We start from the raw sequence: 123,013 nt of genomic DNA on the forward strand, positions 1-123,013 counted from the left end.
ATTTGTAATATGGGCATTTCCGTTTATCCTCACAAAAATAGTGAAAGTAAAATGATTGTCATTGTGAAACACTGCAGCACAGCACATGGTGACACAACGAAATGTGTCCTCTGCTTTTAACCATCACCCTTGGTGAGCAGTGGGCAGCCATGACAGGCGCCCGGGGAGCAGTGTGTGGGAACGGTGCTTTGCTCGGTGGCACCTCAGTGGCCCCTTGGCGGATCGGGATTCAAAAACAGGCAGCCTTCTGATTACGGGTCTGATTCCTTACCCGTTAGACCACCACTGCCCCAAGTAGGAACACCATCTTGAGTGTAAGCATATGTGTTTGTAAATCCTTATTTTAAAACATGAAGCTCCTTTGATCAAATTCTGATTCTCTCTTTTCCACCATGCCCCCCCGCGCTTTACCGGGAGCAAGTGAAAACAGATCTATTTAAACGTGTTAAGTGAACTCCTACACCCATCTGAATGAGAGCTGCGGAACGGGTAATTAGTCTACGTTGACAACAGAGCTTCCCTCGTCTGTGCCTGCAGCAACACCGACGCTCCTCGTTTCGGGAGCCCCTCTGTCGGCGGAGCCCACAAGTGCACACACACACTTGTCACCCTGCACCTGCTGCCGCTGGATAATTTGCAAATGTGGGGTCGCATGCACCCCATGCACGGGCGTTCAGAATGAACCTGGCCCTCTAGCTGCATCACTGGCTTGCGCATAAACAGCAGCAGCAATAGTTTTAATTACTCTGTTAATTGATACAAAACAAAAAAGGCATTAATTAGGTGTAATGAGTCAATCAACTGGCTGCCACTGCGGACCTAATTATTTAGCACACTAGCACCAGTGTTCATAATTGATTGTTCTGAGGGACATTTGCATATCAAAGGGGACTTGGGGGGGGGGGCGGCAAGACGAGCAGACCGAAATACAGAGATCAAGTGAATGAACAATTACACTGAGTAATGGAAAAATGCACAAGGATTGCCCCTAACAAGAGATACGGAACATTCCCATGTTCTAGCGCGCCTCCCTCGCTGCTCCTCGGGCTGGGTTAGGCTGCGCCGCCGCGAGCGCGTTCGGTTGAGAGCCGGCTTTGTCTCCCCCCGAGCTGGGCTCTAATATTTATCTGTGGTTACTTTGACTGACATGCTGGTCTCCATGGTTTCTTCACAGGGGGGTGAAGAAGAAATCCTAGATTCGCTTGCATTAGATTTTTTTTAGATTTGCGGTATATTTGATGGATTTTTTTCCCCCCGTTCATATGTTATTCATATGTTCCTGAGATTTGTGTTTTTGGAGGGCAGTGGAGGTGCACGAGAGTGTGTGTGCAAAACAGAGAGATATGGAGATATGGATGAAAATATATTTTTAAGACACTGGTATGAAAAGAGATGATCGCATCTGTCTATCTACAGTTGTGGTGTAATGTGAGGTAATAAGTCACCTCCTCTGTACTCAAATGCATCGTTCCTTCATCCGTCTCCATTTGTGCCTTTGTGTGTTGTGAAGTTGCAGCGGAAACGGGAACGGGGTTGCAAAAGCAATTTCTGTGTGTCAGTCCTTTTCTCCCCTCGTCGCCATCTCTTCCGTCACTTTCTTGTCTTTTTAGTCCCTTCTCCGTTCTCATCATCCCCGCCTCGTTCTGCCTCTTGCTTTCCTTTCTCCTCTTTTTCCATACCGGAAAAAAAGCGCAGAACCTCACAGCTTCTGTGGTGAAACTAAAATGTGAAAATGTAATTCCGACCACCGCTTGACGTAACGACAAGAGGTTTTTTTCTTTCTGTGATGCTGTCTGTGAAACTGTGGTCAGACAACATTTCTGAAACGTTCACATTTACGATGATAATGTTACGTGCTTTTTGCCTGCCGATTGCCTTTTCAGCGCGTTTATTCATTTCGTTTTTTAACGAAGGCTTTTCTCGTATAGCAGTCCCACGTGATGCTGCATTTTTCCATTCAATCCTGCAGATAATTTAGCTTCTGAAATTGCACCTTTTTCCCTACCCTCACAGCGCGCACCTCTTCGATTTCCTGTCCCAGGGGCGGTCATCACTTGTGCTGCGTCCTTGGGCACCAACCTTGAAGGGGAGGGGGGCGTTACTGCCCCTACACATTTATCGTCCTGGAGACGACCCCCTTCTCCCCTCTGAGATGGTCGCTGCTAGAAAACACTGCATAATGTATAAAAAGAATGCCCATAACACGGGAACGCGAGTAACGTGATTCGGGTTTTGAGGACATGATGCTAAACTAATGGTCAACTCAGCGGGGTATACCATGTGCGTGAAGCGAATGGATTTCACTGGGCTTGTAATTCCATATCACAACACGTTCTCCCCCAAATGTGATCATAACAGTAACAGTAGAGGTTCATGGAAGTTCCTAAAAGTCCAGATACACAAGAATTACCACTGACCAGATACAGTGAAAGGGATCGAGACACTGGAGTCAGAGACCATATTAGAAAATCCAGCCATTTTGTGAAAAAAGATATATTGTGTACGTCCAAAAAAAAGTGCTCTTGTCCAACATTCAAGGTTTTCAAAATAAAGGCAATACTGAGAGATTTTTTGTCTTTTCTAATGAGTGTTTTAATTAGTCTTCTTAAATTTGGGGTTCCCTGGAGATCGTTGTGATATTCAATCACATTTGTGCTAACCAAATACATGTTTTCCAGATGGGTCCCGGTTCATACTTATGACTCTATGAAAAAGATATTTAAAATTCATAATGAGCTAAACAAACAACAAAAAAACAATAATTGGCATTCATTTATCACTGTTTTCTCCATTAACTATGAACAGTATTCCTAACCTTAATGCTATGTTCAAATGTGTGTTTAGTTGATGGGGGTTTTCTCATTTTTGCTGGATAGAGCAGACGCCTTTTTTTTGTTACAAAATACACCATTGAATAATGAAACACTGTATGATTTACACACAACTATGATACTGATTATGTATGTATGTATGTATAAACAATGAATATACAAAGTTAAATCTGTGGTACAGTGTAAAATAAGCATTTTCATAGGATATTAAATACCTACCCTTTAAAACCAACATATTGTTTATCCAAAGGCGTTTTGGAATAACATTTTATTCCATATTTGTCTTTTTACCTCCTAAAAATGCACAAGTAATCTCCATCAATACACTAATCACTTCCTTCCATCGTACCATGTGCCACTGTCACACACATGTCAATCACACCTTCATTTGTATGACTGCGGTCACATCACTGATCATTATCACTTATCTCTGTCTAATGTTTGAGATCGGGGCTGGAGGGGTGGAAATTCTATGCACCCCCCCTTTAAGGGGAAATAACCAGAACGACTGCCATCTCTCAGGTCCGCTCCATATGCACTCTCCTTCGTCTGATTATCTGAGCCCTACCGTGTGAGCGGGGCTATTGTCTGGCCAGCGCTGCCATCGCAGTGCTATCTGAAGAGCCGCTGATGTGCGTGTCGTAAATAGAGGTTATCATAAGTTGCAGGCACTTGCTGTTCCCGGGGGGGGGTGAGAGCAGTGTCGGGGTTGATGCTACCCCCCCCTCTTCCCTCTCTCTTTCTCTCTATCATCTTCACCCTCTTCCTTGTTTTTTGGGGGGAAGAGCTGCCTCAAGGCAGCGCAGACTATGCCATCTGAACACTCCCTGGGGAAAGGGGAGTTCTTTTGGATTTACTCTCTCTCTCGCTCTCTTTTTACTTAAATTTTTTCCCTCTTTGCCTCCGATGTTTTCTCACTTGTGCTCTTGTGCCTGTCCCTTGCTTTCACCATTCTCAACCTCTAATCCTTCTATCCTTTCTCTGACTCTCACACACACACACACACACACACACACACACACACACCATGATACCATGACATATGCTGACATATTAGGTTGGAGACGGTTTACATTTTATAGACAGTCCATGACAATGTCATAAGAAAAATGGGACCCAAGCCTGAAAGTGTCCTTTGGGCGCTGTCATCATGGGTTGTCCTCTTGGTACAATGTCCCATCATGCACTTGGTCTATTCATTAAAAGTCTGGGGGAATACAAACACCGTGTGTGCCTGTGTGTGTGAGGCGCACCGTCCTAAATCAGCAGTGGTAAGTGGCATGTTGATAAATACGTTGCTGAGAAGCTGTGCGTTCAACGCATTTCAGGCACGTGCCTGGGCCCCCAGTTACGCTCTCGATCCGGCAGGCGTGGAGGATGCGGAGAGAGGAGGGAGGAGAGGAGAATTCTGGCAGGGAATTCTTCAGAGGGGGGCGGCCTCTGCAGGCACTGTCATTTGTTTAAGTCTTTAAAACAAAGGCCCCCAGGTAATTCTGGAAACATGCTTGTGGCCCCTGGGAGTGGGACAACAGCCGTAACGCCAGTACCTCCCAGTCTGGCTTCACCGATGGGTGAATTGCATGTTGATCGTCATTCCGTGGCAGAATGGGGGGAAATGTGGAGAGAGGGGGCAACTGGTGTAATGAGGAGCGGTTCAGATTCGCGTGAACATTAGCTTTCATTTTCCCTACAAGAATTTTACAGAAACGTGAACATATCTAGGTTTTTAAAAATGAATTTCACCTTGCACATATGGAACACTGAAGTATGTCTTGATGAAGGTCTGTGCTTTGGTAGAATTCACACTGGAGAATGTGCATTTGCTCATGCTACTGAAAACCTGCAGTTTAAATAGAATCAGAATATATATACACACACAGACATACATACACTTATCTCTTACTAGATTATAACACAGCATAACTACATGCACCAATTTGTATGCGAGCAAGTGCGCACAGAAAGCCGAGGGGAATGAGGTCAGTTTATATGCTGAGCAGCACGTGTGCAGCTCCTGGCATGGTTTAGAGCTCCTGTCCACCTGTCCCTGTATCTCTGCATGAGCTCCCACTCTACAGGACATCACTACACTGCGCACGGGGGCAAATGACATTTGGTGAAGTTTATTCATGCTTATTTTTTTTCAATATTCGACAGTATTTTGGTGTGTGAATGTGTATCAACAGCCTGAACAAAGTTTTAAAAGCATCAGCTTTTGGTCAATTGAGGTCAAGGTACTGACACACCCCATAGTCTAAACTCTCTCTCTCTGTATGTCCACAAAGGTTCCGCCCATGTAAACAGCAAAGACATCACAAGAATATGGCTTAAAAATAACGTTTAAAAACAAGTTTAAAGCCACTTGATTTTGCACGGTGCCTGTTAAAAATTTCGGGGGAAATGATGCAAATCTCAGGTTTCTTGTTTGTTGCGGGGCTGTCGCTGTTTTTTTTTTTTTTAAAGGGTCAATCGAAAGGAAGCGACTGTCGGGCCATCGCGTGTGCCTCTTCTGAGCGTCGCCCCCGCCCCCCCACCCCCCACGATCTTTCCCTTCATTATCGATGTGTGAAATTACACTGCCAGAGCTCGCTCCGAAGGGGCGTTTAGTCTCCATGCAACACAAATGTTGCCTGGCTGTTTCAAAACATTCTCAGGGAATGTCTGGTGTCTGTGGTGAAATTGGTTAATTAGACTAATACAACCACACACACACACACACACATACGTCCACACACACACAGTAGTGTGGACACTAATGGAACCAAAGATAAGCACAAATGAGAAGAGTTAAATAATGCAGAACGAGTTTGCCCATTATTTAGAGGTAATCAAAGACTGTTTCATTGCTCTCTGGAAGTTCTGTCTGCTTTGTGTCTGCATTTACATTTTTCTTTTCATGGCATGCAGCTCAACCTTAAGGAGATTACTGGTGTGGTCCGCGTTCTTATTGGACGAGCAAAACCAATCCTACTGCTCCACACATCAATAAATATACATAGATGAGCTAAGACCATTTGTCTAAAGAACACCAAATTACTGTGCAAGCAGTTGGAGTAGGGCTGTTTTGTAGCAATGTTAATGAAGTCTTGAATTATTTCCCTGAATTATTAGGCTGAAATATTATCTTTTGTGGTTCAACCTATCCAATAATTAATTCGTTGTAAAACATTTTATTATCCTATGGCTTGACTTTCTCATTTGACAAAAATGAAGTGATTGTCATTGTGAAACACAGCACTGCACATGCTGCACACAACGAAATGTGTCCTCTGCTTTAACCGATGGGCAGCCACGAAAGACGCCTGGGGAGCAGTTTGTTGGGACCGTACTTTGCTCAGTGGCACCTCAATGGCACCTTGCAGGTTCGGGATTCGAATCGGTAGCCTTACCCGCTAGGCCACCACTGCCAACAGAGGCTGTAGCTTTCAAATAATGTGGTCCCCAAAGGTCAGATCTTCATAGACCATTCAAGATGGTCGACCTGCATGTGATGGTTTGACCATGCTTGAGACAGCATGGCCGGAAGGTTTCAGACAATTGTTGAGTTGGGTACTGATCATTGTTTTACGCTCAACTTAATCAAGTTGTTCTGTTTCATAACAAAAGGAGAATCCCTGAATCGTAACTTGGCTTAACAGCAATAAATGGTCAGTTTGCTAGTGCAATGACTGCTTTTGGTTAACCCAATGGCAAGGATAACGCAGCAGCATGTGAGAAGCAGCCCGATCCGGCGGGAAAGCAGCGGACCTGGCAACCCCGCTCGCCGGTTATCGCGCCGCAACACGCGGCGGCGGAGATCGCGGGCCTTTTGTTTAACGGGCGCCGGGATAATAACGCGATGGACTGTAGCGAGAGCCGCACGCAGCGGCGACAGGGGGCCACGTAACCCCCGAATAATTGGAAATCCCCCAATAATGCTGCTGAAGTAGCCCTTTGCTTCAAAACGAGCGCTTTGCGTGACATTATTGGCTTAGCGTTTCGCTCGAACCGAGCTGCGTGAAAATTTCATAATTATATACTATAAGTAGCATATATATTATACATACGTTTATAATGATATGCTAATATTTATATGCAAATAGTGTATTAGTATATAAAGAGTAAAATATGTATAATCCCTTTCTGGTTTGTACTTAATAGGCCACCTAAAATTATTGCATGGCCTACACAGACTATGACAGTCAACATATGCATGTGCTGTATTAACCGAGGAAAATGTCTCAGTGCAGAGCACCCATTGGTTATCAATAATCGAGCTGATTTGACTAGTCACTGGTCCTGACACCCTGTCCTCACTCTTGACCAATGACCACCGCATGCTCACAAGCACACAGGTCTGTACTGCATAGCTTTCTGCCCAAATAAACTCACAATCACATGATAGTAGAGATTTAAAAAAAAAAAAGAAGGGAGGCAAATTTGTTATAATTTATTAGAACAAAATGTGAGCTGCACTGAATGTGAAACTGAGTGACGGTCCATCGCAAATTCACCTGTTTAATTTGGATGATTAAAAAAGATCTTGTTTAAGTGTTCCCACACATTCCCACTTTGCTGACTTTTGTCCTGGCTGTATTCCAAAGCAAACACTGATTTTAAGATTAGTGGCAGCAGTCTAATGCAAAATACATCTCTACAATTGTCCCCATTCCATTAGTGGGACACATGAACTGTGAACAAGTGTGACGCTCTGTATGTAAGCACAATGTGTCCAGTTAAAGGACGTGCATGGTGCAAAACGCGATTTCCTTTAGCTCACAATTCCAAATGAGATTCTCTGCGCTCCTTCATTACAGCAGACGATATCAGCCGCATGATGAAGTGACTCGACTGCCTTATACACAGACGTCCAGATGATGAATAGCTTCATGAAAATCAAATCTGAAGCCAGAATGATGGTTGGTGGATGGAGGAGTGGAGACAGGGAGGGCATGGGCTGTGGAGGGGGGGTACAAGGCGGAAAAGGGAGACGACTAGACAATACTTTAAACCCAGGCCAGTCTGCCTTTCACCACTGGCCTTGTAATCAAATGGAGTTAAAAAGCAATTAACACAGACAGTTATTAAAGAGAGAGGAGGCAGGGTGGTGTGTGACACTGAATGGAGATTAGCTTGCGGAAGGAATATTTCAAGGTCTTGACTTTTATGTCCAAAATTGAAAGGATGGCTAAAATTGATGCCTTGGCATCTGAATTTGACCATTTAAAATTGCAGCCATGTTGTAAATTTAGCTTCTAATTCTTTTTGTTTTATATATTTAATTCCTAGTTGTTTTATTTTTTTGCATGAAACCCCCACATCTGGCCATCTTACATCACATCTTGTCACCTTTTTAGACTGCTGTGCATTTTGAACTTTCTTAGTCAATGTACACTATTTCAGATTATCTGATGGGATTGGCTTGTCATATCATTGCTACACAGATGATACTATTATTGACCAGCTATACCTGTTATTTACCCTCAGCCTTGGTATGGATCGCTGTCTCTCTGACATACAGTGGAGAACATAAATATTTAATATACCGCCAATTTTTCATTTCTCACTTAGAAAGAATGGAGAGAACTGTATGTTTAATTGTTGGTAGACCTCAACTGTGAGAGAGAATCTAAAAAAACAATCCATTATATTGTATGATTTTAAAACAATTATTCAGCATTTTATTGCATAAAATTGCATAAATGATACAATAGAAAAACAGAACATAATATTTCATTGTCATGCTGGAAGACCCAGACACGACTCATCTTCAATGCTCTTATTGAGGGAAGGAGGTGACTGGCCAAAATCTCGTGATGCATTACTTTATCCATCGTCTCTTTAATATGGAGCAGTTGTCCTGTCCCCTTGGCAGAAAAGCATGATGTTTTCACCCCCATGCTTCACAGTTGAGGTTGTCCTTCTTCTTTCTCCAAACACGGCGACTGGGATTAATGCCTAAAAGTTCTGTTTTAGTCTCATCTGACTACATGACCTTCTCCCATGCCTCCTCTGGATCATCCAGATGGTCTTTGACTTTAGATGGGCCTGGACATGTGCTGGCTTGACCAGGGGGACCTTGCACGCAATGCAGGATTTTAGTCCTTGAAAGTGAAAGTGAAGTGATTGTCATTGTGAAACACTGCCACACAGTGACACAATGAAATGTGTCCTCTGTATTTAACCATCACCCTTAGTGAGCAGTGGGCAGCCATGACAGGCACCCAGGGAGCAGTGTGTGGGGACGGTGCTTTTCTCAGTGTCACAGTGTCACAGATTTAGGATTCTGTGGTCCCAGCTCTTTTCAGGTTATTGACCAGGTTCTTATAATTATTGACACTCCACTGACACTTGCATGGAGCCCTCGGTCCAAGGGAGGTAGAGTTTCTAATATTATAGCATCAAAGGCGTATTTAGCTACATGTACAGAAGTTATATTTGTAATAAACAACAGCAATCAATTTTAACAATAATCTGTTTAAACATTCACAGCAAGTGTTAATAACACAGACTGTACTACATTATAACTTTCACAGTAGAGGGCTAAATGAATTGTACTGCGCTGAGAATACTGCAGTCAAGCAAACACACAGCAAGGCTACTATCAAATATGGTTTAAAGAATTACTAACCAGAACCAGGGCTAGACAACTTACCAACCAGTAGAAACTTCCAAAACCCTAACATACCTAAATAAAATGGATACAATATAAAAAGCAGGCCATAAGGGCCAAAAGCATAAAAATGTTAAAACACATGAGGCTTCTGTACAGGTAAACACAATCAGGTAAGATATGAAGATCAAAGGGTCATGGGGTGAGAGCACCGGCCTGACAGGGCATGGCCAGGTTCCGCAATTATTTGGCTTGAGTGCCCACTAAGTGTGGCCATGAACATAATCTAATGTAATGAAGCATGTGTGAACGTCACCTAGCATGACACATTATCAGACGTGACACATTTCAGACATTTGTTGCTTTTCCTCTTTCAGACATGTACCTCTGACCTTTCATGCTGTCTTCATGAATAACATCCTGAATTCCACCGTTCACTTCATTATTTAGTAATTGTACTGTATATGAAATACTGAATGAACCAGCACCGACCAGAAATAACAGAAAGAAACAGAAATATACTAATCTTACACTATACACAACTGCAAAACAGAGATGAACGTTTTGCTGTGTTTGGCTTATTATCACCATCAAAAAAGACATGCTTCATTTTCTGCAAGACTGTAATCTGAGGATTTCTTTGATGTGATTGTATAGATCCATGCTTTCGGTCACCCGGTGCCCTCCGTGCATTCAGAGTCACATTCAATACAAAGACATGCATTTGTGTCAGCTCTTTGAGGTGTCTGGCTCGAAAACATATTAATGCATCTTTTGGTGTCTATGCTTGTCTTCAGTGAGTGAATATACCTTGTAGCTCTTTTGGCCTTTCTAACAAGCTCCATTTACAAAAACGCATTCTGGTAAAGAATATTATAGGTTTAAAAGTACACATTTTCCCAAACATTATTAATTACTCCCCCATCTCTGTTGCTCCTCTATCTATTAAATCCTGAATTTTAGTCATTACAAAGTACTGGATGTGTATTTACAGGATAATACACTTTTTTTGTTGTCAGACCTGATCTGTCAGTTTTCTTCAAATACTCAAATTATATGTAGTTAACCATCGTTATCATGATTTTAGAAATTTTAGAAATAAAAGATTTTCTTTATCTTGGCATAAAATTCCAAACCATATGAACAATGCACTAAGATGTGTCTGCTTATGAACTTAGACACACACATCATTCGACTCTAGAATGTGTTTGAAACTAGTAAAAATTAAGTATTAATGGCTTGAATAAACATTTTGGTTGATGATGGTTGATTCTGGTTCACATAGATAGAGAGGACTAGCAATCTTAGTATAGACAAAAAGGAAGATGTCAGTGGAGGTCATGCATAGAAAGAAACTCTTTTTACCAACATCATCTCACATGTGGCTTAAACCAAGACACGGAGGATGTGTTCACCTTCAGCATGTGACTTAAAAATCTCCTGTGTTTTCATTTCTTGCATTAACAATTCAGCATATTGTGGTATTAGCCCAAAATTAAGAATCTGCTGTGCCTTAATGGAGATTCAGATTTTATGCACACTCCCCCCTCCCACTGCATTATTAATTAAGTGGCTTCAGAATGGAGATGTGCACCTCTCACTTTTATGCTCCGTCTACTTATCAGCGCCAGCCAGGCATATTCGGGTCTCACATCGCCACACACTCAGTCAACAGTGAACAAACATTGCCATGACGTCGCCACCATGGCTGTGTGGAATATGGGATGGATCTGGGGTTCAGCCTCGCAGGACAGCAGCCCAGGCTCAAAAACCAAATCTTGTTTTATAGGCCTGTTTTCAAATTCCTTAAGTTCACAATTCTTAATTTAATTTCAAATCCAGACCTCCATTCAGATGACTCAAGAGTTTTTTTCTTGAAAGAAAGAAACTATTTCTAACATTCACATATCCAATTAAATTGAACCAATTTGCGACTGTTTCTGCATTCATGCATCTGTGAGCTCTCTCTTCACACAATGTACATAACATAAAATACTATAGTCCACTTGTTCTACAGTTTTGCGGTCCTCTTACATGTGGCCTCTGTTTCTCGGTGGCAATGTTTAAAGGGTAATTTTCAGATTTCTGTTGTACGGTGTTGCGCTTGATAAGGAAATTATATTGCTTTGCAATGCCATTCCCCGCATTAATTTGGCCAGCCAGGTTTACAACACACAAGCAGTACTGAACACCCACAGGCAGTCCACAACATGTCTGTTTTGTTTTGTTAATTTTTTACAAGGCCAATAAATATCATGGTTGAATTGATGTTCCAGATTTTCCAAAGAACAAGTGAATACATGAGAAACTAATGAGTTGTTGCTGAAATACAGAAATGTTTTCAAGGCCTTCTGCAAACTGAAATTACTTTGCAGACATGGCCAGATGTTTCCGTAACAAGATGTCAAACCAATTAACTTAATTGGTCTAAACAGGCTTATTAATAAAGCCAATTAAAGGAGCGAACAAAATCTCGCAGTTCACTTGAACGAAGCCCTTAAGGTGAGAGGAACCTGAATGGTTCATTCAGTCACTGATGTGACGAAAGCACAGGGACAGTTCTGTATCTTTCATAGAAAAATGAGCGTTAAAACTCTCGTTAAGTGGCACTTGTCCCTGCCACAGATGACTAAACCAGCTGATTAAGCTCTTGTCTGTCCTTTTAAGGTCTTGCATTGGAAAAAAGTTTTTAAAAAGTCTATTATTTAATTAAGCTAATTTGCATATACTTATGAATTTAATTTGAGGATTCATTTGCCAGGTCTTTCCAGCTTTAGGAGGGAACGTGACAAATGTTACAACATGGGAAGGAAATCCCAGGCTTTAACGTACTTTTGCTTTTAGCAGGGCATTGGACCAGCACCAACTAGGACCAGCAAGTGGGTGTGGCTCTGCAGTTCTCCTTAATCCAAATTAGGCATGTTACTTGGCATTTCTTTGCATGATCTGAGCGTCTCAAAAGGATACTTGATTATTCATATAATTATGTGCGTACCTACTGCCAATGATTTCTCCACAATTGTATATTTTCCTTCCTCATTAACCACTATTAATTTAAAAGTCATGCTACTGCTGTAATGTGCACTGAAGTCCAAGAGGCCGGGCTTGTTTCTCCGGTATTTTTCCCCTTCTATGTCATGGTGCGCTCTTGTCACAGCACGTGCACACATGGCTGGGGAGCTGGGTGACACCGTGGCATGAGCAACAGGGAGTCTGACTGAGGAGGTCTTGGGGAGAATCCTGGAGGCCGTGTTGCGACGACAGTGACAGTGCACCCTGAAGAAGTAATCTGTGACTACCGTGGTGGATGGGTGTAGTGAGTGAGCGTTGCGATGCGGCGTCTTTGGAAATGGGACAGTACCACAATGAATTGTCCGCCCGAGGTGAGGGCAGAAGAAGAATCCAGGGCCAGGCGGTGGGTCGGTGGCATGGGGTTTCAAACAGGAGCAGACAAGGACAAGACAAAGAAGGAAATTCGTGGGACCAAAAAAAAAAGAAGGCAATCAGCGCAAAAGGCAAGAAGGCAGGCAAAAGGGTCAATGTAGACCACATTGACGAGTGAGCGATGAACAAAATGGCCGCCTGTCTTTTATACCGGACGCTGACCCCGGCCTTGTCCTGGGCCAGCCACGCGCCCCCTACTGGCGTGGCAGTGGTGTGGGAACCGGTAAGGTTCTGTTCTGACCCTCTATCTCTCCTCTCCTAACAATGAGATGCAGCATTCCAAACCAAGAGTATTTATTTATTTCTTTTTAGAAACTGTAAGTTATTTTGACTTTTTTTTCTCTCTTTTCTTGTGGTTGTTACCCTGGTTTTACATAATGCTAGGTCATGCTATGCTATTGTTTTATTTTTTGCCTTATGCAGGCCATTCATTTGACTTTTTCTTTTCCACATACACAGCTAATGCGCTCAATGCAGGTTGCATGTGACATTAGGTGGAATAACACTGGTCCCCAGTAGGTGTGTATGGTGAACAAGATGTTGGATGGGCTGGTGGATTAGTTGTGATCCGTAGTGGGTGCAGGAAGCGCACAGATTGATGAAAGAGTGTTGTCCCGGCTGAGGATGTTTTATGGGAGATTAGGGTGTAGGAAGGACACAGGACTGCTACAGAGGATGAGAATGGGGGACAGCGAGAGAGGAAGAGGCTTTCTCTTCTGGAACTGACACAACAGATAGCAGAGAGCCGTGTGTGGGACCGGAGGAGTCTTTTATTTAGCTTTCCTGATTCCTTTCATTTCCTTTCACACATTATTCCCACTATGCTGCTCCACCAGGTCCTCTCTCCTCCATCTCCTCATTTATTCTCGCCTCCTTTCTCAACTCCCTTTGCTTTTATTTTGATCTGCCTCTGCGCTTTCTGTTACATCTCACATATTTGTTAAACACACACACGCGCTCATCCGGCGTGATTTCTAATTCATAGTGCATTATGTTCCGCCGCGGAAGTCTCTCATCGTATCTACAGCTATTACTCACCAATATTTATATGCTATTGCCTGCTACACGCCCTTCCCTCCGTCTCCCGCCACGTCATGAAAGCTTTTCCCATTTCATACCTGGCCGTGCTTGAGAAAATAGATTTTAAAACAGACTTTGATGGGTGTGGAGTGGAGGAGGGATGGCGGCTTGGATGGATGACTGGTTGAATGGTTGAGGAATAAGGTCTTAAGGGAATTCAGTGACCACAAGGTAATCGGCAGATGCACACATTCTCATTATGTTGCTAATTAATTCCCAACTCATTACACTTCCTGTGCCTAATTTGTACTTGCTGTTTGATTCGATTAAACCTGTCTCTATGCTAATGAATGTGTTTTCTCTTCATTTTACACTTAGTTGAAGCATGCTGCGTTTGCTCTTTGTGAATGCTATATCGTGCTGTAGAAGTTGTGGTTCTGTGAAGAGCCATAAATTATCAAATGTGTGTGTGTCCATTTGACTCCGAAGTAGTCTTAAATACCAGATTTCTATCTTTTTGTTTCTTTTCCAGATTAAAACAGACAATTACGACGAATTAGGAAATAATCCAAATCTGTTTTTATATACATAATCTGTTTATCATCATGTGTATAAAAAATTGTCAGTGGTGCTCATTATTAAAAGTGGTGCACCCAATTACTGCACTCCGGCAGCAGAGCCAGGGAAGCCATGTTCTGCGTTCGTCTGTGAGGCTGCTGCACCGTAATTGGGTCAGATTGCTCTCCCTCACTGATAGCGCTGATTTGTAGGCTCCGATATGTTGGTGACTTCTGCTGGATTTTTTTTTTGGGGGGGGGGTGAAATTTAACAGATGAATAGAGCCTTTTATATGGGGGACTGCGAGAGGAAAAAATGAATCCAATTAAAAGTTTGTTTGATGCCACAAAAAAATGGAAAGGAAAGAGAAAAATTAATTTGCATTTAAACATTTAATTTTAATATTATGTCCAGAAACTAAAAAAAATCACAGGCATGTGGTTTGGTGTGTGTGTGTGTATGTGTATATATATATATTCACTGGTAATATGTCTCTGAATGATAAATGTGTCTCTTGAAGTTTTCTTAGCAAGTTGAAGAAGCCTTTGAATGCAACATGCATCACGAACAGGCTTTTAATTCACTATTAAACATATGATAATCACAAGTAGCTCATAGGAGTGAAATTTACCAAAACACTCCAAAGATGTGTATGTTTTTATTAAAATATGTGTTTGAACCAGGGTCCCCATGTGTCCTTATTTTTGCGTGTAAATGTTATTTCCATGCATTACTATCCTTACTAGAGGGGCTTTGTGTGTGTGTGCGCCTCTTAGTGTGATTTCTAATTTGGTGTTTTGACCTACATTCCTCACACAGGCCTTCTCCGAAGAGAACAGCTGTCCCGTTAAATCAGACTCTCATGTTCAACCACACACAGACACACACACACACACACATACATGCACGCCCCCCAACATACATGCATGCATACTAGCAGGTCATGCAGAGCATGCAAACACACACCCCATTGCAAAACACATCTTAATTTTGGCATGCGGTGCTTCACTGCTCTTGCACAATTTAGCGTTCCGCTCATGAATATTTGACGAGGAACTCTTGAGGGTCTGACGGGGGATATTTAATGTTTCACAACTTGTGAAAAATAAAAAGAATTTTGTGTAACAATTTAAATGGCCTAATTTATTTGCTGGGTGATGATATTGATGTGTTGGGGTTTCTGTTGACTTTGTTGTTGAACCTCTTGCTCTTAATTATGCTCTCCGATCTTGACGAAATCTAGGCTACCCCTCCTGTTAGTGGCATTGCATGAGGATTCCAGCTCAAACTTCAAACAAAATAAAAGGCTTTTTTTTCTCCACCACTTCAAACGATGTTGAATTTTTGGTTTTACTCCTGAATAATGATTTCCAAATAATTCAGCTCCTTGGATTATCTTTTTATCTTCGTCATGGCACTGTGTGTATTGTACACTTTGTAAAAAAAAAAGAAAAAAAAAAGCACTGGGTCCTCTGTATTGTCCTGAAAATGGATGTTATGTGTGTCCTCTTTTAACAGCAAGTGTGTGTGTGTGTGTGTGTGTGTGTGTGTGTGTGCACTAATGCATGCACATGTGTGACTCTCAGTGCAGTGTGGTCTGATGGAAGTTAATATGGACTGACACAGGGGCATCCCCCAGGGGTAGGAACATGGCCTGTGTGAGAGTGTGTGTGTGTGTATGTGTGTGTACAAGAGAGGGAGAGAATTGGTCATCCTTTTAATCTGTTCTCTTTTTCAGGAACGTGGAGAGAGGGAGGCGAAGATGGAAATGCAGAGAGAGAAAGAGAAGCGGGAGAGCCTACAAATGAATAAATGAAAGCCTGAACCAGCCTATGCTTCTAGAAGGAAGCACTTAAACCATCTTAACAAGAGAGTTGCTTCATTAAATATGAACTTTCTGTCTTAATAATAAAAGAAATAAAACATGTAAAAGAATCTGACCTTTCATGTTGGGAAAAGTTAGGTTACACTTGACAAATACAAATAAAGAGACAAGAGGAAAATCAATGGATTTTGGTGATCCCTCTTATCTGTAACATGCACGTAAACAAAGTGACAGAGGTACAAGGTTATGGGCACACACACAAAGGCACAGAAAGAGTGGGGGTAAAGGGTTCACGACTGGCACATGTTTAGGTTCTCTAGTCCTTAAGAGGTTGCAGACTCGGCTGCTTAAGAGATTAGGGCTGCAGCTTATGCTAAATATTCACCCGCAAACCCATTACAGAGCACAAGCGCTGGCAACGTGACGTGGTGCCAGTGAACACTGTACATCCTACAATTTCCTACAACCTTCTTATTTATGCATTTTAAAGGCAAATATATTGCCATAAATGTTCATTTAATTGATGTCTGAAATAATTTAAATTCTATATAAATGCATTATTATTTTTGTAATAACACATATAATCTAAAAAAAAGACTACATGAAGGACTAAACCAGGGACATTTCTGTTCATCCGTTGGTTGGTTTGTATAGAGCTGCAGATTGGTGAATACATTTTTTGTGACCTCTGCGACCTTTGATCGCCATGGTCACTGTCCCCTGGTGATAGGAATCATCAGTCAGCCAGCATGACAGCTCATCTCTTTCACGCCAAAGATGCTTTTTTGGAGAGGAGCAGGCTGGGTTCAGGAGAACCGCCTTCAATTGATTGTGTGTGTGTGTGTGTGTGTGTGCATGTGTTTCCTTAGATGGTGTTTTTTTTTTGGTGTACATGAAAGAAAAGGCTGGTAGTTCTGTGCTTGTTTGTATGTATGACTGAACACACTCAAAACTGTAGAATGAAGAGCCTTTTTTCTCTGAAGCTTTAGGTAACATTCTGAATTTTCATTGTGATCCAGGTTCTACAAGACAGTGCAAAACATTCTGCATTTATTAAAATCATTTAATTGTTTATAGACAGGTCAATTAAAACATGTGTAATTCAAAAACTGAGTCATGTCACAATATTCCATGCAGCTGTGCACTCAATGATCTTTAATATTCTAATGTAACAGCTGTGGGTTTTGAAATAGCATCAAATAGAAGAAAAAATATTAAATTAGAATTTTAGGCGTGTTTTACGGAATTTGGACAGGTACGGTTAGCCTCTGGTAGTGTTTTAAAGTTTTAACGGTGGAAAACATCTTCACCCCGCTGCACTCTCCATTTTTCTTTTCAAAATCCGGAGAGGAGGGCTGAGGACCTGCTTAAGCCGAGGACCTGATGAAATGTTGATGCAAGAGATGCGCCACCATGCATGTGGAAGTCCGGGTTCGATCGGTGTGGATTCCTGCCACCCCTCTGGCCCACTTCACCTCCTGCACCTCCTACTGTAAGCTTATGCTGTCGCACGAATGAATACACAGCTTCTCATTTATACCCATCATTCACAAATAATGAAATAACACAAAATTAAATTAAATAAAGAAATAATTCCTTTCCCCTCTCCTTCATAATCTTCTAATAATCTTTCTACTGATGTGACATAAAAAAAAAACTTCTGGGCACCCAGAGAACCGAATGAACAAAAAGAGAGAAAGAAAAAAGAACCTTACAAATCAAAAAAATTTTTTTGGCCTTCTGAGATAAATTGACTGGTCTGTAATTGAAGTGTATTTGATTATTCTGATTCCATTCAGTAGATAGTCTTTAGTTATCCTCTTATTTTCATATTGGATAAGTAACTTTTTTTATAAAGAGAACTGCAAATCTTCCCTTCTGCAAAATGAGATCTGTGACTAATGTCTGTTTTAACTAAAAATTCTTAATTACTTTAGACACTAGTATTAAAATTTATGCCCCTGGCAAATTCATATGTAGAAAAAGTGCATTCCTTTTTTAAAAATATTTGAATGAAAACTCTCTCATTTTAGTGAGAAATCTATTCTTTTTATTCCTGTTGTTGCGGCGCCTGTTCAGCCCTTGTGCCTGGTGCTGCTGTTAATGTGCTCTGGTGCCGGAGCTTCGCAGCAGCGTCGAGCGGTTCGCTCGGAAACAAAGCGCGTGATTAGGGCCAGAATGAATGAAATGCCTCTGCAGCATATGGGAGCCTGTCTGAGAGCTCCCTGTAGGTTTAAACTGAACATCTTCAAATTAGTCAGAGAAAGATCAAAGGCATCCACTCTATCTTTACGGAGAGGCAGGCTTTGAAGTCCTCCCCTGAATGTGTGTGGATGTGTCTGTGCGTGTTTGGGGGGGGGGGGGGGTGGGGGGGGGGGGGGTTGGGGGTGGGCTGGAGGAAATGGGGTTGAGGGTGACTGAGTTTGCCTTGTGTAAGAGAAGCGAGAGGGGGAAAAAAAAGGACGATGAAGTTTACCTGGGTGCATGAGTGTAATTAGGACATCTGAAAAAACAGTCGTGTGCCTTTTAGTGTGTGCATGGATGATTCGGCACATTCAGGCATTGTGTCGATGCGGCGTGTGTGCCTCCTGACGTGTGAATTGGTGTTTCCGCAGGATGGGATGTGGTCGGCATTACAGACTCCATCAGGAAGCCCACACCTTGTTTCTCCACTGCGGCATTTACCGAGCGCTGTCCTCCATGACGGAGGAGGTTCTCAGCACCTGCTTGCTCCGTATTTACACCCACACTGTCGATGAGGAATGCTCCTCACCCACCCCGAAGGGAGAGACCATTGTGGGCACCCCATGGAATGAGGACAACACGCAAATTCTCCATACCTAAGAAATCTAAGTTAATTGGATCAAATGAAAGTCGTAACACCAGTGTTTATAAGAGAAACTGGCTTTGTATTCATTTCATATTAAACATGTGAAATGTGCAACTCTCCAACGCATTTCAGACGCCGAGCAGCAAAGTTCTGGCAGCGGTTCATTTTATGTAGGCTATGTAGGCCATACTATTTTTTATTTATTTCACTCCTCGCTAATTGTTCTGGGGAGGAAATTAGGTTGGGCGGAGTTTACTACTGACCTGTATTCTAAAGCGATGTCTTTTCAGTCCTACTCTTTACTGTGAGTGTTGTGTTTGTTGACCCCATGACCTTGCATTTTCTGTCTTAAGTCATTAAAGTCTGTATAACTTCATACATGTGTTCTTAAATACTACAACAATTAATGAAACAAAAAACAAGAAACAATCCATGGCAGCTTTAATATTCCTTTACCCTCAGTGGCCAGATATTGTGCCCCTACACCCATCTCACTCTATTTCCATCTCTCTCCCCTCCTCCTCTTCATTGGGCGCCCGTTCTGTTTTAAACAGATGGAGATTATGTCTGTGTGGTGCTTTTGTCGCTGACAAATCCATCCTATTTAATCCCAGCTTCTGTTGCCCTGCCCAGCCCCCCAATACCCCCCAAAACTCCCACAGCATGTATACAGCCTACACACACACACACACACACACACACACACACTGTACAGAATGGACAGACATCATCTGTGACACACACAGCATCTATACAGTATTTTGCATGCATACTGTACAACATTTTGTTGATGAAAGCCATCCAACTTGAAAAATTATTACAAATATTACTACAGACACAGATTACTGACTCACCAGCACAAGTTATGTTGTAATTGTAAAATGACTAATAATAATCAATATAATTATAATAAAAATAATAATCAAAATCCAATGTAACCCATAATATCCAATGTAATACCAAATGTATCATAATGTGTTGTGTCTAAAAGCCGTTATCATACATTTAGTAGTCAGATTTGACTACATAGAAAGTATAATAAATGCATTAGTGAATATAGTCAGTCTATAAGAAATTAATCTGCAGCGAGATTGCTGTAAGACAAATGAAATGACCCACTGCACATTTTTCAGAGAACGAGCCTACGTGCAGATGCACAGTGTGAGACCTACATGTTAAAAATGTTTATTTGCTATCAAACATTCCCCGCTGACACATCCTAATGTGCAGGCCTCTCCGCAGTGACAGTCACAATTCAGTGCTGCCCTCCCATGGTCTCCATCTGCTACTGCAGTCTCACTGGAGCACTGGAGGTGCCAAGTGGCTTGTCACCTTTAGATAATGTCTGGCCTGCGGTTGCTGTGGCAACAGGGAGCTGCAAATCAGGGTACTCTCAGAAGGAGGCAGACGTATTGCACAGCATGCCATTACACCAGCAAACCACAATTTACTTGAAATTGTGTATTCCTGCTACCTCATTAAATGTCTATTCATCATTGTTACCATAACCAATTGTCTCTATCAACCAGAAGAGATGGAGAGGCGACAGATGTATTTGCCTTTAAGCATCATCATCACCAGCACAAAATCTTCAAGACAGACACACGTTTAACGCTGTCTGTAGTCACCTAGCAACAACTGAATAATAAAAAAAAAACCTTATCGTTGCATTAGGTCTGACCGCAACATTTCTTCTATTCAATATTATTCTATTCTATTCAATGCTGTTTGGGTTTCTTCTGGGCTGACCTATGTTTCTGGTGACTGGCTCATTCCTTTGACACTAAGCCTTGTGTCTCTGGTTGCATGGCAACAGATACACACCTTTAACCCCTGTACATAACCCCTGTGCTGTTTACAGGATTTCACAGACTTGCTGACAGAAAGGCCATACAGTCCTAATGTGGCGGTTTACAAGCCTGCATCTCTAATTCTGACATACTGTCAGAAAATTCAAGATTTTTTATTTGTAACATAGAGTTATAGCAGTACAAAGTGCAGTGAAATGCATCCTGAACTGCGCTGTTTTCGCTGTGCATAGTTACATTTACATTATTTAACAGATGCTAGCTAAGATGCTCGGTTTGAAGCTGGGTCTTCCGGTTCATAGGAGAGTGTATTACCCACTAGGCTACTACCACCCCTTTAAAAAATGGAACAAGAGGGAAAAATACAATAGAATAAAAGAGGGAAAGAAGAATAAAAGAGGAACTTATCAGCCTCCAATTCCTTTTCTTATTTTATTTGATCTCATTCCAGGTCTCTGTGATTGCAACACTTAGCACACTTTCATATGGGGCATAAGTTGAAATGAAAGAAAAAAATGGAGTGTGTGGCAACAAATGAACCGTTCTATCACTCTGGGTCTCGAAGGCCATAATTTCATGGTGTATTAAAAGAGGAACAGGAAAGGTTCCTCACGATTAGATGACTTGCCCGGAGTCACAGAACCCCATATCTAACTCTAAATGATAAGAGGAACACTCTAGAAAGGCCTTTGATTTCTGCCTTGTGGTGTTGGTGATGGTTTCAACTGCTTGCTTTATTTGATTTTATTTTGTTTTTATCAGATTTTGGGGGAAATTGCAGAGTGAAGAGCTGCCAAATTCACTGATAAGGACAGACGGTGTTTCTTTGGGCCTGATGTTGGCAAAGCTTCCATATAGCTGGTCTATTTAACCCTTCAAGGTAAGTATCAGTTTTACAGCTGAACTGGTGCAGGTTTTTTCCTAGAAAATGAATGTAAGTTAATTCAGCCCCCTAATCTCAACAGAGACCAAATATTGAATAATATTACTGGAAATATTGTAATGTGTTGGATAAGATTAAAAAATCTATTGCGCAGATGTACAATGCACAGATATCTAAACATACAAACAGCCATTTTTCGGAGTAATAAAATGTAAATTATATACTTGTGTGCCTGATTAGGCCTGAAAATAGGACAAGTTAGGGTTGCATTTGTCCACGTACAGGCGTTTGTGACCATTTGTTTGACAATCCTACCACCTATCGGCAAAAGCAAGAATTAGAAAGAAGATTTTCCATGTTACATTTACATTCAAATTTATGGCATTTCGAACACTCCCTTGTACAGAGCAACTTACAACGTGCTTTCATGTTGCCATCAATGAAGTAATCAGTTTTTCTTCACTAGGACTCAAACCATGAATACAATCATTTTATTCACTCTGTAGTTTTTTCTTGCATAAAACAGACTATACAAAAGATACAAGTTTGTCTAAGTACTCAGTGACTGTGCTCTTCTGACCTCAAGGGGAAGTTCATTCCACCACCTAATGGACAAGACAGAGAAGAGTCTAGATGAGTGTCTTCCTCGTACCTTCAGAGATGGAGGGAGAGTATACGAGGTGCAGTGCGAGGTGTAATAAGGGCTGTGAGGTAGGATGGTGCTACTCCATGTTTGGCTTTGTAGGCCAGCATAAGTATTTTGATTTTGATGCGGGCAGCTACTGGAAGCCAGTGGAGGCAGCTTAGCAGAGGGGAGGTGTGGGAGAATTTTAGATGGTTGAAAACCAGTCGTGCTGCTGCATTCTGTAGTAGTTGTAGATGCCGGATGGCATTCAGAGGTAGACCTGCAAGGAGGGAGTTACAGTAATCCAGTTGTGAGATTCCTGGGGACTGAACAAGTGTCTGGGTGGTCAGTGTTGATAGATAAGGGCGGAAACGTCTGATGCTGTACAGAAGGAATCTACATGAGCAGGAAATATGTGAAAGCGAAGTGATTGTCATTGTGAAACACTGCAGCACAGCACACGGTGACACAACAAAATGTGTCCTCTACTTTTAACCATCACCTTAGTGAACAGTGGCAGGCGCCCGGGGAGCAGTGTGTGGGGACAGTACGTAGCTCAGTGGCACCTCAGTGGTGCCTTGAAGGATTGGGATTCAATCACAACCTTACGATTACGGCGCCGCTTCCGTAACCGCTAGGCCACCACTGCACCCCCGTGAGTCAAACCCCACCATGCCCCATGTGAGTCGAGAAGGAGAGTGCAAATATAAGTTTAAATAAAGTTATGAAAATGTGAAACCTAAATGATTTCATAAACCTCCAAATCCATTTCTCGCCCTTATTAAGTTCTATGCTTCCTTTTAATAAAGACAGGTCAAATAAGGTTGACACCATTGTGATTTTGGACATAAACACACCTGTAACACAATGTTACATAGAAATTGCATGACATAAAAAGAAGGAATTTTTAACTTTTTCTTTGTTTGTTGCTTATAGACTGGTGCCTTATTTTCACACAATGCATTAGAAAGTGTCACATCCGAGGCGTTTACAGTATTCATGGTAAAAAGCATATGGTACTGTTCAAAACATTGTACCATATGCAAACGTTACCATCATTAACTGGAAGCTTATTATTTTATTTTGTAACATTGCAACTTTATTGTCTCTGTACAATTGCACTGATGAGGAAAGGAGAATGGGAATAATACTGTGGAGTAAATAGACATTACCATACATTTATTAACATTTATCATTATTGTCACTTCAGTGACTTTCACCAACTTCATTATCAGGCATGAAACAAAGATTGTGCAGGTATTTGAATGGTTATGAGCTTCGAGCCGCTCTTCATCTGATGTTCTGTACAAATGTTTGATCAGACATTATTCTGCTTAGTTGGCAAAATTGTGCACAGTTGTGCATTTCTCTTAATTTGTCATGGTGGTAGAAGGACCGAAACAACAACCCTAACAAGAGCAATCTCTGGACCTTTCACTCCATTTAGCACTGTATCATTACTAATATCCTCAGTGTATTGCAGTTAATATTCTGACTTGCTGTTAGCTTGACAATTACAGTTTGTCATTGTCAAGCATTGACAGTCAACAATAGAAACAATTAAGAAAAATAGCCTGATGGGTCCTAGTTAAATGGGACCCATCTAATCATTTATGGGTCTTGCATTTTTTTACATTATAGATAGGAACTGTAGACACAGGAGTACGAAATGACAACTGATAGATTTTGAAATAAATAAAAGAGTTGAATATTATTGCCGTTTTCCAAAACAGGAAACTTTTGCTGGAACTTTTAATGGCAACATTTCACACTCTCTCGACCACCAATAACGAGATGATTTACCTACAGTCCTGAAAGTTTATGCTGAACACTTTCTTATCATTCACTCGTGTTAATGAGCAACTCATGAAGCATCTCATGATGACAGTAGTGAACAAAGCAGTCATGAAAGCAAAAAGAGACGACTGTGAAAAAACACATTATGTATTTGTAATTGGATTCTTCAGATTGGCTTAGATCATTAGTTTCCATAACCTCCACAGAGTTTTGACCGGTAGTGTAAATAATTTAAGGATACACTCAAAATGATTCCACAGGGTCATAACAGACTTCTCCTTCATTTACCGTTTTGCGTCATGAACACTAGGTGGCAGCAGAGGCGCGCAAAAAAAAAAAAGCTCATTCAACTCTGCCGGTCTGAACGTTCGAAGAGTTCGGCCGAGTTCATCGACAGAGTTACCATTTCATTTGATTTTAAACACCTTGCAATAGGACACCATCTGATATAAAACACGCAGTGTAAAACCCGATAAAGGTTTGCCGCCTATGTTTTTACTCTTTGGCCAAAGTGTTAAAGTACCGCTCCTCAGTTTATTAAGAGAATTAGAAGTCGGTTCCTAAGCGCCGTTCCTCGACCTCCCTTTTCCGCCCCTTTTGTTTGCTCTGGCGGTAACCCTCACCCTGTACGGACCACGCCTGATGCTCTGCAGGGCTAATCCCCCCTTTTGGTTCCTGTCCAGGTGATGCGATTAACGCAGCGCAGCAGGTCCGCCTCGAGGCGCCGTTCCTCCACGAACCCGCTTCGTGGAGGATAGGTGACGACCGTGCACCAACGTGCACACCGAAAAGATGTTAATTGGTTAAATGAAACTGCCACTTCACCAGGGGTGTGCGTAATATGTAGGCTGGTTCCTTTCACGTGTCGTGACCAAAAGTTTCACGGAGGCAAACTTCTGCCAACACCGATTCTGTTATAGTGTGTCTAAAATATAGAGACAAATTAAGAGAAATGCACAACTGTGCACAATTATGCCAACTAAGCAGAATAATGTTTGATCAATATATATATATATATATAGTGAACAGTAGTGATCGAAAAAGCTGCCCTTTGGGAGTCAATGCCCATGATCAATACACATGAAAACAAATCGTACATTTTTTAAAGACACATCAGCATCCGTTGACACATCAGTTGTCATCATCATTGTTGAAATTAGTCGCGTAGCGCCGTCTAATCCTCTTAATTAAACGCCCCCCTGATTGGACGGGCTGCTAATCCCGACGGGCCTCGCTCTCCTACTAACGAGCAAGTGGGACGGAGCGCGAGCCACAACCTGCCCAGGGCGAGGGCGAGGCGCGCCGCCGCGGAACAAGTTTGGAGTCTCCGCGCGTCCTCATTACGCGCCGCGTTTTACGCGCGACCGGACGCTAATCGCTACGTCAAGAAGGCGGTTTTTCTTCTTCTTCTTCTTCTTCTTCTTCTTCCATCCCCGGTAACCTGCTCCCAGAAGCCACCAGGCACAGGAGAGGGACTCGGGAAGAGGAGGAGGAGGAGGAGGAGGAGGAGGAGAGAGCGAAGTGTTGAAGACAGAGGATCGGCTGCACGGCGCGCTACGCTGGTGTTTCGCTGGAGAAAATAAAATGAACGCCAGCGAGGAGAACCTGCTGAAGTCCATCAGCAACGACACGCTGCTGGACCTGACCCAGCGCTACGGCCAGTCCGCCTTCGCTTTCGGCGCTGGCCATGGCGCTGGAAGTCCCGGGCGCTTCCCGCTGACTCCGGCCGCCGAGTTCCTCGCCGCCCAGGCGGCCAAGGCGAACGAGAGCGGCGGGGAACAGAGCAGCGACGGCGACGACGACGACAGCTTCGACCACATGGACTCCAGGAAGAGAAGTTCGGGCTTCGACGACGACAAGCACCCGGGCGCGCTCGCCAAGAAGCCCAAGGAGCAGAGGTCCCTCCGGCTGAGCATCAACGCGCGGGAGAGGCGGCGGATGCACGACCTGAACGACGCGCTGGACGGCCTGAGGTCCGTCATCCCCTACGCGCACAGCCCGTCCGTCAGGAAACTCTCCAAAATCGCCACGCTGCTCCTGGCCAAGAACTACATCCTCATGCAGGCGCAGGCCCTGGAGGAGATGCGCCGCCTGGTCGCCTACCTGAACCAGGGACAGAGCATCACGTCGCCCGTCCCCGCGGCGCTGGCGCCGTTCGGACAGGCCGCCGTGTACCCGTTCTCCGGCACGGCGCTGGCCGGCTGCGCCGAGAAGTGCGGCTCGTACGGCGGGACGCCCGCGAGTCTCTTCAAACACTGCAGCGACAAGCCTTGATCTGAGCAGAGAGACGAAATAACAAAAATTACGGAAAAAAAGGCCCACGAAAGGCCCGCGCTCTCCAAAAAAAAAAAAAAAAAAGAATACAACGCAATTGTACAACGTTATTATTATTAATATTATTCATATTCACTGTTCGCTCCCCTGTTTTGATTCATGTTGACTCTGAAAGAAAACTTCTGAGAGTCCTGTGACGGAATGTTCCCATCTCGCCACCGTTGGCATCATGGCCACAAGAAACGACAGCAATTAAAAACGTGATAAAAAAGGGAGCCACGGGGAACGTTGCCGTGGCCTTTTTTTTATGACGAATGACCAGAATAATTCGCCCCGTTTCTTTCCACGACTTGCCGACTATGCAACATTCGAACCGTGGCGCAGTACGAAGCATCGGCCCGACCCTCAGCGCTGCTGGCTGCTGCCAGATGTCACCAATGTCGCCCAGATGTCACCTGTAAATATACTTTTGGAGAAAAGATGCAGGCTTGTTGAGATTTTTTTCTTTGGTTGTGTTATTGCACAATTCACTTGATTGTAATGTAACAACTGTGAAAAACTACTTGACAATTAACTGACGACGACGATTAAAAAATACATTTGGTATGGTTGCAACGTTGATTTCATATACATGTCTTCATAATTAAAAACTCTCGCGCCAACGGGACTTTATTTATTTCTCGTTTTTTTTGTTCCTGTACATTTATTCTCTCCGTTTCTCTTCGCCAGTTTTCACGTTGATTCGTTGATATGATGTGAAAACGCCGACGTTTTGATATGCTGTGATATTAAGGGGCGACGGTGACATTAAGGGGGTGTTTTTTTGTGCAGGCCCTGCTGTGTGACTCATCGCTCGTCATTTTTAAGGAATAAACCGGACATGTAACCATCAAAAGAAATGTGTTTGTTATTTATTGTTATCATCATTATTATTCTTCTTATTCTTATTATTATTATTGCTGTAGTGTGGAATCACCAACACTACGTTTATCATAACCCCTGACCCCTGACGTCATTCACCCTGGAACCACACGGGGATGTCCGCTCACCTGGACAGCAGACGAAGACAATAAAATGCAATGCTTTATAAGTTATGGGGAATATGACAATTAAGGTTAGCATGGCGTAATATTTCATCGTCTCTTCTATGCCCAAATGCAGGACACGTTGCGCGCAATGCAAAGTGTCCCTTCCAGTATCGGGTTTGTATTCAGATGACAATAATCCCCCAAATGAGACCTGGTCGCGGTGGCTGGTAGGCTGTGCCCGGGGGGTTGGGGGTCCTGTCTCCGGGCATCGGCCCACCCGCATCCACTTATTAACACGATTCCTGCGCCAGTCAACCACGGCCTCGTAATGCGTGACAAATGTGCATTAAATCAAACTTTATTTCAAACTTACAGCCTGAGCATTTCATATTTTACATAACCAACGCGTGCATAAAATGCTTTAAAATATGCTCCATTATTGTATCAGGGTTTAGGCCATTAAGTATAAAACAAATTTTAATAACCCTGCTTATGCAGCAGCACTCGCACTCGAATCCCGGGAGTTGAACTCCCGCCCCGCCCGTGTCGCGCGCCGTTTAGCGACATGTCATAATAGCGGCGCGCCACCCTTGGCGCCGCAGATTGGCGCGCTGTTGACACACGACTCTCGGGAAAGTTCCCAGTTGACAGTCAAAAGAGCCGCGAACGAGTCTGACTGACCCCGCCCGGGCCCGGGTTCGGATGAAAGGTAGCATGCAGACTTCGTGACGTCACAACATGGCCCTTTATTACAGGATTCCACCTCACTGCTCATGCAGTTATACTGGTTATTAGCAGGGGTGGGGATCACATAGAATTCCCATGATAAAAAGGACCTGTGAGTGGCCGAACCGTACCGCTTGAGCATGAGAATGAAATTTGCGCATGCGCACTGACACCAACACAAACGGCACAGACCCATCTGTTGAAGCAAGTTTATTCGAGCATCTGAGTCAATTCAATATGCAAAATAAAAATAATAGTGTACTTTAAACTGAACAATGTGAAATATCGGAAATTGGATCAAAATTTTGACTTGAACCAGTTAATTTTAACTTGGAATTATTTTTCAGTGTGGATACCAGCATATCGATAATTCATCATAATATATTATCATATAGATGTTGCTCAAGCCTGTATTCCTTGGTTGATAGCTTAAGACCGGAATTAGAAGTGATTTTTGGCAAATGCATGGATTTAAAAGGAGCGAACACTGAGGTCATGTTGAGTCAGGAAGGTGGCATGGCAGGATTCAGCGAGTGGCCGCCGTGGTTGCAGGCACTGTCAACTCGCAGTGTTCATGCCCGTTGTCCAGGGGAGCGCAGCGGATTGATTTCATTAGCGTAGCTGCGAGCTCCCTCCGCTTGTGTTTGTCGCTCAGCTCCAGCAGACGACGGCGCAAGAAAAACATATGCCCTTAAGTGCCCAACTCGCTGGAATGCTTTTGACAGCTCTGCTGAAATTAATTAAGCTCTTGCAGAGGCGAAGGAGTCCGGGGCACAGTCTAGCTCTCCCTATTCACACTCATATACATACTTACACAGACACACGCACACACACAACACACAACACATAGGCTCCATCTTTACTGCAGGCCGACAGGCAGGAGAATCAGGGGAAGGCATCCTATGCTGCTCAGGTTGGGTTTGTTGTTTGTGTGTGTGTGTGTGTGTGTGTGTTCTGTTGTTGTTGCTTTTTTTTGCTCTGGGAGGCTTGCTTGTGCATTAAGATGTGGGCACCAAAACTTCAGCCTGAGAGGGGGTGGGGAAGTGTAGGGCAGAGAATTATGTTTGAGGAGGTGGAGGTCACAGAGGTTTCCCAGACAATAGAAAGGAAGATGTGTATTTGTTCAGGGGCATGAGTGCGTGTCTCTGTGCATCTTTACTTGCTGCAGTTATTCACTGTAAAGCACTTCAGTAGTTGCTATTGCACCTTATATGTGTATAACATGTATACTTGTTAAAGTGCAATTCTGGAATCAAAGCGTACATATTTACATTTTAGCCTATTTGCTTTTCTGCTGGTTTAAATCTCTTTGTTAAATGGACAATAATTAACTGCAAGGTTCTGTTAATCCCTGTAAAGGCCTTTAAGGTGATCCCCTTTAACGTGACCCCACACATGACCTCCATGCTCAGTAGCTCTCTTTAGAAATGCAGCTGGCTGCAGGTTAAACAAATAGGAGGAAGTCTGGGTTTTTTTACCTGAAGACTTGATGACTTTGACGAAGGTACTCACACATTTACCATTTAATTTAGTGAATTTTTCTGAAACATTTTAAAGTGGCAATTAATGATCAGACTGATACATACTGATAGATATTTCTAATTGCTAATTATTATTTTAATATGTGGCAACATACATACCTTGAATTGTCAAAACCAGGTATTTGAAATGTATTAAATTTGTATAAGATGAAAGATCTACTGCTATATCATGTGAATGAGGTGACATTTCATTAGTGTGTATGTGAGCATGGATATTTAAAAAGGTGAATGGTAAACACAACAGAGAACCCCCCCTCTCCCCCCTCCCGGCCCCCAACCACAAGTCATCACATTCCCATGATCCCTGTGACATCACCAGTGTAAATTCCTCCCGGCCCCGCCTTGTCGGATGTGATGACCCACTCAGTCAGTTGCTTCCGGGCAGCCATGTGATTTGGGGCGACATGGGTTGAAGTGGGATTGGACTGGGACAACCCTTTCAATTCATTTATTCTAATCAGACGAAGGGGAATGCAGGGGGGGGGGTGAAGTTTTGTGGTTGGTGGTGGAGTTGGCCCATACGACCCCTCACAATATGGCAGCCGGGTGAATGCTTTCCCCCTGTCGCCACAAGGCACCTGACACCCCACATTTTACAGACCAGCATGCTGTGTCCACCCTGGCAAAATTAGGCCTCATGGAGGATGAAAGAGGGGGAGGAGATGAGGAGAAGGAATTTTCAGATATCTTTATAATTTTTCACTGAAGCTTTCATTTAAACATTCTAAAAATGAAAATAAACAAAACCAAAAAGAGAGTTGCCACAAAATACATAAAAAGAAGAGAGAATCAACGAGAGGGGAGATTAGAGGAAGTCTCGCTCGCTCTCAGTTTGACAGCATATCTGAGATGACAAAAAGGGCAGCCATTTCAACGACAGACTAAAATCACAATAATGGTCCCTCAGATGTTAAACCATTTGGGAAACGGCAGGAAATCAGCAGCACACTAGAATAGAGAGACACACCAGTTCAGCCTCAACCAATCTATTCACTAGGGGAAAGAAGCCTTGTTCACACACACACACACACACGCACACACACACACACACACACACACACATATTGAGGCTTTAAAAATTGCTTTAATACAATCTGTTTTTTTTTTTTTTTTTTTTTTTACATAATATTCATTGACTCCATATGCCACGTTAACAGTGATGTAAATAATTCACAAATTAAGTCAAAGTGAACTTTATTGCAATTAAGTGGTGAAAAATATTACTTTGCTGCTCAGACATATTGGAGCAGCACTAAATGTTTGTATCAGTCTTTAGTGACTGAAATGTTGTAGTTAATTGCAATTATACATATAGTGAATTATAAATGGGTTGAATGATTAATGTTAGCTAATTTAGAGTCTACTTTTGCTTAAAATTATGTAAATTAATTAATTTAAGTAGTTCTGAATGTCACAGAATACATTAAATTTGTTGAAATTTTGATATTTTACAATACACTGAAGTGATTGGTATGCCATCAAAATTGATTCCAAATTAATCTTTGATCTTTGTGTTATTTGAAAATTATACTCCTAGTAACAAATGACAGGGCAGACACAAGTAGATACAAACGTTTGACACACACTCCACACATGTCTTTTTGTTGGTCTACCCTGTTCCTTTCACAAGCTGAGGACAGAAAGCAAGACCCTCTTTGTGTAGGGGGGCAGAGAGATAGTTAGCGTCATTAATTAATGCCAAAAGCAATGTAATTGGCCATCCATAATCCTCCATGTGGAGACAGAACTGACAGGCAGGCCTGCGAATGCTCTACTGCTGGTTCAGATAAACACATGCAGCTAAATGAAGATGCATTCCTTTTGCTGTCTGCACACACACACACACACACACACACACACACACACACACACACACCTCATCTTAAATCCACAGAACTGTTTTCCAGAATTGCTTTGTACCATTACATTGTACAGTTTCACTGCTTCAGATCTGTGCATTTAACCCCCCAAAAAGAGAAATTGCATGAATTGAGTCAAATATTTTCATAGCATATCATTTTAAGTCCAACTCTCTCATCCACACAGAACACCAGCTTTAGGAGTAGACAACCTAGTGAGCAGGCTTCAGGGTTGGGGGAAATTTCTATTGACCGGGGTCTTGTGGTGATTTTTGGGGTCTGTGAGGCAGTGAGTGAACAGCAAGATTAATGGCATTTACCACAGTAGATAGACTTGCATGCTTCTAATTAAAAAACGCTGGGAACAAGTGCCTGGCCAAGGATCAGTGCCTCTTAATGAGGACCTTGTAGGCTGATTTGGGTCTAATTTTCTGCCTAATAAGGCTGGTTTAAAAAGTAATTTTGGAGCGATGTGACTCTTTTAAACCTGCTCATTATCAATAATGGCGCTTCACTTAAATACTTCAGGAAACGTTGTGTTTAATTAATATAGTGCCGGCACGTGGATTAGCTGACAGGCCGAAGGAACTGGGGAGGGGTGTGTTGGGGGGGTGAAATTGATGAAGAACTTTTCAAGGGCATTGATTTCATTAAGGCGCTTCATTACGACTTAAATAACTCTTTGTGTCATTTCAGCGCCCCACTTGCCCTCAAACCGTACAGTAAGTTACTGTTGCTGTGATGTACAGTCGCTGCAAGTTCTTCTGACACACTGGGTAGGGTGGGGGGGTTGGGGGGTGCTAATTTGGTTTAATGACATTAGACCTTGAAGTTTATGTCTGGATTTACTAATTACCGTAGCAGGGAAATTGTGTTCTTTGTCACTCTGTGAATAATAGTAGTTAAATGCATGTTTCTAAACATTTTTTATAGATTATAACCGTCTATTCATCTGACAATAGTAATATTTTTCTTCTTCGTTTTTTTAAAGGGGACACAAAGGGGTTATTGGAGTGACTGATTTATCCCTTTCATTTGGAGTTGGAGTTGTGCCGACCTCTGCAGTAAATTGTGTTAAAGACCCTAAAGCCCCTTCATCCCATTGTTGTAATCTTCTTACCACCCAAAATGTGGTGTTCAATATCTGTATCAGTGCAAAGTGCTTGAATCCAGGAGCTTTCAGTTTCATTCTGATTTTTTCCCTTATTGTGTCTCATCTTTATCTTAAGTTTTTCATTTTTTCGTAAAAGTCAATTACTCTGATAGACTTTTAGAGCAGAAATCCTTCAGAACAACTCCCAAAACAACAACAAATAAAACAGGACTTTTTGTTAACACAGCTTTATTTGTGGAGGTGGAATACTGAAAAAAAATGTAATATTGCCATTTAACTTTTGGCTTGAAAGCTCAATTAGTCCAGCTCTTGTCTGTCAAGTTGCTCTCTCGTCTTTAATTCTTTCTAAGTGGCAGCATAAGTAGGACTTAATGTTAAATGGCTTCTAATCCACAAAAGAGGAAATCGCCAGGAGAAAGCACTTGGCGTGGTGAGAAGGAGGACCAGTTGTAAGGAGAAGAGAAACGCGAATTAAGGGGAGGGAACAAAGGAAGGAGAGGAGCAAACATTTCATCACAATGTGATCCACTTTCACGAATCTGGCCTGATCCCTACTGTGGTCCCATCCTCATACATTATCAGGTAATATCAGTGCCTCTTTGAAAGATTAGTGAGAATCAAAGGGGTTTTATTCCGTGTTGACCATGGGATAATTCCTTTGAACTATTCTAATATGCAAAATGGATTTTGTACTTTTGTTTTTGGAAGTCAGACAGGGAGGGAAATGGTTACGGGCTCTCAGAGCACATCCTTTTGTTTTTCCCTGTCTTGTGAAAGCAGGGTATAGAGCAGCTTGACTGCTAATACTGAATTAAATCCCCGCACAGGGAAACTTGTTTTGGTTTTCAGCGGTTTCTACGTAAGAAGATAATAGAGAAAACAGGTTTTTAATTATCATTATTGGTTTCACGTGCTTGTTTTTTCTCCCCTGCATGTTTTTGTTTTTTGAACGAAAGATTTAGGAGTGGACCGGGTATCGTCCAGTACCGCTACAGTAATCTGACTTGCTGATACAGTACAGCTGTATTTAGCTCACCTTTTGTGCGTAAAGGGTTTGTTGGACATGGGTATAATTTGTGTTAGACTGGTTCTGCTGTGCATGAAATTAAAAGGGGGTCCATTTAAAGGGGGTGGGAGGCAGTGGCACACAAAGTTGTGGGTACAGTGTTACCTGGCACATCCTCTTCCCTGCAGCTCTGCCACTCAAGGTTGACCAGCGCCGTGGCAGGCACCATCAGTCTTTCTCTGAGACAGCCCATTAGAGGAGGGAGGGGTGGGGTGTTTGTGCGGTGTCATTTTCACTCTTAATTACCCTGGTCTCAGATAATGGCAGAGATGACATTGTGAGGGAGACTAAAAGTCGGTTCAGAATTGTTCGACTCTCAGCTTAATAATAAAGATGGAAAACATGAGAGGCTGTGGATTACAGAGAATTTATTATGAATTGTAGGTATTCTAATGGAGAATATGAAGCCATCAACAGTCACTGTAATACATGCCTCCACAACAACAGTAATAATATCATATTTATTACATTTACATTTATATACTAATATTAATTAACTTTGGTGACAAAACAACAATAACAACAATTATTAATATTTGTTTTATTATTATTGCTATTAGTAGTAATAACAATATTTTTAACACATCATTAACAATTTAGTTACATTTTAAAGACTGTGGTTACATGGCTATACACCAGAATATTGAATATTGGACAGATATTGGACATAATGAAGCTGTCTTGATAAAATTACAGTTTTATAATCATGTTTGGTGTCATTCTCTTATGTCATTGTTTACAATGATTGTCATGTCTTTTAAACTTTAACATATTGATTTCTCCATTCATTTTTCCAACCCTTTCATTCTTTCAGACATTCCCAGAGCCCCAGCTTCCTTCTTCCACCATTCTGGATGGGAGTGGTTTATACCAACCAAGGTCCCCTGGCCTCATCACATCACATCACAGATTCTTCAGCTGCTTGGTCTCAGTCCTCCACATGCCTTCTGGCAAAGTCTTGTTGAGATCTGGTGTGCATTTTTTTCTACTCTGGCTCTCATATTTCTAACTCTTTCTTAAAGCCCAGATTTGTGCAGCACCCAAGGTATTGTTGTCCCTACTGTTTAATTCCTTCAGTGCCACCAGAGTCAGCCTGGTGGACATATGGACTTGGCCCTGTTTCCTTTACGGCTATTCAGCCGTCAGAATCATCTGTAACCAGAGACATAGATGTGCCACTCACCACCATTTTCTGTCTTATAGCATTTATCATGTGTCTGATATGCAATTTGTTTTTGCCATTCATTTCAAATCTATTTTAGACATTTTCTGTCAACCATTCATGTATTATTCCCAAGAAATATCTTGTACAGTATAACATTTTGTTAGCACCTGTCAAGGGGTGGATGTCTAAAACAAGCATGTTTCAATTTATGAAGCTGCTGTGTAGTGATCTGTGTGATTTTGTCAAGGGACAAATTGCTAAATTTGCTAAAACCCACCTAAAAGCATCTCCCAGATGACTGGTGCTAAGTGGCAATCCCAGTATAAAGTGCCTAAGGAAGGACAACTGCTAAACCAAATACAGAATCAGAAGTGGAAAAAGGGGATGGAGGTGGGCTGCTCTGATGAATCACATTTTCTTTTAGATTATGTGGATGGCTGAGTGGGTGTGTGTTGTTTACCTGGGGAAGGGATGGCAGCAGGACACCCTATAGAAACAAGGCAAGTAGGTGGAGGTGGTATGATGCACTGGGCAATGTTCTACTGCGGAACCTAGGGTTCACATGGATGGTACATTGACATGTGCCAAAATTGTCACACCGCAAACATTGCTCATGGTTTTCGGAACATGACAAATAATTCAAGGTGTTGAGTTGGCCTCCAAATTTGTGGAACTTGTTGGAAAGACAAAAAAAAAATTTGTTTTTAAGAACCAACACAATATTAGTCATATATCATATATTTCCTCCCATATGGATTTTTTGTTAATTGTTTATTTGATTATTGTCACTATAGTGAAGATCTTGTTCTATGTTGAAATTTTTCAAATCCCCACTAGTTTTTGCTCTAACGTGCCTGAGGATAAGGTTATGCTCTGCTATTGCAAGTTATATCTGTAAATGTGTGTGTTTCATGTGTCTTTGACACAGATATCTGGTCTGCCAATAGAAATGTGAATAAAAATGTGCGTGAGACGGTGTGTGTGCATGCACCCATGTGTGCTGGCCAGGTCATCCACCGGCCCCACAGTTGGGGTAGGGATTATCTCAGGAAGTGAAGTGGAGCAGCAGTAATGAGGAGCCCTCCTCACACTCAAACACTCACATACAAATACACCATGTACAGACTACACACGCAAATGCACACAGACACATACTGTATACGGACACACAAAAACTGACATTGACCATTGCTGTGCTCCATACATGTATGTTCAAATGCAAGGTGGAATATAATGCTGATATATTTATATTATATATTGACAACACCTTTGCACATGTACAGTATTATCATTTATCTAAAATAAATGTTATCTTGAATTGTTTATCTTATTTAGGTTAATCATATAGATCTTCATAATTTGCACAGCCTGGGGTGCTCTGCATACTTTTATGTGACAAATAAAGAACATTGAATATTATTTTACATTGCATTTTTTGCAATATTTGACAAAACTGAGTGTAAATTATATTGTTTACTCTGACTTTGCTTCATGAATCAATGCAGCGCAGTGTCTTACACCGATTGCATGCAACTGTCAAATGCAATGCACTGTGTTTTGTGCTTATTAATATGCCCCTTGTCACTGAGGTAATGCTATGTTTCTTAACAATAATCTTGATCTGCATTCTGACCTTTGCAGACTGAATTATACATTTTTTTCTCCCCACTTCTCATTTTAATAACAGACAGACACAGGCTCCCGGTGACAGACAGAATATGTGCACCCCATTCATTAGAAGATCTTGTTCCATTATTGAGAACAATGGAAAACATTACATGATCCTGGTTGGAGAATTACAACAGATACATCTGTATTATCTCCTGGTACCGCCCCACACTGACATCACTTGTGCTGTTAACATAGGATTTTTTTTTTTGCTTCTTTTTTATGTTTTTATGTTCTTGTCTCCATTTTCATTTTAATCATGACAATGGGCTAGGATAATCCATTGGACAGACTCCGCTGATTGTTCTGATTGAGTTTCTTTTGTTTGGCGTGTATGTAATATAGCTAGGTTAAGAGGATTTAAGGGCATAGATTGTGGGTTTTAATCATGTTTAGGAAGGTAAACTGCTGGTTGTCTGGACCAAATGTGGGGGTTAAATGATCTTGTGTAGGGTCTGTAAAATTCTGGGGGTTTAGGGTGGGTGGATGTGAAATTAAGCATGAAACATTTGCTTAGGTTTAGGTCATGATGTCAGGATTTGCTTTAGCCCTCCTAGACTCCAAACCCACATCACAGATCATATCCATCATGGCCATGATGACCAACCCAGCAGTCCGAGCAAGCCCACCTTATTATTATGAGCCATCTTCCTGTGTTTCTCTCTTTGGGTCGTGGAGCTCCTGAAAGTGAAGACTCCAGTATCAGCTGTGAAAAGGCTGCCTGAGTGAGAGGGGATCAGGGGGATGATTCAGACACCCCCACTCTCCTAATCCCTACAGTTAGAGCTCCTGCCACAACACACTGGGCCACAGATGCACTTCACCAAGTCATCCTAGTGCACACATTTAGTGGAGGTTCCTCTAGATGTTGAGTTCCCCTGGAGCTTTGCAGGGTTGAGTGCATTGATCAGTGGTGGGGTGATAGCATCAGGGATGGATTAAATGGTTGATTTATGGGTTTGTTGTCCCCATCTACCACCTGCACACACCAGAGCTCCACTTCATAATGAAACTATGCACATAAACACATGCCAGTGCCCAATGGCACCTAATTTCTCATACAGGGGAGCCACGTAGAAAGTCATGCAGAAGAATTAAAAAAGAAGGAGGTAGGTGTATTAAAGGATTGGCTTTCCTCTCAGGCGGACAGCGGCATGGTAGACAACGGAAGGTAAAGCAGGGATTTGGCTTCCTCTCCTGTGCCGCTCACCCGGCTCCTGCTGTGCACACAGACCACCCTCTGCTTAGCCACATTATTTACATTAGGCAGCCATGGATTTCCAGTGGCCCTGCTTTAATGTAATGTCCTAATCCCGCCTGGAGTGCTATCCTGCCACACACCGATCAAGGCCAATTCTGCAGACTGCCAATGTGCAACATGTCGGGGACAGTGAGGGAGGACTTTGAATTTAAAATCAGTTGTCAATATCAATAAACAATGCTCTAAATTACATTTCAGCATGGTATAAGAGAAAGAAAAGTTTTGAGGTTCACTAAGGAACTTTTAAAAATATTTTTCTGTTATGGTCTTTTAAATCACATAAAACACAAAAAAAATTACCAAGTGACTGGTTCTTTGAATGTAAAAAGTGTGTGTAAATATATCATATCGCAGTTACAATTATTAGGCGTTACCCATTTAAGCCAGATGCCATGGTCGTGATTCCCACAAGGAGACCCCCTAATGTCCACCCCACCCCCCCTGCGCTCATATCATAGCCTGAGTGTCTTCATATTTAATGTGTGCATGAGTGATTATTGCAAATATCAGGTCAGAGTTGCCGAGATTAACACCAATAACAGTAATGGCGAGCAGCTGTTTAGGCGGTGCCGAGGGTCCGGTGGGTTTAGGCTGTCTGCCTGGCACTCAGCTCCGCTCTGTGGGCTTAAACCATCAGATGTTCCTCCAGTTCTGCCCCAGCACCAGGCCGGAGATTGACATAGATTAAAGCAAAAAAAAAAAAAAAAAAAGAGGAAGGGGAGGGTGGCGGACACTCTCTCTGCGAAAAAAAGATGATCCATATTAAATCTCCCTAAAATGAAAATTGCAAAGATTTAGCAAGGGATCATGAGCAATGGTGATTTTAATCACAACCAGTGTGTATATATGTACATGTGTACTTGGGGAGGGGTGTCTTTAGAGCAGCAGTGAGATGGGATGAGATGCATAATAACGTATAAGCAACATACCAGCTTGCAGGATTATGAATTGTGTACGTGTGTATTTATTGCACTGTATTACTATAAACATTCTGCTTGATTTCATAATCACTTTCCCGCACCTCCCTCCTTCCCGTTCTATCTCTGCATTGCATTGGTCTGTTATGCTAATGATTTTTGGCCATAGTCCACACTTGAAATGTCACTAACCATTTTGGTGAATTGCCGGGGTGACAGGGATGACATTGTTCCCATGTCCATGACATCTGTAATCTCTCAAAGCTTTAAATAAGTCCTCTCACTGGGCCCATTCACAGGCATGCTAATGTTGGGGACGCCGCTTTTTGGAAAGATTTGTATGCACAAGGATGGTGTTGAGTTTCAGGGATGATACTTAAACCCCCAGGAATCAGGACCACAGACAGCTCCTTCACAACTAATAATTACATTTTCTTACACTGAATGGTTGTCTTTGCCCATTAATGGGTTCTACAGACCCATTATCTTTAATACATTTGATAATTGATTATCAATCAGGTGTCTTTTCTCTTTGATACCCCTTAATGGAAACTGAAACGTGTTAATATCTGTTTTTTAATTTTGTAAATGTAATCTTGCCCTAAAAGTCCTAGTCCTGGCTTGACTAATGACATTGACCCTCACAGGGGTTTACTAATGTGGTTTAATACTTCATATAGTTAAGTGATATTATAACATTTTTTCAATTCGTTCACACAGATGTTTGCAGGCATATGTTTGTGCATGTGTGCGGTTACGCTCACACGCAGTGAAAGTTTTGAGCCCTAGGTCATGTGTTTGCCTCTGACGATGACACTTTGAGATGCTGGATGCATGACTGTGTGGCCTGCATCTGCTCACCTGCATCTGTGTCCAGCGTCACTAAACACAGTTGATACATGACTGAGCGTACACCCATCTGCCCACCTATGTCAATCCGGCTTTCTACGTTTTTCTACCCTCTTTCTCAGTCTTATATCTTACATTCCCTCTCTCTCACCCCACCCACAGCACATGGTGAGTGTTGCTGGCGGTGGAATCGTGTTCAGAACACAGCCGAGCAGGGACCAGATGGTGACCGTATTCATTTTTCCCGACTCGCATTAAACGTTCGTTATCGACCGCAATCGCAGCCAAACCCCTTTACCCCAAACGGCCCCACCCCCGCCATCACCGTACCAAGACCCACCCCACCCCCAGATCGAGTCACATGCCGCCTATCTTCTCCCCTTCACTGATCTCTCCCCCCCCCCCACTCTGTCTACCTCAGTCCCAGAACTATGTCTGTTTTGGTACCATCCCATAATTTTGATCTCATTTCAACAAGAATGCAGTTCTACTCACTTTCACTTATGTCCAGTGTTTATCTTTTTATATTTTTATATTCAGTAACTCTCTCGCTCTCTCTTCCACCCACCCGGCCTCTCTATTCCTCTCTGTAATCAAAATCGCAAAAACCGAAAACCTGTTAGGCAGTAAATCAGGTTTAATCTCCCGCTTGAAGAAAAGATGAACATTAATCCACATCTGTCCATACAAATGCTTACCGCTCATGTTTCATGCCCCACTGGTAGGTTGCTCATCTCTGTTGTGTGTTTATTTGGGTGTGTGAGTGTGTGTGTGTGTGTACATTCTTGTGAAATGCATGTGTGTTGGCATTAATGCATTTATGCACTGTTTATAAGATGTATGCTCTTGTGCATTTGTGAAAATTTACTAGTTTTGGGAAAACTTCTTTAACATGTAATATCTGTTCTACAAGCACAGCTGAATTTTTTCCAGTTTTGAAGGGCAGTGTTGCCAGGTATATGTTTTTTTTTTGTGCCCAAAAATCATTAAATGATGCACCAAAATGCAAGGGGCAGTGGTTAAGGGGCAGTGGTGGCCTAGCAGTTAAGGAAGCGGCCCTGTAATCAGAAGGTTGCCGGTTCGAATCCCGGACTGCCAAGGTTCCACTGAGGTGCCACTGAGCAAAGCACCGTCCCCAGACACTGCTCCCCGAGCGCCTGTCATGGCTGCCCACTGCTCACTCAGGGTGATGGGTTAAATGCAGAGGACAAATTTCCCTGTGTGCACCATGTGCTGTGCTGCTGTGTATCACACGTGACAATCACTTCACTTAAAACTTCGACTGAACAACTGTAATATATACTGTATTTACACAAGTCCAAGATCCAGTTGCAGAGGGAGGTTCAGTAGGCTCAACTTCTCGATTAGGTTCTGAGGAATAATGGGATTGAATGCTGAACTGAAGTATATAAACAGCATTTTTACATATGTGTCCTTATTGTCCAGGTGGGTGAGGGTCAGATGCAGGGTGGTGACGATGGCATCATCCGTGAAGCGCTGTGTAGTTAAAAACAGGCACCTGATCACTGGGAGGAGGGTTGGATTTCCTCGCAGTCACATTGTTCTGTGAGTCTAACCTTGCATAGAAGTCATTCAGTGCATCCAGTAGAAAGGCTTCACTGTTACAGACAAGAGGTTTTAGTTCTGCACTTGGATGCCCTGCCACATGTGCCATGTGTCTCCGCTGTCCTGGAGGTGGCTTAAACCGGCCTTGAAGAGCAGGGATTGAAGGCTCTTTCTGGCCAGGTTCTCACCTGCTTCAGAACTGGTTTTGTGCGTCTGACGAGCGGTCTGTATGATGGAATTAGTGTAACAGCGATGTGGTCTGTCCGCGACGGACAACATCACTGTTATGCTAATTGCAGCATATTAGCATCACTTTAGTGTGCTAAAATTAAATATGCAAAAAGACATCAGACATGACTGTTACACCTATTTACACTTTAAACTTTGGATCTCATTACATTCCTATGCACCATTAGTCTATCCAATATTTTGGGGATATATAGACCTACATGCATGTTTCCATAGGGTTACTCAACATGTGCATGAAATATCAGTCAGCTTTCTAATAGACGTCATGCCGACTCTCTGAGTTGTCTGCATGTTTTTGGGAGTCACACGTATTATGTAAGAGTGGCAACCATCGCTGCCAAATGTCAGATGTTTTCATGATGCTTCTCACCTCTGATTCACTGCAACTTCAAACATGGAAGGTCACAAAGTCAAAACTTTGATGTGAGTGTTTTCATGCATTCGTGTGATTTATGTGTGCGTGTTTGTGTAGTAGGGGGCACCACTGTGGGTTGAAATAACCTGACAACCCCGTAACCACATTGAGAAGCCCTGGATGTGGTCAGCAATGACCAGTCACACAAAGAGCTCTGGCAGGTGGTGAGCTCCAGGCGGCAGAGTTCTGACTTGTTCCCGTGGCCACGGCGGTGGGGCCAACGGCCCCAAATACTTTAGCTAATGAGTGTTTTTACGAGCGTGGGGTAAGTTATAGTATCATTGCCCATCCCTGAGCATCAATCGCGCTGTGGGCTGAAGTCTTTACTTAGGACCCAGTCGACCTCTCACCTCTGTGGCCCATAGTGATGCTCAGTCCGCATATCCATGTCGGACACAGTACACAGTTCTGCCAAAGTCCACAGCTAGCTGCTAATTACAAATTTAATTTAATGGAGACTTTCTTTTCCTCTGTGTATTCATTCGGATAAAATGATGTGAAAGTTAAAAGCATAGTGACCCTGCCCTGGATCCTTGAATTTAATGGTGTAATGGTCCTTCTCAATTATGTCCTTCTCATCTTTGTTCTGTTTCATTTATTCTTTTGAATAATCCCTTTTCTCCAGTTTCTCGGACTCCCTCTGTCTTTCTGTCACCCCACCCCCCCCACCCCTACACCACACACACCTACACACAGAGCGGTCGGCCACCTGGTTTCTGTGGCGCTGATCCGCTTGATTGCGCAACCAGTATGTCCATCAGCTCAGGCCACCATGCTGCCAGATTCAAATCCGACTGGTAGTTTTATCAAAACTGTGTGTGTGTGTGTGTGAGAGAGAGAGAGAGTGAGATAAAGGCACTTTTCTCCGTTCCCACTTTCCTGCACCCTGGATTACTGTAATATCCAGAGATGCATTTAAAAGTTGACGTCCTGTTGGCTAAAGCGAATCATCTAATTTCTCTGTTCTGTGCTCAATATTTATTTTGTGTGTATATGTGTGCATTCGCCACACTATTAGGCTGATTGTGCACACGCATGCATACATGCGCATATACATGCACAATCAACCTAATGTTGGGTCACACCATTCAATTCCTTCCTCACTGTGGTTCCTTCTTCCCCTCTCACCCAGCTTAAATGCTTATAATAGCTTTTAAACAATAAATGCAGTGTGGATTAAAGTAAGGTTAATGTGTGTCAGTTGCACTAGCTTCAGCAGGGAGACTGTTGTCTGTTAAGCTCAAATGCTTAAGTGACATTTAAAACCTCCACGAGACATACTTTAATGTCTCAATTAGAACCTGTATTCAAGCCCCTCCATGTGGTGTACATTTGCTAATTTAATTAAATTAGTTTTAAATAAAATTGTATTTTATAAAATCAAGATCTTAAAGATCAAGTACTTAAATATATATATTTTTAAGTCGTAATAAAGGAAATCTTTTTTTCACTTGTGTTCTTGGATGTGAAACCAACAGATTGACCACGCTCTCCTCTCCAAATTCCTCCCCCATGTAGGCAACACTTTCGTCACGTCCATCTTTCCTCCTGTTTTTTTTTTTTTTTTTTTTTTTGCATGGCTGTGTTTTGGTGTGAGAACATGACGGACCTACTGCCAGCGTGTGCACAGCCTACACAACGTTCACATGGTATGCTTGTGGCTACAGTACACACATAATGTATCACTGTGGGCCAATCACAGGGCCTGGCCTCTCTGAATGTTACAACATCCTTCTTCCTGGCCAGTATTATGTATCCATACATCCTTTTGCATTCACAATTACTTTAAAATAAATCTGACCAGTTGTTGAGGTGACATGTAACAGCATTTGCTGTTAGTGTAGTTTAAAGTTTATGTGCCAGTGTCACCAAAATCTCTACCCCTTGCCTCTACCTCAGATTCACTGCTTCCTGTTTTATTCTTTAGATAACATCCCTCCCAGCACCTGAATGTAGGCCCAAATGCCTGTCTTATAGTTGCTATCTATAAAAAAACGTATGTGTATTTAACGTATGCGTTATGTGTGTGTGTGTGTGTGTGTGTGTGTGTGTGTGTGTGTGTATATATATATATATTTAAGTGTTACCATGTTTAAGCTGTTTTTATTCACTGTTAACTTTTTATTCATTGTTATCTTTGTTTGCAGTTTTGAATAAAACACATTTTACTATTGGGAACGTTCATTGTTTTTTTGGATCAATGTTGAAAATGCAGTATAATTGACAGAGCCTTGCCAAAAGCAATCCACACATACAATAAATGCTGCCTATAATGGCATTTCACTTATATAAGGGTCAGTGTCTTTCAAACTGAAAAAAAGGGCCAAAGCGCGTTCCCTTTTCTCCCCCCATCCACCCCCCCGGTCTGCAGGCGACCGCTCATTAGTGCAGTTACAGGACCCAGTTGTCTGGAGAGCGGCTCGGACTGGTGCTTCTGCAGACAAGGTCACTTTAGATTTCACGGGAGCTTGCTTCAAGTCATACCGGAGCATAATATTTTTGATCTACCCCTGGTGACCCTCTGCCCCCCGCCCCTTTCAGCCCCCACCAGCAGCACCATTTCTTCGTGTTCCCTTTAAAATTTTATGTCTCCAGTTATGCGGGCACAGATGAGTACACAGATATATTACACTAATTATCGGATTTTACAGTGGCTTTAGATGTCATTTAGTAAGAATTATGACATTAATAATATTAAAAGGGATCGGTGCAGAGGAACTTCCCTGTGGCACTGCCATCATTTCTGCACTCTGCGGCTGTGCCTATTTCACTTGTTCATCTCTGCCTGCAACTGGATGAAAAATGAATGACAAAGCTGGATTCGTCCACTGCGCCCTTTAGATCTGCATCAGATGTACCTGTGAGCTTTTCGCTGTCCATTTATCATAGCACACTTACAAGCTGGCAAAATGTATACAGTCCATACAGTCATTCCATGTATTGTATTACATGTAAGATAACATAAGAAAACCCTTTATTAGTCAGAAAAGTGTAACAAATGTATATGTGAGTATATGTAAACTGCATGTATCTATATGTATGTACACATAGAATATATATGTGTATGTATGCGTGTGTGCATGTGTGTGTATGTGTGGTTAGCTGCAAGGACTTTGTTGTACAGTCTGACACCCAGTTATAGTTATTTCATTAATAACATGTAATACGTTAATTGTGAAGGGGAGCTGAACTGTTCATTCAAATTAATGGCAATATTAATAGATATAATAGAATGACACAAAAGTCACTCTATACATGAACGTGTACATGCACAATTATGTTTAACCAGCCTACAATGTAACGATTATGATAGAAAAATTAGGACAAGAAGAGCAGCATTATTCAACTCACACATTGCAGAACATCTGACCCAGAATGATGAAGTGAAAGATTAAGTTTGGCCTGGTTAGCCCTGCTAACCCTGCGGGTGATGGACACCGGCTCCCCGGTTCGTGTGCCCACAACCAGAAGAGCAGAAAGAAATGTGGTGAAAAAATTGAAATATTTCAGTCCTCCACATTTTGCTAAAACCTGGCCTGCCAAAGTGTTGTTTACTCAGGGATTGAAGCACATTTGGGATCTGTTCAAATTCAAAGAGATGCCAATTCATTCTCTCTTTCCTCTCATCGTTCCCCCACCCCTTGTCTCAGTGTCTCTCTCTTTTGCTCTCTCTCACTCGCTGTCCCTGTCTGTCTCTCTTTCTCTGCCTCCTAGATGGAGATGTGAAATATTTAAACACACTTTGTTGTGTGGGGACAATGCACTCTAACAGATGGGCTAGCCCCACACGGCCCCGATGTATGCAAATCTCCATACAAAGCAGCCCAGGATGTTTTCAATATAACAAGAGTGCCTCAGGCCCTGTTCTAATCCCCCTTTACCCACAGCCAGAGCGCTTTTTTATCAAGTCAAACGCCTTAAGCGCTATGTCAACTTGGACATCTGGCCACACGACTCAACCAAGTTTAAAAAATAAATAAATAAAAACAAAAAAGGAGGAAAGAAACTGAGGAGAGAAGAGTTCTGCTCTTTTTAGGAAAAAAATGCTTTATTTATTATTTCTTTTTGGGCCAAGTGATAAGCAGTGGTGGCCGTGAGTCCAGAATATTCACCTTGGTTATAATGCAACAGTTTAGTGAAGACCAGAAGACCTATACACCAGTTTGGCTCTGATTTTATTTTATTTTACTTGTTTTCATATTTTGTATAAAATGTGTAGCCTGGACTGTGTTTGACCATAGCAACGCTTGAATGTAATAATCTACACATGTTGCGTGTGTAAAGACAGTATTGCCAATATCGAGAACAGAGATATTGAAGGAGAAAGCGAGGTGGTGAGATCTTGCACTGCATCTAGGTGTGTGACGTATTGCCAGAAGGGGGTTTAAATTATCTGAAGCAGGGTCTTTGAGAAATGTCCATCATCCACTTTCCTCTTCGTAAACTTTGTTTATAAGAAAAAATTGAAGATCGTCTCCTGGGTTTCAGAAATAAACGTGTGAGAATTACAGGGGAGTTTACGGGAGCTCAGCACAACAACAAATTGTACAATTTACATTTACAATTATAGCATTTATCAGATGCCCTTATCCAGAGCGACAGTCCCCCTAGAGAATCTCAGGGTTAATTGTCTTGCTCAGGGACACAATGGTAGTAAGTGGGGTTTGAACCTGTGACTTTATCTTCTGGTTCACAGACAATAGTGACAATTATGAATATGGCATTGTTGTGAGTTGATTTGCTTTATTATTCCATTTTTAAAACTAGGACACAATTCTGGTCCTGCTTTGTCTAGTCCATGTATAGTGATATTGATATTTTGATATTGACTGTGCTACTGTGAACTTATGTATATGCATGTGACCTGGTGCCCACCGGAAAGTAAGACTCGGCCATTAATGGTAATTAATTAGTCCTTTCTCTCTAAGATACAGATAACTAGGTATTAGTGCTTTCTTATGTCTTATTGTGTTCTGGGAAAATACAATCCCACGTCTGTATTTGACTCTCTTTAACGCTTCCTCCCCTCCTGCGGTCTCTTAAGTGTTCCCCAGAAAGCAACAGCATTGCCAGGTTCTGCTGCCTCCTAGTCTTCCATGTTCAGTCGATTGATTCCCATTCTGACAAATGAAGGGGAGTGTCAGCCAGACACCTGGAGACACCTGGCATCTCTCATTACTGCACTGCTGTACACACCCAGCGGGACAGCGGCTGTTCTCAACACACACAAACACACACACACACACACACAATCCATGCAAATTCTCCACTTCACACACACGCACATGCACAGTTAGGTTAGCAGATGCACCATATCACACGTACTGCTCACACATACCCATAGGTACACAGGTTTACACAGACCAAACGTATATTTACACCTAAATAAACACATATGCTTCCTTCTACACACAGATGATCTAACAGTTTTCTCAGGTTTGAGCATCTTTATGTATTTTAAATTAGTGAAAGTGATGTGAAAATGAAAAAGAAGTGATATACTGCAGCACAGCACACGGTGCACACAAGGAAATGTGTCCTCTGCTTTTAACCATCACCCTTAGTGAGCAGTGGGCAGCCATGACAGGCGCCCGGGGAGCAGTGTGTGGGGACGGTGCTTTACTCAGTGGCACCTCAATGGCACCGTGGCGGATCGGGATTTGGACCGGCAACCTTCTGATTACGGGGCCGCTAGGCCAGCACTGTTAAATGATATATTTCATTTATATTATACCTTCACATTGTCCTTGTTTTATGTACAAAGTCACTGATTGTGTGTGCATGTGTATGTTTATTTGCATGAAGTTTAGCTTTTTGAAGATGGGCTGTGTCTGTGTGTTTCTCCAGGCTGGTGTAATTTAGGTGAGATGAAACACGTCGGCTCCCCTCAGGCCACCGCTTACAAGTGCTGAGATGCGTATGCATTCAATCCATTTTGGCATGGCTACCTGTTTTCACTGACCCGTGTCATTTGGAGCAGACCGCACGCTTTATATCCCCTCCTCGTACTTACAAAACGCCGCTCCACACAAATCCTCATCCCAACAAACAGGGCAGACCAATGAAATGCATTTGTCTCAGGGTGTGAAAAACAAATCAATGTGGTAATATAGGGATCCTTCTTCGACACACTGGTTATCAGTGTTTAGAGATTGTTCATTATATGTCTAAATGATCCGGTGTACTTGATCATGTACTGAAATGTACTGAATTTTCTCACCACAAATTTTCTCATTCACATAAATTTGTACTCCTTTCATGTATTACACCATGTACTTGTTTTATATTATTGGGAAACTCAGGATTTTCAACTCTACATATTTGTTGGTTGAACTAATAATTATCAGTATCCAAAATATATTGATTATTTGACACTTTGTTTGACATGTTGTGGCGTGTTTTTTTTTTTTTTTTTTTGGAGCGCCATAAAAAAGTGTGTTTTGACTTTTTACTTTTTGACTGCAGGAACGTGTAGAGTGAGCTGAGTGGGAGCGAGAGAAGCCTGCTGGCTGACTGGGGAGTAAACACAAGGTGACCAGGAACATAAAATGCTGAACACCCCCCAGGCTGTCTGCCGGATCTCAAGGTGAGAAGAGAAAGAACCTTCTGCCCTCTTCCTCAAAAACGAGAAACCTTTTTCCTCTGTTGTTTCTCGTCGAAGAAAAGCTGAGAATTCCGCCCTTGGGTTGCATTTTTTTTAAGACAGAGAGAGAGAGAGTGAGAGACGAATTCTGAAAGACAACGAGAACATGAACTGGCTTTCTGTTGGGTAGTTTGTGTGTGTGTGTGTTGTGTTGTGCTGTGTTGTTATTTATGTGAATAATGCAAACATGTGTGTTCAAGTATACATGTATATATTTGTGCATGAGTATGTGTGTGTGTGTGTGTGTGTGTGTGTGTGGTGAGGCGAGGGACAGTGGAGGTGATTGCAGCAGACGTACCTGTCACACACACAGCTGCCTCTCTAGCTTTAGGGTCCGACTGGCACAGGGTGGCACCTTACAATGCAACTTGCGGCCTGCGGTCTGACAACACACACACACACACACACACACAGTTCACGCAAACATGGTCATACACACACACACACACACAGAAACACATGCACTCCTACCTCAGCCCCCTAGCCAGTGCTTATACCCCCACCCCCACCTGCCTGTCAAAAACACACACTCACACAAACACAGGCTTCCTCACTGGGCAGCCTGCATGCCTCTGGACATGGACATACACACTCCATATCCACCTGTCTTACTGTATGAACACATCATGAAGTGCACACACACACACACACACACACACACACACACACACACTTCCAGGCTGTAGGCCAGGTTCTGAGTAGTCCTCCTCCATACGTCCAGATGCTCTAATCATTTCTTCATATCCAGAATCCATTCGCTGATATTCGTCCTTTAGCCCATCCTGTTGTCCCCAGGGAAACCTCCAGCCCACACCTACCCTCTGCCTCTGGGGTGGAGCGCTAGCTGCCCTCCTGCTTGGGCCACGGCAGCTCCAGCAGGCTGGGACTGCGGCGAAACTGGCCCGGCTCCCACACACAGAACTGGAGGTTTGGAGGTGTTAATGCCTGTCTTGCCCAGTTGGGTTGACTCGCTCACCAAGCCTCCCTCAACACCCTGTACACACACACACACACACACACATATACACAGTGGTAAAAAAAAAAAAAGAAAAGAAATCTGTCTGGGGGTAAATGCAAGTGTGATTCTGACAGAGCAGATTGCCTGGCAACAGAGTGACCATCATCTGGCACAAGAGAATGGATGAGTGGGAAAAAGAAGGAGTCTAAAAAAAAGAGAAGATGGACACTGCTGCTCCATTTCATAATTAAATACCACTGCTTCACATATACGCATTTAAAAATTTACATGCAATCACATGCAACATATTCAAATTCTAAATCAGAAATCACAAGCAATTTATTAATTTTACATTCGTTTACAAAAAATACGATTAAATACATTGAAATATAAGCATTTTATAGTATTGTGCGTGTGATAACAGTCTGTGTGAAACCTGATGATACATGTTAACTAGGACGGTACGAGAATGTTCCATAGCATGATAATGTGATAAACACTTGCAAGGCTGACAAATTTGCTAAATTACATGAATAAGTATATGAATGTATACTTTTCTTTATTTAAAATTCTGATTTAGGAAGCCCTCTATGTATTTAGTTTTTTTTTTTTTGATAGGACAATAAAGTGGCATGTCCATCTCAAAAAATGTTCACATCTCAGACTTTCAGTGTCAATTTACTTTGCACGGTTGGAGCAATGCCGTTTTTGTGTGTGTCTACTTTCCCACACAGAACGTAGGCAGTAAATGTCAAAGGTTAAATCGCAATTAAAAACAGCCCCGTCATTATCAGGATTCCCGCTGACTCCGTCAGAGTGCGACGCTTGTCTTGGGCTGTCTCGTCGGAGAAGGGCGTCTCGGAGCGCTCTCCTGAGCGCCCGGGCTGACTATAGCAGGATCGCCCAGGGCAGAAGCCGTCTCTCCCTTCACAGACGTGGAGCACAAAAGGCTGGAGGAACATGAATACGAGGCCAACTTCAGTGCCGGGCTTTCAGCCTCCACTCATCTGCAGGATATTTAGTGTTTCCATACAGTCACCGTTAGAACCGTTCACTGGAGTTACCTCTGATTGAGGCCCATGAAGAGCAGGCGATCTGTGGATGCGAGGGCTTTTCTTCCTCCTGTTAGATCTACAAACATCTAAAAGAAAAAGTGAAAGGAAAATAAAGTCGGAACTGACAGGAGAAATTAAACTAATTTGGATGCGCCGTCTGTGGGGGCCGGCGTTTCCGTTTCTGAAGTTTTCAATAACCGCTTTTTCGGTCTCAGCCCAGTCCCGATGATGCATCTGTCCGCGTCTGCCACTGTGTGTGCGATCAACTTGCGCTAAATACTAATTAATGAATACTTAGTGTGGGTGCCCTTTCTATTGGGTCCCTTTGGTATACACATTCATTATGGACCTCTTTCTTTTGTAGGAACCGTCATCATTATTCCGCCGCATCCCCCCGAGGAACTCACTGAGTCTCTGCCCAGGCTGGACCAGCTCGGAAAAACAACACTTGGAACCGCAGCGAAAGGACCCGGGAATGCACACAAGTGATATTTGTGAGCAGAGATCAAAAAGCGGTTACCTTTAGATGTTTTCCTGTTATGAATATTCAATGTCCTTATTGAAATCTAATTTAGGTCTCCTTATCTCAGGGGCCTTTTAATCATTGCACATGGCCCGGGGCTACCATTGATTGACAGCCAAACTTTTGTACAGAGAAAATGACAGAAAGAGAGAGCAAGCGAGAGAGAGAGAGAGCGAGAGCGATGGAGAGAGAGATGTAAAGTATGGGGTGAAAGGGGTTTCTTTTGTTTTTTCCAGGACATCATGCACTGATGTTGACGAAGTATATTTTATCAGCTTTTTCCTGTTAAAATGAATAAAAATTAACATCTGAAGCTTTATTGAGAGACACAATTGATTCCATGACTGTTGTATGAATCATTGTATTAGAATAATCAGTTCCCTTAGATTAAACTACTTAACACTTAAATATATTTCTTTAAGTGTAATTAGTAAAATAAAAAACAAATGACCCATCTCCAGAGTATTATATCAGACAAAAAGTTTTTTTTTTTAAACAAAGTGTTAAATCTGGTAATACATGCTTTATAATTAGAAAATTATGAAATATGTTTTTAAGTATATAAGAAACTTCTTTTGGACATGATATTTTATAATCCAAATTGGCTCCTTTTAAATATAATAGGCAGCGCGATGAGACATGATTGCTTTGGGCGCAAAAAGCATTTTTATCCTCACACGGAACATTGAAATGTTCATTCAGGATTTACATTTATTTTTATCAGATAGCTTATGATGACTTTCTGCCACAGGAGATGGGCCATATTTTATTTCGAAAAAGATATTTCTTTAGCATGTGTGGCACTATATGCTTGCCTTGGTTATGTCGAGGGGCTTGTGGATCCGGGCATCTAGTCGTTTAGCGGGATGGAAAGAGATGTGTTTGCTCCTTGGCTGCAGGGGACAAGGAGCCTGTCACCACGATGAATAAAAAATGTGCTTTCGATGTCTGGGCGAGAAAAAACAGCATAAACAAATAACCTGAAAGCGTTTTAGTTGTTTTGTGATGTGATCTTGTCTTTTTTTCTGTCATAGATATTTAACCCAGTGAGAGACACATTTCAGATTTAAGGTTAATTTATGCATATGTGGTCTCTGTTTACCCATGATGAGCCCTTCCCCTTCACCCAAGAAATGGCTGTTGAGCTGCGCAGCTAAACGACTACATGGTCTTCAATGATAAAAAAATCTCACCCCGTCCCCCCGGGTGAGAGGGCTTTAAGGCTAACAAAAGGACATTATGAAGTGAACGGCGGAGGTGAGAAGCGCATTATCATTAATACGTTTCCCATTATAAAAGTGCCCCACCACCGCCACCCATGCACAGCAAGATGACAATGGCTTAGCGTGCGCTGCGCGCAGGTGTTGGTCCAGTCCCGGAGGGTTCTATTAAAATGGTGCCCTTCGCGTGGTCTGTGCCGCTGCACTTTAGATTTAACGGTGGCCATATGCTTAGCAGGAGGCCAACAGCTGATGGTGTTTAATTGACAGAAATCAACATATCTGGCTCTGCGTGTGTGTTAGGGAGAGTGGCATGGCTCAGGGGGCATGATTGGCTGTTAGCAGGACTTGAGCAGCTCCACAGGGAAAGGCAAACTAAATCAACCCTGATTTAGTCGGAGGATGGAAGGGGGGGTTCCAGTCAGAGGCCCGGGCTTTAATGGGCCATGCCGGGGGTATGGAGGGGAATGATGACAGTCATGTGGTTGACATTTGGGAAGCAGCATATTTATTGAATTGGCCCTTTAAAAATGCCTGCATTGAATGACATTGTACAAAACACTTGACACAATTTTCTTTTTTTTTAAAATAATCTGATGAACTGATCCTACCTGAACACGTAAAAAAAGGTATGAATGTATGTATATTTGTAAAATTTTTGACAAAATATTATTTAAATGAACATTAAATAGCTCTTGACCAGACATTGTTGATGTTGTAAATGACTTCACTAATACAAGTCTGTTACTTTAAAAGCTTCACTGATAATTAGAAAACCATTTTGCAGTTATCTGAAAGATAAACAATAAAATGGGCCAGAACATCATTATTTCCAACTTTGACTACAACTTTTTGTCTACTGCTTTTTGGTATTTTTTTTAGATATGTATTTTTAAGTCAAACGTTTAAACATTAAAGCACAATAAATAATCAATTTAATAGTGTATATACACACACACACACACACACACATATATATATATATATATATATATATATATATATATATATATATATATATAGTAGATTTTGCATGAAAATTGTTGTATGTAGTAGAGTGGGGTGATTGCAATTGAAATCTATTAAAAATATGTACAAAATAAAAGTGCATTATTCTTTTACTCCTGGTCAGAGGTTGTGCTAGAAAGAAGTGATGCACCCTTTTACTGATTAGCATGCCAGTCAGGCCTCGTCAGGGCGGTAGCATTGCTCTGGAGGTCACTGGAAGAGATGGTGACATGGTGACATTGTTATTAGCTCCATGTTAATTGCTAATTAATGGGGCTATTTCATCCACGCGTATCTCAGACAGGGCACTTTACCACAGCGTCTCCTGAAAAAAACCAATAGCACCAGTTAATTAAGCCGGACCCCGTCCTGTCATAAAAGATGCTGAGGGGCCGTGACAGGGTGATATGTTACGTACTACAATAGCCTGGTGGGGGGATGGGGTGGGGTTCAGTTAAATCTAGTGCAAGTTGCCAAATAATGCTCCACAAACCCCAGCAAACCACCTGGTGTGCTCCTTTGTCATTTTACCAGCACGGAAAACATTTCCATAGCACCATTAGGTTGGTTTGGATCGCGGATAAATCGCCTGTCCTGACCAGCTGTACTGTAAACCACAGAACAAATGCTGCAATCTGGATTAATGTTTCCAACGGCCGCACAGCAACTGTATTCACAAGCATGTAGGTCCAGGATTAAAGAAAGGACAACGTGTGTGTGCATGTGAGTGTGAGTGTATCTGAAAGGTAGCCTGGAAGGAAATTTATCCACATAAACATAGTCTTCCTGACCCTGAATTGACTGGAACACCTCAGGGACTGTTAAATGGACGCGTTTACATGAACCAACGGTCCTTCCTCTGAAATTAGCCAACAGTAACATTACCATAATCATAATCATAAACAAAATGAACACTACAATGAGGCAAGACAGGGGTGCATCATTGTTGCACCGTCACCTTAACATCACTTTAAGCACAGCTGTCTCAAGATTCTCTCACACACACACACACACATACACACACACAAATACGCTGTTATCTCCCTCACACCTGCTGGTGTTCTGCGGATGTGTTTTTATTCTTTTCATTCTGCTTTGGCTTTGACTTTTATGGTAGTAGTCTGCTTTGTAAAAAAATGTACAAATAAATAAATCACATATCACATTAAGCGTGACAGTGCATTTTTGTTGTATTTAGGTTTTATTCTGTTTCCTTTTAACAGTAGAACGTATTCACAATAAATCAAATGAATACATGTTTTTTCTGTTTAATTATTAATATAACATTCATCGCTCCTGCCACAATTGAGATGAATTTATTTCAGGATTAAATGAGCATGGCTGTTTGCTGGCTGTGGCCATTTGGCCTGACGATGTGCCAGAGTGTGAGTCTCACTGTCCTCGTAGCTCGGGTGGTGGGACCCGGCCAGAACGTGGCCATCAACGTACCTTTCTTGAAACACACACACTTATTTTTAGGTGGGTGCAAGACCAGATTGATTAGTGTACATGCTCTGCACATGGATCTGTATCGGTCAGTGCAAAATTTCCTCCGCCTCTACGTTCACTGTTGCACATTAACACCGAACACACACCTCTTCTCAGCCCCTTGGCTCCGGGCACATTCGTCCGGCACGAGGTCCTGATCTCGCTCCCATCCCCATGGCCACAACAACAGCCACTGCCATCTGTCTCTATGGTAACCTGAGCCAGTCCCATGAGAGGGGTGACTAACGCCTGGCTGTTGGCACGCATGGGCAGTGCCAGCTCACCAACATGGCACGCAGCTTCCTGCCATATGGTGTCACCCCATACATCCTTGGGAAGCTAGGTATCTGGGCATCTCAGCAGACCGAATTGGGGGGACCTGCAGCTGATCTTGTCGCTTGTGTTATGGCAACAGCATGGCAGCATGATAATTGCAGTATGGCAAGCCAGTCCGTGCTGTTTCTGCTGCACACTCTGCCGCTGCTCCTGTCTGGCCAGACTGTTGGTGACCTAATTAAAAGTAGATTTCATTTTTATCATCCTTTATTTTCAGAAATGTGATTAAATGAAACAAATTAAATGAGTTCAGAATGAGCCAAGAGCAGGACATAAAGAGAAGGTATGGGATATTGCTTAGGTAAAGAATAATTAATTCTATGCTGTGTCGGTTTCTAATAGCACAGGCCGCTATTTTCAAGTGTCAAGAAGGAAGGTCCCCCTCATTAAACAGCAAATGACTTTTCATTCAAGGCTTGGACATCTTGCTGAGGTGATCTATTTTTAAGATTTATCAGCGTTGTCATTTATTTTGAGTCACTTGCATTGCACTGCCGCCCAGTGGCCAGCGTGATGAACTACATTATTATCTTTTTTGGCCCACAGAAAGCACATACACACACATTCTTATAACTGATAAAATATAAAATTTAATTTAGACTAAGACCAACAAAATATACCTACAAATGCACTTTACATTGTCTTAAAAGCAAAGGATTGATTTTTACAAACAACTTGTAGAGCAAGATTCTTTAAAAAAACAATTTTTTGCAGCAGAATAATATTGTAATTCAATTTGAATTACATACCGTCTGTTAACAAAATGTGCAGAATGTGCCTTCACCTCCATAATGACCAATTATATATTATGTTACGTTGCCATTCAGCTGGTGTGGTAATTTATGAAACCTTCATGGGCACATACAGACTCTATGAGAGAAATACCTCTTTGCCCTTTTTTGGACACAATTTTGAAATGTCAGTTTTGCCAAAAAAAAAAAAGGTAGAAAATGTACATACTTCTGGGTATGTCTGACAACATAAAACAAATCACAGATTTCAGTTCCTAACACTATGTTATATAACATACCCCATGTAATGTTATGCGTGTATAATTTTTACATTAAAGTAATAAGTTATGTAACGGGTCACAGACAATACTTACTATGACACTTTCTACAGTGTTCCTTTGGTCACAGAGAATATTCATATTCATATGAATAACTCTGACAAATCCTACAACTAGGTAAATGCAAGATGTGCCCTATATTTAATATATAATCTCATGCATCATTTTATCTTTAACATTATCAACATGGTTGAAGGCTTATATTTTTTATTTTCTTATGGAAATGAATAATATAAGAGCATTTAGGATGTTACAGTTTTTATAGGAATGTAAAAAGGTGCTTGATGGTCAGTTTGAATAACAGTTTGTGCATAATGTATTATATGTCACAAAGAACAAAGAAACACAAAAAATATTAAAAAAAAAAACTACTACTGTTTGAAATAAGATTTTGTGACAGATAAATAAATGTAACCATTTTGTCAACAATTAAATAAATATATTTAATTCCAAATTATGAAAAGTCTTATGAAAACATATCAGAAACTGTCTAAATATGATGAAGCCACATGAGGGCCACTGATGCTTCTTGCTGTTATAACACAAACATATTATTCTTGCTAAATGAAAAATCTTCATCACATTGGCTTATGTAACAATAGAAGGCTGTCGTGCCCTCTTGCACAGTCAGATATCATACCAAAAAAAAACACCCAGTCCCCCTCCACCACCCTGTAAAGCTCGTCACCGAAGTACATTCATTTCACAGTTCTGTCGTTTCACAGTTCTTCTCACAAATTCACCCAATGTTGCTACATCTGAAGGTGATTTTATGACAGTAAACTACAGACAGGACTACTGCATTACAGCAGACTTGGAATGAATTGATTGCCATTATGCTTAATTTTTTACAGATTTTCACCTAGACTTAAACCTAGCCATAAATTTAAATACTCCTTGGAATACATGCCTATGTGGTTTAGAGGGTTCCTTGCATGCTCAATTGTTAACAAAAGTGAGTTTTTTTTATTTATTTATTTTTAAACCACATCTTGCAACACAGCAGGATCTCCACATGTTTAGTCCTGAGGAGCTCCTGAGCACTGAGGCAGTGAGACTTAAATCAGCTCCTTCCTTATTTAGATAAACCCTAAAACACTCCTGTATTGACTTAACGCCAGGACTGAAATAGGAGCACTTCATCAGATTGTCTCTGAAAAGACTAACTACTACTATTCACTGGTGATCAAACTTCGGCTTGACTCAAAAACTATTTTTATTAAGAAGCAAACTGATGCTGTTGTGCACACATCAGTGTGGGGGTCATCATAGTTAAATTAAGGTGACTACAGAAATAATCGTACTGAGGTATTAGTAACATTGGGTCTTTTTTTATTTATTTTTCTTATAAAAAGATAAATATACCTTTCCATAGACCCATTCATAAGCTACATGAAAAAGTAAGGAATGTTTTTCTTAGTATAGTGAAAATCTCCACTTGGTAAATAATTTTTTTTTCTTTTTTTAAATAACATCTCTTGACAAGCGTATGTATGTTTGGGTTCATGTGAAATTTCTTGGGGGTCAGCTTCACACGAGCAGAGCCTGTAACCACTACCATCACCCACTGGCCTACCATCACTTCCAAATATCAGTGGACCACTGCACCACTTCTATTGCATTGGCACAAAAGTGCCGAAAACAAACACTGATACTGATACTGTGTGCGTGAGTCTGGAAATGGAGGCTGACCATTTGTCAACACATGTAAAAAGAGGACAACAATGTTTTATCAGTGTGTGAGATGAGCTGGACAGATGCTGCTGCTTTAAGGAGGCAGAAAAATGTCCAGTTCTGTTGGCTTTCTGTTACACTCCTAGCTGGCATGTGCTGTGCCCTTGGTGAGTCCAGTCCTCCAGTCCTACCCATCCACTCGGCCCGCTCTAGACCTCAGATGTGGATGGTGTGGTAGCGTGCCTTTAATCCATCGATGTCCACACGACGAGCCTCAGCAAACACCAAGAAAGTGGCCAGGCCCAGAATGTTCACCAGGGATATGAGTGCAAACACAGAGGTCCAGGAAGCAGTGGCCTCAATCAGATAACCAGAGAAATACACCATGATGACTCCTGCAAAAAAAAAAAAAAAAAAAAAAAAAAACATGCTCTCCTCGGTCAAATTATTCAGAAACATCCGTCACAAACAGTTATTTATCACAGTCCAAAATCAAATACCCCACAAGTGTACAATTAATTTAATTCAGTAATCTTAATTCATATTAATGAATTAATCTTAATCTTGAAAGGTGAAAGTGAAGTGATTGTCATTGCGAAACAGCACAGCACACATGAGATGTGTCCTCTGTATTTAACAATCACCCTTGGTGAGCAGTGGGCAGCCATGACAAGCGCCCCAGTGTGTGGGGACGGTACTTGTTCAGTGGCACCTTGGCATTTATATGAAATAATACACAGATTTTCTTACCTGAAAATGCACCACAGGTATTCATAACTCCTAGAAAAGAAACCAAAATTGATGGCGTGTAAGTAAACAAAAGCCATGTGAGTAAAAACCTGTAAAAGTGGGTATAGGACAGGTAGGTGGTTTCTAAGACAACTGTGCATGTTGCAACAGGTTAGACTTACCAAAAAGGGCACCTGCACAAGATGGTGCGAGATCTTGGACATTCACGGACACCCCACTGGACAACAGAAATCACAGTTGTCGATATTTGTCGTTCTTACTCGAGACAAACGCAAGCTGCAGTATGTAGCATATAGTGACATCTAATGGTGATGTTACAGAATGCAACCAATTGAAGAGTACTCTCCTTTCAAGAACATACTGAACAAAAAAGTTGGTCTACTGTAAAAACTAATTATATATAAAATATTTAAGATTATGAACACTAAATTTGTAGTCAAATGTCACTATACGTGACATTTATACACATGTGACTATATTATAGTTAGATATTCTACATTAGATATTCTACCACTATTCTAAATACTGCACCCTTAAGAATGACTGAAAACCTGAACTGTAAAAGAGGTTCTTCATGAATATTTTATGTGCCATTACAGAGCTTTTAAAACGTAAGGTAAAAAAGTATACTGAAACTTTTCTGAAAGCCATTAAAAACACACAGCATGTACTGAAACAGGGGGACAGACTGAGCACTTCTCTGGAAGTTGAATCAATATGTTTTTTTTTGTTTTTTTTTTTACATACAACAACTGATAACATGCATTTTTGTATTTTCATTAAATGCATTTAACATGCGCACCTGTGGCTGAAGGTAGTGAAGCCCATGGTGGCAGAAACAAAAGCCACGGCCATGGGGAAAGTGTTGGTGCCACATAGGAACAGCGTAAAGATGCTGGACACACCCATGGAGAAGAACTGAATAGGAAAAGAAGACAGGGTCTGAATCCACATAAGCTCTCAATTCGGAACAGAATGGTGGTCTGGGACTCACCTGCATGAGTTTCCTAACCACGGCTGTGTCAAAACCTGGACAGAGGAGTTACAGAGAGAAAACAGTCAGGATCTAGCACCTTGTATTTTTTTTTTATGTTAAACCCATCGAAATGGAAGTACGCGGTTATGCTGTGAAAAGTGCAATAAAGCCCAAATGGTACACATCTGAGGAGACAGTGAGAAACACTGGCAACTGTAAAGTGCTTTATAAATTGTGGACTGGTGGGCATATAGTACATGAGCTGAAAATATCCCAGCCACTACGTGAAGCCAGACAACCCAACGGCATTGACCCAATGCAGCAGAGTGATTTAAGAGGCCTGCTAAATGAATCCTGAGCACTGTAACTGCGTTTCTGTGGAGGGCATTTCATCTTTTGCAACTTGAGTTAGTAAGAACTTGTACCTTGACTAATGAGATGATCTGAAAGGCACCCGCTGAAAAGGGAGGAGGGAATGGCCACAAGCCATGGTATCACGTTAAACACCCAGCCCTAAAGTAAAGAAGATTATAAAAGACACACACAAACACACACAATCAGGCTGATGTGTTATACGGCTCAATAACCATGACATTGATATACCTCCTTGTAATAAGTCAGGCATTTAATAAAAACACAATTATTAATTTCAGAGTGGAAAGGAGAACGATTCATGACTATATCATGACTAAGAACTGTCATCCTCTTAAACTACTCTGTTCAACAAAAAAAAATATTGTCAGACAGCATTCTGCATTATTGTCATTTTTGACCTGTTTTTAAATAAGGTACCTTAGCATCAGGAAAGGTTTCCTTGAAGTACGTTGGTAGCCATGACAACAATGTGAAGAAGGTGCTTGCGGTGCAAAGGTGCGTGATTATGACGGCACTACATCGGGAATTTAGAAAAAGGGTCAAACGTTGTACAAAACTATTAATAAGCAAACAACATACTTCAGGAGGATTTTTCTCTTTTGAAAGAAAAAAAATGCATGACAGGGCAGTGGTGGCCAAATCCCAAACTGCCAAGGTGCCACTGATGTCCCCTTGAGCAAAGTACCGTCCCTCACACACTGTTCCCCGGGCACCTTTCGTGGCTGCCCACTGCTCACAAGGTGATGGGTTGAATTCATCGTGTGCACCATGTGCTGTGCTTGCTGTGTATCACTCACTCACAATGTCAATTGCCACTGCCAATTGCAAAAGTTTTGGTTTTAAAATGTCATTCATTTAATTTCATGTTTTAAATAACAATATGCAGCAGCATTGTTTTTCATATTATTGGTGTACAGCAACAAAGAATCAGCATATTTGAGTTGAGGAAGAGTCATGATATTTGGCTACATGTCGCAGATGCAAGGCTGATACTCCAAACTCTCGTACTTCAGAACCAGAGATAGCTCGCTTTCTAAATTGTTTTACACTTCGGACAATCTATTACGCACACAGCCATATCTAGAAGGATAGTAAAAAAACCTTCCAATGTCATTATACCCATAAGAAGGACAAGGATACACTGTTACACCAATAAGAAACACTACATTATTCCCTACAACCTTGAGTATGTCACATAAAGTAAATATATCAAAATGTGGGCTTGTCAGATCATGTTTGAAGATGAGACATTACACTTCCTGTGGCTTCTTCACAAACTTACTAAGTGTCCTCCTAAAATGTCACACCCACCCACTTTGTCACACCCAACCCATGCAACATAACTGAGGCTATAAGGGGGTTGAGTGACAATCACCATTCACAACGCCTGTCAGGTAAACAATAAAATAAATATACTTGGGCTTTTTCTGTTTTTACATGGGCAAAAATATATATAAAAATGATAAAACCTGACACAAGAAGAGGTTACAAAAAACTGGATTGCCTTAGCTGTTGAAAGGCCGAACAGATCAGTTGCATTTCTGGTGGGTGGGGGACTATAAATAGCAGAACGGAATAAGGGCTTCTTTATGAAAGCCGCACATTTCCCTGTTGTAGGAAGCAGACCAGAGCAAGAGCCTCTCACGGCACCGACTGGAAGAGGGCAGGGTTGAGTACTCCAAAATAATTTTGTACATTATTTATTTGTGAGGTATTAAACTTTATATTATATATAAATAATATTACAGTATATTATACAATTTTGATATGTTGCACTGATATGAGTCTTTTGCTTTTATTGTTTAACACAAATATACACATTTAACTCATGTAAAGTCATGGTAGATTATTACGTATTCATGTGCTGATTTTCTTTTAATATTTCAATGAAGAAATGTTATATTAAATTAGATAATGATAAGCGAAGTGATCGACAGCATCCGGCTTAGATTGATCAGGTTTCCAAAATCCACTCATGAGATAAATAACTTGTTATGGCCCAAAGCGAACCCCACATGAAGATACACAGTCTTACCAAACAGCAGGCTGTTTAAAAAGGCGCAGCCAGTTCCTCCTGGTCATTTTGGGTTGCGTGCCACCACCTCCCAAAGACTCCAGAGTTATGATGGGCCCTGAATACAGATGAATACATATACAGGATTACAAAAACAAGCAAACAAAATAACTTATTGTTTTAGGACGTGGTAAGAATATGTAAAGGTTTGCCCATAATGTATTTGAATATGCGACCTGGTTTGAATAACCTTCATTTCATCTGAATAAGAGACAGACGCATTTAAATTTAGTCTCTCGCCTCTCATTTTCGGTTTATAAGATTGTGTATCTCATACAGACACAATAACAATTGTAGCCTGCCAACTACGCATAAATACGTATTCCCTTCATTCATCTCTTTACCTTCTCCTTTCAGGAGGTACTTCCACATGCAGTAGGCCCAGAGGAGCGCCAGGAAGCCAGAGACGTAAAACACGCTTTCCCAGCTGTACATATCCAGCATCAACGAGCCCGCCCCTCCAATCACAAGAGTCCTGAAAACAAGGAAGCAATAACGGGAGCTTATCAGTCAGATTTTATGATGATTAAACAGGAACTATATTCACCTTTTGTCTGTTATTTTTGTGTCACAGTCCCACATCTCAGTACTACAATTTAAGAGATTGCTGTTCTGGATGGGGCACTTTTAAGAGACATTCACCTACTAGTTCTTCAGCCATTCCAACATTGCTTTGGTCTTGTGCATGGGATTCCAGGCTTAATGCTATTTCCTTATCCTTAAGCACACTATGTCATGTGCTTGTCCTGTGCTTTGATATATTCTTCCAAATGGAGCTTAGACTAGGAGGTCAGAGGAGGGGAATCAAGCCTCCACTATTATACTGTATTATACTGTGTGATATGGAAAATGTACATATTCTTCCAAATGGAGCTTAGACTAGGAGACTGACTTTTTTTTCCAATATAGATTCAACATTTGCGTTCAACATTTTGAGTTATTCTTTAACCAAGATCAGAAGAGTACTAAAGGTAAAATTCTTACCCCAAATATGAGCCACTTCCTACGGTGCTCATGAGGAAGCCCCTCTCACTCTCCACCACCTTCTGTGAGCACAGACTTGCCAGGGAGGGGTAATGCACTCCTGAATTTGGGCAAGAAAAACAATAGTTTGTCAACATGAACACACTCTACACACATCCAGACAACCTCAGTACTCTGTAACACGTCTTTAGACGCAGTAACCCTGGTTATGTTTACAGAACGCCAGCTGATGTGATGATGAAACCATCATGGTTGGGAAGATTAGCACCCTAGGGAGCAACGCACCACTGAAAACACCCACGGCCAATCATTAACCCTGACAGCAGTGCATGACAAACACTGGATTCCCACAGCAAGACTATTCAACTGTGAACCCCCTCAAAGCCACGAGAAAAAAAAGTTTTCTTGAAAGACAGCGTCTGTGTTTGTGCTTCAGTGAGGCATCACACAACTGCTTCAAGATTGGCCTTCACCCTACAGGCTAGAAAATACACTACCCTCCCCCCCCTGCTATTGTGTTGCTCTTCTGGCATCTGCTGACAACGTCAGACATAAACTGTTCCCACCTGGTCATGAGTGCGGCCATTTCACGGCGCCGCTCACACGCGCCCTGCAAACATACCCCCAGCAAGCCCTCACCCTGGAGAAGCCCGACGAGAAAGCGGCCCAGCGTCAAGGAGATGATGGGCTGGGAGCTAAAGTGTGCCAGGACCGGGGTGAAGGCCGTCATGGCTCCCCAGGCTGCCGCCGACAGCAGCATCACCTTCTCGCCCCCTACCCTGCGAGAGAGAAGCACAAGGTCAGAGGAGGGGAATCAAGCCTCCACTATTATACCGTATTATACTGTGTGATACGGAAAATGTACATGGTATGCAATGTATACATGAAATATTAAAATTTACATTTACGCCATTTATCAGACGCCCTTATCCAGAGCGACTTACAATCAGTAGTTACAGGGACAGTCCCCCCCTGGAGACACTCAGGGTTAAGTGTCTTGCTCAGGGACACAATGGTAGTAAGTGGGATTTGGACCTGGGTCTTCTGGTTCATAGGCGAGTAGTGTTACCCACCAGGCTACTACCAGCCTAGTTGCAACCATAATGACTATTTTTACATATTTTATCCTATTTTTTTCCAGAGTGAATATGAGTCCATTCAAGTTCTTTTCAAGGGAAAACTACACCAGTGATTACATTGCTTTTCCCATATTCACATTTCACACAAATCATATAAAAGTTAGGGTAACAGCACGGTGATGAGTTGACAGACAAGTCGGACTGGTCCTCGTAATGAAACCGGACGTTGAGGAGGGACAATAGAGATAAGTTGACATTAGCATGCAAATAGCAGGAACAAAAGGTAAACATACAATTAAGCACCAAGGTCAACCACCAGCCAGGATGTGACAACAAACCAAGAAGGATTTAAGGCGGTGGCGTCAGCAAGCAGACAATGCAGCTGAGAAAGTGACAGATGGAGATGAGAAGAGCGATACCGAACTCCGTTCTGGGGTTGCGCTGCCGGTCCTGCGAGTCAAAGAATGTAGCCAGGCAACGCAGGACGGGTTAAACGCAAGAGATAGCATGTAATTCAGGAATCAAAACGTCGTTCATTCCAATGACATACGTTTAAATATTCAATATTCAAGTGGAGTGAAAAAAATTCTTATAAATGGTGGTAGTAGCCTAGTGGGTTAGACACTCGCCTATGAACCAGAAGACCCAGGTTCGAATCCCACTTACTACCATTGTGTCCCTGAGCAAGACACTTAACCCTTAGTTGCTCCAGGGGGGGACTGTCCCTGTAACTACAGATTGGAAGTCGCTCTGGATAAGGGGGTCTGATAAATGCTGTAAATGAAAATGTAAATGAAAACACACACATCTAATTAGCAGCAAAAGTCATTTGACTCCATCTGACAGCCTGAATGATTCTGATTAGGCCTAAATAAATTCACGTGATGCCCTGTCACACATCCACCTCCACGTGAACTTTACTGCAGAGGGGGAAAAAGGCCCGTCAGAACAACACAAGCTGACCTGTCGCTGACGTAGCCACCGATGACCTGCGTGAAGCAGTAGCCCCAGAAGAAGCTGCCGAGCGCCATGCCCGACTCCTTCTTGCTCCACTTGAACTGGTCGGCCATGGTGACCGCGCAGATGGGCATGGCCACTCGGGCACAGTACAGCAGGCAGGTGCCCAGCAGGAGGACGGCCGTCCATATCCGCGCCACAGGTCTGTGGAGGACGGGGGGACAAGAAAGTGTCACCACCACAATCAAATAACTTTTTGCATAAAAAAAAAGGTATCCTTTTGTGTGCTGTTTGTAAGAGCCCCGCTACTGAAACATTTATTAATGTCGATATGAAAATCAGCGCTCAATAAAAACCTTTTCAAAAACACACGTCATCCAACACGCAGCGGGACGTTTGGCGACAACGTGTCCATTACCAAAACCAAGCGAAGCGGGTCGTTTAGAAGAGTTGTGAAGTTAAGGCGTCTCACCGCGGCCAGTAAGAAGTTGCCTCGGCCCGCTTCTTCTGCGAATGCGCCCCGACCGGGCCGAAGCTGTCCGGGTCGCCCTCTCTGAGACTTGCCAGGTCTGAGCCGGAGTTCTTGCCATGTTTTTGTAAAATTGCCATTCAACGGGAGTCGTGCGGACGGCGCTCGGCGGCTCGGCTGCTCACTGGCTCGGTCGCGACGGCATCATCCCCGTCCTCCTTCCCGACGACGTCCGAGCCACCAGCGGGACGGATTCCACGGAGCCGGAGGTGTGTGTGTGTGTGTGTGTGTGTGTGTGTGTGTGTGGGACGGGCTCGAGAAGTGCCTCCTTCCCCCAACCTTGTTCCTGAACTGATTCTAATCCACGTGTCCGTTTTCCCCCCTCCCTCCTTCGGCCACGCAGTTCCTCCTGCCGCCGGCGGCTTCGATCAGGAAGTAGCGCGACTCCGAAGCGGCCGAGTCCCGGACCTCCCACCGGGCCCGACGCGTCCTTCATAATGACCCGCACGGACCTCAACGTGCATCCTCCACGTGTCTGTTTTTCCGCTTTTACGACACGGACGCCTCGGTACTGCTGCTCCTTTAAGTAACTGCGGCATCTGGATCCTGCCGCTTTGAGCCAATGGCGTCGCGAGAGACGGTGCCGGTCCATCACTCGCCCTTGTCCAGAGCCACTTACCACCAGTACTCACAGGGAGCAACTTAGGGTTACGAGTCCATCTCGGGGACACCATGGTAGGGCGTGGTGTTTGAAAGTGAAGTGATTGTCATTGGGAAACACTGCAGCATAGCAGTGAAAAGTGTCCTTGGTGAGCAGTGGGCAGCCAGGACAGGCGCCCAGGGACCAGTGTGTGGGGACGGTGCGTTGCTCGATGGCACTTTGGCAACCTTCCGATTACGGGCCCGATTCCTTACCCACTCGGCTACTACCACCCCTTAGATTCTGATCATCTCATAACAGCAGTCATAAAGCACTACTAAACATGAGGAACGGCACGTAACAGCAGCTACTTCGTGTGTGGTAACTACCGGATTATTTTACTGTATTTATGTACACCTACAGTGAAGATAAATGTTTGAGATCACAGAAACATTCTTCAAACAAACTTAACAGAAAAGAGTCATAATAGACACATTTGTCAGAAATCGTATTTAATCAACCTCCTGTAGAGAAACCACCTCTGAAAAAAAGTGACGTAAATAAGAAGAAAGTGACTCATGTTATTGTGTTAATGAAAATTCTGGAACAAATTGAGCAGAAAAAAGCAAAATAAAGGTCAATGCAACAACACCTTTATAAATATACACAGGGTAGATGCTCCGCTTATCAACCCCCAATAAGACGCTTATAAAAAAATTTGCAATCTGCAAAACAAAAGGTTGACGGGTATCCTCGTTCTTCAAAACATTCAATGCACTGTCCATTCTGACCTCGAGAGTACTGCTTGTTTTACAGCGCTTAACATCAAGTATCAGTGGACCTGCATCATTAAAAGCCTAATTTAGGCTCATTAGTAGTCTACCCGTTCTGTAAAATGTCTTTACATTTCCCCAGAAACAGCATTAAAAATAGGCAGCAAACAGTGGAACTTGCCCAGTTCGTGACATGTTCTAAAGAGATACCAAACCTTACATAATGTCATTCCTTTCAATTCAGCAAGTCACTTTAGAGAAAAAAAAATAAAGATAATCCAGTCTCTACAACTTGCACGCAACTCAAAGTCTCTGTATAATATTCAGGATCCAGCTGCTGCAACTGAAAATGGGAAGCAAAAAGGGGTCCGTGTTGGTTCCTGTGGTATACAAGCACAAATAATGCAGGGTTTTCTTTTCACTTGGGGTCCTCGATGGTCCCTTTGCTGAGGTCTGTCATTTTGGGGTACTTCACTTTCTTTTGGTCCAGTTCGCTTTGGGCCCACAGCAGAAGTTTCAGAAGCTTTGCCAGTTTGGGTGTTGATTCCCTATTCTCATAATCCAAGACAGCTTGGTTCACTTCGCTCCAAACCTGTTAAAGATAAACAATATGGAAAGAAGTAAGATGATTTAAATAACATTTAAGTTAAATTTATGGACTTTTTTTTTTTTTGGTTGATACACTCGACAACCTGACGGATGAATGGCAGAATTAACGAAAGAAAGTAAAAATATGAATAATAACAAATAAAAAAAAGGGATGTATTTATTGCGCAAGATTTCATAGTATACCCAGGAATTAATATTGAAATGATTCAGTGAAATATATCACGTGCTGTGCAATAAAATGTTATGAACATCCAGGATGGATGAGAGGTAAGATGACATAACCCACTAACCCATGAGGATTTCAAATACAAGATTTCTGGCAAGTGACCTTAAGCACATTTTGTAGTTTTATCTGAGTAGCTCAGACTATTTATAACTTTAGGACTTATAACATCAGCAGATAGGACTCGTACAAAGGCTACACGAGAGACTTTTTACATCAGTATCATTAGTATAACGTAATCACCAGAAAAATATAACCTTGGTACTTTCACACCAAACCACACATCCGGTAAAGCGATTAACAAATAAACTGTGAGAGTTACATGATTATTACGTTTATTATGTTTATGAATGTATGTGTCCAGATGAATAATTTCGTACTTTTTGCCGCTGCATCATGTTGAGCAGATCTCCAAAGGGTGACTCCTCTGGGTTGTCAAAGGCCAACAAGGCAAGCGTGCGCTCCATCTCGGTCAGGCACTCACGACTCTCCTCTCCCTGCTCCGCAAGCTGAGTCTGGGCAAACTCGAGGGCCGCCTCAGTCTCACGCAGACGAATCAGCTCAATCAGGTGCTGCTGCTGTAGATGTGGGAACAAAATTGTTTGAATCATCCATTAATGTGATTAATGTGCAGCCGAACCTAAAAGAGGGATTCCTTTCTCACTTGGAGGTGGAAATACAGGTAACGATTTGCATCTAGCAGCTCCGGGTGAAGGCTGTTTAGAAGAGCGATGGCTTCTTGGATTTGCCCCTTCAAGATCATCTCCCGAATCTTTATCCGCTCGTCTAACGAATCAAGATCCACATTGGGGTCGATTCCGGATTCCATTCTGAACTTCTCGGCTGCTTCCTTAAAGCCCTCTAAAGAACCAAGACACAGACAAACCAGCTCTATATAAAAAGGGGAGCCTGACTTCCAAGTAAACAAGTAAAAGCTCCTTCCACCATACCTGTAACCAGGTAATTCATGATAAGCCTGTTCATGTCTGCTCTCTGTATGTGGACATTGTTGATTTTGTCCATCCATTCTTCTCTTGTTATGTCTTCTGGCTTTTCAGCATAACTCATCATGAAGTGAGCTACACAGACAGAACACTGGTTATTGGCAGAACATGAGTCGTTTTAGAACACGTGCATTAAAAGTCGAGCACAGAGAGTGTAAGTGCGCCGCCTGTTCCCAGAGAGCAGAACGCCTCGTTCATCTCACGGCCTTCTCGGGAACCATAACATTGAAGCCTGAGGTTCGACCGTAAACGACGAGCGTAGCATTGGCTCGATTCGCGACGCAAAACTCAAAACGAACAAGCGGAGTGAAAAGGTGCGTCCTGTTTCATCCCTTCCGGTGGCTACCAACGGTCAATCTGAGACGGGGAAATGTTAATATACCGTAAATAGTGTCTCCTCTCGAATGCAACGCAGGCGGACTAGCGCTCCAGCTGCGTTCTCGCGTTAGAAAACGAGACTCCGAGCGGCCGCTGTTGTGATTGGTTGGCGTGTCACGTGGTACCGCTAGCTTCTCATTACGTCACTGCATCGTTCACCGTTAGCCTCGTCTATCTGTCTCTAGCCCACTGGCTCAACTTTAAATCCATAAATGTAGATTCACTAGCAAGATGTCGAACAATGTTGTTTTTCTTCTTTTTTTTCCATAAAGGCTATAAACTGTTAAATGATTTGTATGAATATTTTTTTAGATTTGACTGTATTTCTCTACATTTAATAACCCCCCTGTGAGGATTTGTTATGCCTGTTTTTTTTTTTTTTATAATAATAATAATTCCACAAACAAAATAGAACACTCTATCTGCTGATGTTTAAATTGGAGGGATGCATGGCAAGCACAAGACGCTCATGGATATTAAATTATATGATCTTGTATTTTGTATTTTGTTATTCGTAGCTATATTTCAAAATATCGCCGCTGTTGTCTTTAAATTATTTTACTGACGTTGTCAGACTGATTGTGTTTCCTACTTATAATCAGGTATATAATATTACGTTATACTTCACATACTACGTTGTTTTAACCACAGACTAACAATTGTGAATCTGGGGACAAAAGTAAGGGTCAAGGTGCTTATTTTGTTCAAAAACCCTTTTCAGTGTAAAAATGAATGCACGCATTCATGTAATTAGGCATTTGATATTTTTAAGCCAACGTCATGGAATATTATTTAAATATTTAAAATACTTTATATGATACCTATATTGAATTGCAAAACAACATTATAATTATTGTTCACAAACATAACAACGACAGCGGACATATGGGGGGCAAAACACAGGGAAACATAAGCAAATAGCGTCAGGATTAACTGTACAATACAAACATTATGAACCAGTTGATCTATCTTTAAAGGTTTCCCTCATTACACTGGCGAGTGCGTCAGAGCTCATGTTGCCACGTCGGTCTTAATTAAGCGACTGTAGGGGACGTTTCGAATATGTGTCTTAGTTCTTCTTTACAAATTTCATAAAGTGAAAAGAAAGTGAAAGTGGTTGTGAAACACTGCAGCACATCACACGGTGACACGACGAAATGTGTCCTCTGCTTTTAACCATCACCATTGGTGAGCAGTGGGCAGCCATGCCAAGCGCGGGGATTCTGATTACGGGTCCGTTTCTTTACCCGCTAGGCCACCACTGCCCCATTCGAGCTCAACAGACGTTATGGCTTTGTACATGTTTCTTTGTGCACATAGCTCCAACAACAGCGCATGTAATATATAATAATATAATAATGAGATTCGTCTCTGCAACCCGGCCGACGCCTTTTTCTCGCGAGACCTGGCAACCGTGAGCGTGACTCGTCTTGTCGTCGCCGCTGGCCGATCTTGAGGTCGGATCCACCACGAATGACTGCACGCCGCTCGTTGGGATGCGAGTGTAGCCGGGCGCCGCGTTTTTAGTCCAGCCCACGGTCTTCCCCCGCGCTCCAAGGCTACGCGGTGAGTCGGGAACAGGCGGCGTTGCCTTCAGCGCTTCGGCGTTCGCCGAGCGTTTATCTGGCCCGGGATTAAATGCCGAGGTCCTCGGCGGGGTTTAGCCTGCTAGCAGACCAACATGGGACCTGAATGAGGGGCGCAGATTGTAGGCGCCCCAGCTGTAAACCAGCTCCACGTCTCCGTATCGGCGTGGCGCCGCGTTGGGGAGCTATCGAACGCGCCGCCGGACCGGCGATCGGACTTTTGTTCGCGCTCGTTTCAGTCGGCTGCTGCCGCGGCTAGCCGAGATAATCCCGGGTTTTCTGATCCACCAATCTGGCCCGTGCCGGTTGGGGACGTCAAATTAAGATCGCGCTCTCCCCGCGGCCTTCCACGGAGTGAGCCATTATTGGGCGTTGTAATTATGGACATGATGGGAATTCATGTGGTTTACTGTGGACTGCTGTGTTGCCATTGATCTGTGTTGCTGTGTTGATCTTGTAATGGTGGTTGTCAGGTGTGTGTGTTCGAGGTGAAGATGCGTCTGTGTTATTCTACTGATTTGTAGAGGCATGGGTGTGACATCTCTTCAAGGATTCTGCATCCGTGTTGTTTAAAATATATTTACAATGCAAACATTTGTTGGTTTGGACCTTGATATTGGAGGTTTTTTCCATGCACTCTGTGTTTACCTGTTATTTTCTGTTATTTTCGACTTCTCTGTGAGATCATGTATCAGGAAGCTATGAATTTAAAATTTCTCAGCCTGTGACACAATGTATCTCACATGACTTCCTGGTTGTAGCAATAGTAGAGTTTTTGTGTGTGTGTGTGTGTGTGTGTGTTGCTGTTGTACAATAAAGTGAGAATCATGTGCTCTCTTCCTGACACCTCACTGTCAGAAACTGAACTGTCATTATCCGGCGTGACTCTGCGCTCCTTTTCCTTTACCACTGGGACCAGCTGTCGTCCCAGCACCTCCTTTTCTTCACACTTGAGGTTATTTTGTTGCAGGTTTTGTCACCTTACAAGATGCCCCCTTTTGTTACAGAGGAAGTAGACTAATTGCACTGAGCAGTGGTTGCCTATGTACGGGTGTCAGGGTGATGGGTTAAATGCAGAGGACAAATTTCACTGTGTGCACCGTGTGCTGTGCTGCTGTGTATCACATGTGACAATCACTTCACTTTCACTTATAGCAAATTAAGTTGAATTTCATGAACTTCTGTACAGTTATGTAAAAAAAGAAGAGCTGACTGCCTTTTCCTTCCTCCGTGCAGAAGTGTCATGCAGCAGCTGTATTTACTCTCGCTCTCTCAGCCTGCGTTATCAGGTTACGTGCCATTCAGTGGTCTTCAGAGGTTCAGGGCCTGTTGCTTGTTTGAGTGTATTCATTTTTTTTATTTTTAGCGCAAAATTCAACCAATTACAATCTAATTAACTCACATCATAATGCTCCTAAGAATGCAGTAGTGCACTACCAGTCAAAAGTTTGGATGCACCTACACTGCGGCAGTTATGGGGACAAAGATTCTGGCCATTCTTAAGGATGCAATGCAAAAACATATTTGTTGTATCAGGAGAAAGTGAAGTATATTTCATTAATCTGTATTTTCAGATTTTTTTTTTTTTTAACCTTCATGGCTGCTTTGTTCACTACATCATTGTCGTCTTCATCAAAAGCTGCCTCGTGTAATTCTCATTAACGTGAGTGAATGATAAGAAAATGTTCAGCATAAACTTTGAGGAACCATCCCTGTTGTCTAACTTGGTGGAGAGAAGGCAGAAGTGTAAGATTTTGCCATCACAGCAAAAGCTTCCTGCTTTGGAGAGACTTCAAATGTTCAACTTTTTTTTTTATTGCACAACCTTGTGTGTAATAAAAAAAAGTCCTGTGTCTTCAGTTTTGTTCTATAATGGAAACAAAAAAGCGAGACCCGTAAATGTTTAGGAGTGTACACATTTGGAATGGTAATGTACATTTTCTTTGTAGTCCTCACCGTGTCACCCTCTGCAGCGCTTGCTGTAGTCCGTCTGTGAGTGTTCGTGGCTGGCATGGTGGGGGTTAGCATTGGGGCTGTGTTCTGCCGGCCATCAGGCCGACCCACAGGCACGTCTTCCTGAAATGGCTTCAGATGCCCATGAAGGAACTGTATGAGTGTGTTTAGTGGAGTCTTTCCTCTCATGTGGATGCCCTTGTTTGAACACCCTGAAGTACATTTCTTTCAAAAACCATATCTGTCATGGAAATGTTGAACTGACCCACATTTGCCTTACCTACTGAGCTAATGTTTTGGTCTATTAGCTTTAAAATGAAGCCTATGCCATTACTTTTATTTCAAAACCATAATGTTATTAGAACATTTTGTTGTGTGCACCATGTGCTGTGCTTTAAAATGACAACCACTTCACTTTCAATTTATTTTCATCAAACACCAGGTCAGTAGAACCAGTCTATTAAAAAATTGGAGTGATTGTCAATGTGAAACACTGCAGCACCGCACACGGTGAACACAACGAGTGTGTGGTGTTGGTACTTTGCTCAGTGGCACCTTGGTGGCTTGGGATTCAAACCGGCAATCTTCCGATTATGGGTCCGCTGACTTACGCGCTAGGCCATCCACTGCCCTGGTGAACTGGTTCTACTGGACTGGTTTGGAGTTGATAAAGTGAAGGTGAAGTGATTGTCATTGTGAGACACTGCAGCACAGCACACCGTGACACAACAAAATGTGTCCTACGTTGACCATCGCCCTTAGTGAGCAGTGGGCAGCCATGACCGTGGGCGCCCGGGGAGCAGTGTGTGCGCTTTGCTCAGTGACACCTTGGCGGCTCGGGATTCGAACTCTCAGTGCTGAAATGTTCAGCTTCGGCAAAGAAGTCAAAAGATGAAGCTGAGAGAGGAAAAATGTGTGAAGGTGTGTCGTGATACTGCAGCATTGCCTCCTGTGGATCACAGGCAACAAGACCACCCCACTGAGTTTGGGCTCTGGATGTTTGACGACACGCCCATGTGCACAAGCTAGTCCTCTTGTTCCACACTGTTAGCTTCTGGCATGTTCCATTGGAATGTGGAGGGGCTTCACCAGCCAGGTGTGGAATTACTCATCTGAGGTCACCGTGCGACACCCCGTAGCGCCAGGTTTGCACGGGTATTGATTCTTGCCTCAGATTGCTTTCGTCGTGTTTCTCATGCTGCGGCTTTAATTATTCCGTCCGAGTCTTTGTTTCTCCTTTGGTTCACTCTCATAATTGATTTTCCTTTGATTGTACGTATCTTCGTTTTGTCCTTTGGTTAATTGAAGGACTGTTGAGTGGAGGGACGGTTGCAGGTGACTACTGGGACACTAAAGCAGGTCACTCAGCTCAAAGGTCACAGCACCGGCCATCTTGACACTTAATCTGCACATTTAGAACTGGAGAAACTATTTTCACATTGACTGCTTTTAAAATATCCTCCATTGTGATAAACAGCCATGACAATATGGGAACTGGGACTGAAATTGTGATAATCCAACCTGCAACACAAGCAAACCATGAAATCATTATTGTGCTTTTAATATATTAAAGTAAGTTCTACATCTGTGTTTTTTGTTTTTTTTTTATTCAGGCATATTCTCAGAGAGGCATGGGAATGGTTTGGAATGTCCCTGATCAGAAAGTCACTAATCAGAATCCTTGAATTAAGGATGATTAGTTATCTGCATGATTTGTTCATTAATGGCCGAAGTCCTGATTAGAGATCATATTTGTTTGTTGATTTCTCTGAAATCTGAACCATGATTTCTGATTCAGATATTACATTTACAGCATTTATCAGACGCCCTTATCCAGAGCGACTTATAATCAGTAGTTACAGGGACAGTCCCCCCCTGGAGCAACTTAGGGTTAAGTGTCTTGCTTAGGGACACAATGGTAGTAAGTGAGATTTGGGGTTTTCTGGTTCATGGGCGAGTGTGTTACCCACTAGGCTACTACCACCCTAGTAGCCTTAAAAACCATGGTTTAAACATGCGACTTAGAAATAATTACACAACTAATATTTCAGTATTTCAAATTGAACTTTAACCACTTAATGGAACTTGGTAGAAGGTTTGAATGTTGTAAGTGTTTTAAATAGTTCATATATAGGAACTCTGAAATAAAATTATGAAGTAAACAATCCAGAATCCAAAAAACATTGTTTGTTTCTGCAGACCCTGTGTTTCCTTATCATATCTGATTATAGGTAGTACAGGTGACTGGTTAGTAGTCATATTGTTGCTCAGAATAAGTAAATACCATATAAGCAATCGGAACCACATGTCTGTTGAGGTAAGACCCCCCTTTTTTTTTTAGGTGCAGGTTGTATGATGGAAAGGCTGATGTGGTTAAGTTTAAGTTAGAGTTTGACTGCAAGAAGTAAAATAGTTGTTGGACTCTGTTCAGTCAGGTTGAAGTAACACTAACAGCCTTCTAAATGTTAAATGTTAACTTAATAGTTAATAATTTTCATCTCATTAAATTAACAGAGCACCACAATTATCATTCAACCCCGCTGTCTTTTAAAGTGTCCCTGTACATTAACAACATGGAGAGCTGCCTTAGAGCATTTCCAAGCCTAAAGACTTAGTGTCCATATGGTGTGTGTGTCTGTGTGTGTGCGGGGAAACCCAGTGAGTAATCTGGTTTAATGAAAGCCTGGAATACAGCCCTTCTGCCTACACACACACACATACACACACTCTCTGGGCAAATGACGGAATTTTTCTGCATTTCAGTATCATCAGTATGATTGTTTCTGGAAGGGCCCAAACCGAAAATGAAGTAGAAGAGGATTACATTTTACAATTACGTGTACGGCATTTGGCAGACACCCTTATCTAGAGTGACTTGCTTTCAGCACTAGCGTGCTGGTTAAAATCAGGTTACAATCAGTGAAATTAATCAGTTCTGGTTCACCAGGACCCTTAACCATGAATACAATCATTCTATGCACTCTGTTGTAGTTTTTCTTAAATAAATCCGATTACCAGAAGAGTTTACGAGTTAGTCTAAGTATTGTCTGAAGAGGAAGGTCTTCTGTTCATTCCACCCTCTCAAGCCAAGACAGCGAAGTGATCAGGATGACTATTTTTGGTTGCCACGATTGAATAAAGATCGTCTGTGATATTTACATGTGAACAGCATGCTCTGCTGCATATCAAATCTCTAGTCAGCCAGCCACCAGGGGGCGAATGAAGGCAGCGGCAACCTCACATTGTGCCAGAGTGAGACGTAATGTCAGGACCAGTAGCATAGATATATATATACAGATATATACAGCAAAAAATTCTGCCTCTCAGGATGCGTCAATACCGCCATCATATTTGGACGGGGTTCAAAGCTCATTTGGCCATGCTTCTCTGAATCAATACATAACATTTCATAAGGAAGATTTTATTTGATCACGTTATTCATGTTACAGGCCAGCTTCTGTGCTGGCACCCCTTTATATTGTGTAATTACTTCATTGCCTATAATTCTTGACAAAAGGCTTCTGTTTATGCACCTGCCCTGTCTGTAGTTATTGTTTTCCCAAATATGCAGGTAAATGGATGTTCATGTTTCATATTAAATATTTTTAAAAATTGTATTTTAGTGACCTGCTTTCGGTCATCTCTTAAGCCAGAAAATGTTTCTGTTCCTTGACATATGTGCCTTTTCTGCATAGGCTTCTTCTTTTTTTTTTTTTTTATTCTTCTTCATTTGTTTGCACTCCATTGTACTCTGCAATTGCTATTTATTTTTTGATAGGCCTTTGTCTTGGGTAAATTTAATTTTAATGCCTTGTTCACCTATTGTTTAAAATAGAACATGCAATAAAATGTTTAACCTAAAGCAGGGGTGTCAAAGTCAAATGGACAGGGGGCTAAATGAAAAATTTAGGAACAAGCCAAGGGCTTGGACTGATCGAATGTTCATTGAAATAAAAATAAAATGACCACATATAGTCTAGTGATCCCCATTAAACAGTCTGAAAACCTAAAAATATATTACTATATGATCAAATAAATAAATAATTTCTTATGGCTCTGTCAGTAAATTTTAATTTTTAACAGGGACAAAAGCTTTATGTAAAAATCCTGAAAAACATGAACATTAAATGAATGAAGCGGTATTATTCTAGGCACCATCAGTATTACTTCTCAGGGAAATAGTAAAAATGGCCTAAATTTACTTCAAAGAAATAAATAATATCAGCAATTTTCTATAATTCACTCAACTGAAATATTTTTTAAAACAAATTGGATTGAAATACAATAATAAAGTGCAAAAATCTATCAACATGAAACATTTTTTTTCTTCAAGGAAAAGTCACATGTGGTGTGAAAACAAATATTTCACTTTTAAACTTTAACTGAGAAAAAAACATGAATATGAAAGGAACATCCATTTACCTGCTTATTTGGAAAACTGTCTAGTGCCCTAAGACAGGGCAGGTCCATACACACAGGCGTCTTGTATAGATTTTATAGGCCGTGAGCCGCAATGTACACAGGTGCCAGTACAGAAGCTGGGTCTTTCCTGTAGGGTGAAAGTGAAGTGATTGTCATTGTGAAACACTGCAGCACAGCACACGGTGACACAACGAAATGTGTCCTCTGTATTTAACAATCATCCTTAGTGAGCAGTGGGCAGCCATGAAGGGATGGTCCTTTGCTCAGTGGCACCTTGGCAGCTTGGGAGGTGAGAAAACAGAGTCTCTGTGTCATGAATAACATTATTTGTCAAACTTTTCGTAACATACAAACGATAAAATAAAATGTAGCACCTTCACTGCTGCTGACGTAAAAGGAGCGTGGTTGAATGAGCTTCGTCCCTTTATGTTGGCGGTTTTGATGCATGCTGAGAGGCTGAATGCAACATCTAATGTTTGTCTATGGGGTGGTGCTGCCCCATGTTTGGCTTTGTAGAATCCGATGCGGTCAGCTACTGGGAGCCTGTGGTGGGAGCGTAGCAGTGGGGTGCTGTGGGGAAGGTCAAACCCCTGTCACTCTGCTGCATTCTGTATTAGTTGGAGAGACATGCTAGAAGAGAGTTACGGTAGTCCAGTTGTTAAGATTAGTAGGGGATGAAACAAAGATTGGGACTTTGGATTGGATGCAAAATGGAGCCTTCCCCTCCTGTGTCTCTCCCTCGGCAGACATTAGCCTGCGTTAACCCAACGTTATTTCCAGCACATGTGACCTAGAGACTCCTCCCCAACCCCTTCCAGCCACTGCCACAACACAGGCATGGCGTCGCTCCCCTAATCCCCTAATTTCACTTGACAGTGGTATTAAGACACCCAGGTTGGGGGTTGATGGTCCCAGGCTACGTGATTGGAAGCAGAAGAAGTATGAAGGAGATGGGCGGGGCTATTTGCAAGAATTGATTAAAAGCCTTTTAACTAAGTGGCTGAAGAGCGATCTTGTAGCCATCTTGAGATAATGAAGAGGAGGAATGAACTGTGAGAGGATTCATTAGCTCATTTCTTCTGATCCGAGCCATTTACAGAGGTAACGTGTGAGTGGTAATCTCAGGTTCAAGGGTCAGTTACTGTCTTGGCTTGATGCATGCTTGATCTAAATAAATCAGTCTTTAAATGGGGAAAAAAAATGGTCCTGTCTGGTGTGAGGAGCGTGCCGTGGTGGAATGGAATATCTAAAAACAAGATATCCTGCACCTAATCTGCAAACTGGAGATAAACTGGATGTAGTTATAGGTTTCTCGGGTTGGATTGTAGTGGTTTTTGTTCCCCCCTCTCTTTTTAAGAGTTTAATTTTAAATGCTCATGGGTTAGTATCGGTTGTTGATTCCATCGTGGTTCTGAGCCAACGTTCCACAGTTTAATGAAATGTAGATGGAAGTAGAGGGCACAAAGTATATGAACAAATAATTAAATATCCGACAGTGCAGGTGGCATAATGGTTTGTGGAACAATGAAATAACCATCTACTGTTCTTTTTGTCTCTCAGAGTCAGGCTGTTTTTGACCAGTGAGAGAGGGAGAGATGGCAGACCAGCAAAGGCAGCGCACTCTCTCTACGTCAGGCGAGAGTCTCTATCAAGTGCTCGGAGTGGACAAGAACGCTGCTCCTGAGGACATAAAAAAATGCTACAGGTAAAGGCATATCCGATGATACCCCTCCCTGATATACATTCTCATGCAGAGAACACATCGGGAATTTTGTCGGGTGGTTGAAAAAAGGAGCTTACTGCTGCTGTTATTTGTATTATGGTGAAATTTGAATTTCCACAAGGTGGCAGCAGTGAGTCATAAAGGCAAACTGGCATTGAAAAAGTAGAGTTGAGGTTATCTTTTCACTTCCACTTCATTAATGTAATCTAAAATGTGATGGATTTACTTCTTTTCCCACAGAAAACTGGCCTTGAAATTCCATCCTGACAAAAACCCAGACAACCCAGAGGCAGCAGACAAGTTTAAGGAGATCAACAATGCCCACGCCATCTTAAATGACCCTACAAAGCGCAATATTTATGACAAGTATGGCTCTCTTGGCCTCTACGTGGCCGAGCAGTTTGGAGAAGAGAACGTCAACACCTACTTTGTCCTCTCAAGCTGGTGGGCCAAGGTGAGAGCTTGTCAGACTTAATGTCCATTTTTTATTACTTGTTCAAAACTGGTTTGCAGTTTTGTTTATTATTATTATTATTTTAAATACATAAATTCACCCACTCTGCCTGTCTTTTTTTTTTCCCCCCTTTCAGGCTCTGTTCATTTTTTGTGGTGTGGCCACTGGCTGCTACTTTTGCTGCTGCCTGTGCTGTTGCTGCAACTGCTGCTGTGGGAAGTGTAAACCCCACCCACCCAGGGATCTGGATCCCGAATTCTATGTGTCACCTGAGGACCTCGAGGCCCAGATGCAGTCTGATGAGCGAGGTCAGGAGGGATGTGTGATACAGGGATGTGTTTCATGAAAGGCTTTTTGGGTTAATAAAACATTGTTCATTGTTTTTAGTATCTACAAATGGCCCTTTCTATTGGAATTGGCAATTGAAGAAATAGAAAGAATCAGGTTACAGGTCTTAAAATTACTGCAGACCCAATAAATCAAATGAAACAAGTAATTCTGCCAGTAATTCGTGGTCACTGCACAATTCCTGGTTTACTAAGTTTACAAACAGCGTGCCTTTTTGGTGTCCTGTGCAAGAGCACCCCCCTGCGCCAAAGAATCCACGGACACTGACAATTCTCAGGCGCTACGCTGGATCTCCATCTTCCCAACGTGGCTGTGAAAATGTTGGCAGGTTCAGGCTCATTTTCTATCACTGATTTTAGTGGGTCTCTGTTCGGGTCGGGCCTGTGCGGTAAATGAGCGGTCAGTGTTGCTAGATCCTAAATTTTGAAGTATCGTACCAGCAGCTAAAAATTACCGCATTTTGAGAGAAGTTATTGTACACACACAATTTCCATTCTGACATTGCTCAGAAAACATATTTTCATAGACTGTGTATATTATAGTAAATGAACTTTTACCTACACTGAATATCATTTACGCATCGCAACAGCAACAGAAAGCTTCATTGTTAGTGCTAGCTACAGGCTTTAACCACCCGGTAAAACTGGGGTCTTTCTCCCATTAATTTCTGTAAGGCTGATGGCGATGATGCATATGCTTACACTTTGCGTTTTCCATAACAGCAGTTCAGCCATGCAAATCCACGATTTAACCACTCATCATTGTTTACTTTGTGCATCACCACGTGTTACATCTTACATTGATTGACTGCCCATAAACATTCAGATGATCTTGTCTTGCAAATGAAATAACTTGGCCCTAAAATGAAGGGGTAAAGTTATTCAAAATAGAATTATTGGTATTATTACATCATACAGAGGGTAAAATTATGGTAAAAATATGATTATAATCATACGTGTGGCAACACGGGCCGTCAGCAAACACAAACCTCCAGTCTATTGTTCCTATCTTTTCTGTGTGATTCGCTGCTTAAATTTGTTTCAGTGATTGGTAAAAGTTTTGCATGTTGTAAATTAGTTTTATTATGAAATGTTCTTTTGATTTGTAAATCTTGACCACCACTGTCAGGTGATGTGTTTTTAATCGTCACGATAAAGATGCGAAAATGGATGCTGATGAGGTGAAACGGAGGCTAGCTTGGGGTGATTTATTTTTTAAACCTTAAACATTTCCATCTTTATCTAGCGCTTGTAGCGTGTGGCTTTTAAACGCTGTGCTTGTCTGGTTGACCTCGGGCTGGGTCAGGCCAAAAAAGTACCTCACAACAGCCGCAGAAGATATTCCACCGTCAGTGACTGATTGTGTGGCTAATTTGCCCATGATGCCTGTGATGCCACCACTATCCATGATGCCACGATTGAATTGATCAAATAATAAGATATTAATATATTAATTATATGTTAATAATATATGAAATAATATTGTATTTTATAAGTGCATCTGGACCTCAGTGTGATGGCTGAGAAAGTCTCTGGCCCTTGGACAAATGTAGTTGATGACACCAGTGCAGGGTCTTAAATTTGATGAAATTGGCCTTAAAGGTATTAAGAATTCTTAATCCTGCAGAAACCCATAATAAGTGTGTGATAAAGGTTTTAGCTTTAAACTTTACTATGTTAGGTCATGACAAGCAGTGTCGACCACCCCTGGGGTAAAGTTTAGGTGCCCAGAACTAGAATTGTTGCATTGCCATCCACATTGTGGTATAAAATCCCTCTTTTCCCCTCCAGACGGTTCTGATCCAATCGTGATGCAGCCATCCTCCGCCACAGAAACCACGCAGCTGAAAGCGGACAGTCATCACACCAGCTACCGAACCGACACAGGCTACAACTAGAGCCCCTCATCAGCCCTGTCCCAGGCCTCCACCCCTCTCTACTCCACCCGGGACCATCTGACAAACTGGGGACACAAGGACTGGAGAAGCCAATTACCTACTGGAAATGCTGAATGTGTTGGTTTGAATTGAAGGATCAGGAAAATGAAATTACAGCATTCCTGCACAAAAAGTAGCAGGCTTCAAAGCAGAAAGGTTTTTTTTTTAGTCATGTACATATGTGTGTGTACACACACACACACACACACGTTGTTTTGTTGTTTTTGAGTCTTTTTAAGCGTAGTTCATTACACAACCCAAGTTTGCTTTAAGAAAGACAGTAGTCTTTCAGCGTGTCTATATGTTATGATGTCATTTTGTATCTTCATGTCACTCTCTTCTTTTAGCTCTTGTGCACAGTAAGAGTGATCCATGTCCTGTTAACTCCTGCATTTGCTGCATATCTTTTCTTTAAATCAATATCTCAAGGAGCTTGTTGTGCCAACAAGCTCCTTAGTCTGTCCCAACAACATTTTATTCAGGCTCATTTATTACTGAATAATCATGAGGTTACTGTTTGCAGACAGCATGTCAGTGGAGGGCCGGGCAGTTATGTGCACACACGTCTGCTGTGAATATCTTGGACACTGTATACAAAATTTTCAAAACTGAAGGATGACTAGCAATGATTAAACATTTATAAGTGTATTTTTCTGTCTGTATTCAGATAAAGTGAAGGAATATGTGTAGTTCTGGCACAGTTGGCACAATGGGCTCAGTGGGTGTCCCACCTCACCTCCCCCCCCGGTTGTGTTTTCTTGTACAGTCCCTGGGCATCTGATGGCTGTAACCTCTCATACAGCGTCATACTGCATGTGCGTGTGTTGAAGAAGTCCCTATCTCAGGTGCAGTGATAAACAGAAGACTAGAAAATGACTATATACTGTCTGTCACCATGGCAACAGTTGCTTCTCTGTACCATGTCGACATGCACCTAAAGTAGGCAGGGAGGCTTTATGCAAATTGTAGCTTTATAAGGCTACAGCTCGTCAGTCTTTTGAATAACTGGATTTCTTAATCAGCCAAATGAAATAGAAAATATAGACTAAACTGCTGGTAACCAATCAAACTCTTAACCTTTGACCTAAATACCTTAGAGTGGTTCCTTAAGGTTACATGTACTGTAGTTTTTATACTAATATTTCCCATTTTCTTCTTCGTTCAATATCCTTATCCTAATTATGGTTAATTTGGCTCTTGATTTGGACTGATGTCTCTTTTACACATGCTGTGATGTAAACAGTATTACATTTTATATGCATTGTGCATTATCATCCACATTCTCGCTCTGTCCTCAAATGAATTCTGTTGTTTTGATTTGTTTGTTTCTTCTGGTTATTTATGGTCAACCATGCAAAATCCATTGAATGATTATTTTTAGGTCGCTAATCAGATTCCACAACAGCTGAGGACCTCTGTCTGTGCGGTTAAACGTTTCTAACTCTTATCCTAGATGGTCCTGTGTGTGTGTGTGTGTGTGTGTGTGTGTGTCTGCAGCCTTTTATTCCCCTGTGTCCTGTGTTAGACTTTCTATCTTTGGTTTCCTTGTTCTATTGTTTCTTTTACTCGTACCTTTACTTATTTTAAGTGAGTATGAAAGATTATTGGCAGGCTTAAGGCATCATTCTGTAGTCTTGTACTCACGCGTTGATCACAATCAATTTTACTTTATTTTAACTAATCAAATAACATCTTCACAAAGAGGCTTTTACATCTTTGTGTTTAGTTTTATAACTAATGGATCTACTGGATCATATTGACTAAGGGAAATGTTAAAAAAATGTCAATGTGTATTTTCCCCAGCCCTTTTGATTTGGATTGATTTTTTTTTGTCAATTAGACATTGAAGTAGATGCAGAAAGTCTGTGTGAATGTGTATGTACAAAGCATACTAGAATAATTTAGTGGGACATAGATGAGTAAAATGATGGTTAATATGATTTTGTTCTATTTATTTTTGTTATGTTTTTAATAAATGATTAGTTAAACAGTGTGTAATAAAATACAGTTTGTGAGGGTAAGTATTTTTATGTTGTAGCATGTTGACTGTGTTTCTGAGAGAAAACCGAGTATTTTATTTTATCTGCTGTTATAAAATAAATGTTCTTTAAACTCCTCCTGCCTCCTGTCTTTTTCTCAATTAATATAACGATAATCTGACTTGGCTAATATAATATATAGATTTTATTTATTAAATGTGCAAAAACGTTTTTAGGATGGGTGATAACCCAAAATGATCAATTGGTTTTTGTTATGATGTCTTATGTATTCTCATGTAATTTACTGTACATTGCAACAATTTATATTGTATATAATCTTATAGCTATAATGAATAATTGAGCTTGAATTAATGATATTCGTAATGCAGTTGGGGTAAAATATTAGCAATAGCTCTTAATACTACAATAAAACCATAATATTCAGTATTTTTATATTGACTGGGTGTATGTATATAAACATCATATCAGATCTTAAAGATAGATTTTTAAAATGCAAATGTGACATAAACACAGGACTTTTTCCTGTGTACAGTATCCCCTACAGGTCCACCATATGGGTAACTGGAGAAGAAGCGCTGGCATCACAGGTCCTGCATTCCTCTTGTTTGCCATGTATGGGCTGAGCTGTTTAGGGGCAACCCCTGAGAGCGAGCCAGCAACCTGACACCCTCTCCACCCCCGACTCCAGCCAGGTCCCTGACCACAACTAACCCAGCAACAGACTGAAGCAGACAATCATTAGGGACACCAAAGGTGCTGTGGCTGTGTTTAGTTGGAGGACCATGCTTAGTAAGAGAAGCTGAGGGGTGGGATGAGAAAAAAAGGCAGCAGTAAGTGTGCAAGAGAGAAGGATCTGAAGACAGTGGGAGGGCTGATGCTTTCTGCCAAATCCTTGACATACATAGCTCTAGTGTCTCTCTCTGCCCACTCTCATTTGATTTCATCCACGGCAGGTCTCCACTCTTAGAGAGCAGAGAGGGACTGTGCTATGTCTCTGCCTCTGGACTTGTACTCCTTTCAGAAGGACCAGGGCCTGAACACCCTGGAGAAGCAGCTCATTTGCCCAATATGCCTGGAGATCTTCACCAAGCCCGTGGTCATCCTGCCCTGCCAGCACAACCTCTGCCGCAAGTGCGCCAATGAACTCTACCAGGTGTGTCTTCACATACAAACACGGTGTTGTGTGTCATTCCTTAGATGTGTGTTTAGACTTTGGCAGCAGCTCTAATGTTCTCAAAAATGTTACATGACAAAGGAATTGTGTGGTAGTGGCTACTGGCTACACACTTGCCTATGAACCAGAAGACCACAAAGTCCCAGGTTCAAACCCCACTTACTACCATTGTGTCCCTGAGCAAGACACTTGTCTCCAGGGGAGACTGTGCCTGTAACTACTGATTGTATGTCATTTATATTTACATTTACATTTACATTTAAGGCATTTGGCAGACGCCCTTATCCAGATCGACTTACAACGTGCTTTCATGTTACCATCGATGAAGAGATCGATTCTGGTTCACTAGGACCCCAACTATGAATACAATCTTTTTATTCACTATGTTGTAGATTCTGTACACAAGTTCGACAATAAGAAAGTTACAAGTTAATCTAAATATTCTTTAAAGAGGAAGGTCTTGAGCTGTCGTTTGAAAATACTCAGTGACTGAGCTGTTCTGACCTTGAGGGGAAGTTCATTCCACAAACGAGGGGCCAAGACGGAGAAGAGTCTAGATGAGTGTCTTCCTTTTACCTTCAGAGATGGAGGGACCAGGCGAGCAGTACTGGAGGCTCGGAGTATACGAGGTGAAGTGCGAGGTGTAATAAGGGCTGTGTCGCTCTGGATAAGGGCGTTGGATAAATGCTATAAATGTAAGTGTAAAATTCGTGTCTGTTAAATGACTGTTTAGCACTCAACACTGACCCAAGATCAGTATTCCCAACAAGGGGAATACCGGGGTGTAGAGGATTTAAAAATAACGATTCATGTGAAACTTTTCAGCACTGGGCTTTTGTAGCTTTTTGCCAGTGTCTTGTGTTCTGTGCTGGTCCCTGTGCATCATACAAAGACGTCTGAAACGTTTTCCTTATTTGTGTTGTGTGAGTCAATTCCAAGAGGAATCAAACCATTATGTTCAGCCCTAAAGTCCAGGCAGCTGAAGCCTATTAAAGACCCAACTATTTCAGGATGGCCTCTTTCATCTTCCATCCCCTTAGTTTTCTTAATTTCACTCCCTGTACTCCACAGGGAGGAAACTGAAGACATGTGTAGCTTCTCTGTCTTCTGCTGGAGTCTGGCTTGACACCTCTGTGACCTACAGTTGTTTACAAAATGAGTTCATACTGGAAATAGTTCATAACGAAACATTCAAACTTGATAATAAATCACAACACCAGTTGCTTAAAACGTGGTCTCTGGTCATTTTTTTCTCAGTCACCTTTCCATTCGCCTGCTTATTTACTGCATCTAAGTCGGCTTGCTAAGTAAGGTGTGTAGCCTTCTCTGTTCCAGGTGGGCCCTGGCGGACGCTTTCGCTGTCCATCCTGCCGACATGAAGTCGTTCTCGACCGGCATGGGGTTTACGGGCTGCAGCGAAACCTGTTGGTGGAAAATATCATTGACGTGTATAAGCAGGAGTCCATCAGGTGAGAAGGGAAAGTTCAGATATTTGATTGTATTTTAGCAACAATGAGGGTCAATTATGGACCAGTTTTAGACAATATTTGGCATATTTGCCATAGTTTTACACAATATTCTAACGAAATGATCAACGTTTTTTCTTGTGGTGGCAAAAGCTCCAGACCACCCCCTCCGAAGCCTACTGTGCAACTGTCCTGCTCAGAACATGAGGATGAGAAGGTCAACATTTACTGCATCACATGCCAGGTGCCCACCTGCTCTCTGTGCAAGGTGTTTGGGGCCCACAAATCCTGCCAGGTAGCTCCTCTGTCAGAAGTATACCAACAGCAGAAGGTAGGCATGTCCTGAATGAATTGGTGATGTTCATTTCATCCTCAAAGCATCCTCAAAGAAATGTCTACTTCTCAGACTGAACTCAGCGATGGTGTTGGTTCTCTGGTGTCTACAAATGACCGAGTCCAAGCCTTTATTGAAGAGCTACAAGAGATCTGTAGGAACATTGAGGTTAGTCTAGATGCAGCACAAAGGAAACTTTATCTTTTATTACTGTAACCCCTGTATGTAGGACAAGGAAAGATTTAAGAAGTTAATGCAGAGAGGGGAAGGCTGTTCCAGAGATGCTTTTTTGATTACACTCTGGAGGACCTTTCACTCCTGCACAGTGCAGTTGCCATGCCACAGCATGAGAGAACATCACTCTGTACACTACAATTTTGGTTTGCGTACCATATTTCCTCATCTTCCTCAGAAAATACATTGATTTGTATACTTGGTCAATGGGTTGTTGTGTGTCATGAGTCCAAGTCAGATCATTGATATAAGTTTCAAGAAATTTAAAGCCTGACCAATATACATTTTCTAGGGTCAATCATTTTATTTCTGTTCCAAGCCATGTTGTTTTCCTGACATGCACACCACCTCCCATTCATCAGCCATGTTACATTAGCCTCTAACCACTGGTTTTTCATCCTCCAGGAAAATGGCAGGACACAGAAACAGGCCCTGTGCGAGAAGTTTGAGCGCATGAGCACTATTCTGGAAGAGCGTCGGAAGATCATGCTGCAGCGCATCTCGTATGAGCAGGACGAAAAGACCAACCACACACACTCCTTGGTGCATGTTTATCAGGAACACGTAGAGGCCAACTCCAAGCTGGTAGAGACTGCAGTGCAGACCATGGAGGAGCCGGAAATGGCTTCCTTTGTTCAGGTATTAGACCCGTGGGAAATCTCTTCAGAAAAGAGTATCTTGCTTGGCTGATCATATATTTCTGGTTTTTGTTTTACAGAGTGCAAAGGAGCTAATTGAGAAGTAAGATGGGTTTTCATTTGTGCTGCATTTACTATTCCTCAATGAATGTAGATGTTTTTCTAATGTTAGCACTGTTGTTTGTTGATGAAGGGTCAATGAAGCAGCCGGTTCGTCCATTATGGAGTCTATTGAACCAGGCTATGAGAACATGGACCATTATAAAGTTGACTTCAACGCAGAAGAGCGAGTGCTCTACCAGCTTGACTTCATCAAAGGTGAGTCAAAATAGAAATATAATTGTAACACATTATTCCAAACTTTGAAGTTGAAAGTTTAACACATTTAATTTTTTTACTGAAGTGGAAGAAGAGGAGGTTTCAGATGAGATTGAAGCTCAACCAGATAACACACACACAGTGGATCTCAGTACAGATATGTCTGAGACAGCACCATTTCTAGAGCTTAAATCAGATGTTCGAGGACAGGCTGAGGGCTGTTCAGACCCTAAAGAAGAAGACCTTTGTGAGCCAACAGGCATGAGCTATCAAAAGGTAATCCAGGGATGCCGTGATGCATGCTTCTCTCCTGGAGACATGATTCTGAGAAGCTTTGCCTCTTTCTCAAAATAGTGGTCTGTTGTCCTTCTTTGTTTGCCAAGAACAGCAATAATCAGTATATAAAATGCCATACCAAATGTTTGAGTTGCTGAGAAAGTCTCTCTTTCATAAGGATGAGCCGCAGCAATGGCATGAGGAGCATGATGCAGGTGACCTGAGTAGGGAGAGCTCACTGGTAGACTCCAACACAGACACAAAGCTTTACCCTAGCTGGTACAAAGCCACCAGCTGGCAGATGGGCAGTCCTGGTCCTTCTACATCCAGGGAGCCAGTAGACATGCCTGATTGCCGTCCTCAGGTAGAAAGAGAGCCCGCACCCCAGCCTCATCCTGAACCAATTTTCCAGCAGCCCCTTCTGACATCACCATGGATGGGCAGCAGTGTTATGCCCAATGAGTCGGAGAACCCAACCAACAATTTAGGAGGGGATTCCTTAGAGGATTCCCAAGGATCTGGTGCCGGTGAAGGGACTACTGACAGGGCCAGCACTATAGCCTCATTTTCTCCTCAGGTCAGTCAAACATTTTTTTATTGGAGCATTCACTTTTGTCACCATTGCTGCCACTGTTTCATCAGGTCACATCCTCATCATGGCCCTCATTTTCTCACTTCTCGTCATGTCTTTCATTGTCTTCATCACTTTTCTGTTCTTTGTTGAGGGAAGGACCTGTCTTAGTTGACCTGTCATTTGACGCTGGCGTATGTGACACCAGTAGATGGTCTTTTCCTTAACTTGTAATTAAGTAGCATTGGTGTCTGCACTTGTGTCTGCATTTCATCATGTTCCTCCACTGCCTCCATCTCTTCATAGGCCATCAGCCTGGTCTTTTACTTCCTGGCTTTGATGATCATTCTTCAGAGAGTGTGGGGGCACATTCAGTGCTTCATTTTTACATAGCGGGAAAGGAGGAGTTGAGCGTCCAGGTACTATTAATATTAGAATGCATGTGATGTCTGAGGTAGTTTGAAAAAAAGATGAGTGGTTTGCTTCATGATGCAATGCAAGTATAATAATGTTGGATTGTCTGAAATAGCATTGCCAGCCTGAGTGTTTTGAGTGTCTTGTGCTACTAATATTCCCAATGTGTGTCAAATAAAATGTAGAAAGGGGACTCATTCCATTACATTTGGTCCAGTTCAAATGTACAGGACGGTCTCAGTCAGATCCTAGAAGCAGAGGGATAGCTACAGAAAGGAAAAAAGAAAGAAAGGTATTTAATGAATGTTCCCTCCCTCCTTTTCTAGGGTCAGCCTGTTTCACTGGGACCCCAGGAAGGGAGTGTGACGGATGAAAATGTTGAAATTTATGCACCCTATGACCCAAGTTGTGATGGCCCCTTGTGGCTCTAGGGTGACTTTGCAGGTAGGCAGATTAAAGAAAGGCAGTGAGAGAGGAACTCAGGATAAAAAGTGGACTTTCATGAGTGCCAGTCATTTTTATAAAATTAATGGAGAAATTGTACAGCCTAGCCGGGAATCTGTATTTCACACCCATTCAAGATGGTTGGTGCATCGTGTAATACTTTTGTGCCTGGTATATATGTATTTTTTTAGTCTCTATTGTTTCCAGATACTAACACCAATGTGCCTTCTGCAGGCCCAAAACCTTCCCGTGTCCAGTGAGTCTGCCAGGCTGAGCTTCTCCTTCTCTTGGTTGAACGCTCTCTCCAAAAAGAAAAAGTAAAAGGATCTGGTTCCAGGGTCAATCTTGAATCCTAATCGAGAAGACTCTGCTTCTATGTGTGAATGCTTGCATTGTATGTCCATGGTTTATTTTGGCCTATGATAACAAAATGATTTTCAGAATGGACTCTAATTCACTAGTATAAATCAGTGGGGTATATAAAAGCCTCAGAATTTTGTGATTGTCACACCAACCAGTGAATGGATGGATCTTGGATCTTGATTGGTGTATTATAGGGTACATGTCTTATGTTTCTAATATGTTTTAACATTTTTACATGTAATCTCATTTGTCAGTTATGTGTAATATTTACTTCATCACAAGAGTAATGAGCAACAAGTTGCATGGGGTTTCTTTTTGTGCTTCTTGTATATGAAATAAAATTCCCAGTTCTGTGTTTGGCACAATTCATTGGTCTCTAGCATGTCGATGCCCCATTTTCTTCTTGTGTACTGAAAGAGGGGTTAAAGTTCACTATAATCCACATCAAGACATCCCTGGAGTAGTAAGGACACATATATGAAGCAATAATATTAGTAATGAATTATAATTTTAATATTACTACTATGCTTGTTATAAAATTGTTCACAGCCTTGGAGAAGTTAACCCCTTTAGTTGTTTGCTACTGACATGGTTCGTGATCAGCTGACTTTGCTCTCTGCATTCTGACCAGGGTAGCCTGTCTGAGAGGTTTCATATGTCTGAGTTTATTCTTAGACCTTACAGGACTTTCACTTGCAGGTGCCATACTACTGTAATGAAAAAAATTAAAAGCCACCACATTTGCTTAAATCTTACCATCAACACGCAACAACTTTATATATTTAATTATTTAACCTTGACTAATTGTATGACCAGAATGGAAGCATATTTCACATGATTAAGCATTAACACACACACAGTACAGGCCAAACGTTTGGACACACCTTCTTAAATATTGTGTTTTCGTTATTTTCATGACCATTTCCCTGTTTTAGATTCGAGTTTCTTCAAAATAGACACCCTTTGCTCTGATTACTGCTTTGCACACTCTTGGTATTCTCTCGATGAGCTTCAAGATGTCGTCACCTGAAATGCTTTTCCAACAGTCTTGAAGGACTTCCCAGAGGTGTTTAGAACTTGTTGGTCCCTTTGCCTTCACTCTGCGGTCCAGCTCACCCCAAACCATCTCGACTGGGTTCAGGTCCGGTGACTGTGGAGACCAGGTCTCCACTTTTTTGTTAAGTACATAACTCCGCATGTGTTCATTCATAGTTTTGATGCCTTCACTGAGAATCTACCAACGTAAATGGTCATGAAAATAAAGAAAACACATTGAATGAGAAGGCGTGTCCAACTTTTGGCCTGTACAGAGAATAATCAAAACATATGATGGTTCCAGCGCAACGGAGCGCGCCGGCGGGCAGCATACGTCATCGAGGTGCGCCGGAAAGGGGAGGGAAGCTGGAAAGGCGTCGAGCTGAGCTGGCTGTGTCGCCCGACCGCTTGGCTCTGCCTGCCTCAGAGTGCTTGTTGTCGTGGGAAGTCGGTGAAAGAGTCGCGCAGGGTGTGAGCCGCTTCTTCCTTTTTTTTTACACCCGTTCGTCGTCACAGTTTCGACGGCCGCTCCTGTCGACGCCATGGACTCCGCCAATCAAGGTAAATAAAGGGCGTCGCGGGAGGAACAGTCGCGATAGACTGTCGCCAGTCGCGCACCGCGGACCTCCTGCCGGGCCGGGCGAGCGGGTGTCTTCTGGTTTAAAGGACGCCGTCGTGCTTCAGCGAGTTCGCGGGACTTCTGAATGCTGCTCCTGTGGCGTTGTGTTGGTTTCATTGCCAGGATGAAGGCGTTTGCTGGATCGCGACGCGCCGTAGTGGGCGGCTGCTGTTTCCGGCGCACGGTGCGTGGAAATGTCACGGTGCACGGTATACGCCCGGTGACCCGGGGGTCCGTTCGCCCGCGCCTGTCACAATGAAACCAGTTACCTGTAAGAATTTGGCAGGATGAGCGGACAGGGATTCATGTGGCAGCAGCAGCGCGTCCCTGCCATGTCGCCGGAGTGGCCCTTTCCTGTCGCGGCTCGTCTTTTTTTGAGAAGCAGTGCGAACCCGTCATGAGCATCTATTATTTTAATATATATACATCCTTTCTTCGTCTTGATTTTGTGCATGTAGCCATTTGGCTTTTTATATAAATACATGCATCACACCAAAAAATGTCTGTTGTATTTACAGTAGTGATGATATTATTTGTCCACAATAGCCGTAATCTTTCTTTCTTTTCGAAGTGCAGTGAGTGTTGTTAATAAATTGGTAAAGAATATAGTGCAACTGGTGACTGGAAACTGAAAGAAACCCGACAGCTTACGGGACAAAAGAAGATGGCGAATCCTACGAAGGATTCTCAGCGGGCATCTTGCTTCTTTGGACCAACGAATGTTCATTAACATGAATTGAATTAATAGCCTTATGTGCCGTGCTGAAGAATATGCAGCCTTGTCCTTTCTTCTCTCTGCTACCTGTAATTTATGCTGTAGCTGCGGAGCGGTCCGGTCTGGTGTCCTTGCTAAGTCAGCCTGTTTTGTAAGTGGACCTGAGCGCTTTAACGATTGTGTAAAAGGTTTCCTACTGCTCTCCATGGTCTAGGGAAAAGCTCTCGGGTTTAATGTCTCTCAAAGGTGCACCTAAGCGAGGCACATCATTGGTTCTTCCGTTCGATTCCTCAGGGATTATAGTTTTTTTTTTTTTTATTTACTTCCTGGCACACTGAATAGAAATTTTTTATGAACAGTCACTGGCATTTTTCTTGCTTTCTGTTTTTTTTTGTTTTTTTTGGCCGCGGGACCCAGATATCAATCTGAACTCGCCCAACAAAGGTCTGGGAACGGACAACCTGGCTGGCGTGCCAGTGGACGAAGCGAAAGGGAACGCTGCTGCAACAATTCCACCAGGGCTGACGGAAGAGGAGGCGGAGGAACTGAGGTCCGAGCTCGTGAAGGTCAGGGCTGAGTATGTGTCTCATGGACGGGGCGGCGAAGCTCTAATATTCAGAACTGTCTTCCGACTGTGTGCTTAGATGCATTTTCTGTCCTTCTCAGGTGGAAGAGGAAATAAACACCTTGCGGCAGGTGCTCTCAGCCAAAGAGAGGCACGCCACAGAGCTGAAGAGGAAGCTGGGACTCAGCCCGTTGATCGAATTCAAGCAGAACATCTCTAAAGGCTGGCAGGATGTCCAAACCTCACAGGCGTAAGTAGATCCTTCTGGAAACTCTCCACCCTCCCGGCCTGTCTGAAAAAAACGCAGCGCTTTAAATTTCCTCTTGCTGTTGAAGACCAAACAGTGAAGACCCAAGGCTGCCGTGCAAAGCCGGAAATGGAACGTCCGTCCTCCATGCTCACAGCTGCTTTTTTACTGCCGCTGCTTAACATAACCAAACAGAACAAACCGATTCCATCTCGTGCCCACACGCCAGCATATGGAAGTTTGTTGATTTCAATGTACTGAAGCTCTCAGGGGAATTTTTTTTTTTGCTGCAGCTCGAGTCACGGTGCATCATATGTCACGGTGTCACCACTAAAATTAGAGAACAACTTCCATTCACCAGTTATCTGGAGCAGCATAACTGGTCCAGGTAACTGGGGGCTTCGTGCGGTCCCATGGCTGTAATAGCACCAGCAGGGCTTCACTTGTATCATCTTTACCCCCCTCTTTTTTTCTTTTTTTTAGCTTCACGAGAACCTCTGAGACACTCAGCGTGTGGAATGAGAAAATGATTGGTTCTGATTTGTGAGTCCATTTTGCACGGAACCGGAGAACGATTGGTTTGCAATTGATTTGCCGTGGAAATGTAATTTTTTTGACTGGGTTTGAGTAAGTGGCACCATTTAGTGCTTCTCTGTGGTACTAATTTGTTGACTCGTTATTTAAAGAGGACGTATCCTTCATGCACCATTAACACCTAATTCTGTTTGACAGTGTTGGGATTAACCCTTTGTAACTGTTGCTATTCCACCAGTCTTTCTTTTCACTGTTCTGTTGCCGTTCTTGGCTGCAGTGGCCATAGTGGGAGGTTACGAAGCTGCATGCCCCAGTTTGGTTGCAGGAATTTCCTCTTTTTCACTTACAGTTTGTTGATGGCGTCTGAGTATCTGATTCATACAGACCTGGCGTCTTTTGTGTCATTTTCCCCACAACCTCCCCCTTTTTTTTTTTTTTATTCCACAGAAATTCAATTTATAGACTCCTAAAATACTTTTTCTGTTACGTAACAGCGAGATCATTGTAGAAAAATCGAAACCCACACATCACTTAAGTGTACTAAAGATTATCAGTGCCATAGTAGCTTTGTGCAGTTGTCTAGCTGCCCAGACGGACCAGACTGCCATGGGCCTGTGAGTTTTAGCACGTCTCCACAGCCTTCCACCTTCCTGCCCAGGCAGCCTGTGATTGGCCGAACACCGGAATGGAATGAGCGTGTGGGTTTGTACAGTAGAATGCTGAAGAAAGGCTGTTGTGTGTTCAGAGTGTACACTAGGGCGCTTGTGCAGACCTTGTTTTTTGTGCGCTTGACACGGAGGGGCAGTGAGGAAAAGGACATGGCGTGCTTGTTTTTTTGCATATTTTGCAGAATGCATTTGAAAAATCCTTTCAGATCATATTTATATCCAACCCGTTTTTCAGTCTGCCAGATATTCTGTGTGGCATCTCTGGCTGTAACTAATTTATTTGTTTGTTTATTCACGGTAAATGGTTTTGCCATTTTAACAGTTTGCTATTCGTCAGCACTGTGTGTACGTCTGCGCTGATCTGTTCTGATCCTTTCTTTGCTATATATGTTTGCTGAAGTGCTGTGTTGTGTGCATTATTATTATCTTGAGATGCTTCTTGCACAAGTTGTGTTTTGATGATTCAATTCCCAGCAGCCTTAACCCATTTGTTTACTTTGACAACATACTTTTTTAAAAAAATGATGTAATTACATACTAGGGCAGTATGTACAATATAGATATGAGCATTCATATTTTCACTTCAAAATCAAACTCATGCTTGGAAACGATGCATGAGCTTATTTTTGCATGTTAATTTCCTTGCATTTGATGCGCAGTGTAATAAATCTCGTGTTTCTTTTGGCCATATTGCTCAGTCCTATTGTATACATTTATTTATTTATAATAACAATTGATCATTTGAGTTATGATTTGAAATGTCACCCTGTCTGCTTGTAGATATGTTTCTGCATCTGCAACTCTGGATGACATTACCCATTCGGAAGTGTGAGTTGTTAATTTCTCATGTCTGTTTTGTATTTATGATATGTGTCCAATGTATTTCTTCAGCGCGCTGTTTGAAGGACTTTGGCTTTTTGGGTGGTGTTTACCTGACTCTTTGTTAACATTGTGGTTCTATATGCTCAAGGTGTTCCAAGCGTGGTGGTTTCTTTTTGCATGGGCCGAGGGTTGGAGCAAAGTGTAGAGTCTCAGCACTCTACCAGAATTTCCTGGCTTACTGAGTCATTGTGTGCAGTGGTTGAGCCCATCAGCTGCAGATTCTCTTTGTGGTGGTGGTCAAAGTAATTCCAGGTTGTCCTCTGCATGAGGTCAATATTTGCCTTTTGAGATGCTATGTTTTTATCCAGCCGCGAGCTTATACTTTACAAACAGGCTTCACCAGTCTGATTGCCCTTAGTTAAGTTTGTGAAAAGGGTGCATTTCCCCTTTTTTTCCATTATGTACCTTAATTTTCCCTTACATCGTACCTTTATTTAAATGTATCTACATGTGTGTTTTTGCACATGTGAATCTAAATGATTATTATCTTGTCAATTTAAAGCTATGGGGGTGACATTTGTCTCAACTTACATACACTGGCCTGGATAAAATCTTAGCTTTCCTAAATGAAGTTTCAGTTGCTGGAGCCCCCTCAGAAATATGCGTCAGCGGCGCTCCTCCGCTCTGCAGGATCCTGAGTCAGCATGTCGGCCACGCCACAAGTGCGCCTGGAAAAACAGGCCTGGGTTTTACCGGGGGGAGCATAACTAGTCAAAGTAAAATGAGTTACTCTGCTTGTTTTTTTTTTTTTTTGTAAGTGTTGACCTCACACCGATCGATAGGGTCTGCGGATGTGAGCAGCTCATTGGCGCGCATGATTGATGACGGGCATGGCTGATATTGATTTGGTAACTGAGCGGATGCGGTTCATGCAATATTGAAAAAGAATTAGCTCAGGGCATCAACTTTTTTTTTTTTTTTTTGTACCCATATTAATAAAAGAATAATTTACCTTTAATTCAATTTAACTACAAATTAATTTTAACATAATTGACAATTTCTGTCTTACCTAATTTGCGATTTATTCTATATATACATTTATTTTAGGCACTTAAACATATATAAACACACACACACTTTATCTTTGGTTAGATTCAAGCATCAGACCCGTATCTTTGGGTCTAAAGATGGTTCCTGTGTCTCTGTACCTCCATCTGTCTGTCTTTTTTCACTCGGCAGGTATAAGAAGACTCAGGAAACCTTGTCTCAGGCTGGACAGAAGACCTCTGCAGCTCTCTCCACCATGGGCACCGCCATCAGCAGGAAACTGGGTGACATGAGGTATCCTGAACGGCTTCCCTGGCCCTACAGGGCTGCGCCGTACTTCCTGTCATACGCTCTTCTGGACACATGCGTTTCCTGTCAAACTTCGTACTCATGCGTTCTCCCTGCATTATCTTTTGAGTCGTCACATTAATATTTCATCAGCGTTTTAAATAATAGAATTTACAGTACGGCTCAGGCGTTTGGGCCTGCCCTACCTTTAAAAAAACTATAATAAAACTGAAAGAGTGGATGTTGAAGTGTAAACATTCACAGTCAGTGTAAAAACTGTCCCTTGTCCTTACCACAACAGCACAGTTTCACTGCGTCCTTTTCAGCAATTTTTGGAAATAGCTTGTGCCTGAACCCTTCCCAACCTGTTTTCCAGCATGCAGGATTAATGTCGACGTATTAAACATTAGAGTAATATCTTACTAGAGAATATAAAGATTTCCAAGGGAGAGGACCCAGACGCCTGGCCTGTGGCGTGCTTGATATTTCTGTGATGCCGGTTATGAAACGCAGAACTAACGGCATGTGCCAGAGCAGGATGTGGTCCCCGCGCTGGCCATTGTCCAAAAACACAACAAGCACATTGGTCCGCAGAACCAGCAGCGCTTGTTCGTTGTGGGAGTCGTGCAGGATCGAGCCATCTGAACTCAACAGGGACTGTACCATTACATGTGTGTGTGTTGAGTTGTGTTGTGTTTGGGACCGTTGGTTACTTGATTTGTCATGTCGCATTTCAACAACAGCCCCCCACCCCTGCATGCTCTCTGGCATCTCTTCTGCTTTCCCCACCCTCCTGTTCCTTTCCAGGTACTGTAACACTTTTCAATTAGTTCCCGGTTTGCGGCAATCTGAGTAGGTGGCGCGTTCTGCACATTTCTCTATTTTCCTCTTTTCATTTTTTATTTATTGGACAGTTTTTGGGGTGTCAATTTATTAACTGTTGGTAGTCTGTCAGGTAGACATTCCAATACAAATTCCAATACAAATCAGTGACAACTAAAACACTGTTTATCTAAGTGGGAAGAAAATTAGTTAAAACCCTCAGTTTAACACTGTTCAAATATTGATTTGCTTAAGCCATTTATCTCAATTTCCTAGTTTTCATTAAAAAAATTACATGTCTGAGAATATATCCCTGTTACCTCAATGTTCTCTATTTGTTGCTTGTAGGTCATTTATTAGTTTACTGAGTTGGGTGAGGCCAACCCCCAGTTCTTGCAGCACATCTCTAGATCATATCAAATGTCTAGCTCTCAAATCAATATGAAATTAGCACCTCTGACATTTCCATCATTATTGTTCTAGTTTTACACGGAAGAGACCTTTTCCCAGAGTTACAGTTTGGAAGATGGGGAAAAGCTTAAAGTTATTTTCACTGCTACCTAAAACATTACACAGTACAGAAAAACGATAATGAATTCTGCCTTTTGAAATCTTTCTCCTGTTTTTAGCATTTTGTAATTGCTGCCTGACTTCTGCCTGCTGCTTTCTGCCCACCTTAATTGGTTATGTTGTTTTTTAATTTTTTTTTTTTCCTTTACTGCTGCCTCCATTTGGTCTACAGAGCTCTACCTTTCTCCCATTCTTTTGGGTAAGATTGATGGGTATCATGTAAAGTACATTAAAATAGACAACAGAATTAATTTTTGATGGACAATTTAGCCCAAGAGCGATCACTTGTGTTGCCTTTTGGGTTTGGATTGAAAATAAGACTTATTTCAGTTTATTTTGCCCCGAGTGGCTAACCTTGCATGGCTAAAATGTGGTTTAAACAAATAATTTAGAAGCAACCACCAAACTGTCTTGTGGTATGCAATTTAACTGGGTGACATCATTGCTCTGGGTGTTCTTGCTTGCTTCTTTTTTTTTCTAACATGGCCACTCCTTCTCTTCCTTTAACGCACTCGTAGTACCAACTACTCCATTCGCCACTCAATAAGTATGCCAGCTATGAGGTAATGTACCCCGGCTACACCATGGGAGCCCATTTTCTTTCACTCTGCCACTGTTAGCTCTTCAATATTTAGTAATGTCTAGAGCTAGAGTTTTGTTATGTAGCCCTAGTCTTACAAACTGTATCAACTGATGCTTTTAAAACTAAGTCCTTAATTATACCTTTGCTGTATGGAAGATTCCATTTAAACTATGTCATAGGCTTTCTTGAACTGTGTAGTTATTTTATGCTACCTTAAGTTCTGGTAAACTGTCAATGTTTCACTTTGGCAGGAATTCGCCAACTTTCAAATCATTTGAGGACAAAGTTGGAACCCTTAAGGTAAGATCCTCTCAGTCTATTAGCAGACATTTTCAAATCAATATGACAAATCTGGATCAGAGGTCAGTTCTTTTCTTCAGTTTATTTTTACCTGATCCAGCATAGCCAACAAAAGATTTTATTTATTCATAGTGGTAGTTTATTAATTCATTCATTTTAATGTGTTATAGCATTTACCCACTTGTTGGTAGTACTAGCCCGGTATCTGGGAGTATTTGTAAACAAAATTTCTCATATTAAGTACAACTTTGTGCCATGGATAATCAGGATATTTGGTTCGATTGTAGAACAGTAGCAGAAACTGCCTGCATTTCACATTACGTTGTAGGATATTGTCCTTTAATGTTCTTCATTTGTCATTTTAATGCCAAGTTCTTTCTTACATTCACCATATCTCCACATTCTCCTCTCCTCAGTCCAAAGTGGCTGGTGGGAGACCTAACGGAGAAGGTGTCCAGTCTCCAGATGGGATGAGCCCGGCACAGGACAATCCCCCTTTCTGAAGCTGTGCTCCATTCAGACTGTACAGTCACAGCATCTCTGCTCCACCTCCACCACCATCACCACCCCTACCTCCTCCAGCCATTCACTGTTCTCCCTCTGCACCCAGCCTTGAGCTCCTGACCCACTAAAGCATGTGCTCAACACACCATTCAGACAGCGCTGCAAATTCACCAACACCACATCACCAGTTGACAGTTGTACAAAGCTCAATACCTAATAAAAGATCAATAAGGTCAATACAAATGCTAAAAACCATTTTGTATTATAAACTATTTTACACAGCTTTGCATAATGTTTTTACATAACTTTTATCTATATATAATAGATATATATGATCTATATTTAAACTGTACTGCCAAGCAGCTTTCTTCAGTAGGTAAGGGGAACTCGGCATTAATTAATCTTAAAAAAAAAAAAGGCTTAAAGGGAAAGAGGAAAGAAATTGAAGAATTAGTCAAACATATAAGAAAGGAAATGGTCACAGTTGTCTTCACTGCTGACTACCATTTTTTTCCACGTTGTTTTCGTTGAAGTGTGCAGTGTGCAGCGCTGCTTTTGCTGTACTCCTGGTGAATGTGGGATCGTTCAGCCTTATTTTCTCACCATTTGGCTTTGTCGATTTTTGCTGGTTGCAAAAACATGCTTGTGTTTGTGCCATATCGTACATAAAAGTGACCTGATACACATTTGAGCCAAAAATTATTCCTACCGTGACCAGTAGGTTTCCTCTGGTTTGAAAAGACCTCAGCAGATATCAAAAGATGAGTGTGTTTTTATCTCTCTGGGATTTTGAACAACTACAGTTGGATTATAATGATTCTTTCTCCAAGAATCATTACTATTCGGTGGCTATATTTAATGTCATTGACATGGCACATGCTTATGTGATTTTTATTATAATTATTTTTTTTTATCCAATTCGGCAGGGGGTTATATAATTTGCAGCTTTATTGTAAGTCACTCATCTTTGGACTGATCAGTTTCACTCACACAACAGCACAACATGCCAAATAATTTTAAAAAAGATGTCACAAGTGTCACCTCTTACTAGTGAAAATGCTTATTCTTGTGTGGAGGAATCAGGCCATAAAACACTGAACAGAAGTAGCCGGTTCATGTTCATCTCACAAAGTTAGACATTACTGCAGTGTGCAGGGTATTTTGTCCAGCTGCCACATTACACTCTGCCTGGAATACATTTTTATTTGCCCTCTTTGTTCACTTTTGTGATCTCTTTTTCTTCTTCACCTGTGGCGATATGTTGAGACAGTTTGTAGATTTTCTTTTTTTTTTTTCCTTGCCTCTATTTGATTATCATAATTACTAGCCATTGGTGGAAGCTCATTCTACTGGGATTCACTTACAAAGCCGTTGTAAGTATGAGCAACTAGTTTGTGTAGAGCGGGGGAAAGAGAATTGTAGTCCTAATTCCTTGGGAGCCGTGGGTTTATGTAAGATCAGCATGTGATCGCTGTTGTAGGGGCTAAAGACACCCTAAAGCTTTAATTTAGGTGTTCAAAGAAAAATCTCCCAGTTTGGGGAACGACAAAGTAGAGTAATTTGCATTTACATTTCTGTTATATATGTTTGGATATAAATAAAGCATTCCTTTAAAGAATCAAGTGTTTCATCATCCCTCTACTGTGTCAGGAATAGAGGGGGTTTTTTTTAATTGAAAAACTATACTTGTAAGTGCCATGGACCATGGGCACCAGGGTAACAAACATTTCAATGACCTTCTTAAACATCTGCAATTATCCTTATCTAAGTAATAATTCAGTCGTTTGCAGTTAAGCCGCCATCACAAGGTGGGAGGTACTTTAAAGTCATGGAAAGTGTACATTCTATAGAAAAGTTGGACATGACTGCTCTCAGACCTGCGCCGAGTGTATGTGCCGTCATTTGACCACACGATGGCGCAACTTCTCCGCAATGTTTACAGTGATTCACGTGCTGTAAAGTTTACAGCGTTCATACATACACAAAACATCCGAAGAAAATAATTATATCCTGCGGAATATCTTATCCATTTCATGTTCTGTTGTACGCTGGTATTATGTAATAATTATTATATTAGCGTAAATGTCATAACAATACCACGTGCTCGTACGTGCAGGAAAAAGCATCAAATTTTAAGGCTTATATTCTAAACTGAATGAAACTTCTCAAAAAACAAAGAAATGGCCAATAACTGTGTACATATATTAAAAGTGGTAATATTCTTGACGCAACCCAAAAAAGGAAGTTCCCTGACCGGGAATCGAACCCGGGCCGCGGCGGTGAGAGCGCCGAATCCTAACCACTAGACCACCAGGGAAGCTGTCGTCTTCTGTTTCTACGGTGCCTTTTATTTTGTCCTGTTTTGCTGAGAAAATTGTGTGGTTATTTTGGTGGTGTTTATTAAATGTGGTGGTTCTCAGACATGGCTCCTCATATTATCCATTGTCTTGGGTTCCACACTGGCGAGATAAAGAAGGCCCCCACTGGAGGGCTCTTGGGTGCCGGTAAAATTGCAAAGCCAGAAAAATGCGAGCGTGGGGGGGGGCACAGAGTTCGTTTCTATATGGACCATGGGCACCATGGTCCATATAGGGGCGCAGACGTTCTTGCGCTGCACCCCCGCCGATTATTCGCAGTCCGCACGATTCTCTCCTCACCGCACCAGTCCAAGCCAGTTTTGGTGGCTTGGAGGCCCCGCCCCTGCCCTCCTGTCATTCGCGGGTGCCCCGTGACGTCACCGCGGCTATAAACTAGCGGAGCGCCTCACGTCCCCTCAGACCATCCTGCGGGTTCCGTGGTCGTGGAGCGTTTTCGCCACCCAAAACTTTCTTTCAAATGGGCCCCGTCGCCTAGCGTTTACCCCCCCGAGCCTATCGCCTAATGAGCCGTGAAGGGTGCTAATTAACATCAGCACGAGCGGTTTGAAAGGTAGGTGACGTGAATACTTATTTAAGCGAACGTTTCTGGGTTTTTTCGTTTTTGTTATGGTAGACCACCTCGTCATGACCGTCGCCATTCAGCCTCAGCGCCTTCCCCCGTCTTCTTTAATTATGTCAACGTTTAACGCTATGGGAATATTTCATACAGATTTATTTAACACGTGTGTGTGTGTGTCCCTTCATTTTCTTCCTCACATCTTTCGATGTAAACAAAATGGTGTCTAATGTTTTTGCTATTTCTGGTGTTCCGTTATGCAGTGTATAGAAATGAGAAATGCTGAAACATAAAGGAAATGACACATTTCACGTGGTGTGATCTTCTACCACTCATTTTGCTTAGAACAAAGGAAACTTTTATTTATATATATATGTGTGTGTGTGTGTGTGTGTGTGTGTGTAGACATTCTGCATTGTACGGTAATGAAGAGGTCATTCTTTTCTCCTCCTCTTTCTTCCTCTCCTCCAGGGTTTCCATCTAAGGCACTTTTCACCAGCATCTGAGAAATGGCAGCAATTCCAGCCGGCGGCTCCCTCGTTGCAACCCACGACTATTACCGAAGTATGCAGCTGGTGCTGTGCCGCTATTCTCCTGCTGTGTGCATGTCAGTATACTTTAGAGGTGTAGTTTTATGGATAACCCGTTTTTTCCAGGGCGTCTGGGCTCTACATCCAGCAGCAGCTCTTGTGGCAGTTCGGAATACAGTGGGGAGGTCATTCCACACCATCCAGGTACAAGTTGCCTTTTTTTAAAATTTCCCAGTCACAAGATTATGGATTCGGGTTTGAACTTTATTTATTTGTTTTATTTATTTTATATATATATATATATATATATATATATATATATATATATATATATATATAATATTTTTTTTTTATATATATATGTGTGTGTTGGGGGGGGGGTGTCTGTGTGACCATCAATTGGTTAGTTTACGGATTCACATCTGGCGTGTATTCAGAAGTTTTTCTGTAGTCATGTAACATGAGAGATTACTTTATTAAATTTCCTTCCCAGGTCTGCCCAAGCAAGATTCAGGCCACTGGTGGTCCAGCTTCTTTTTCGGAAAGCAGACTGGAATGACCACTGTGACCGAGGAGGCGCAGCAGAAGTAAGTGTGAATCGGCATAGTGACCATTTTAGGAGGGTAGTTTTGAACCTTTTCCCCCAAAAAGACCAGATCGTGCAGGTTTAGTGACAACCTTGCTGTTCCGCTCTTCTGCAGGACTGGCTTGGTGAATGTGACCAACGGCCAGGTGATGTGTGTTGCTCAGGAGATGGTGATGAAGCGGCAGGCCAGTGAGAGTAGCGACGCGGGGAGTCCCCCCCTTTCATGAGTCCAGCACGGTGGGGGGGCCAACGCTAGGGGATGGAGATGGCTCTTTTTTTTTTTTTTTTTTTTTTTTTTTTTTTTTTTTGTCTTGTCCCAATCAGTAGAACAGGGCACTGTTTCCCAATACATTTGTAGGACTAAGGTCATAATCACCGAAGAGGGACGATGCAAACTGTCTCTCATCCATCCATCAGTACTACAGTGGTTTTGGGGAAACTCGACCCAGGCTGCTTTAGTATGTGTGTGTGTGTGTGTGTGTGTGTGTGTGGTTTTTATTTTTAATTTTTTTGTATTTGTATTTTATTTTTTGTAATTAAAAGAAGAAACAGCCTTTTTGTACATTTTTACACATCTGTAACACCGTGATTGATACATGTTTTTTTAACTGCTTTTTTTTCATGTGATCACACTGTGCATTTCACCTGGATAATAAAGTAATCCCAAGCAGCCTATCTGCCTTGTTACTGTAGTTTATTGGGGGTGGTTCACTGTTTTGCTGTTATTTGTATGCATCAACATATTCTCTTCCCACCCGGTGTCCTGACTTTAGGTATTTAATTTATTTTGGTGAACACCTGCACACACATCCCACATCATGAATTACACAACATCGAGGGCAAGCTCTAAATAGCTCTCTTCCTAGAGAAGGCCTTTCATGCATCATCACCACTCCAGCCATGAAAGAGCAACGTGCTCTTCACATGAGAGGAGAAAGAATAGTTTCCTCATCTCACAAAACCTTCTCCTATATAATATTTATTATTATACTGACTGAATGGTGCACTTTTTATTCTTTTACGCTACAATACACAATAAAAAGAGCATGCCGTTTGGGTAAAGGTTTCAGGCCAAAGTGCACTGCTCTTTATCCCCTTTCCATTAGAGCAATACCAGTCTCTCTAATTCACTTGCACTTTTTCCAGATCACTAACCAGTATCTGTCCGCTCTGCGGTGCGCTGACTGCTCTTTTCTGCTGCCTTTACCATGCCAGGCAACAGGTCGGCAGCAGGGGCAATGGGGCTTTGAGAAACACAGCAGCTGGACTGTTGCCCAGAACCCATTAGTAAAGTGGTGCGTTAAAATAAACCAAGAACCTTCTCCGGGGTTCACAACGAGCGGGAAAATAAGCTCTCACTGGGGATGTGGATTAAAACTGCAGGTTTAGATTGGTTGTATAATATCAGGAATTCAGTTCTGTCTGTATCTGTCAATAAATTGACTTTTTAGCCAGATTACACCAAGTGGCTGTAGGTGTAAGGAAGGGGTAACAAAATTAAATGCCCGGTCATGCAAACGTAGATACGAAGACTATTGTGCATAACAAGGAAGGAAGGGTGGGCTGGAAATCCTATCCTTTCTGACCGAAATCCTCCTCTACCTCACAGAAAGACTGGCTGTGCTCTTTTTGCTGGAGGATGACGAGGACGGACACTTCACGGCAATGCTGATGATCCATCCTTTGGTCACTTTATCAGAGAGACCTGAAAAGAAGGAGAAAGATTTGAACACATGAACCATCCACTAGAAAAACATTATAACACGCAAGATGTTTTCCAATGTATAAAATAAATCGATTGTCTGCTTTGTCGCTGACACAATAGAATAGTCAAAAAGTCATCTGTCTGCTTAATATTAGAACAAAAACTGTTTATATGGCAATAATGAACGTGGCAACAATCTGAAGCTGTGCCATATGATTTATAGTAAAATAAAGTGTCTAATTATAAAACAGGTTGCTCTAAACATTTCGGAATATGATGAGACTTAATAATGTCTGGCTATACCAAAACCAACATAAAAAAAAGTGAATTCATATATTTGAACATATTCCGAGTGGTGACGGTGTGTACGGTTATGTCAGGAAATTATGGCGTGTCAGTGTTTGTGAATAACTGAGTCTATCTGGGTGATTATTTATTAAGTGTCTGTACCTTGGTCTATGGACGTTGTGACCCATACAGTCAACTGCCTCTGTTTTGATTGCATCAACCAATCAGAGTGGCCGTAAACAGCTTTTATGTCCGGTGAGCTGTTGATGCCTGAAAAAGAGAACCAGAGTTCTTATCGTCTTTTTTTTTCTTTCACCATAAAATCTCTTAACAGACTCTGTTCGCTGCCAGATCACATTCATTAAAGGGTGCAGCTCATCCATCGGAAACTGCTATTCACCTGATAAGCTGCCCAAACATTTATTTTATACACAAACGTACACGATAACGATAATGCGCTGTTAAACGTGTTTACCTGGCTGCAGAGTAACATACTGTAATTTGCCCGAACAATGGGCTCAGCATATAGAAATCATTCATCCACACAAACACACAGATATGTTGATGATTCCCAGGATAGAGGGACACCGCAAGAGAAAATCTCCGACCTGGACCCTCCCAAGTTAACCTTTTTTTCCCGTTACTGTGAAAAAGGGGAATTTGCCCTACATATAGCACAGCTCAGCGAGACAGACAGTTAGATAGATACTTTATTGATCCAGAGGGTCATTTTGCAACTTGTTCTGGATTTATTTCCAAACCCAAATCTGATTCTGTCATGCACTCCCTTCGTGCTCAGGTAAAAAGTGGGACATTATGTCCAGATGACCTTGGGTTGTTTCCAGACCTCACAAAAACGACCAACTCTGGACCACGCGCCACGTGTGCCCCGCACAGACCACCACTCAAAAGCTATCCGCATCAGAACCAGATGGCCAAAAATAGAAAAGCCTTACTGCGGTAAAAGTGATTTCTGGCGAGGAGGGAGGCTGGCGAGTTGACGGCGGCCATGGACTTGTCTGCCGGGAATTTCAGCTACCTGGAATAAAAGAGATTCAGATGCCAAAGGGGAGCCAGGATTCACCTGTGAACTTTAGCTCTGTTTGTTGATCTCGCTGATTGTTGAAACATACTAGTGACATTTCATGGAAGACCATTCAACAAAACTAATGGAAAAGAAAATCGGAATGTTTCATTCAACTAAGCCTAGACATATAAAGTTTTCCCATTCTGATTCTGAAATGAAATGACAGACTGCACACACACCCACACACACTCACACACAGGCTTGGGAATGAACAATAGACAGCAGGTAAATTACTATGATGGCCAGAGTACAGAGTAAACAAATACATGAGGACAAATGTCCCCGAGTGGAAACGTTGGGACATTCTGTGTTGACCAGGACATTAAATTCTGCAAGTCAACAGGACAAAGGCAGACCGTTGGGCTAAAAAAAGGCAGCGCTGTTAGTTTTGGACAAGTTTATCTCTTCCTATCTGATGTGATGTGAGAGTCTTCGAAAATATTTGCTTATTGCTGACAGCCAAGCAGCAGATGTCTGCTGGAGATTTTTACTTCATTACAACAATTAATAAAAAAAAAATGACTAAAATATAACATTTATAAAAACATAATTAATATCTTAACAAGCTTCTAAATAGTAAAGTTCAGTGGCAGGCCAGCTTCCTGGACAAGAGGTCAATTTTCTGTCCCATAAAGCTTAAAATGCTGCAGAGAAGTAAGATTATTTTCAGGGAAAGGGGTGGTTATTAAAACCCATAAAATTCATGGAAAAATAACTTAACTATTTGTAGGTTTACTATTTCTGAAAGTAATAGTAAGTGAATATATATACAGTTTACTCAGCTATAAATATATAATAGAAAGTATAAAATATACAGACGGAACATTCCAGCGGAACTGACAGAGCCACCTGCTGAAGTTCACATGACATACAAAACCATATGTGTGTCACCACCAAGAACTGGGGCGGATAGTTAGATATTAGCTAACTAGCAGTGTCCTTCTGGTTTGTTGAACAGCATTTGCTATTTAAACAGGTACAAAGATCATCTTCAACCCACCGAGTACATTGCTCATCTGCTGAATGCTGCCGATGTACAATAATATTTACAACATAATACAAATCATTAGTAGATTTTCCTCTGTTTCACAACTAATACCGTCCGATAAAAGTTTCCATGTAAAACTGCTATGATTCCATCGCTAATTTCCAGATATTTTGGTCATCTATTCTCTTGTGTATGACTTAAATATTATTTATTCAGAATTCCTAAATTCATAAAAAAGACCATTAAGGTCTGACAGTAAATTTGTCGCGATCCGGACATTTCCCAGAACTCCGGACCGGATTTTTATCCTTGCCTTGTCTTGTGCTTCCTGACTGCCTTGATTGTTTTCATATTATTGATTATTAGCATAAATAAAATGATTGCCATGTCACTTCCTCATTCTGTCATTTGTCCTTGTACCTGTGTCTCATGCCTAGTGTCCGCATGAGGGTCCCCATACCCTGTCTAAGTCATTATATTCCTGTGACACGAGAGTTGTATGTTTGCGTCCGCCCTTCGGCGCCTCGCTTTCCTGAAACGACTGGATGCCATTGTCCAGTTTGGATCAGCCCACCCTGTATTGGGACCAGTCTGTCGTTTTCTAATCAATGCCTTTCACACCATGCAAATTACGCACCGTTTCTTAGCACAACCCATCACTGTTATGTAAGTGATGTAAGTAAGTCAGAGGCCACTTCTCTGAAACAGGGGGTGCTTCCAGGTACGCTGCCATACATGCAGAACATGTGGAGCGTGTGGGGGTCCAAAATGGCAGCAACCCGCCTAGATAAACTCCAAAACTCAATACCTGGAATGTCAAGTACAATTATTGTATTAAAAACTGCATTCGCAGAACTGCTGAGCTTTATTTTGCAGCACAGAACAACAACCTGACCTAAATTTCCTGATATGCATTTGTCACACATCGCACCCTGTGCACTAGAGCAGCATGGGAAATGCATCACACCTCCTTCTACAACTTTATGAAAACAGCTGTGCCCTCTGTCTGCAGCAGCCTCCGCCTGACATGGTTCCAATTTTAAATCCCTGCCCTGAAACTCTGATTACACCTCTGTTCTCCAGTAACGGGGAGCTTTGCTGGGTTCTTTATCCTCTCGGGCCCTTGCTTGTAGTTTTAATCTGAGTGAGAGTGACGTCTGTATTGTCAAGGACAAAAGAAAAAATCAGTTATAAAAGATTATTCGAAGGATTTAAGGCTGACTTCATCACACTATATAAAGAGTGTGAGAGGAAAAGATTTCGGAGATGGGGATGAATGTTGCGAGAGAGAGAAAGAGAGAGAGAGAGAGAGAGAGAGAGAGCGCATGCTGTCTTTTTATTGGTTGGAATCTGTAGCCCTGTGTATGCTGCTTCATATTCCCTCTAAAGAACTATTATGGTCCAAGTTTAAAACCAAGACAAATGTTGAAATGCCCGACACGTAGAGCACGACTCACCAATACGCTGCTCAGCTTTATATGAACAATGATATCCTCAGGGTTTAATACTCGTGAAGTTCCTCTTGCTCCAGGTCTCTGCCGGAATTCGGCTGTGGTGGAACAAAAGACCTTTCTTTAAAACCAAAAAAAAAAACTCTCTTCATATGAATTTCAACAAGATTTCCCAGGGCTGCTTGCCATTGGCTGAGACGAACCACCCCTACATTCTTGACCTTTAGGGAAATGACGCGGTTAAGGGGGTGTCTGGTTTATCTCCTTCTTGCAAGCCGTCTGTTTATCTTTTGACCGTGGTAATACACTTCACTGTGAATAAAGCCAAGCACCCCCTTCAGATCATCTCCTGCTCCTTGAAGGAAAATGTTAGGAAGTTTGGGCATATTTCCCTCTCCTTTAGCCCTGGTTCTGAGACAAAAACAGCAGAAGCTGAAATGACTCCAGAACCATCTTTAGGCCGTGTTTGTAAGGTTTCACTTTGAATATTCTGGCCAAAAGACAACTTAAACGAAGTCAGTGGTGAATTAGAACATACAGTTCAGGCCAAAAGTTTGGACACACCTTCTCATTCAATGTGTTTTCCTTATTTTCATGACCATTTTCATTGGTAGATTCTCACTGAATGCATCAAATCTATGAATGAACACATGTGGAGTTATGTACTTAACAAAAAAAGGTGAAATAACTGAAAACATGTTTTATATTCTAGTTTCTTTGCTCTGATTACTGGTTTGCACACTCTTGGCATTCTCTCGATGAGCTTCAAGAGGTCGTCACCTGAAATGGTTTTCCAACAGTCTTGAAGGAGTTCCCAGAGGTGTTTAGCACTTGTTGGCCCCTTTGCCTTCACTCTGCGGTCCAGCTCACCCCAAACCATCTCGATTGGGTTCAGGTCCGGTGACTGTGGAGGCCAGGTCTCCACTTTTTGTTAAGTACATAACTCCACATGTGTTCATTCATAGTTTTGATGCCTTCAGTGAGAATCTACCAATGAAAATGGTCATGAAATGAAAAAGAATGTGTGTCCAAACCTTTGGCCTGAACTGTATGTTCTAATTCACCACTGACTTCGTTTAAGTTGTCTTTTGGCCAGAATATTCAAAGTGAAACCTTACAAACACGGCCTAAAGATGGTTCTGGAGTCATTTCAGCATTTCAGCAACGTAAATGGTCATGAAAATAAAGAAAACACATTGAATGAGAAGGTGTGTCCAAACTTTTGGCCTGTACTGTACATGTAAGGAGGGACTTTTAAACCCTTTAAACCCCATTCAAGTGGATGCAAACAGATTTCAATGCATTTGAAAACACAAGAGCAGTTTTGCTTTTTAATCCATTCCAGAGATGTTTTTGTTCTTGCAGTAATGTTTTGCACTTTTATTCATCTTAGTTAGTACCTGCTGCCTTGCAAAGCACTCTCGCTGTATTAACAATGAAGTGTCTGAAGAAGAACATTTTAAACAAGACACACATCAGGCACATCGCGTTCACGCTCGCGCAAACAAATGATATCAGATGACCGAGACAGTTCAGGACGTGCAAGGTGCGGAAAGAGGTTTTCATCAAGCTGAACATGTCATGTGACGAACAAATGTGACGGCAGATTTTGGAATCTAGTCTTGCACCACGGCAAAATACTTATTAAAAATGTCTGCGTCAGCAAGTCCTGCATGTCCTGTCGCGTTGTGCTGTGTGGTCACTTTGAACACGAACACTGTCAACGTTTAGGCATGCAAATGCATTGTGTAATATTTCTACAAATTATAAATTATGGGCTAAGAACACTATGATCATTTTAAAACCAAATGATTTTTGTTATTCTGTGGTGACACTTTGTCTTATACATGGTGTAGGATCGTTCTAAAAATGTCCCAACTGGCCAGTTCGAAGACTGAGAACAGATCTCTTTCCCTCGGGACAAAAGTAGGCTAATGACGATCACTCTGGTCTGAGATCTGAGTTGTCATTTGTCCTCCGGTGGTGTGACCGAAACTCCGAAATCACCCCAGTGCCGCACTGAGCCAGCGGCCCACGCACGTCACACGTCACACATTTACATTTACGGCATTTGGCAGACGCCCTTATCCAAGCGACTTACAACGTGCTTTCAAGTTACCATCGATGAAGAGATCAGTTCCGGAACACTAGGACCCCAACTATGAATACATCTATTTTATTCACTCTGTTGTAGAGTCTGTACACAAGTTCGACAATAAGAACGTTACAATTAAATCTAAATATTCTTTAAAGAGGAAGGTCTTGAGCTGTCGTTTGAAGGTGCTCAGTGACTGAGCTGTTCTGACCTCGAGGGGAAGTTCATTCCACCACCGAGGGGCCAAGACGGAGAAGAGTCTAGATGAATGTTTTCCTTTTACCTTCAGAGATGGAGGGACCAGGCGAGCAGTACTGGAGGCTCGGAGTATATGAGGTGCAGTGTGAGGTGTAATAAGGGCTGTGAGGTAGGATGGTGCTGCTCCATGTTTGGCTTTGTAGGCCAGCATCAGTATTTTGAACCTGATGCGTGCAGCTACTGGGAGCCAGTGAAGGGAACGTAGCAGAGGGGTGGTATGGGAGAATTTGGGAAGGTTGAAGATCAGTCGTGCTGCTGCATTTTGTATGAGTTGTAGAGGTCGGATGGTACATAGAGGTAGACCAGCTAGAAGGGAGTTACAGTAGTCCAGTCGTGAGATTACTAAGGACTGAACCAGTAGTTGGGTGGCCTGGGTTGACAGATAAGGGCGGATTCGTCTGATATTGTAGAGAAGGAATCTACATGAGCGGGAAAGATTGCTGATGTGAGTTGAGAAGGAGAGTTGGTTGTCTATTGTTACGCCAAGGTCGCGGGCTGTTGCAGAAGGAGAGAGCTGCGAGTTGTCTAGGTAAATAGCAAGATCCTGATGTGGTGAAGAATCTGCTGGAATGAATATTAGTTCAGTTTTGGTGGGATTGAGTTGGAGGTGATGGGCTGCCATCCAAGACGAGATGTCTGTTAGACATGCAGAGATTTTGGAAGCAGCATGAAGATCAGAGGGAGGAAAGGAGAAGAGGAGTTGTGTGTCGTCAGCATAGCAGTGGTAGGATAATCACACGTCACACCAGGGTAACACGTCACACCAGGGACGCTCACTGCAGGCATGGTCCAGGTAAGCTCTTTCTGGACTGACTGTGTCTGGGTGTGTTTGCACTGGTCCCAGAAATCGGCCGTACGGAGCGGCCGCTGCGTGCATCTCGGTTCCAGGCCAGCCCGCGCATTCTGGCGGCACAAACTCCCTCCTGCGTGGCTGGCTGGGCCACATGATCTTCATTTCACCACACACACACACACACACACACACACACACATCCGGACATGCGGCACGTGAGTCGCACTCACACTCACGCCCGGCCTGGCTGTGCACATGCAGAGTTCAGGCCCGTGGCGACGTTGACCCACTTTCTAAAAGGAGACCAAATGCTGCTTCATGCAGGCTTATAAATAGGCAAACGAGAGACGGGCCAAATGTGCACAAAGTTCCACGCACGTCAGTTTTAAATGACCCCGTACGGAAAGCGATAGACGGGTTCGTTTGACGTAAACGTGGGTGGAATGGACACGGATGATTAACACACGGGAGTCATAAACGGAGGGTCGGTTCTGGTAAAGGCGTTTCGGCGGAACGTCTGCTGTGCGCCCTGAACGTGACTCACAATTCGCGCCTCGTGGGCGCTGGGAAGTGGAACAAAGGTGAACGAACGGCGGCGTGAGGTGGCGCGCCGCCCTGCGGCGGGCAGGAGAACAGCAGCCGCCGGACGACAATGACGACAACAATAATCACAAGAATTATAATTATTATTATTATTATTAATAATATAGTTTGTAGTATTAGTAATAGTGGCACGCTGATACATGGGTCCGAGGCACAAGTGCTATGCAGAGACATCTATATTAGGGTGGTAGTAGCCTAGTGGGTAACACACTCGCCTATGAACCAGAAGACGATCGACAAGGACTAGAAACAGGAGGTGGGTACGTACACACATACACAAACACGCAGACAATAAAGCCTCAAACAGGGACGCAGACGGGGAAATGGCGCCATCTGGTGGCTCAGAGGCGCAAAGGCGTGAGCAGCGGCAGTAATTGGTCTGAGAAATCTACTTTAGTAAAGACAAAGTAAAGACTCATTTAATACTAAATAAATAAATAGATAACTAGTTCAGAAGGCGAAATGTAGTGCATCATCTTAATGCAGAAATGAAAGCGAATAAATCAAGAATTACGTATATTTGTACAAAATCATAAATTGATTCAACCAATGACTCCTACGTGAGTTAAAGTACATTTGTAAATAAAAAAAAATCCCAAATAAAATAAAAAAGCTATATATACCTGCCAAGTACAAGGAGACAAATTCTGTAAAAAAGCAAACCTGTCCATGACCATAAATGCAAGATTATGAGAACTTTGCGAGGAGCCTTGGTCATCTGCCATGATGATTGTTGTTGATCTGGTCTCTTCTGGAATCAGTGTTACAAGGAAACCAGTTGTGAGGGCTTTTCATTGTGGTGGGCTTCAGGGCCACCGTCCCAGAAGAGCCCCTTTACTCAAAGAGTGGCACATCAGAGCCTGACTGAGGTTTCCCCATGAACATTTGAAAGGTAAAGATGAGTTTTGGACGTCTGTGCTTTGGTCTGATGAGACTTTTTTGTTTGGGTACATGGCTTTTGCTTTTGCTTGGCGATGAAAGGGACAGGTCTTCAACCATAGGTACACAGTTCCCACAGATAAACATGGTGGTGGGAGCATCATGTGAGGGAGAATATGCAAAGTTGCTGGGTCCATTACAAGTTGCTGGGTCTTTCAACAAGACAATGACCCAAAGCATACACTGAAATTAGTTTGACAGTTCCTCAAGGATACCAAAACCAAGATCCTGGAGTGGCCCACACAGAGCCCAGATGTCAATCCTGTTATCCTGAATATGTCCATGCTTGGAAACCATGAAATTTGGACCAGCTAGAACAATTTGCAATGGATCAATGGAACAAAATCCCTCAAAAGACCTGTGCCAACCTAGTAAATAACTACTCTAAGAGGTTGGTGTCAGCTGTGACTCAGAAAGAGGACTCTATTATAAATAGCCAGGGAACTAATAATTTTGGATGTCTAATTTTTCTTGTTTCAATAAAAGATCCTAATTAAACTTAGTTGACATTATTATACAAATACATTGAGTATTTGATTAATAAAAAAAAAAACATTTGTTAATTGTCATTTTCATGGAGAAATCCAGATGGCAGGGAGTGTAGTGCAACATTTATCATCAAAATCTTGCGTGACCAACATAAGATTGTATTTTTAATAGCTGTCTCTTGTTGCCTCCTTTTAGTAATGGAATAAACTGATGCCGGATGTTTGAATGTGAATGTTAACAAAGCAGGATGAGGGATATTTGAGAAATTCTTATTGAAAATATTACTTTATTTAAAAAAACATATTTACAATACTTCTCACAATGCAAGCAATAACAGAAAAAAATGTTACTTAATGTGATTAAACATTTCCCAGAAAAATATTTACAGTATTTCAGTGATTCTGTAACATGAACAAACCACATCGCATTTTGGTTGACCATTATGGAGGTCCTTGATGGATGGAGGGATATGAACACTGAAGATACTGTATTACTGCCCAACAAAGGCAACAAAGGCAAAGCCCAACAAAGGCAACAACTCTTCACCTTCCTCCAGATTGCTACAGTTATTCAAACTCAGACTAGTCCTCAATGCAATGACAGAACTTTAATGTGGATCTTGATGCTCTTGATGTTCTTTCACTCCAACCAAGTTGGACATGGAGACATGAGAGATGTCTCTCTGCTCAACATCATAACACAATCAGGACCCTTCAGGGTGAGATCACTCCAGCTCATAGCGATTGATGTTTTCCAAATCCGGTTTCAGATCACTGAATTCAGGCCGGTCTGCTGGTTTAATCCTCCAACAGGACATCATGACGTCGTAGATGTAGGGGGGGCAATGTGGGGGTGCAGGCATTCTGTATCCTTTAATGACCTGCCCATAGACCTCACTGGTGCTGAAGCCTTAGTAAAAAAAGAAAAAAAACATATATAAATGAAATAATAAATGCAATACAGATAATAATACATGATACTTATAATGAACCATAATTTAATTTGAAATAATCTGAACCTGGATATGGGATGCCACCATACGTAAAGATCTCATAAAGAAGTATCCCAAAAGACCAGACGTCCGATTTGTTAGAGAAGCATCCGTGGCTGATAGCTTCTGGTGCGCTCCACTTATAAGGAATCTTCTTGTCTTCAGATACATAAAATGGCTCCTGTGGGATTGAACAGGAAGGAGTCGCAATAAAGAGTTGAGGGCAGGAAGAGTAAGTAGAGGAGGAGAAGAAATATTAATAAAAAAAAAAAAGAAATGTGGATAGCATAAAATGAAAACTAGTAAAGATGTTTAACATAATTTTAACATGATTCATGCATAATCAGAAACAGATTGGAACATAGAAAAATCTGCACGTTTGGTGATAAATATGAAACATTTGCACACATGCAACAACATAATGTAAGCCACTATTTAGCACCCATTATTTAACCATTTTAGTATAAAGCATATAAGGTTTAGAATATAAATAATGCATAAACATATCCGGAGAATTTGTAGTGTATCACCTTGATGATACGGGCCAGTCCAAAGTCAGCGACTTTGCACAGGTAGTTCTCTCCCACGAGGATGTTGCGTGCTGCTAGGTCTCTGTGGATGCTGTTCGTTGACTCCAGGTAGCTCATACCATCAGCCACCTGGGAGGCCATGTCAATTAAAGACATCCTGTCCAGTTTCGAACCTTCTTCCCCTGCAGGTAGGAAAGCCAGATTAAAAACCTATAACTTTCATATTTCATTTTTTATTTTAGATATCTCAATTTCGGTTTTACATGTATTGTATTCTTCAGTAAGTGGTAAATATATCCGGAGTAGATGCATGCATGGGCATTTTTGTTTGCCATCTGATATTTCCTAAGTCAAAGTCAACATTGGCTTTGACCATTCCTTCCCGTAACCTATTCATTTTTAATGTAAAAGAATGGCCCATAGACTTTGTTCTTGAGTAATCAATCACTCTGAAGTCAGGAGCACTTAAAATGATTCTGTTGCATTAATTTATGTGCCTAATATTTTGGGGGTAGATAAACCAGGGACTTTAACTGTGCAGTTAAATTACAATCCCACATTTTGTTGCCCAGATAAAACAATCCATCAAACGTTGAATGGTTCAGCATTAATGATTCATAAATCTGCTATGAAGGAAATGATGAAGGAACATGATACGTTACAGGAAATGCAGCATGAGGTAAAGGGTGAACTGTTTATTTTCAGATTTAATATTAGTGTGATATCCATACAGAGTCATCTAAATGATCCATGTAAATGAATGTTGAAAAAACAAAGAATGCACTATATTATGAAATATTTCAGCACTAAAGCATAACAAAATAGGATTCTAATTTTAGCAGACTCACGTATTCATAGCAATATGTTAAATAATATGTATCAATAAAAATAGGAAATTTCTTTTGATAGAAGTGCCCATTTCATAATATGGACATTTTTTCACAGCCCTAGTGCATTGTGGGATTGGAGTAATGTAGTGAACTTACCACGGAGGAAATCAAGCAGATTTCCCTTCATCATAAACTCTGTGATAATGAAGTAAGGCATGGAGGAGGTGCAGATGGCAAACAGGGAGATAAGGTGCCTGTGGCGAAGCTTCTTCAGGATGTGAACCTCTTTCTGAAACGCCTGCTGGTTCAGAGACTCTGTGAAAAAAAGGGAGACACAGATTCTACTTTACACCAGTTGTTCTGTATCTCCATGTGCTTCTACAAAGTGTGTTCTGTCAACTTGAAGAACAGGTAAGGTCACATTGTTTTAATCGTCACTGCCATCATGTTAAACAGTCAACAGAATAGTTGCTGTATGACAAAAAAGGAAAGAAATTTCTATATTTACTATAATGGCATTTAGAAGACACACGTATCCAGAGCGACTTACAATCATTAGTTACAGGGACAGTCCCCCTGGACACACCCAGGGTTAAATGTCTTGTTCAGGGACACAATGATAGTAAGTGGGGTAAGTAAGTTGAACCTGTGAATTTGCAGCATTCTGGTTTATAAGCAAGCGTCTTACCCACTAGGCTACTAATATCTACATCTAAACATATGAATACAATACCTAATATGTGACAAATTACTCATTACTTAAAAAGCAATACATGGCTTTATGTATTTACTCATTGTGCAACTAAATTCCTTGCTGTACTCATTACATTACCTTTGCATTACTATGCGTCTCTTAATCAGATTCTGCAGTATATGTAAAAATAAAATCCCAAACTATACAGACAGTGCAGACAATGTGGCTAAATGTATATGGCAAGATATCGTTAAATTTCACACATCAGCGTAAAAATCCCTGTCCAAATATGGAGAACATACGCATCTACCTACTAGCCGACACCATGACTGATCTACATGATGCACAAGTTTCAGTTCAGTCAGGCACCACATTGCTTTAGGGTCTAAACAATTGTTGCAACTGAAGTGATGTTTTAGTTGATTAAACATAATTATGACTGTGTTTCCAGATTCCCCATTATTTCTATTAGTAGGCAATGCAAGCGAGCTATGCAAGATAAAAGAGTAGTCTAATGGGAGTGACCCAGTTTGAGGTATTTCTGGGAGTCTCCGGTCCTCCTCCATACTGTGCAAGACAATAATTAAAGTTCAGATGTCCTCCCCAGCACTACCCAATATACTCACTCACACCCGCTCATTTACACTCAGTCACCAACTGACCTAGTGTACATGAGAGAAAATGGAGAACCCAGAGGAAACTCATGCCAACATGGGGAGAACATGCAAACTCCACCTAATCAGCCATTATAATAATAGTTAACAAAATGCAACAATAACCTCACCCACTACACCTTCTCAGGTCCCCAGAGAGCAGAGGGGTTCAGGTCAGTCCAGATGCTTTATTTCCATGTATATTATTTATATTTGTGATAATTATGTGACACTGTGATTCAGAGAATCCATTAACTTCTCAAGATCTAGCAACAGCCCTATGACATTTTTACGGTCCTCAAAGCCTTCTGCAGGCACCAACTCACCAAAGTTCTTCAATATTTTTATCGCAACTTTGATGCGGTTCCTCCACATGCCCCGATAGACATCAGCAAAGTATCCACTGCCCAACTGTTCCTCCAGGGTGAACTCATCTTTGGGGAGTTCCCATTCATCCACAGTGGAGTGAGAGAGGTCCTTGGGTTGGGGTTTCACCTGTGAAAACAAGAACAACCCAAAATACATTAGGGATCTGCATACACCAATCAGCCATAATATTAGTCCACAGCGACACTGGTGTTCCCAAAAATGGCAAACAATTCCCTGTCAGCTGAGGGTGACACTTTGTTGAGACAAAATTGTAGATTTCCTTTATTCTGAATGTCCTAAATCAGACCTGGTGCATAAAAGCTATCAGTAGCAGAATTTTGAAATGTCGGTTTTTCAATAAAATTGCTAAAAGTTTTTTCGTTTGTATATCAGTGAAGCTTTTAAAGTGACTTAGAGCTGTACAGAAACCGCACAGAAGCCTCCACAATCCCTAACCATTGTGGACAGTTCATTTTTTTCTTTCTTTCCTTTAATTTTTTTTATTATAAGCTTGTGCGGGACTGTGGTGCCCATTTTGGTGTTTTCTAAAAGAAAAACAATTATACAAATTACAATTATTACAATTTAAACCTCATACTGCCTGATGAAACGTGTGTGAAATGAAAACACAGCTCTCTGCTTTTACTGTATCACCATCACCACCGTGGCTCATTTCTAGCGTGCCACGACTTTAACCACATCCTCATTTTTGTTTCATTACAGACAGACAGGGAAGACATTTTAAAAAGCCACTCACTCTGATGCAGGACTCTCCGAGCCGCTCCACAGAGGCCAGTCGGTGGGTCTGGTAATACTTCACCAGTTCCAGCAGAGAGGGGAAACACTTGTTACGCTCGACACAAAACTGCTCGTCCAGTTGGTTGATCTGAAAGTGTTTTGCTCGGTTTTCCACTTTCACTGATGGGACAGACATTTACAGCATTTATCAGACGCCCTGATCCAGATCGACTTACAATCAGTACCTACAGGGACAGTCCCCCCCTGGAGTAACTTAAGGTTAAGTGTCTTGCTCAGGGACAATGGTAGTAAGACCGGAATTTGAACCTGGGTCTTCTGGTTCATAGGCGTTCACTAGGCCACTACCACCCCCAGTAGGACAGACATTCAGTCTGGTCAGAAAAAAATCACTTCTGTCACCATGATTAAGCAATGAGAGGAAAATTAAAATCTTGCAAAAGCTGTGCATGAAAGCACACGGTGCGCTGAACACTTCAGGCAGGCTCGACAGGGGAGCAGTGTGTGGGGACGGTACCTTACTCAAGGGGACCTCAGGGGCACCTTGCCGGTTTGGGATTTGAACCCGTAACCGAAATCCTTAGCCGCTAGGCCACTACTGCCCTTAAAGCTGCCCTGTGTGAGGATCGAACTGACGACCTTCAGACAATGAGACTGACATGCTACCTGCTGCACTCACAAGCCACTAACAAATGCAAATGGTACAAAATAAATGAGCTCATCAGCACACACATGCGCACACACTCGTACCTGAGAGGACGTGACCCACTTTGCTGGTTTCACTGAGTCGCACAAGGAACGCCCCGTCACCATTCTCTGGTGACAGGAGATGACTGAGAGCTTCAATACGATTCATTTTCCCAAAGAACCACCTCAAGCAAATAAAAAAAGTAAGGCGTTAAATATGCTTCCTTTACGCTGCTTTTTAAATGACCATATCATATGTAATGCTGCTTTATAAATTTGTCAATGATCATATTTATTACAATGTAAGGCTGTGACATTTTGTAATCAAGTGTCGAAATAAAATATATAAATTCTTCAGCAATTTCATAATAAAACATCATAAATGATTTAAAATGGGAAATTAATAGATAATTACTTAATTCAATATCACAGGAATAATAACTAAAAATTTAAATTAAATGTTTCATATTATGTCAATTAATTAAATAATTATGTTTTAATTGGGCATTTTAAATAATTAATGAGTCACTTTATTATAGAATTAATTATGTATTTATCTGTTTTATTTTGGCACCCCATAATTTGGATTGTGACTATACATTTGTAAATATTAAAGACACGATAGTGCCAAAAGGACACAAATACATTTCTGCTCAAGTTCTTTGAAGATTAATGTCATAACATTACATTTTTTTTATAAAGAACCTGTGGTTCTCACCTCCACGCGTGGGTAGGTACAGTACATATTTAATGTGCTTTTGGCTTCTAAAGTGACAGAGCTGCATAAAAACATCAACCGCTACGCGCATACACATTAAGAAACATCCCATATCCCCTTTTTCAACTTCCCGTTGCGCAGGTATTCCAGAGTTGTGCAAGAGTCCGCTTTCCTGCAGATACTCACGGCTGCGAGTCCACGGGCTCCCCGCCCCCCGGGTCAGGTAGATACTCACGGCTGCGAGTCCACGGGCTCCCCGCCGGCCAGGTAGTTGCAGGGCACGATGCCCGTGGCCAGCGTGCGCCCGGCGTGGTCGATCTTCAGCGCCGTCCACCACTCCCCCGTGCGGCTCGTCACTTTGAACAGGTCGCCCGCCTGGAAAGAGAGCTCGTCCTCCACGCGGGCCTCGAAGGGCCACAGCGCCCGGTAGATCCCGGCCTCCGTGCCGCCGACGGCCGGTAACGCGTGGGGCGCGTACCGAGCGACGCAGTCGTCCGATCCGTCCGTCCTCTCGCCTTCTGCCTTCTTACACTCGTCCGCGCCGCCGAATATTCGCGGCCATAGCGAGCTGCAGCACCCGCAGCAGGTTTTCCTCTCGGATTCGCCCATGGAACCGTCCCGGCAGCGGTGCGCCTCCGCGTCTTTACGCACGGGGAACGGACACCTGCCGACCGGGTCGCCGCGGAATGGAATGCGCGGAACGCGTGTGATGTGACTTTTACCGAAAGACTGAACTTCCGTGTCTCCGCCACGCCTTCATCTGCCCCTCGGAAAAGCCACGTTTTCACAGGAGCACCGCGTTTCCTCGGCACGGGTTTTACGCAAAAAAGTGGCCATGCGCTCATGAGTGTTTTTGGCAACATTCTACTATTTCAATATCATCACCAGGTCTAAACAAATACAGAAATAGAACAAGAAAAAGCAAGAGAAGAGTGATATTTCACAACTAGAAATAAGTACAACTCTTACGACATTTTTGGCAACTGGTAGCCTTAAGGTTTCTGAAGAAGTTCATTATCAGCTGACCTGGCACAAAAAACTTGCTAGACCCATTTTCTGTCATCTCTCAAGATCCAGGAAAAGGGCAGGGAAAGTCATCTCACATCCCTCACACCCTGGTCACAGACTTTTTGACCTGCTGCCCTCTGGCAGACGTTATAGAAGCCTGCAGACCAGGACCAGCCGACACAGGAACAGCCATCTCCCTCCTAAACAGCTGATACTGTCACACTGCACTTTATGTACACTCTGTTTATAAGATTTAGATGGTCTAATATATTGTACTGTTCATTGTTCATTTATACACACTTATAGACCTATGTACATTCATACATATATTTATAATCAGTATATATATTTATAAACAGTATAAACATATTATACAACTTGCACATTTACACACATCCTTACACATTGTTGTTGTTGTTTTCTTCTACACTGTACTTGATAGACACCATCTACCGGACTCAAATTCCTTGTATGTGCTTGCACACACTGGCCAATAAACACGATTCTGATTCTGGTCTTCCTCCGCTTATCCGGGTCCGGGTTGCGGGGGCAGCATCCCAAGTAGGGAATCCCAGACAGCCCTCTCCCCAGCCAGCTCCACCAGCTCTTCCAAAAAGACCCCAAGGTGTTCCCAGACCAGACTGGATAAATAATTTCTGAAACGCCTTCCCAGGGAGGCATCCAGGAGGCATCCTGGCCAGATATCTGGCTCCTCTCGATGAGTCCCTCCCGAATGTTCGAGCTCCTCACCCTATCTCTAAGGCTGCACCCAGCCACCCTACGGAGGAAACTCATTTTGGCCGCTTGTATCCGCGTGTGTATAAATTAACAATCCGCAATCTCATTCTTTCTTTTCAGTCATTACCCAAAGCTCATGACCATAAGTGAGGATTAGGACGTAGATCGACCACCCCATCCACCCCATACTCCTGAAGCGCTCCTATAGGGTTCCCCTGGGGACATGGTAATAAGCCTTCTCCAAATCCAATAAACATGTGGATTGTTTGGGCAAACTCCCACGCCCCCTCCATCACCCCAGAAAGGGTAAAGAGCTGCTCCACAGTTCCACGGCCAGGACGAAAACCACATTGCTCCTCCCTCAATCTGAGTTTCAACTATCGACAGGACCCTCCTCTCCAGTACCTTGGAGTAGACCCTTCCAGGGAGGCTGAAGAGTGTGATCCCCATACAGTTGGAACCTTCTAAAAATGGGGGCCACCACCGCAGTCTGCCACTCCACCGGAACTGCACCCGATGTCCACGCAATGTTGCAGAGACGTGTCACCCATGACAGCCCTACAACGTCCATAGCCATGAGATACCCAGAACGGATCTCATCAACCCCTGGGGCTCCGCTTCTGTGTAGCTGTTTGACTACCTCAGCAACTTCTGCCCCCGAGCTTGGACAGTCCATACCCAGGTATCCCAGCCTTGGTTCCTCCTTCGAATGCGTGTTGGTGGGATTGAGGAGCTCCTCAGAGTATTCCTTCTACCTCCTGACTATAACCCCAGTCAATGTCAGCAGATCCTCATCCCCACTGTAAACAGTGTGAGCGAGTTACTGCCTCCCTCTCCTGAGGCGTCGGATGGTTTACCAGAACCTCGTTGGAGCCGATCGGTAGTCTTTCTCCATGGCGTCACCGAACTCCTCCCACGCCCGAGATTTTTCCTCGGCGACTGCCAATGCTGCACCCCGCTTGGTCATCCGGTACCTGTCTGCTGCTTCTGGAGACCCACAGACCAGCCATGCCCTGGCGGGCAAACCGCCAAAGCTCCCGCCTCGGCCTGCCACCCGATCCACATTGCACCGGACCCTTCATGTTCCTCCTGCGGGTGGTGGGTCCACAGTTGTATGAGCCAAGGTATCCGGTTCGGGCTGGAC

General features: G+C 42.3%; 8 protein-coding genes and 1 non-coding gene across 23 annotated transcripts; 5 read left to right on the forward strand and 4 right to left on the reverse strand.

Moving 5' to 3' along the window:
• The first annotated feature begins 25,501 nt into the window (after positions 1-25,501).
• Positions 25,502-26,592, forward strand: bhlhe23 (basic helix-loop-helix family, member e23). The gene has a single exon (XM_028994206.1). The coding sequence runs from the start codon at positions 25,798-25,800 to the stop codon at positions 26,485-26,487; it is 690 nt and encodes a 229-aa protein (XP_028850039.1). The 5' UTR covers positions 25,502-25,797; the 3' UTR covers positions 26,488-26,592.
• Positions 26,593-56,452: 29,860 nt separating this feature from the next.
• On the reverse strand, positions 56,453-66,099 carry slc17a9b (solute carrier family 17 member 9b). 2 transcript variants are annotated; one of them, XM_028993841.1, is made up of 13 exons: positions 65,553-66,099; positions 65,087-65,284; positions 63,684-63,818; positions 63,045-63,144; positions 62,405-62,535; positions 62,022-62,118; positions 60,404-60,500; positions 60,037-60,124; positions 59,630-59,664; positions 59,438-59,553; positions 58,797-58,852; positions 58,636-58,665; positions 56,453-58,280 (listed from the first exon to the last, which is right to left on the reverse strand). In XM_028993841.1, exons 1-13 carry the CDS (start codon positions 65,668-65,670, stop codon positions 58,102-58,104), a joined length of 1,380 nt encoding a protein of 459 aa, XP_028849674.1. In that variant the 5' UTR covers positions 65,671-66,099; the 3' UTR covers positions 56,453-58,101. The 2 variants fall into 2 exon arrangements, with proteins under 2 accessions (XP_028849674.1, XP_028849673.1); XM_028993840.1 differs by having other exon boundaries at positions 63,684-63,823.
• A 585-nt stretch (positions 66,100-66,684) lies between these two features.
• On the reverse strand, positions 66,685-69,257 carry gid8b (GID complex subunit 8 homolog b (S. cerevisiae)). The gene is made up of 5 exons (XM_028994270.1): positions 69,181-69,257; positions 68,745-68,873; positions 68,459-68,655; positions 68,175-68,372; positions 66,685-67,554 (listed from the first exon to the last, which is right to left on the reverse strand). Exons 2-5 carry the CDS (start codon positions 68,863-68,865, stop codon positions 67,381-67,383), a joined length of 690 nt encoding a protein of 229 aa, XP_028850103.1. The 5' UTR covers positions 68,866-68,873; positions 69,181-69,257; the 3' UTR covers positions 66,685-67,380.
• Positions 69,258-70,584: 1,327 nt separating this feature from the next.
• dnajc5ab (DnaJ (Hsp40) homolog, subfamily C, member 5ab) lies at positions 70,585-83,714 on the forward strand. The gene is made up of 5 exons (XM_028994930.1): positions 70,585-70,742; positions 78,698-78,842; positions 79,101-79,314; positions 79,451-79,622; positions 81,453-83,714. The coding sequence occupies exons 2-5, from the start codon at positions 78,733-78,735 to the stop codon at positions 81,557-81,559; spliced, it is 603 nt and encodes a 200-aa protein (XP_028850763.1). The 5' UTR covers positions 70,585-70,742; positions 78,698-78,732; the 3' UTR covers positions 81,560-83,714.
• A 596-nt stretch (positions 83,715-84,310) lies between these two features.
• Positions 84,311-90,133, forward strand: trim101 (tripartite motif containing 101). 7 transcript variants are annotated; one of them, XM_028994917.1, is made up of 11 exons: positions 84,317-84,751; positions 86,093-86,241; positions 86,392-86,569; positions 86,645-86,740; positions 87,212-87,445; positions 87,525-87,547; positions 87,638-87,762; positions 87,848-88,038; positions 88,217-88,615; positions 88,916-89,028; positions 89,702-90,133. In XM_028994917.1, exons 1-10 carry the CDS (start codon positions 84,587-84,589, stop codon positions 89,000-89,002), a joined length of 1,647 nt encoding a protein of 548 aa, XP_028850750.1. In that variant the 5' UTR covers positions 84,317-84,586; the 3' UTR covers positions 89,003-89,028; positions 89,702-90,133. The 7 variants fall into 7 exon arrangements, with proteins under 7 accessions (XP_028850748.1, XP_028850750.1, XP_028850751.1 ...); XM_028994918.1 differs by lacking the exon at positions 89,702-90,133 and adding an exon at positions 89,350-89,396; XM_028994915.1 differs by lacking the exons at positions 88,916-89,028; positions 89,702-90,133 and having other exon boundaries at positions 84,311-84,428; positions 84,552-84,751; positions 88,217-88,895.
• Positions 90,134-91,214: 1,081 nt separating this feature from the next.
• tpd52l2b (tpd52 like 2b) lies at positions 91,215-100,767 on the forward strand. Of its 8 annotated transcripts, XM_028994921.1 has the most exons (10): positions 91,215-91,426; positions 92,617-92,765; positions 92,866-93,014; positions 93,495-93,554; positions 94,994-95,041; positions 96,275-96,376; positions 97,935-97,961; positions 98,281-98,325; positions 98,597-98,645; positions 99,062-100,767. In XM_028994921.1, exons 1-10 carry the CDS (start codon positions 91,408-91,410, stop codon positions 99,146-99,148), a joined length of 735 nt encoding a protein of 244 aa, XP_028850754.1. In that variant the 5' UTR covers positions 91,215-91,407; the 3' UTR covers positions 99,149-100,767. The 8 variants fall into 8 exon arrangements, with proteins under 8 accessions (XP_028850754.1, XP_028850755.1, XP_028850756.1 ...); XM_028994922.1 differs by lacking the exon at positions 97,935-97,961; XM_028994923.1 differs by lacking the exon at positions 93,495-93,554.
• Positions 100,768-101,394: 627 nt separating this feature from the next.
• trnae-cuc (transfer RNA glutamic acid (anticodon CUC)) lies at positions 101,395-101,466 on the reverse strand. The gene has a single exon. It is a non-coding gene; the product is annotated as a tRNA-Glu (tRNA).
• Positions 101,467-101,931: 465 nt separating this feature from the next.
• ppdpfb (pancreatic progenitor cell differentiation and proliferation factor b) lies at positions 101,932-103,466 on the forward strand. The gene is made up of 5 exons (XM_028994931.1): positions 101,932-102,077; positions 102,555-102,647; positions 102,740-102,817; positions 103,107-103,200; positions 103,315-103,466. The coding sequence occupies exons 2-5, from the start codon at positions 102,593-102,595 to the stop codon at positions 103,424-103,426; spliced, it is 339 nt and encodes a 112-aa protein (XP_028850764.1). The 5' UTR covers positions 101,932-102,077; positions 102,555-102,592; the 3' UTR covers positions 103,427-103,466.
• A 10,701-nt stretch (positions 103,467-114,167) lies between these two features.
• Positions 114,168-120,852, reverse strand: ptk6b (PTK6 protein tyrosine kinase 6b). Its single transcript, XM_028993657.1, has 8 exons — positions 120,359-120,852; positions 119,469-119,590; positions 118,720-118,880; positions 117,920-118,088; positions 116,403-116,561; positions 115,417-115,598; positions 114,914-115,067; positions 114,168-114,804 (listed from the first exon to the last, which is right to left on the reverse strand). Exons 1-8 carry the CDS (start codon positions 120,730-120,732, stop codon positions 114,620-114,622), a joined length of 1,506 nt encoding a protein of 501 aa, XP_028849490.1. The 5' UTR covers positions 120,733-120,852; the 3' UTR covers positions 114,168-114,619.
• Between the last annotated feature and the right edge of the window lie 2,161 nt (positions 120,853-123,013).

Source organism: Denticeps clupeoides, chromosome 10, assembly GCF_900700375.1.
Source record: "Denticeps clupeoides chromosome 10, fDenClu1.1, whole genome shotgun sequence".
In the NCBI taxonomy this organism is placed as follows: Eukaryota; Metazoa; Chordata; class Actinopteri; order Clupeiformes; family Denticipitidae; genus Denticeps; species Denticeps clupeoides.

Excerpts from the sequence above, each read along its gene's own strand:
- ppdpfb (XM_028994931.1), top strand. The coding sequence starts at position 102,593 with ATGGCAGCAATTCCAGCCGGCGGCTCCCTCGTTGCAACCCACGACTAT. Across the intron at positions 102,648-102,739 it reads AACCCACGACTATTACCGAA|GGCGTCTGGGCTCTACATCC; the intron begins GTATGCAGCTGG and ends CGTTTTTTCCAG. Across the intron at positions 102,818-103,106 it reads GGTCATTCCACACCATCCAG|GTCTGCCCAAGCAAGATTCA; the intron begins GTACAAGTTGCC and ends TTTCCTTCCCAG.
- slc17a9b (XM_028993840.1), bottom strand. The coding sequence starts at position 65,689 with ATGGCAATTTTACAAAAACATGGCAAGAACTCCGGCTCAGACCTGGCA. Across the intron at positions 63,824-65,086 it reads GGTGGCTACGTCAGCGACAG|GGTAGGGGGCGAGAAGGTGA; the intron begins GTCAGCTTGTGT and ends TCTCTCTCGCAG. Across the intron at positions 59,665-60,036 it reads AGATCATCTCATTAGTCAAG|GTTTTGACACAGCCGTGGTT; the intron begins GTACAAGTTCTT and ends TCCTCTGTCCAG.
- dnajc5ab (XM_028994930.1), top strand. The coding sequence starts at position 78,733 with ATGGCAGACCAGCAAAGGCAGCGCACTCTCTCTACGTCAGGCGAGAGT. Across the intron at positions 78,843-79,100 it reads GACATAAAAAAATGCTACAG|AAAACTGGCCTTGAAATTCC; the intron begins GTAAAGGCATAT and ends CTTTTCCCACAG. Across the intron at positions 79,623-81,452 it reads GATGCAGTCTGATGAGCGAG|ACGGTTCTGATCCAATCGTG; the intron begins GTCAGGAGGGAT and ends TTTCCCCTCCAG.
- gid8b (XM_028994270.1), bottom strand. The coding sequence starts at position 68,865 with ATGATGAGTTATGCTGAAAAGCCAGAAGACATAACAAGAGAAGAATGG. Across the intron at positions 68,656-68,744 it reads CATGAATTACCTGGTTACAG|AGGGCTTTAAGGAAGCAGCC; the intron begins GTATGGTGGAAG and ends TTGGTTCTTTAG. Across the intron at positions 68,373-68,458 it reads ACCTGTATTTCCACCTCCAA|CAGCAGCACCTGATTGAGCT; the intron begins GTGAGAAAGGAA and ends CCACATCTACAG.
- trim101 (XM_028994915.1), top strand. The coding sequence starts at position 84,587 with ATGTCTCTGCCTCTGGACTTGTACTCCTTTCAGAAGGACCAGGGCCTG. Across the intron at positions 84,752-86,092 it reads GCGCCAATGAACTCTACCAG|CCTTCTCTGTTCCAGGTGGG; the intron begins GTGTGTCTTCAC and ends TAAGGTGTGTAG. Across the intron at positions 88,039-88,216 it reads CAGGCATGAGCTATCAAAAG|GATGAGCCGCAGCAATGGCA; the intron begins GTAATCCAGGGA and ends CTCTTTCATAAG.
- ptk6b (XM_028993657.1), bottom strand. The coding sequence starts at position 120,732 with ATGGGCGAATCCGAGAGGAAAACCTGCTGCGGGTGCTGCAGCTCGCTA. Across the intron at positions 116,562-117,919 it reads AAAAATATTGAAGAACTTTG|AGTCTCTGAACCAGCAGGCG; the intron begins GTGAGTTGGTGC and ends TTTTTTTCACAG. Across the intron at positions 114,805-114,913 it reads TGGTGGCATCCCATATCCAG|GCTTCAGCACCAGTGAGGTC; the intron begins GTTCAGATTATT and ends TTTTTTACTAAG.
- tpd52l2b (XM_028994921.1), top strand. Across the intron at positions 93,015-93,494 it reads GATGTCCAAACCTCACAGGC|CTTCACGAGAACCTCTGAGA; the intron begins GTAAGTAGATCC and ends TCTTTTTTTTAG. Across the intron at positions 97,962-98,280 it reads CCTTTCTCCCATTCTTTTGG|TACCAACTACTCCATTCGCC; the intron begins GTAAGATTGATG and ends ACGCACTCGTAG.
- bhlhe23 (XM_028994206.1), top strand. The coding sequence starts at position 25,798 with ATGAACGCCAGCGAGGAGAACCTGCTGAAGTCCATCAGCAACGACACG.